The sequence below is a fragment of the Ranitomeya variabilis genome, chromosome 4 (genome assembly GCF_051348905.1).
Source record: "Ranitomeya variabilis isolate aRanVar5 chromosome 4, aRanVar5.hap1, whole genome shotgun sequence".
Taxonomy (NCBI): Eukaryota; Metazoa; Chordata; class Amphibia; order Anura; family Dendrobatidae; genus Ranitomeya; species Ranitomeya variabilis.
The window spans coordinates 28475600-28619778 of record NC_135235.1 but is presented as its reverse complement, the minus strand read 5'-3'; the positions used below and the strand labels follow the sequence as shown (position 1 = coordinate 28619778).

The following is a 144179-nucleotide window of genomic DNA, read 5'->3' as shown; positions in this document are numbered from 1 at the left end:
TCAGCAAATCATAATTGCCCAATGTTCTATGGCGCCATGCCAATAGTCTATCATATAAAGCCCATTTCCTGGCCCGCTCCTCCCTGTTGTGTCTGAACACAAGACGTTACCACATTCAATCTTAAATCAATTGTGTCATTAATGACGATGTCAGATCCTCACAGCTTTCTTCACACATATCCATCTTCTACCAGTATCACAGTTATCCTGATAATAATGAGATCCGGTCATTGATACGCAGAGTCCTGATGTCAGTATCTTTATCTGGATCCTGAGTAACAAGAAGATAAAACAAGAGGAAATGATGAGAAATCAGTAATTATAAGGGAGTCCAGACCCCGGTGATCGGATGTATCACAGTCACAGTAATGACCGGTGTGTGCTGTTGTCAGGAGTCACTTACAAGCTGCCGGAATAATGTTCTCCATCCACCCATCTCCAGACGTCTCCATCACGGTGAAGTCCTATCCAATATGTGTTCTCTCCCCGCTGTATGATAGATCTCTGTATAATCTCCTGTAAGAAATGAAGAACGTCCATCATATCAGACATATGATACATGTGAGGAAATCTAGTCCTATAGACATTCCTATATGCACATTGACACCATCTGCAGCAAGTTGATGCTGCAGATCTCTGGAGATGGTCTGAGGATTGTCCTTGACTGATCTCACCATTCTTCTTCTCTGCCTTTCTGATATTTTTCTTGGCCTGCCACTTCTGGCCTTAACAAGAACTGTACCTGTGTTCTTCCATTTCCTTACTATGTTCCTCACAGTGGAAATTGACAGGTTAAATCTCTGAGACAGCTTTTTGTATCTTCCCCTGAACAACTATGTTGAATAATCTTTGTTTTCAGATCATTTGACAGTTGTTTTGAGGAGCCCATGATGCCACTCGTCAGAGGAGATTCAAACAGGAGAACAACTTGCAAGTGGCCACTTTAAGTAGCTTTTCTCATGATTGCATACACCTAGCTATGAAGTTCAAAGCTCAATGAGGTTACAAAACCAAAAAAAGTGCTTTAGTAAGTCAGTAAAAAGTAGGTAGGAGTATTTTAAACAAGAAAATGATAAGGGTGCCCATACTTATGCACCTGTTAAATTTTGTTTGAATGCAGATTGCACATTTTCTGTTAGCACAATAAACCTCATTTCAAGGCAGAAACATTACTGTGTCCAACAGTTATTAGATATATGAAACTGAAATAGCTGTTGTAAAAAAACAATTTTTATACAACATTAAGCTTAAGATTAATAGGGGTGCCCAAACTTTTTCATATGACTGTATATGGGGCCGGTCATCTAGTCCTATATTATCCTTATATATGGGGCCAGTCATCTAGTCCTATATTATCCTTATATATGGGGCCGGTCATCTAGTCCTATATTATCCTTATATATGGGCCGGTCATCTAATCCTATATTATCCTTATATATGGGGCCGGTCATCTAGTCCTATATTATCCTTATATATGGGGCCGGTCATCTAGTCCTATATTATCCTTATATATGGGGCCGGTCATCTAGTCCTATATTATCCTTATATATAGGACCGTTCATCTAGTCCTATATTATCCTTATATATGGGGCCAGTCATCTAGTCCTATATTATCCTTATATATGAGGCCGGTCATCTAGTCCTATATTATCCTTATATATGGGGCCGGTCATCTAGTCCTATATTATCCTTATATATGGGGGGTCATCTAGTCCTATATCATCCTTATATATGGGGCCGGTCATCTAGTCCTATATTATCCTTATATATGGGGCCGGTCATCTAGTCCTATATTATCCTTATATATGGGGCCGGTCATCAAGTCCTATATTATCCTTATATATGGGGCCGGTCATCAAGTCCTATATTATCCTTATATATGGGGCCGATCATCTAGTCCTATATTATCCTTATATATGGGGCCAGTCATCTAGTCCTATATTATCCTTATATATGGGGCCAGTCATCTGGTCCTATATTATCCTTATATATGGGGCCGGTCATCTAATCCTATATTATCCTTATATATGGGGCCGGTCATCTAGTCCTATATTATCCTTATATATGGGGCCGGTCATCTAGTCCTATATTATCCTTATATATGGGGCCGATCATCTAGTCCTATATTATCCTTATATATGAGGCCGGTCATCTACTCCTATATTATCCTTATATATGGGGCCGGTCATCTACTCCTATATTATCCTTATATAAGGGGCCGGTCATCTAGTCCTATATTATCCTTATGTATGGGGCCGGTCATCAAGTCCTATATTATCCTTATATATGGGGCCGATCATCTAGTCCTATATTATCCTTATATATGGGGCCAGTCATCTAGTCCTATATTATCCTTATATATGGGGCCAGTCATCTGGTCCTATATTATCCTTATATATGGGGCCGGTCATCTAATCCTATATTATCCTTATATATGGGGCCGGTCATCTAGTCCTATATTATCCTTATATATGGGGCCGGTCATCTAGTCCTATATTATCCTTATATATGGGGGGTCATCTAGTCCTATATCATCCTTATATATGGGGCCGGTCATCTAGTCCTATATTATCCTTATATATGGGGCCGGTCATCTAGTCCTATATTATCCTTATATATGGGGCCGGTCATCAAGTCCTATATTATCCTTATATATGGGGCCGGTCATCAAGTCCTATATTATCCTTATATATGGGGCCGATCATCTAGTCCTATATTATCCTTATATATGGGGCCAGTCATCTAGTCCTATATTATCCTTATATATGGGGCCAGTCATCTGGTCCTATATTATCCTTATATATGGGGCCGGTCATCTAATCCTATATTATCCTTATATATGGGGCCGGTCATCTAGTCCTATATTATCCTTATATATGGGGCCGGTCATCTAGTCCTATATTATCCTTATATATGGGGCCGATCATCTAGTCCTATATTATCCTTATATATGAGGCCGGTCATCTACTCCTATATTATCCTTATATATGGGGCCGGTCATCTACTCCTATATTATCCTTATATAAGGGGCCGGTCATCTAGTCCTATATTATCCTTATGTATGGGGCCGGTCATCAAGTCCTATATTATCCTTATATATGGGGCCGATCATCTAGTCCTATATTATCCTTATATATGGGGCCAGTCATCTAGTCCTATATTATCCTTATATATGGGGCCAGTCATCTGGTCCTATATTATCCTTATATATGGGGCCGGTCATCTAATCCTATATTATCCTTATATATGGGGCCGGTCATCTAGTCCTATATTATCCTTATATATGGGGCCGGTCATCTAGTCCTATATTATCCTTATATCTGGGGCCGATCATCTAGTCCTATATTATCCTTATATATGAGGCCGGTCATCTACTCCTATATTATCCTTATATATGGGGCCGGTCATCTAGTCCTATATTACCCTTATATATGGACACAGACATCCTACCTGCTGTTCCTGGTCCTTTATGACCAGTAGATTGGCTCCCATCTTCTTACAATCATCCCGGCTCTGGCTCCATGTTCTTTCTGTTACATCTGAGTAGTAATAACAGAGATCTCCGTGTAGTCGCCAATCAGGAGGACACAGAAGACAACCTGAAATACAACAACCATAAAGTGTGTAGCATTTTCCTTACTGCGATGATTAGTAGATTTCTGTCTTAGACATAAAATTAATTAAATTAAGTCTACAGGTGAGGAGCGAATAATGGTGGAAAAAGACTGGAACATTACAGAGCAAACATGGATACATCCTGATGGAGATGTTTAGCATTTACCTCCGGATATGTCTGTGCGGTTTATGCAGAGCTTGTCCATAATTCTGGTCAGTTCACGTATCCGATTATAAAGGTGGAACTTTTCTGATAGATTCATACAAGTATTTTGCAACAATCAGAATTAGATGGTGGAAAAGAACAAATCACAGGTTGCATGAAGTCAAGCACAAGACAAGAATAACAGAAGCGCTAAAAGTCCCCCATATATATGATGTTCTGATGACGTCTGTGACAATGACCCGACTCTGGGGACTGTTCACACTGAGGTTTTTGAGGCTTACAAAAACTACACGTTTTTCAAGAAGAAATTGCTTCAGGAAACTTTCCTATTTTGGGACGTTTTTGGTGGAGTTTTTCTTTCCCTAAAAAGTTTCCTGAAGCAGTTTTTGCTGATTTTTTCTTAAGAGTCTAAGCCTCCGTTCACACGTTGCCTTTTTGTTTCAGTTTTTTTAATGTAAATTTAAAGCTGCTTTTTGCAATTCCAGTAAAATCTAAAATATTTCAGAAATCTGCAGCAAATTAGTTATTTTCTAACTAAATTGGAAAACTGCTGCGTTTTTTAAAACTGTAGCATGTAAATTTTTTCAGCTTTTCTTCACCCATAGAAAACAATGAGAAACTGCAAAAACACAGCAAAAAATGCAACAGTGTTTTTATGGCTTTTTGATTAATAAAATGAACTTTATTAAACATGTAGTGTAGACAAAGCTCACATTTAATCCACACCTGAAAAACGCTGCAAAAAGCACTGCGAAAACTCTGAAAAATGTTTTATTAAACACATTTTTCTGAGAAGAGAGAAGGTTTTGGCGGCCAATAAAAATAAGCAAAACGCTGCTTGTGAACAGAGCCTTAGAGTTTATTTTCCTGACACTTTCTTTGCAGCCTTCTGATTGGACGGTGCCTATTTTGGAGAGGTCCCATTAGGATCGTCTTCAAAGAAATTAACTTTTTTTCAAACCAGATGTTTTTCTAAAGCTTTTCGAGCAAAAAGGAATTTCAAAACCCTCATTATGAACAGCGTAATGGATTTTCCCAAAGAATTGAATAGAATGAATGTCTCAAGAAATGTTGAAGCGGCTTTTAATGAAGAGTTTTGAGAGAATCCATAAAAAAAATAACTCCTCAAAAAAAATTCAGTGTGAACATGGCCCAACACTGTCAGACTTACCAAGTGCTTCAATAATACGGATGAGAATAATAATGACTCCTATGAGCACAGTAATAATCGCACCTTTCCAGAAAGGCGTCCAGCTCCTCCGCCTATCTGTGAGGATTATGGAGAAGACACAATTAGTATGAAATCTATTGTAAATATTCATTATCTTATATTTCCATCCAGCTCATATTCCGGGGAAATATCTCTGACGATAGTCTCAGCTCCAATCAATAAGGGCCAGGGGACACAACATATTTTTTTGCTTGGAAACTGGTTAAGATCATCTAAAATCTAATTAATTTTTCCCAGTTAAAAGAAATCTGTCAGAAGATTTTTTCACTACGTAATCTGATAACAGCTTGGTGTAGAAACAGAGACACTAATTCCAGTAATGTATCACTTACTAGGCTATGTGCTGCTGTTTCAATAAAAACAGTGCACAGGAGATTATCATACAGGACTAGGTGTCTTGTGCCTCCTCATCAGTTGCTGTATAGCCGAGCCCCACCACTGCTAAACAGCTTTCTGCCTATGCACTGTGCACACGGGAAGCTGCCAATCAGTGGCGTGGGTGAGGTTTATTTAGAGCTCCGCTAGATCTGCAGCAGAGAAAATAAAGATGGTATCAAAATGACAATAAGTCGCACTGCTCTTGTATTAGCTAGCAACATCTTGGTGACAGATTTCCTTTACCCCCTTAACCCCTGGGCCATTTTCCGTTTTTGCTTTTTTGTTACTTTTTCCCCTTCTTCCCAGAGCCACAACTTTTTTATTTTTTGGTCAAAATGGCCATGTGAGGGCTTGTTTTTTGTGGGACGAGTTGTACTTTGGAACCACACCATTGGTTTTGACACAACGTGTACTAGAAAACAGGGAAAAAAATTCAAGTGCGGTGAAATTGTAAAATATCACAGTTATCACAGGGATATCACAGTTATTATTTATTTTTTTTACCATGTTCACTAAATGCTAAAAACTGACCTGCTGTTATGATTCTCCAGGTCATTACAAGTTTACAGACACCAAACATGTCTAGGTTCTTTGTTATTTATTTTGAACTTTTATATATTTTTTATTTTTTAATATTTTTAAAAACTTTTTTTTACTATTTGCATGCTTCAATAGTCTCCATGGGAGACTAGAAGCTGACATTATCCGTCTCTGCTACATACAGGCTATGATCAGATTGCCTGTATGTAGTAGAAATGCTCACTTGCTATGAGCACCGACCAATATGACAAATATAGAGGTCTGCTGGAGACCTGTGGTTGTCATGCCAACCCATCGGTGACCAGCGATCACATGACGGGTCACCGATGGGCCGGATTTCCAGCGCTCTTGCAGAAGCGCAAGTTAAATGCCGCTGTCAGAAATTGACAACGGCATTTAACTATTTAACAGCCGTGGGTGGATCGCGATTCCACCCTCCGCTGTTGCGGGCACATGTCAGCTGTATTTATCAGCAGACATGTGCCCGGAGAGGTGCGGGCTCCGGCGCTGAGCCCAACATCAGTGTACTGTTACGCCCGATGTTGGAAAGGGGTTAGAGATCATGATATTCCCAAATGCTGAAGACAATGGATTTACTTATTTTTTCAGGATATCTTTCAGCAAATTATAAAATTTAAGTCTACAATTAAATCCACAATCTGATTTTTTTTTTCAAACGTTGCAATTATTCCTGTAATCCGATGATTCCTAGTCTAATAATTCTTTCCTGATCAATTAAAACAATCCAAATCATGATTACTTTACTCCATTTCCAAAACTGCATTTTATTAAATTAGTTTTTATTTACACAATGTAAGAATTGTATCATGATAAATAAATCATATTGTTGGTATCATTCCATAAAAATCAGTAAAAAATTACCAAACTTGCTTTTTTTTTTAAAATTGGAAAAATGTGTAAATATGTGAATTAATTCAACTTAAAAAATCATTGTCATCTGATTTAAAAAGTTGTTGATTAATGAAAACAAATACATTAGCTTTCATTGAAAATTAAATTGTAAACTGTTCACAGTCTTTATAATACTGCATCATACGGATTTATGTCCTGCCTTCCAAAATATAATTTTTATATTTTTTAGTTTTCTCCTCTGAAATCTAATTAATAAACCTTGATATTTGTTATAATTTAAATAAGTCTAAAAAAAAATCGCCATAGAGATTAAGTTTCACAACTTGAAAAACGCATTTACAGTTCTCACAAAAATGAAAAAATGTGGATTTACAAAATTTTTCTTTGTTTTACATTTATCTTCTGTTTAATCCGATTAATAAATCCCTTGACTTTGTGTTGCTCAAATAAAACCATCCAAAATCTCCATCATTTGGGCTAATTACATATTAGATATCACGACCTCTCACAATCATGTAAAATTCTGCAGAACGTGGAGAAACTTTAGATTTTTGTTTTCCGATTTTGTGCCAATTTATATGTTTGGAAAATCCCATCATTTTCCATTGTTCTTACCTGATGTCTCCATTTATGTAATTCTCCGTGAGCTGTAATTGTCCTGGTCCTTCTCGGAGTCTAGTGACCGTCTATGGCCGATGCTCAGCGTCGTCTCTTCCTGTGTGAGGTCTCAGAAGAACTTTATATCACACAGGAAATCAGTGACCGTGATCCGTCCTTACAAGCAGTGACACTCGCTGGCAACAAGTTTTAAGAGTTTTTACACCTTTAATTTATAAATTCAGATAATAACAACCCCAAATACATGTTGTGAGATACGGGGTGTGGCAAAAATTACCTAACACCCAGACACTCACTAAATCAGCTCCAGAATGCCATATTTTTGAACAGGAGAAAATACGGAGCCTTGATGAAAAAAATATCACAAATGTTTATTTAATAAATAGTATCCAATAAAACGTGAAGTTTAACATCATTAACATTATACAGTAACATGCGCAAACGAAATGCCTGGAAATGCTGAGACCCTCTTCCCCAAAGTACCCACAGATGGTGCCCCCGCAATGAAAAGTGACAAAGAGCCACCCCCCCTTCCAAAAGGAAGGAAAGGGTCACATAAAAGCAGGTGCCCTATAAAAGGAGTGCCACAGTCAATATGGCTCAATAACAGGTGCCAATGTCCCAAGATCAGCGTCCCTCAGTAGGGTTAAATAGCGCTGCTAAATTGAAAATCAATGAAGAGACAGGGCTTACCAATAGCGGAGGCAGAGTGGGGAAACAGCCGGAAGGTGAACCCCGACGCGCGTTTCGCAGCAACACAGTGCCGCTTCCTCAAGGGGATAATCTATCTGTGCCTTCCAGAACCTTCAAATAGCACCTGACCCCGACCACATGACAAATTGCGGCCAATCACGGCGCGTGCGCACTGCGTCCGACGGGTCCTCGCTGTGGAACCCGGCGTCAAGCCGAGTGCGCACGCGCGGGGAGCAGGAAAAGCTCCCAGAGCGTCACGTGCGGGGAGCAGGAAAAGCTCCCAGAGCATGCGCACGGGACAAATAAACGCCGGTCCACACCAGGGCACTGCGCACGGCCACCATGCAAGAATAAAATTGAGCCGTGCCAACCCCCCACCCCCCCAGAAAATCAGGAAGGAGACCCAGTGCAGGGATTTCTACATAACAACATCAAGACAGGACATAATTTACATAAACGGTCATATCACAGTACGGCAGATCCAATTTCCAACAAAAAGGATTTTCACATCCATTTAATTAGCCATAGATGTCCGTCTTGGTAGACAAGGGAGGAATTTGCACTTCTTGTCCATAAGGTTTAACTTGGTTGAGGTGGCATCAATCAAAAGATGTATGGCAGGGCCGGAGAGCATATTCTTAGAAGGAACCTTGGGCACCGGATCTAATGAAATTACTGACAATGCAAGAAAAACTATGAAATTAAAAACACAATAGATTAAAAACAACACCAAACCGGCAGACACCCGAAAGGGGTAGGACAAGGGGAAGAGAAAAAGGAGGGGGGTTTGTTTTGATGGGAAGCAGAAGGTACATTTATACAAGAAATCCCAAGAACAGTGACGGAGCACAGGGACTACTCATAGAAAAGGAGCGAAGCTAAGTGCTTTGTTCATACCTGTTGTGAACTCTGTTCTCGGGCTCCCTCTTGTGGTCACAAGTGGTACTGTGTGAGTGTTGTCTTTGGGCTCCCTCTGGTGGCTCTTTTTGTCATTCTGCGGGTCTGTGGCTGGGATCAGCTGTCCCGTCACCTGCTAGTTTGGTTTCCTATTTAACTCACCTGGACCTTCATTTGTTGCCTGCTGTCGATGTATTCAGTGCTATTCTGATCTCTCCTGACTACATTCGTTATCAGTCTCTCCAAGAGAAGCTAAGTTTCTGTTTGTTCTTTTTTTGCTCATCAGTGTTCAATATGTTTCTTATTATATGATTAGTTCTGTCCAGCTTGCTAATATGTGATTTCCTCGCTTGCTGGTAGCTCTGGGGTGCGGAGTTTCTTCCCTCACATCGTTAGTTGGTGTGGGGGTTCTTGCATTCTCTGCGTGGATATTTTTGTATAGGATTTTATACTGACCGCACAGCTTCCTCGCTATCTTCTGCTATCTAGTGTTAGTGGGCCTCATTTTGCTAAACCTGTTTCATTTCTACGTTTGTATTTTCCCCTTAACTCACCGTTATTATTTGTGGGGGGCTTTCTATATCTTTGGGGTTATTTCTCTGAGGCAAGTGAGGTCTTTGCTTTCTCTCTAGGGGTAGCTAGTTTCTCAGGCTGTGAAGAGACGTCTAGGATTTTAGGTACGTTCCACGGCTGCCTTTAGTGTGTGTTGGATAGGATCAGGATTGCGGTCAGTCCAGTTACCACATCCCCAGAGCTCGTCCTATGTTCATTTACTTAGCTGGTCAGATTTGCGATCCTAAGCCACTAAGGATCATAGCACATACCATTTGGTGACATAGTATCAAGTTGCACGATCCATTTTGTTTCTATTCGTGCTAAAAGTTTTTGATGTCACTACCGCGGATCCCCATATGTAAAACATCAATCCCCCTCACCTTAAGAAGTTTTGTGTCACATTTATGGTGCGACCTAAAGTGACGGGGGAAACCGCCAGGGAGGGCTCAGTCCCAAGGACGGACCAATGTTTGGTCAGGATGGAGCGCATATTATTCCACTCGTGATTATAAGTCGAAATAAAGCGGATGGAACCAGCTCCCCCACCGATTAGTCCGTCCACTGGGCGGATGTAACAAGGTCTCACATGGGGTTTTTCTTTCTCGGTCATAACCATACTTGACAGATCTCCGACTATATCCCCGGGCCAGAAAACGACTTCTCAAGTCGGAGGAACAAGTTCGCCGCATCCTAAGGAACTGTCCGACCGGGACGGCCCTAATCGTGGACGGGTCATGTGCCGATGAGGCATGTAATAAAGAGTTAACAGAGGTCGATTTCCTGAAGACATCCGCCTGGATGCGCCGATGATTATCGACCTCCAGGCGGATGTCCAGGAAGTCGACCGTAACATCACTATATTTATACGCTGATATATACTGATATTTGAAGTGTTGTCATTTAATGTACCCATGAAATCCTCGAGCTGGTGGACGGTCCCGTCCCTCAAAAAAAGAATGTCATCAATGAAGAAAAGGCCAGCACAGCACATGGGAGGAGGCCGGCGGGCCCTCGTCGCCAAACAAAGATCTCTCCCAGTGCCCTAGGAAGAGATTGGCGTACGAGGGCCAGCAGGCCGCGCCCATGGCCGTGCCACGCTTCTGTAAATAAAAAACATCTTTAAAGATGAAAAAATTGTGGGTAAGGATATAGTCAAACAGCTCGAGGATTAGTCCACGAATAGGGCCGTCCAGGTCGGAGGTCCCCAGGAAGGAGCGAACCGCCTCAATCCCACGAGAGTGTTCAATGCACGTGTATAAACCCTCCACGTCAGCAGTGACGAGAAGGGTAGTGCTGTCCACAAGGATGCCGTCGACCCGTGCCAGGTCACGAGTGGAATAATATGCCCTCCATCCTGACCAAACATTGGTCCGTCCTCGGGACTGAGCCCTCCCTGGCCGTTTCCCTAGGCTCTTTTCCACAGATGACCTCTAGGAGGTGCAAAAATCTAAATGATTTATTGGTGCGCAGTCACTATGTTCCCACCCTGAAAAACAAATTCGGCACCAAAGGCCTCATTAGGGCATGCTTTCCGTGCGGGCACTGTCTTGCCTGCACCAATGTCCTGTGCTGCTCTAGTTTCACTTCCAGTGATGGAACTAAAGAATTCCAAATAAAACAACAGATTTCGTGTAGCACAACCAACGTAATCTACTATGCTACATGCCCTTGCCCTTTGGTGTATGTGGGGCTAACTACTCGGGAACTTAGAGTCCGAGTCCGAGAGCATGTGCGGGACATTGGTACGGTCAGGACAGTGTCCGACATGTCGGACCTCAAATCAATCCCCCGTCACTTTTGGTCGCACCATAAATGTGACGCAAAACTTCTTAAGGTGAGGGGGATTGATGTTTTACATATGGGGATCCGCGGTGGTGACAACAAAAAACTTTTAGCACGAATAGAAACAAAATGGATCGTGCAACTTGATACTATGTCACCAAATGGTATGAACGAAGCACTTAGCTTCGCTCCTTTTCTATGAGTAGTCCTTTATCCCTGTGCTCCGTCACTGTTCTTGGGATTTCTTGTATAAATGTACCTTCAGCTTCCCATCAAAACAAACCCCCCTCCCTTTTCTCTTCCCTTTGTCCTACCCCTTTCGGGTGTCTGCCGGTTTGGTGTTGTTTTTAATCTATTGTGTTTTTAATTTCATATTTTTTCTTGCATTGTCAGTAATTTCATTAGATCCGGTGCCCAAGGTTCCTTCTAAGAATATGCTCTCCGGCCCTGCCATACATCTTTTGATTGAAGCCACCTCAACCAAGTTAAACCTTATGGACAAGAAGTGCAAATTCCTCCCTTGTCTACCAAGACGGACATCTATGGCTAATTAAATGGATGTGAAAATCCTTTTTGTTGGAAATTGGATCTGCCGTACTGTGATATGACCGTTTATATAAATTATGTCCTGTCTTGATGTTGTTATGTAGAAATACCTGCACTGAGTCTCCTTCCTGATTTTCTTGGGGGGGGGTGGCACGGCTCAATTTTATTCTTGTATGGTGGCCGTGCGCGTCGCGCTGCGGCCCGCAGTGCACTGGTGTGGACCGGCGTCTATTTGTCCCGTGCGCACGCTCTGGGAGCTTTTTCTGCTCCCCGCACGTGCGCACTCGGCTTGACACCGGGTTCCACAGCCAGGACCCGTCGGACGCAGTGCGCACGCGCCGACAGTGCCGCCATGATTGGCCGCAATTTGTCAATTTGTCATGTGGTCGGGGTCAGGTGCTATTTGAAGGTCCTGGAAGGCACAGATAGATTATCCCCTTGAGGAAGCGGCACTGTGTTGCCGCGAAACGCGCGTCGAAGTTCACCTTCCGGCTGTTTCCCCACTCTGCCTCCGCTATTGGTAAGCCCTGTCTCTTCATTGATTTTCAATTTAGCAGCGCTATTTAACCCTACTGAGGGACGCTGATCTTGGGACATTGGCACCTGTTATTGAGCCATATTGACTGTGGCGCTCCTTTTATAGGGCACCTGCTTTTATGTGACCCTTTCCTTCCTTTTGGAAGGGGGGGGTGGCTCTTTGTCACTTTTCATTGCGGGGGCACCATCTGTGGGTACTTTGGGGAAGAGGGTCTCAGCATTTCCAGGCATTTCGTTTGCGCATGTTACTGTATAATGTTAATGATGTTAAACTTCACGTTTTATTGGATACTATTTATTAAATAAACATTTGTGATATTTTTTTCATCAAGGCTCCGTATTTTCTCCTGTTCAAAAATTTATAAATTCAGTAGAATGTTGAAAGAAAAAGTTTTGAGACCTCGTCTGACTTCTCATTTACCAAGGAATTTACAATTCATCTTGAGTACACAATCCTGTATAGCAATATGGTAACTGATTATGGTAAGGATTACATCAATATCCGGCCACTTTACACATTCATGGAGCCATTAATCCAAAAACACCATTGACATTTGCTAGTCAAATAGATTATTAGTAATCTGCCCCCTGTGTGCTTCTACTGGAGCGTGTGGTGACTTATGAAAGAGACATGCTAGTAATCGAGGACACTTCTATTAAATGAGAAGTTTATGCTGCACATTTGTATTTTCAATGAAGTACTGTCTCCTCATTAGAAACCTACCTCCAAGTTCATACATATGACATACTTTCTCTATTTAAGACTGCATTACCAATTATTCCCTGAGGAAGCTAAGTGGCAAAACGCAGGAGGACATAAAGACCCCAAACCTCAAGTGACCTTTTGGTATTTATTTCTTGTACTAACACTTTATTGCCTGATATTGTTATTTATATTATTCCTTATGCTGTGTGGCAACGATGTTTTTTTTTGTATTGGCTGTAGACAATTGTTTCTAGGCTGTAGAATATACAAGTGTCTCTCACAAAATTAGAATATCATCAAAAAGTTAATTTATTTCAGTTCTTCAATACAAAAAGTGAAACTCATATATTCTATCTGATCTATTTCAAGTGTTTTTTTCTGTTAATGTTGATGATTATGGCTTACAGCCAATGAAAACCCAAAAGCATTATCTCAGTAAATTAGAATAATTAAGAAAAACACCTGCAAAGGCTTCCTAAATGTTTTAAAAGGTCCCTTAGTCTGTTTCAGTCTCTTCAAAATCATGGGGAAGACTGCTGCTGACCTGAGAGATGTCCACAAGGCAGTCATTGACACACTCCACAAGTAGGGTAAGCCAGAAAAGGTCATTGCTAAGGAAGCCGGCTATTCACAGAATGCTGGATCCAAGCAGATTAATGGAGAGTTGATTGGAAGGAAAAAGTGTGGTAGAGAAAGGTGCACAAGCAACCGGGATAACCGCATTCTTGAAAGGATTGTTAACATAGTAATATACGGTAGTAATGTAATTAGTAAGACAGAAAAAAGACATTTATCCATCCAGTTCAGGCTATATTCCGTCAGAATATATCCCCAGATCTACGTCCTTCTAAAGAACCTAATAATTGTAAAATACAATATTGTTACGGTCCAGGAAGACATCCAGGCCTCTCTTGAACCCCTCGACTGAGTTCGCCATCACCACATCCTCACCCAAGGAATTCCAGATTCTCACTGCCCTAACAGTAAAGAATCCTCTTCTATGTTGGTGGAAAAACCTTCTCTCCTCCAGACGCAGAGAATGTCCCCTTGTGATCGTCACCTTCCTTGATCCAGATCCTTGGAGAGATATTTACATTGTCCCCTTATATACTGATACATGGTTATTAGATCGCCCCTCAGTTCTCTTTTTACTAGAGTAAATAATCCTAATTTTGCTAATCTCTCTGGGTATTATAGTTCCCCCATCATCTTTATTAATTTTGTTGCCCTCCTCTGTACTCGCTCTAGTTCCATTATATCCTTCCTGAGCACCGGTGCCCAAAACTGTACACAGTACTCCATGTGCGGTCTAACCAGGGATTTGTACAGAGGCAGTATAATGCTCTTATCATGTATATCCAGACGTCTTTTAATTCACCCCATGATCCTGTTTGCCTTGGCAGCCGCTGCCTGGCACTGACTGCTCCAGATAAGTTTATCATTAACTAGGATCCCCAAGTCCTTCTCCACGTCAGATTTACCCAGTGGTTTCCCATTCAGTGTGAAATGGTGATATTGATTTCTTCTTCGCATGTGTATAACCTTACATTTATCATTGTTAAACCGCATCCGCCACCTTTTGGCCGAAGTTTCCAACTTATCCAGATCCATCTGTAGCAAAATGCTATCTTCTCTTGCATTGACTGTTTTATATAGTTTTGTATCATCTGCAAATATCAATATTTTACTGTGTAAACCTTCTACCAAATCATTAATAAATATGTTGAGGAAAATAAGTCCCAACCTTTAAGAAAAGGCCATTCAAAAATTTGAGGGAGATTCACAATGAGTGGACTGCTGCTGGAGTCATTGTTTCAAGAACCTCCACACACACAGAGGTGTATCTAGCCTTTCCTGCACCCGGGGCCAAAGGATCAGTTTGGCGCCCCCCCCCTAACCCCAACCTCCCCCCCCAAACCTCCCCCCTCCAAAACCTCCCCCACTTGAACCTTAACTCTATTGAAACTGTATGACCAAGCCAAGGTACATTCCTGAATTTCCATAATGTTAAAATAGATACCAATAAAAGTAAAATTAATTGAGACATCAGTAGGTTAAGTGTTTTTGAATATCCATATTGAATCAGGAGCCCCATATAATGCTCCATACTGTTCATTATGGCCCCATAAGATGCTCCATATTAAAATATGCCCCGTATAATCCTGCATAAAGGTTAATAATGGCCCCATAAGATGCTCCATAGAGACATTTGCCCAATATAGTGCTGCACAATCGTTATGGCCCCATAAGATGCCCCATACAGACACTTGCCCCATTATAGTGCTGCACAAACGTTATGGCCCCATAAAATCCTCCATACAGACACTTGCCCCATTATAGTGCTGCACAAACGTTATGGCCCCATAAGATGCTCTATAGACACTTGCCCCGTTATAGTGCTGCACAAACATTATGGCCCCATATAGTACTTCACAAACATTATGGCCCCCATATAGTGCTGCACAAACATTATGGCCCCCATATAGTGCTACACAAATGTTATGGCCCCCATATAATGCTGCACAAATGTTGTGGCCCCATAAGATCCTCCATACAGACACTTGCCCCATTATAGTGCTGCACAAACGTTATGGCCCCATAAGATGGTCTATACAGACACTTGCTCCATATAGTGCTGCACAATTGTTATGGCCCCATAGATGCTCCATACAGACACTTGCCCCATTATAGTGCTGTACAAATGTTATGGCCCCCATATAGTGCAGCACAAACGTTATGGCCCCATATAGTGCTGCACAAACGTTATGGCCCCATATAGTGCTGCACAAATTTTATGTCCCCCATATAGTGCTGCACAAACATTATGGCCCCCATATAGTGCTGCACAAATGTTATGGCCCCCATATAGTGCTGCACAAACGTTATGGCTCCATATAGTGCTGCACAAATGTTATGGCCCTCATATAGTGCTGCACAAATGTTATCGCCCCATATACTGCTGCACAAAAGTTATGGCCCCCATATAGTGCTGCACAAACATTATGGCCCCCATATAGTGCTGCACAAACATTATGGCCCCTGTTATGAACTGGTGGTTTAGGAGCGACATGTGACGAGCTCTGAGCAGGTGGTAACTATACTGACCGCAGTTCCTGAGCTTAACACAACACTAGAAGTAGCTGTGGGATGTTCCTGTCACTCCCTAGACACCTCGTCACAGCCGGAAAACTAACTACCCCTAAAGGTAGAAACAGGAAAGCTATCTTGCCTCAGAGAAAATCCCCAAAGGATAGACAGCCCCCCACAAATATTGACTGTGAGTGGAGAGGGAAATAATATACCGTATTTTCCGGCGTACAAGACGACTTTTTAACCCCTGAAAATCTTCTTAAAAGTCGGGGGTCGTCTTGTACGCCGGGAATCGCCTTGTACGCCGGGTGTATATGGTGGGTGGGGGGGGGAGTGATCCTGATGACGACGAGGGGGCGTCTCACAGAAAAGTGAGTATCCCCCATTACCTTATCATAGCGCTGCAGCGTGGGGTCTCTGTGCTGGGAGCGGCGGCGGCTGCTGTGCTGTGGCGGCTCCTCTTCTGCAGTGTGGGGCCTCTGATGCTGTGGGGCGGTGGCGGCGGCGGCGTATCTTCATGCAGTCGGGGCTCCTCCGGCATCTCAGCCTGGAAGCCCCGCCGGCAACTCCATCGGTACAATGCGCTGGCCTCCGGGAAAATGGCCGCTGCTTAGATTCAGATCTCGTTGAGATCTGAATCTGAGCATGCGCAGCCCCCAGCGGCCGGGCCACCGCATCGCACCTATTGAGCTGCCTCCGGGAAAATGGCCACTGCTCAGATTCAGATCTCGTCTCCCGAGATCTCGGGACGAGATCTGAATCTGAGCAGCGGCCATTTTCCCGGAGGCCACCTGACCGCATTGTACCCATGGAGTTGCCGGCGGGGCTTCCAGTCTTTGAGATGCCGGAGGAGCCCCGACTGTATGAAGATACGCCGCCGCCGCCACCGCCCCACAGCATCAGAGGCCCCACACTGCAGAAGAGGAGCCGCCACAGCACAGCACAGCAGCCGCCGCTCCCAGCACAGAGACCCCACGCTGCAGCGCTATGATAAGGTAATGGGGGATACTCACTTTCCTGTGAGACGCCCCCTCGTCCTCATCAGGATCACTCCCCCCCCCCCCCCAAAAGGCACATATTCACCGGCCCTATAAGACGACATAGGGTGTATAAGAAGACCCCCGACTTTTAAGAAGATTTTATTTTTTAACTGGTAAAGTTGGGGGGTCGTCTTATACGCCCAGTCGTCTTATACGCCGGAAAATACGGTACGTAGAATGAAACCAAGATGTAGCAAAGGAGGCCACTTCTAGCTAGATAGATAGTACAGGACAGAATACTGTGCGGTCAATAATAAAAAACTAGAAAAATCCACCACAGAGAATACTAAAAACTCCACACCTGACTAAAGGTGTGGAGGGCAACTCTGCTGCCCAGAGCTTCCAGCTTAACTGAATAAATCCATACTGATAAGCTGGACAAGAAAGAAAAACATAGAATGTGCTGAACAATTAAGTCCACAACAAGTGGACTGCAAAGGAACAAAGCAAGGACTTATCTTTGCTGAACTGGTCAGAATATCAGGGAAATCCAAAAAGAGATGTGACTCCAAACAGGAACCATTGACAACTGGCACTGGCTGAAGGATAAGGCCAGACTAAAATAGCCGAACCAGAAAGACAATCAGTGGAAGCAGCTGCTGATGCTAAATCCAAGGAGCAGCCATACCACTTAAAACCACCAGAGGGAGCCCAAGAGCAGAACTCACAAAAGTGCCACTTACAACCACCGGAGGGAGCCCAAGAGCGGAATTCACAACAGTACCCCCCCTTGAGGAAGGGTCACCAAACCCTCACCAGAGCCCCCAGGCCGATCAGAACGAGCCAAGTGAAAAGCACGAACAAAATCGGCGGCAAGGACATCGGAGGCAACAACCCAAGAATTGTCCTCCTGACCATAACCCTTCCACTTGACAAGATACTGAAGCCTCCGCCTCGAAAAACGAGAATCCAAAATTTTCTCAACCACATATTCCAACTCCCCCTCAACCAACACCGGGGCAGGAGGATCAACAGAGGGAACAACGGGTACCACATATCTCCGCAACAAAGATCTATGGAAAACATTATGGATGGCAAAAGAGGCTGGAAGGGCCAAACGAAAAGATACCGGATTGATAATCTCAGAAATCTTATAAGAACCAATAAACCGAGGCTTGAATTAGGGGAAGAAACCTTCATAGGAACTTGACGAGAAGATAACCAGACTAAATCCCCCACCCGAAGCTGGGGACCAACACACCGACGGCAGTTAGCAAAACGTTGAGCCTATTTATTAAAGGTACCAAATGGACCATCTTAGAGAACCGGTCACAAACCACCCAGATAACAGACATCTTCTGGGAAACAGGAAGATCCGAAATAAAATCCATGGAAATATGCGTCCAGGGCCTCTCAGGGACCGGCAAAGGCGAAAGCAACCCACTAGCGCGGGAACAGCAAGGCTTGGCCCGGGCACAAGTCCCACAGGACTGCACAAAAGAACGCACATCCCGCGACAAGGAAGGCCACCAAAAGGACCTAGCAACCAAATCTCTGGTACCAAAAATCCCAGGATGACCGGCCAACACCGAACACCTCAGAAATTACCTTACTTGTCCATCTATCAGGAACAAACAGCTTCCCCATAGGACAGCGGTCAGGTTTATCAGCCTGAAATTCCTGAAGCATTCCGTAAATCAGGGGGGATGGCAGAAAGAATCACCCCTTCCTTAAGAATGCCAACCGGCTCAAGGACTCCAGGAGAATCAGGCAAAAAACTCCTAGAGAGGGCATCCGCCTTAACATTCTTAGATCCCGGAAGATACGAGACCACAAAATAGAAACGGGAGAAAAACAGGGACCATCGAGCCTGTCTAGGGTTCAGCCGCTTGGCCGACTCGAGGTAAATCAGATTCTTATGATCGGTCAAGACCACAACGCGGTGCTTGGCTCCCTCAAGCCAATGTCGCCACTCCTCAAATGCCCACTTCATAGCCAACAATTCCCGATTGCCGACATCATAATTGCATTCCGCAGGCGAAAACTTTCGGGAAAAGAAGGCACACGGTTTCATCAAGGAACCATCAGAATTCCTCTGAGACAAAACGGCCCCTGCCTCAATCTCAGAAGCGTCAACCTTAACCTGAAAAGGAAGAGAAACATCCGGCTGACGCAACACAGAGGCAGAAGTAAATCGGCGTTTAAGCTCCTGAAAGGCCTCAACAGCCTCAGAGGACCAATTCATCACATCAGCGCCTTTCTTTGTCAAATCGGTCAGGGGCTTAACCACACTGGAAAAGTTGGCAATGAAACGGCGATAAAAATTTGCAAAGCCCAAAAATTTCTGAAGGCTCTTCACAGATGTGGGTTGAATCCAGTCATGAATGGCTTGGACCTTAATAGGATCCATTTCTATAGACGAGGGAGAAAAAATAAAACCCAAAAAAGAGACCTTCTGAACTCCAAATAGGCACTTAGACCCCTTCACAAATAAAGCATTATCACAAAGGATCTGGAATACCATCCTGACCTGCTTCATATGAGACTCCCAATCATCGGAAAAAATCAAAGTATCATCCAAATAAACAATCAAGAATAATAATTGAAGAAAGAAGATAATTGCGGAAAATATCATGCATGAAGGACTGAAATACAGAAGGAGCATTAGAAAGCCCGAAAGGCATCACAAGGTATTCAAAATGGCCTTTGGGCGTATTAAATGCAGTTTTCCATTCGTCACCCTGTTTAATACGAACAAGATTATATGCCCCTCGAAGGTCAATCTTAGTAAACCAACTAGCCCCCTTAATCCGAGCAAACAAATCAGAAAGCAAAGGTAAAGGGTACTGGAATTTGACCGTGATCTTATTAAGAAGGCGATAATCAATACAGGGTCTCAAGGAGCCATCCTTCTTGGCAACAAAAAAGAATCCCGCTCCCAATGGTGACGAAGACGGCTGAATATGCCCCTTCTCCAAAGACTCCTTAACATAACTCCGCATGGCGGCATGCTCTGGCACAGACAGATTGAAAAGTCGGCCCTTAGGGAACTTACAGCCAGAAATCAAGTCAATAGCACAATCCCAGTCCCTATGTGGAGGAAGGGAACTGGACTTGGGCTCATCAAATACATCCTGGAAATCCAACAAAAACTCAGGAACATCAGAAGAGGGGGAAGAGGAAATTGACATCAAAGGAACGTCACTATGTATCCCCTGACAACCCCAACTAGTCACAGACATAGATTTCCAATCCAGCACTGGATTATGTACATGTAACCATGGAAAACCCAGTACAACAACATCATGTAAATTATGCAACACCAGAAAACGGCAATCTTCCTGATGTGCTGGAGCCATACACATAGTCAGCTGTGTCCAATACTGAGGTTTATTCTTGGCCAACGGTGTAGCATCAATGCCACTCAAAGGAATAGGGCTCTGCAAAGGCTGCAAGGAAAAACCACAGCGCCTGGCGAATTCCAAGTCCATTAAGTTCAGGGCAGCGCCTGAATCCACAAATGCCATGACAGAAAAGGACGATAATGAGCAAATCAGGGTCACAGATAGGAGAAATTTAGGCTGTACAGTACTCATGGTAACAGACCTGGCGACCCTCTTAGTACGCTTAGGGCAATCAGAAATAGCATGAGCAGAATCACCACTGTAAAAACACAGCCCATTCTGACGTCTGAATCCCTGCCGTTCTGCTCTAGTCAAAATCCTATCACATTGCATAGGCTCAGGACTCTGTTCAGAGGACACTACCATATGGTGCACAACTTTGCGCTCGCGCAGGCGCTGATCAATCTGAATGGCTAGAGACATAGATTCGCTCAAACCAACAGGCGTGGGGAACCCCACCATAACATCTTTAAGGGCTTCAGAAAGACCCTTTCTGAAAATTGCTGCCAGAGCATCCTCATTCCATTTAGTAAGCACAGACCATTTTCAAAATTTCTGGCAGTATAATTCTGCCGCTTCCTGACCCTGACACAGGGCCAACAAGGTTTTTTCTGCATGATCCACAGAGTTAGGTTCGTCATACAATAATCTGAGTGATTGAAAAAATGCATCTACATTAAGCAATGCCGGATCCCCTGACTCAAGGGAGAATGCCCAGTCCTGAGGGTCACCACGCAGCAGAGAAATGACTATTTTAACCTGCCGAATGGGATCACCAGAGGAACGGGGTTTCAGAGCAAAAAACAATTTGCAGTTATTTTTAAAGTTCAAAAACTTAGATCTGTCCCCATAAAACAAATCAGGAGTAGGAATTCTAGGCTCTAAAGCCGGAGTCTGGACAACATAATCTTGGATACTCTGTACTCTTGCAGCAAGTTGATCCACACAAGAAAACAAACCCTGAACATCCATGCCCGCGCCAAAATCCTGAACCACCCAGAGATTAAGAGGAAAAAAAAAAAAAGACAAAACAGACTACAGAAAAAAAAATGGCTCAGAACTCTTTTTTTTTCCTTCTTTTGAGATGCATTTAACTCATTTTTGGCCAGTTGTACTGTTATGAACTGGTGGTTTAGGAGCGACATGCAACGAGCTCTGAGCAGGTGGTAACTATACTGACCGCAGTTCCTGAGCTTAACTGTTGTGAACTCTGTTAGTAGGCTCCCTCTTGTTCCCCTTACCTCACCGTTATTATTTGTGGGGGGCTTTTCTCTATCTTTTGGGGTCATTTCTCTGAGGCAAGAGAGGTCTTGCTTTCTCTTTAGGAGTAGTCAGTTTCTCAGGCCGTGAAGAGACGTCTAGGATTTTAGGCACGTTCCACGGCTACCTATAGTTGTGTGTGGTTAGGATCAGGTATGCGGTCAGTCCAGTTACCACCTCCCCAGGGCTGGTCTATGATTTAGTACTTAGCTGGTCAGACTTTGGATCCTCTGCCACTGGGATCATAACAGTACAGCCGGCCAGTCGTTTGCATTGCAGAAGCGGGATAAAAGAGAAGCCTGGAGTTTTTTGTTTTTTTTTTCCTCCTCTGCTGCAGTGTGTCTAGCTTGTCTAGCTTCTCTCCTCCCCTTAATCTTTGTGTGGCTTTGAGTTCAGCTGCAGACATGGATATTCAAAGCTTGACTTCTAGTGTTGATCATCTTGCTACAAGGGTTTAAAATATTCAAGATTTTGTTGTTCACAGTCCTATGTCAGAGCCGAAAATACCTATTCCTGAGTTATTTTCTGGAGATAGATCTAAGTTTCTGAATTTTAAGAACAATTGTAAGTTGTTTCTATCTTTGAAACCTCGTTCCTCTGGTGATTCCGCTCAGCAAGTTAAAATTGTTATTACCTTCTTGCGTGGCGACCCTCAGGATTGGGCCTTCGCATTGGCGCCAGGAGATCCTGCATTGCTTAATGTAGATGCGTTTTTTCTGGCGCTTGGAATGCTCTATGAGGAACCTAATCTTAAGAGCCAGGCAGAAAAGGCTTTGTTGGCTCTCTCTCAGGGTAAAGATGAAGTAGAGGTGTATTGTCAGAAATTTCGGAAGTGGTCGGTGCTTACTCAATGGAATGAGTGTGCTCTGGCTGCAAATTTCAGAAAAGGTCTTTCTGAAGCCATTAAAGATGTCATGGTGGGGTTCCCCACGCCTGTTAGTCTGAATGATTCCATGACTTTGGCCGTTCAGATTGATCGGCATTTGCGAGAGAGCAAACCAGCGCACCATTTGGCGGTGCTATCTGAGCAGAGACCTGAGTCTATGCAATGTGATAGAATTCTGACCAGAAATGAACGGCAAAATTATAGACGTCAAAATGTGTTGTGTTTTTACTGTGGTGACTCTACTCATGTTATCTCAGCATGCTCTAAACGCACAAAAAAGATCGATAAATCTGTCACCATCGGTACTTTACAGTCTAAGTTCATTTTGTCTGTTACCTTGATTTGTTCCCTGTCTTCCTACCCGGTTATGGCTTTTGTGGACTCGGGTGCTGCCCTGAGTCTGATGGATTTGTCATTTGCCAAGCGCTGTGGTTTTGTCTTGGAGCCATTAAAATTCCCTATTCCACTGAGGGGAATTGATGCTACACCATTGGCCAAGAATAAACCTCAGTACTGGACTCAGGTGACCATGTGCATGACTCCTGTGCATCACGAGGTAATTCGCTTTCTTGTGTTGCATAATTTGCATGATGTTGTAGTTTTGGGTCTGCCATGGTTACAGACTCATAATCCTGTACTGGATTGGAAAGCAATGTCTGTGTTAAGTTGGGGTTGTCAGGGAATTCATGATGATGCTCCGTCGGTGTCAATTGCTTCTTCCACGCCTTCTGAAGTCCCTGCGTTTTTGTCAGACTACCAGGATGTATTTGATGAGCCCAAACTCAGTTCCCTACTTCCTCATAGGGATTGTGATTGTGCTATAAATTTGATTCCTGGTAGTAAATTCCCTAAGGGACGACTTTTTAATTTCTCTGTGCCAGAACATGCTGCTATGCGGAGTTATATAAAGGAGTCTCTTGAGAAGGGACTTATTCGCCCGTCCTCTTCTCTTCTTGGTGCGGGGTTCTTTTTTGTGGCTAAGAAGGATGGTTCGCTGAGACCTTGTATCGATTATCGCCTTCTAAATAAAATCACGGTCAAATTCCAGTATCCCTTGCCTTTGTTGTCTGATTTGTTTGCCCGGATTAGGGGTTCTAGTTGGTTCACCAAGATAGATCTTCGTGGTGCGTATAACCTTGTGCGTATCAAGCAGGGCGATGAATGGAAAACAGCATTTAATACGCCCGAAGGCCATTTTGAGTACTTGGTGATGCCTTTTGGACTCTCTAATGCTCCTTCTGTGTTTCAATCATTCATGCATGACATCTTCCGTGAATATCTGGATAAGTTCATGATTGTGTATCTGGATGATATTTTGGTCTTTTCTGATGATTGGGAGTCCCATGTGAAGCATATCAGGATGGTATTTCAGGTCCTGCAGGCTAATGCCTTATTTGTGAAGGGCTCAAAATGTCTTTTTGGAGTCCAGAAGGTTTCTTTTTTGGGGTTCATTTTTTCTCCTTCTGCTATTGAGATGGACCCAGGTAAGGTCAAGGCTATTCATGACTGGACTCAGCCTACATCTGTTAAGAGTCTTCAGAAGTTCTTGGGTTTTGCTAATTTTTACCGTCGCTTCATCGCCAATTTTTCTGCTGTTGTTAAGCCTTTGACGGATTTAACCAAGAAGGGTTCTGATGTGACTAATTGGTCTCCTGCGGCTGTGGAGGCCTTTCAGGAGCTGAAGCGCTGTTTTTCTTCTGCTCCAGTCTTGTGTCAGCCAGATGTCTCTCTTCCTTTCCAGGTCGAGGTGGATGCTTCGGAGATTGGAGCAGGAGCTGTTTTGTCGCAGAGAAGCTCTGATGGCTCTGTGATGAGGCCATGTGCTTTCTTTTCAAGAAAGTTTTCGCCTGCCGAGCGGAATTATGATGTCGGTAATCGGGAGTTGTTGGCAATGAAGTGGGCATTTGAGGAATGGAGACATTGGCTCGAGGGAGCTAAGCATCGTGTGGTGGTCTTGACTGATCACAAGAATCTGATTTATCTTGAGTCTGCCAAGCGCCTGAATCCTAGACAGGCTCGTTGGTCGTTGTTTTTCTCTCGCTTCAACTTTGTGATCTCGTACCTGCCTGGTTCGAAGAATGTGAAGGCTGATGCTCTTTCTAGGAGTTTTGTTCCTGACTCCCCTGGAGATTCTGAACCGGCTGGTATTCTCAAAGAAGGGGTTATTGTGTCTGCTATTTCCCCAGATTTACGACGTGTGCTGCAGGAATTTCAGGCAGATAGACCTGATCGGTGCCCACCAGGGAGACTGTTTGTCCCAGATAGATGGACCGGTAGAGTTATCTCTGAGGTTCATTCCTCAGTGTTGGCAGGTCATCCTGGAATTTTTGGTACCAGAGAGTTGGTGGCCAGGTCCTTTTGGTGGCCTTCTTTGTCGCGGGATGTGCGTTCCTTTGTGCAGTCCTGTGGGGTTTGTGCTCGGGCTAAGCCTTGCTGTTCTCGTGCCAGTGGGTTGCTTTTGCCCTTGCCAGTTCCTAAGAGGCCTTGGACGCACATTTCCATGGATTTTATTTCGGACCTTCCTGTCTCTCAGAGAATGACTGTCATCTGGGTTGTTTTTGACCGTTTCTCTAAAATGGTCCATTTGGTGCCCTTGCCTAAGTTGCCTTCATCTTCTGATTTGGTTCCGCTGTTTTTTCAGAATGTGGTTCGTTTGCACGGGATTCCTGAAGACATTGTGTCTGACAGAGGATCCCAGTTTGTGTCCAGGTTTTGGCGGACCTTTTGTGCCAAGATGGGCATTGATTTGTCTTTCTCGTCAGCCTTCCATCCTCAGACGAATGGCCAAACTGAGCGAACTAATCAGACCTTGGAGACCTATTTGAGATGTTTTGTTTCTGCTGATCAGGATGATTGGGTGACCTTTTTGCCATTGGCCGAGTTTGCCCTTAACAATCGGGCTAGTTCTGCTACTTTGGTTTCGCCTTTTTTTTGTAATTCTGGTTTTCATCCTCGTTTTTCCTCGGGTCAGGTGGAGTCTTCTGACTGCCCTGGGGTGGATTCTGTGGTGGATAGGTTGCAGTGGATTTGGAACCATGTGGTGGACAACTTGAAGTTGTCACAAGAGAAGGCTCAGCGCTTTGCCAACCGCCGTCGCTGTGTGGGTCCCCGACTTTGTGTTGGGGATTTGGTGTGGTTGTCTTCCCGTTTTGTCCCGATGAAGGTTTCCTCTCCTAAGTTCAAGCCTCGGTTCATTGGTCCTTATAAGATTTTGGAAGTTATTAACCCTGTGTCATTTCGTTTGGACCTCCCAGTATCGTTTGCCATTCATAATGTGTTCCATAGGTCTTTGTTGCGGAGGTATGTGGTGCCTGTGGTTCCTTCGGTTAAGCCTCCTGCCCCGGTGCTGGTTGAGAGAGAATTGGAATACGTGGTGGAGAAGATCTTGGATTCTCGTATTTCAAGACGGAGGCTTCAGTATTTGGTTAAGTGGAAGGGCTATGGTCAGGAAGATAATTCCTGGGTTGTCGCCTCTGATGTTCATGCGGCCGATCTGGTTCGTGCCTTCCATGTAGCTCATCCTGATCGTCCTGGGTGTTTTGATGAGGGTTCGGTGACCCCTCCTCAAGGGGGGGTACTGTTGTGAACTCTGTTAGTAGGCTCCCTCTTGTGGTCACAACTGGTATTGTGTGAGTGTTGTCTTTGGGCTCCCTCTGGTGGTTTGTTTGTCTTCCTGCGGGTTTGTGGCTGATCAGCTGTCTCGTTATCCACCAGGGAGGTTTTCTATTTAGCCCAGCTGCAACTTCATTTGTTGCCGGCTGTCAATGTGTTCAGACCTATTCTGATTTCATCTGACTACGTTTGGTCTCAGTCTTTTCAAGACAAGCTAAGTTTTGCTTCTCAGTTTTTTGCTCATCAGTTATCAATATGTGTTCTGTGTATGATGAGTTTAATCCAGCTTGCTAACATGTGATTTTCTGCTTGCTGGAAGCTCTGGGGTTCAGACTTGCTCCCCTCACACCGTTAGTTGGTGTGAGGGCTCGCGCATTCTCTGAGTGGATTTTTAGAGGGTTTTTCACTGACCGCATAGACCCCTTTCTATTTTCTGCTATCTAGTATTAGCGGGCCTCCTTTGCTGAATCTGATTCATCTCTGTGTTTGTACTTTCCCCTTACCTCACCGTTATTATTTGTGGGGGGCTTTTCTCTATCTTTGGGGTCATTTCTCTGAGGCAAGAGAGGTCTTGCTTTCTCTTTAGGAGTAGTCAGTTTCTCAGGCCGTGAAGAGACGTCTAGGATTTTAGGCACGTTCCACGGCTACCTATAGTTGTGTGTGGTTAGGATCAGGTATGCAGTCAGTCCAGTTACCACCTCCCCAGGGCTGGTCTATGATTTAGTACTTAGCTGGTCAGATTTTGGATCCTCTGCCACTGGGATCATAACACTTAACACAACACTAGAAGTAGCTGTGGGATGTTCCTGTCACTCCCTAGACACCTCGTCACAGCCGGAAAACTAACTACCCCTAAAGGTAGAAACAGGAAAGCTATCTTGCCTCAGAGAAAATCCCCAAAGGCTAGACAGCCCCCCACAAATATTGACTGTGAGTGGAGAGGGAAATGACATACGTAGAATGAAACCAAGATGTAGCAAAGGAGGCCACTTCTAGCTAGATAGATAGTACAGGACAGAATACTGTGCGGTCAGTAATACAAAACTAGAAAAATCCACCTCAGAGAATACTAAAAACTCCACACCTGACTAAAGGTGTGGAGGGCAACTCTGCTGCCCAGAGCTTCCAGCTTAACTGAATTGCTGAACAATTAAGTCCACAACAAGTGTACTGCAAAAGAACAAAGCAAGGACTTATCTTTGCTGAACTGGTCAGAATATCAGGGAAATCCAAAAAGAGATGTGACTCCAAACAGGAACCATTGACAACTGGCACTGGCTGAAGGATAAGGCCAGACTAAAATAGTCGAGCCAGAAAGACAATCAGTGGAAGCAGCTGCTGATGCTAAATCCAAGGAGCAGCCATACCACTTAAAACCACCAGAGGGAGCCCAAGAGCAGAACTCACAAAAGTGCCACTTACAACCACCAGAGGGAGCCCAAGAGCGGAATTCACAACAGGCCCCCATATAGTGCTCCACAAACATTATGGCCCTATATAGTGCTGCTCAAACGTTATGGCCACCATATAGTGCTGCACAAACATTATGGCCCCCATATAATGCTGCACAAATGTTATGGCCCCATAAGATGCCCCATACAGATATTTGCCCCATTTGCTGTTGCTGCGATAAAAAAAACACATACTCACCTCTCCGTCGCTCAGGCCCCCAGCACTTTCAATATTCACCTGCTCCTCGTTCCATTCGCCGCTCCATCTTCCGCCTCCTCTGCACTGACGTTCAGGCAGAGGGTGCGCACTAACCACGTCACCGTGCCCTATGACCTCAGCGTCACTGCAGAAGATGGAGTGGTGGCTGGAACGAGGAGCAGGTGAATATCGCGCAGCGCAGCGCTCCCCTCCCCGTTATACTCACCTGCTCCTGGCGCAGTGCAGTCCCTGCTTCCCCGGCGCTGCTGCTTCTTCCTGTTCTGAGCGGTCACCATTACCGCTCATTACAGTAATGAATATGCGGCTCCATCCCTATGGGAGGTGGAGCTGCATATTCATTACTGTAATGAGCGGTACCATGTGACCGTGCAGTACAGGAAGAAGCTGGGGCGCCGTTCAGCCAGGGACCTGCAGGGACCGCGCCAGGAGTAGTTGAGTATAATTAGACAGTCCCCGCTCCATGGCCCTGCCAACCCCCTCCTTGGACCGCCGCATCATCAGGCGGCCCTCTGGTGCCCCCCTGTCGGCTGCGCCCGGGGCATATGCCCCGGCTGCCCCTCCTGGATACGCCACTGCACACACAGGTGTATCCATGACATGGGCTACAAGTGTCGCATTCCTTGTGTCCGGCCACTCATGACCAATAGACAATGCCAGAAGCGTCTTACCTGGGCCAAGGAGAAAAAGAACTGGACTGTTGTCAGTGGTCCAAGGTGTTGTTTTCAGATGAAATTCAATTTTGCATTTCAGTTGGAAATCAAGGTCCCAGAGTCTGGAGGAAGAGTGGAGAGGCCACAATCCAAGCTGCTGGAGGTCTAGTGTAAAGTCTCCACAATCAGTGATGGTTTGGGGAGCCATGTCATCTGCTGGTGTAGGTCCACTGTGTTTTATCAAGACCAAAGTCAGCGCAGCCGTTTACCAGGATATTTTAGAGCACTTCATGCTTCCCTCTGCTGACAAGATTTTTGGAGATTTCATTCTCCATCAGGACTTGGCACCTGTCCACACGGCCAAAAGTACCAATACCTGGTGTACAAACAACAGAATCACTGTGCTTGATTGGCAGCAAACTCGCCTGACCTTAAACCCAAAGAGAATCTATGGAGTATCGTCAAGAGGAAGATGAGACACCAGATCCAACAATGCAGATGAGCTGAAGGCTGCCATCAAAGCAACCTGGGCTTCCATAACCCCTCAGCAGCGTCACAGGCTGATCGCCTCCATGCCACGCCATATTGATGCAGTAATTGATGTAAAAGGAGCCCTGACCAAGTATTGAGTGCATTTACTGAACAAACATTTCAGTAGGACAACATTTCAGATTTATAAAGTATTCTAATTTACTGACATAATGACTTTTGGGTTTTCATTGGCTGTAAGCCATAATCATCAACATTAACAGAAATAAACACGTGAAATAGATCACTCTGTGTGTAATGACTCTATAGAATATATGAGTTTCACTTTTTGTATTGAAGATCTGAAATAAAATAACTTTTTGATGATATTGTAATTTTGTGAGAAGCACTTGTAGTTCATACTCATCAGAATATTGTAGAAAGGAATGCATGGGCTAATCTGCTGTCTACCTGGTCCATACATTCCTATAGGCAACTGCACATTGAAATGACCAAGAATGGTAAGTATAATATATACAATTTGGGAGAGTGTAAATTCTCTCTAATCTAGCATTCCTGAACAAGATATACATTGTAGTAAAGGAATATAAAGCTCATCAAAATAATTTGGCTGTGAGAAGTAACAGTGCTCTCTGTCCTCACCTCTGGACATGTGGGTGTCCACATGTCTCATTGTTTTATACTGAGAGCCCATTGATTTCAATAGGAATGATGTAATAAATCATTTCCCCTATGGAGGCGCTGCAGGAAGATTAGACACCAACTACCACTTTACAAATAATCACTATGGGGTTCCAATACAAGGACAGATCGTGATCAACTTACTCATTGGGGGAAAGTTCTAACAGTTCTCATGTAGTCACTATTAGAATAACACAGATCATACATTTTAGGGATTTCTGAACAATTTATCAATCCTGGTTGGCCACCCAAGACAATGCAGCCAAAAAGACCGATCTCTGCCGTGATCTGTAACTTGGCTTCCATTAAAAGGAGGCAGATCTGAGTTCAACATGAATAACTATATTTTGACCTACAGCACCTTACAGTGGCCATAAAATGTCCAACATGGCAAAGCTAATTTTTTACATAAATATGTCATGAAAAGAGGCAATGATCTGTGGAAAATGGTGTAAATTGGCCTTTTCCACGATCCATAATCTCTAGTGTGTGGTATATCTGCAACTAGATCAGTAAACAGCAGCTGTTTTGTGGTTTATAGGTGGGATCATTACTTTATTTTCTCAGATTTGCAAGTGAAAAAAATAACTGGAAAATAGGTGAAAACAGAAAAAATAGTTAGTAAAAGTATATTTACTCTCATAGTTTCATGGTTTTTAAGGTTGAAAGTAGATTTAAGTCCATCGAGTTCAACCTATAACCCAATATGTTGATCCAGAGGAAGTCACAAACCCAATGGGGCAGAAAATACTAGCTCGATGATAGGGACAACATTCACTTCTAACTCCACATACAGCAGTCAGAATACTTCCTGGATCAGCGTCCCATCACAAAATCTAGTGCCCATAACCTGTAATATTATATTTTTCATGAAAGGCATCCAGGCCCTCCATGAATTTTAGTAGTGAGTAGAAATGGGCGAACCCAAACAGTAAAGATACTGTTCGAGCACAGACACGGAACACGGACTTCACCAGGAAGTCCATGTTACTGTTTGGATTTGGCTACCCCAACACTGGGTGTTTATCACTCTGTCATGTGCATGACAGCATGGCAAACACTGCTTTTGAAATCATTACCACCGGTCAGTGAGACACGGCTCCCACGCTGTCAAAAGACAGCGTGAGCGCTCAGCTGTAATCGGAGCTATAAAGTTCACCTCCGGTCACTGATATCAGCTGATGGGACTACAGATCCCGTCATCCAAAACCTGCAGCCACTAATAACAGTGAGAGCAGGAGCGGCTGATGGGAGTATTCATCAGCCGGCTCCTGCGCTGCAAGTAAATAATTTAAAAAAAGAATGGCATGGGATCCCCTGTATTTTTGATAACCAGCTAGGCAAAACTCACAGCTGGGGGCTGCAACCCTAAGCTTTCAGCTTCAGCAAGGCTAGTTATCAAGAATAGAGGAGTCCCCATGCTGTTTTTTTTAATTATTTAAAAAATGTAAATGAAAAAAAAAACGGCGTGGGGGCCCCCCAGTTTTGACAACCAGCCTTGCTAAAGCAGACAGCTGTGGGCTGGTACTGGACAATGCTTTTAAATCATTTGTACAAAAATCAATCTCACTGGAAGTTGCCATGTAAGTATAGGTCAATGATAATTCTTAAGATGCTGAAGAATAGTCAGGTGCTTCAAAGTGTGGACACCTCTGTATAAGTCAGTGCCCCGGATGCCAGGACGCCTGTCTTTCCTGTGTTTGGTTTAAACCAAAGACCATTCTGTCACGAACATCTGTGAAGCATCACAGCGGTCAGCAGATATCAGCCGTCCATCAGTGCAGAGAAACTAAATGACCACAAGATGTTTCCACTTGTCATTAGATATAATTATGCAGATGTGGAAAGTTCTTGAGTGGCACAAATCACTCTCTGTATGGGCTCCCTTTCAGAGCAATTTTTAACAGTTGGTGCTCTGGAGTGCTCACGTATCTGTCTACATCAGATCTGCACAACCAACATACGGCCCTAAGCCCGCGTGCGGCTCACCGAGCAATGTTGTGTGACCTGAGGAACTGTCTGGGAGATATCCCTCCCTTCTTATCTTAAAATATATTTGCGTCTTTTAGACTCAAATACATTTTAACACTGCAGTGCCGGGACTGGGACAGAGCAGCGCTCATCAGGCACTGCACCAATGTCCAGCAGCGTGATGAGGTCAGCGCACTGCTGGCGGCGCTGGGGCCGCGCAGGCAGAGGAGATGTTGGTTACTGGTAACGCTCCAAGGAGGAGCTGGAGATGAAATGTGCTTTCATTTTAGAAGAGGGGTCTGGAAGGTTTGGGTTTACTGCGAGGGCTCATAAAAGGGCAATGGAAGACATTATGTGGCACATTATGAGAAAATGGGGTACATTATGGGGCAATTGACAAGTTGTGAAAGGGGTCATAGTATAGCGATGGGCAGTGGGGGCAATATGCAGAGAAGCATAATGGGGGAGATAAGGAAAGGGGTAATTTGTGGTGATATTATGGAGTGGGGCAGTGTGGGAGTATATTATAGAGGGGGGCTGTGAGGGGGTATATTATGGAGAGGGGCAGAGTGGGGAGTATACTATGGAGAGGGACTGTGAAGGGGATATCATGGAGAGGGGCAGCGTGGGGGTATATTATAGAGAGGGGTATGTGGGGATATTAAAGAGAGTGGCAGTATGGGGGAATATTTTGTGCAAGTATCACAATGAGGGGCAATTATTTATTCAAGAGAGCAGCATAGCAGATCTTTATATTTATGGCACAAAATTATGATACTTTCATTTTTAAGTACACTGTGTTGAAATGTGCTGTTGAAGACAAGATAAGTCTGCAAAGACGAGCTGTGGGCATCAAATCCCATCATGACGTTTGGACAAAATGGAGAAGAAAAGGAGAATGACTTCAATCAGAATAGATGTCACCTATAAGGTACATGGATGCAAATACTACGGACTGTGGTTCTGCCTCTGCATTCATGAACTGACTGTGGTTCTGGTACTGCATTCTTGTACTATGGTGGTTCTGGTGCTACGCACATGTGCTGACGGTGGTTCTGATCTTGTGCACATGCAATCAATTACATGCTTCATGGCTATATTAAAACTTAAAAGTCCTCAAACTTAGAGACTTGAGATTATGAGGATTTGGTGAGTTTCTGCTCCAAAAACTAAGCTTAAGTATCTCGTGTTCACACTGATTTCATTTTTAGCAGTAGCTCTACAAATCCTCCTCAAATACAAAAACATGGTGCTGGCGATGTATTAATGTACTAACGGTGGTTCTGGTGATGTATTCTTGTAATTACCCCTTTTAATTTTTTTGCAGTCCTTGGGATTGTTTCAGTATGGCAATGTGTGGCCCTTGGATCAAAAAATGCTGTGCAACCCTGGTCTGCATCACATCAACAAGAAAGCATATCAGCCATGACCTCAGAGAAGCAACTGGTACAGACTGGAAATTGGCTCAGGGTTATATGGCCGCCTCCAATGTGGACTCCCAATTTTTTCTATTAACCCATTATCTGCCCTGTTACATGCAGGCAGCAGTGATGCTACCAGGCACAGACACCAGGGGGCGCAGACACAACTGAGCGCTAGCGGAGATCTGGAATGACCGGGTCCTGTTTCTATGTAACTCCTGATTTGGCTTTTATCCTAAGTCATATTGCACGACTCGTTAAAGGGTTGATTGTGAATTGTAGGATCGCTACTTCCAATAGGTGGCGCTATAGAGTTAAGTCCTCTTTTTCTCAGAAGAGGCAATTTGCATATGTAACTCCTTGTGAAGCTTAATCACAGCCAACATTCTGGGTGTTTACTCACATAGAAAGAATAACCTGATCTCCAGGATACGGTGTATAATGAGTGTAATCCTGTGGGGGAGGGTAGTGGAGGCCTTGTGCTACCTACAGAGAGCACAATAGACATCTCAGTTCTAGACAAAGGAATCTTCTATGATTCATTTTTGCCATTTTTCCCTCATTTTTTGCAGTAATTCATTGTTTTATGCTTCACAGACCACAGACGAGCCGCCACTCGTTCATTCCACGCTTTGTATGAATTGTAAGAGCTTTCTACTATATAATGTATAAATGGTAAAATATAAAGACATAAGACGATGGCACGAGATAAGGTTTCATCTATAGAATCCCGTATTGTGACATTTTGCTCCTTCCTGGAATAAATTGCACATATGTCCTAAAGACGTAGATACTAATGAATATGGCAGCGGCAAAACCGGAATTTATTCACATGTACTGACAACATATTCCACAGGACATCGTTATCACTGTCCCCAGTGGGGCTCACTATCTACATTTCTATATTTCCTACAACTGGATTTTTTTTTTAGGTGTTGGAGGAAACTCACAAACTCCCATAGAATGTACAGACTCCTCGTGGATGTTGTCCTTGGGAGGATTTGGTCTCAGGATCCCTGCGCTGGATAGAAACATTGCTGCTAACCACTGAGCCAAGGTCCTCCCACTTTCTGTATTTTTCCGTTGCAGCCTTTGGCTTCAACCACTAAACACATGACGAATCGCTGAGCTCCTTTGTTTATTCCGCCCAGAGCTGGTCTCCTCTGAGCTGCCCTTCTCCTTTGTCAACAGCCTAATTATAGTGTTTGTGAAGCCAAGGTATTAATAATTTACCATCATTGAGGTAACAGTAGAGTAGAGCAACACATTAAAAATGTATAATGCAGGATTAAAGGGAATTTATCACCAGGTTTTTGCTCCCCTATCTGACAGCAGCATGATGCACGGGCAGAGACCCTGATTCTAGTCACTTACTTTACTGCTTGCTGTAGTTTTGATTAAAAATTGATAAACATATACGTAGGAAATTTACCTGTTTGATGAGCGTGTATAACAAGTCAGGTTTTGAATGTAGAGAGGGATTGTTTGGTGGGCATATATGACGAGTCAGGCTTTGATCGTAAGAAAGGGCTAAAATGGGAAGCAATAGGAAATTTATAAATAGAGTCACAAGCACTTAGTCACTCGTATATCACCTGATATGTTCAGACATGACGATATCTCATGTAAATAAAATGCACTAAATATGACTAGTAAAAATCCGTATGTGCTAGGTCATAAAACTTAAAAACTTAGACTGACACCCTGCAAGTGCGTTACTTAGATTATAAGGTGCGTGCTTCTCCACCTGATAGGCTAAAAATGCGGAGCCCGATACCTGTACTGTGAACGTCTACGAAAGGAGAAGAGAGACACAGTCCATATGTCCTTAGCGATAGTGGTTTAAGTGGATAAAGCGGTTTGTACTTAGCTGGGTTGATGCTGTCCTTAATACTTCTCATGCGGCTTATGCAGGTGCCGTCCCGGCCGGTGACGGGCGCCTGCGCGGCCTGTGCTTGGAAGATCTCGCACGGTGCTTCGCAGGACCTGCAGTAGCGTTCGGGTCACGTGATCACTACGTGGTGCCCCTGGCGGTGAGTACGGAGCGCTGTGGGAGCCAAAAACCAACGCGTTTCGGAAATGCTGCGGTTTCCTCTTGTACATTAACTCTTTAATGCAAATATCTATGTGACTATGTGGTGATGACTTTCCCATGATGCTACACAAAGGAGCAGTGTTTTTCATGTGTGCATTAAAATACATCAGAAGCTTCCAAACACATGGCCTCATCATATGGGCAGTCCAGAATTGTGTAAAGGCATAGGAATCTTAGTGTAGGGAAACTTTTGACTTTGCAGTAATAAAAATGCCTTAAAACATTCTCTCTCGCTCTTATTATTCTGGCATTTGGCAAATATTAATAATTATTATAATCCTAATTAACTTAAAAAGGGAAAGGTTTATTCTGATTTCATGTCAGATATTGAGAGAAACCTGCAGATGTGTCTCTATATAGTGGATGGAAACTTCTGGTTTCAACTATCCATCTCTCTGTCTATCCAAAAAGATAAAGGCAGCACTCCAAGATCCAAAAAGTCTGGGTGTGAAGTCTCCACAATCAGTGATGGTTTGGGGAGCCATGTCATCTGCTGGTGTAGGTCCACTGTGTTTTATCAAGACCAAAGTCAGCGCAGCCGTCTACCAGGAGATTTTACAGCACTTCATGCTTCCCTCTGCCGACAAGCTTTATGGATATGGAAATGTCATTCTCCAGCAGCACTTGGCCCCTGTCCACACTGCCAAAAGTACCAATACCTGGTGTACAAACAACAGTATCACTGGGCTTGATTGGCAGCAAACTCACCTGACCTTAACCCCATAGATAATCTATGGAGTATTGTCAAGAAGAAGATGAGAGACACCAGACCCAACAATGCAGACGAGCTGAAGGCTGCTATCAAAGCCACCTGGGCTTCCATAACCCCTCAGCAGCACCACAGGCTGATCACCTCCATGCCATGCCGCCATGGTCGGACTGGCCCACCGGAGAACCGGAGCTTCAGAGGATCAATAATGAGGGGAAGAAGCCGCACGTATGAGCGAGGGAAGTATAGCGCTTGCATTGATGCCGGCGCTTGTAAGGTATGATGACGCTTACTAGTGTGGGAACACTAACTCCCCATCGACTTGTCAAAGCCCTCATTTATATACCATAAACAGACTTCACAAATACTTTTTCTAGAGATCTGTTTTTGTGTGTAATGTAATGCTAATGTCTGTAAAGCGCTGCAGAATATGTTAGCACTATATAAAAATAAAGATTACAGGGACTGTTAGGCAGGGAATATATATATACAGACACAACCTGGTGGTTCTGGGGCCTGACAGGTTCCTCATAGAGATCAGACTGATACATAAGGACCTGGGTAATTCATGTGAGAACCAAGATACAAACACTCACGTGGTTAAACTATAAACTGCTAATTTTGATATAAAGGACTAGATGTCTGGGCAACCTTAAGGAGGTAAACACAGCAAATCATCATCACTCAGTGCACTGGTGCATTTGAGTAATAATAACCTCAATAATTATTGAAATCATTGATGAAGTAGGAAGGGTGTACTCATTTTTTGCCACTTGATTTTTAAATCTCAATATACTGTTTGGAAAAAAAATTAAGAAAAATTGAAATTTATTGTGATTTTTGTAGCCTCAGAAAGGAAACCAGAACTAAATATTAACATATAAGAAGTAAAGTAGAAAGAAGCTGTGGCCATTGCGCCTTCACTGCACTGATGGATGGCTGACATCTGCTGACCACTGTTTAATTTCTCAGAAGTTCTTGTCAAGATCTCCTTAGGTTTAAACCAAACACAGGAAAAGCAAGCGTCCTGGGCACGGACAAACACCTGTCTGTCTACATTTGGTAATATCTGTCACCACTCAACAATCAACAGCCCTTCATGACCCAGCCTATTTTGGCCTTAATGACCTTGCCGTTTTTTGCAATTCTGACCAGTGTCCCTTTATGAGGTAATAACTCAGGAACGCTTCAACGGATCCTAGCGATTCTGAGATTATTTTTTCGTGACATATTGGGCTTCATGTTAGTGGTAAACTTAGGTCGATAATTTCTGAGTTTATTTGTGAAAAAAATGGAAATTTGGCGAAAATTTTGAAAATTTCGCAATTTTCACATTTTGAATTTTTATTCTGTTAAACCAGAGAGTTATGTGACACAAAATAGTTAATAAATAACGTTTCCCACATGTCTAATTTACATCAGCACAATTTTGGAAACAAATTTTTTTTTTGCTAGGAAGTTATAAGGGTTAAAATTTGACCAGTGATTTCTCATTTTTACAACAAAATTTACAACACTATTTTTTTTAGGGACCACCTCACATTTGAAGTCAGTTTGAGGGTTCTATATGGCTGAAAATACCCAAAAGTGACACCATTCTAAAAACTGCACCCCTCAAGGTGCTCAAAACCACATTCAAGAAGTTTATTAACCCTTCAGGTGTTTCACAGCAGCAGAAGCAACATGGAAGGAAAAAATGAACATTTAACTTTTTAGTCACAAAAATGATCTTTTAGCAACAATTTTTTTATTTTCCCAAGGGTAAAAGGAGAAACTGGACCATGGATGTTGTTGTCCAATTTGTCCTGAGTACGTCGATACCTCATATGTGGGGGTAAACCACTGTTTGGGCGCACGGCAGGGCTCGGAAGGGAAGGAGCGCCATTTGACTTTTTGAATGAAAAATTGTCTCCAATCTTTAGCGGACACCATGTCGTGTTTGGAGAGCCCCCGTGTGCCTAAACATTGGAGCTCCCCCACAAGTGACCCCATTTTGGAAACTAGACCCCCCAAGGAACTTATCTAGTAGCATAGTGAGCACTTTAAACCCCCAGGTGCTTCACAAATTGATCTGTAAAAATGAAAAAGTACTTTTTTTTCACAAAAAAATTATTTTAGCCTTAATTTTTTCATTTTCACATGGGCAACAGGATAAAATAGATCCTAAAATTTGTTGGGCAATTTCTCCTGAGTTCGCCGATGCCTCATATGTTGGGGTAAACCACTGTTTGGGTGCACGGCAAGGCTCGGAAGGGAAGGAGCGCCATTTGACTTTTTGAATGGAAAATTAGCTCCAATTGTTAGTGGACACCATGTCGTGTTTGGAGAGCCCCCGTGTGCCTAAACATTGGAGCTCCCCCACAAGTGACCCCATTTTGGAAACTAGACCCCCCAAGGAACTTATCTAGTAGCATAGTGAGCACTTTAAACCCCCAGGTGCTTCACAAATTGATCTGTAAAAATGAAAAAGTACTTTTTTTTCACAAAAAAATTATTTTAGCCTTAATTTTTTCATTTTCACATGGGCAACAGGATAAAATGGATCCTAAAATTTGTTGGGCAATTTCTCCTGAGTTCGCCGATGCCTCATATGTGGGGGTAAACCACTGTTTGGGTGCACGGCAAGGCTCGGAAGGGAAGGAGCGCCATTTGACTTTTTGAATGGAAAATTAGCTCCAATTGTTAGCGGACACCATGTCGCGTTTGGAGAGCCCCTGTGTGCCTAAACATTGGAGCTCCCCCACAAGTGACCCCATTTTGGAAACTAGACCTCCCAAGGAACTAATCTAGATGTGTGGTGAGCACTTTGAACCCCAAGTGCTTCACAGAAGTTTATAACGCAGAGCCGTGAAAATAAAAAATAATTTTTCTTTTCTCAAAAATGATTTTTTAGCCCACAATTTTTTATTTTCCCAAGGGTAACAGGAGAAATTGGACCCCAAAAGTTGTTGTCCAGTTTCTCCTGAGTACACTGATACCCCAAATGTGGGGGTAAACCACTGTTTGGGCACAAGTCGGGGCTCGGAAGGGAGGTAGTGACGTTTTTGAAATGCAGGCTTTGATGGAGTGGTCTTCGTGCATCACATTCCATTTGCAGAGCCCCTGATGTGCCTAAACAGTAGAAACCCCCCACAAGTGACCCCATTTTGGAAACTAGACCCCCCAAGAAACTTATCTAGATATGTGGTGAGCACTTTGAACCCCCAAGTGCTTCACAGAAGATTACAACGCAGAGCCGTGAAAAGAAAAAATCATTTTTCTTTCCTTAAAAATGATGTTTTAGCAAGCAATTTTTTATTTTCCCAAGGGTAACAGGAGAAATTGGACCCCAATAGTTGTTGCCCAGTTTGTCCTGAGCACACTGATACCCAATATGTGGGGGTAAACCACTGTTTGGGCACAAGTCAGGGCTCGGAAGGGAGGTAGTGACGTTTTGAAATGCAGGCTTTGATGGAGTGGTCTGCGTGCGTCACATTCCATTTCCAGAGCCCCTGATGTGCCTAAACAGTAGAAACCCCCACAAGTGACCCCATTTTGGAAACTAGACCCCCAAAGGAACTTATCTAGATGTATAGTGAGCACTTTGAACCCCCAACTGCTTCACAGAAGTTTATAACGCAGAGCCGTGAAAATAAAAAATCATTTTTCATTGCTCTAAAATTATGTTTTAGCAAGCAATGTTTTATTTTCGCAAGGGTAACAGGAGAAATTGGACCCCAATAATTGTTGTCCAGTTTGTCCTGAGTATGCTGGTACCCCATATGTGGGGGTAAACCACTGTTTGGGCACACGTCAGGGCTCGGAAGGGAGGGAGCACCATTTGACTTTTTGAACGCAAGATTGGCTGGAATCAATGGTGGCGCCACGTTGCGTTTGGAGACCCCTGATGTGCCTAAACAGTGGAAACCCCTCAATTCTAACTCCAACACTAACCCCAACACACCCCTAACCCTAATCCCAACCCTAACCCAACACACCCCTAACCCTAATCCCAACTCTAGCCATAACCCTAATCACAACCCAACCCCAACACACCCCTAACCACAACCCTAACCCTAATCCCAACCCTAACCCTAATCCCAACCCTAACCACAACTTTAACCCCAACACACCCCTAACCCTAACCATAACCCTAACCACAAGCCTATTCTTAATCCTATTTCCAACCCTAGCCCTAATTCCAACCCTAACTCTAATTCCAACCCTAACCCTAAGGCTATGTGCTTGCGGATTCGTGTGAGATTTTTCCGCACCATTTTTGAAAAATCCGCAGATAAAAGGCACTGCGTTTTACCTGCGGATTTACCGCGGATTTCCAGTGTTTTTTATGCGGATTTCACCTGCGGATTCCTATTGAGGAACAGCTGTAAAACGCTGCGAAATCCGCACAAAGAATTGACATGCTGCGGAAAATACAGCGCAGCATTTCCGCGCGGTATTTTCCACACCATGGGCACAGCGGATTTGGTTTTCCATAGGTTTACATGGTACTGTAAACCTGATGGAACACTGCTATGAATCCGCAGTGGCCAATCCGCTGCGGATCCGCAGCCAAATCCGCACCGTGTGCACATAGCCTAATTCTAACGCTAACCCTAGTTCTAACCCTACCCCTACCCCTAACCCTAACCCTACCCCTAACCCTAACCCTAGTTCTAACTCTAACCCTAGTTCTAACCCTAGTGGAAAAAAAAGTGTTTTCTTTATTTTATTATTGTCCCTACCTATGGGGGTGATAAAGGGGGGGTCATTTACTATTTTTTTATTTTGATCACTGTGATAAGTTTACCACAGTGATCAAAATGTACATGGAACGCATCTGCTGGCCAGCAGATTCGGCAGGCGCACTGCACATGCGCCCGCCATTTCGGAAGATGGCGGCGCCCAGGGAGAAGACGGACCGACTTCGGGAGGCTCGGTAAGTATGAGGGGGTGGTCGGGGGGTGGATCGGAGCACAGGGGGGGGATCGGAGGACGGGGAGAGCGGACAGGAGCACGGGGGAGCGGACAGGGGGACGGAGGGGGGTACCGGACAGAACGGAGGACTGGGGAGGAGATCGGGGGCGGTGGGGGGGGGCAGAACATGATTTCCAGCCATGGCAGATGCTATTGCAGCATCGGCCATGGCTGGATTGCAATATTTCACCATTTTCATAGGTGAAATATTGCAAATTGCTCTGATTGGCTGTTGCACTTTCAACAGCCAATCAGAGCGATCGTAGCCACGTGGGGGCAAAGCCACCCCCCCTGGGCTGAAGTACAACTCCCCCTCTCCCTGCAGATCGGGTGAAATAGGAGTTAACCCTTTCACCCGATCTGCAGGGACGTAATCATTCCATGACGCCACATAGGCATCATGGGTCGGATTGGCACGGGTTTTCATGACGCCTACGTGGCGTCATGGGTCGGGAAGGGGTTAAGAATCACAGTGGATTGGCACAAACATGTTGGCTCCCGGTAAGATCGATTTTTGTATCAATGAGTTGAAAAATACTGTAAACTTGTTAATCGAGAGATCGGTGACCATGGGAAAAAAATTATAGGACATTTACAATAAACCTTCTATAAGAATACAGAGTCACGGGCCATGCAGCGTCACGGGCCATGCAGCTGTGTGACCAGGACATCATTTGGATACATTTGTACTAGCCTCTGAATATTTCCTTTCACTAACAGTATCCAAAATTTTAAAAACAATGAGGAATTTATACCCAAAGTGCAAAAGAAAGGTTCTAACAATTTTGTTATTCGACCCCTTTGTTAGGGTTCATGCCCACTTGCGATGAAATCGGACAAATTCAATCCGATAAAAAATCGGATTGAATTCGGACCAATGTTAATCTATGATGGTGCGTTCATCTGCGTTTTCTTTCCAGTTCGGATCGGATCACCATCGGACTAGAAAAAAATCAAAGCATGCTGCGATTGTCACCAAAAATCGGATCGCATCCCGCAATAGAAGTCAATGGGTGATATAAAAAATCTTACAGCACTCACACAGCAATCATACCATGCGAGTGCTGTGCGATTTTTAAGCACTGGTGTCCTTTGAAAAGCAGGAATTGATATCCGGCTACAGTAAAATCACACTGACATGTTATAATGGAAAATATAGAATACATATGCATACACATAGAATACATATATACACTGCTCAAAAAAATAAAAGGAACACTAAAATACCACATCCTAGATATCCCTGAATTAAATATTCCAGTTGTAAATCTTTATTCACTGCATAGTGGAATGTGTTGAGAACAATAAAACATAAAAATTATCAATGTAAATCAAAAATAATATCCCACGGGGGTCTGGATTTGGAATGATACTCAAAATCAAAGTGGAAAATCAAATTACCGGCTGATCCAACTTCAGTGGAAATGCCTCAAGACAAGGAAATGATGTTCTGTTGTGTGTGTGTGTGGCCTCCACGTGCCTGTATGACCTTCCTACGATGCCTGGGCATGCTCCTGATGAGGCAGCGGATGGTCTCCTGAGGGATCTTCTCCCAGACCTGGACTAAAGCATCCGCCAACTCCTAGACAGTCTGCTGTGCAACGTGACGTTGGTGGATGGTGCGAGACATGATGTCCCAGATGTGTTCAATTGGATTCAGGTCTGGGGAACGTCTGGGCCAGTCCATAGCTTCAATGCCTTCATCTTGCAGGAGCTGCTGACACACTCCAGCCACATGAGGTCTGGCATTGTCCTGTATTAGGAGAAACCCAGGGCCAACCGAACCGGCATATGGTCTCACAAGGGGTCTGAGGATCTCATCTCGGTACCTAATGGCAGTCAGGCTACCTCTGGTGGGCACATGGAGGGCTGTGCGGCCCTCCAAAGAAATGCCACCCCAAAACCATTACTGACCCACTGCCAAACCGGTCATGCTAAAGGATGTTGCAGGCAGCAGATAACTCTCTATGGCTTCTCCAGACTCTGTCACATCTGTCAAATGTGCTCAGTGTGAACCTGCTTTCATCTGTGAAGAGCACAGGGTGCCAGTGGCGAATTTGTCAATCCTGGTGTTCTGTGGCAAATGGCAAGTGTCCTGCAGTGTTGGGCTGTGAGCTCAACCCCCATCTGTAGACATCGGGCACTGATCATCCTCATGGAGTCGGTTTCTAACCATTTGTGCAGACACATGCACATTTATGGCCTGCTGGAGGTCATTTTGCAGGGCTCTGCAGTGCTTCTCCTGTTCCTCCTTGCACAAAGACTGAGGTAGCCGTCCTGCTGCTGGGTTATTGCCCTCCTACTGCCCCCTCCATGTCTCCTGGTGTACTGGCCTGTCTCCTGGTAGCGCCTCCAGCCTCTGGACACAATGCTGACAAACACAGCAAACCTTCTTGCCACAGCTCGCATTGATGTGCCATCCTGGATGAGCTGCACTACCTGAGCCACTTATGTGGGTTGTAGAGTCTGTCTCATGCTACCACGAGTGTGAAAGCACAACCAAAATTCAAACGTGACCAAAACATGAACCAGAAGGCATTGGTACTGAATTGTGGTCTGTAGTCTCCACCTGCAGAACCACTTCTTTATTGAGTGTGTCTTGATAATTGCCAATAATTTCCATCTGTTGTCTATTTCATTTGCACAACAGCAACATGAAATTGATTGTCAATCAGTGTTACTTCCTAAGTGGACAGTTTGATTTCACAGAAGTTAGGAGTTACATTCTGTTGTTTAGGTGATCCCTTTATTTTTTTGAGCAGTGTATATATATATATATATATATATATATATGTAATTATATTTCATAGATAGATAGAATAAAAGGATAGAATAGATGGTTTACATACAGTGAATACATACAGAATAGGTAGATATATAGATGTGTGTAACAAATATAATTAGTATAGTATGTGTGCAGCTTAATGTTAATGTATTTAATTAATAAAAGATTATTTTTGGGAAAAAATGGTGTGGGCTTCCGCGCAATTTTCAAAACCAGAGAGGGAAAGCCAGCGACTGGGGGCCGATTGTTATAGCCTGGGAAGGGGTTAATACCCATGGATCTTCCCAGGGTATGAATCTGAGCCCGCAGCTGTATATTTAGTCTTTGCTGGCTATTAAAATAGAGGGACCCCCCAAAAAAAGACGTGGGATCCCCCTATAATTAATAACCAGAAAAGGCTATGCAGACAGCTGCGGACTGATATTCATAGCCTAGGAAGGGGCCATGGATATTGGCCCCCCAGCTACAAACACCAGCTCTCAGCCCCCCCGAAATGGCGCATCTCTAAGATGCAGCAATTCCGGCACTTAGCCTCTCTCTTCCCACTTGCCCTGTAGCTGTGGCAAGTGGGGTAAGGCTAGGTTCACATTGCGTTAGTGCAATCAGTTTAGCGCAGGGCGCTAGCGGATTGTGCTAACGCAATGTCACTTTAGGGATCGCGTTTGCCGATCCTGCTAGCGCAGATGCCCGATCTGCACTAGCGAGGAATGAACCTCGGACGCTGAAAATAGCACGCGCTAGCGATGCGTTGGAGACCCATTAGCACATTGCTGTCAATGGGTGCGCTAACGGACCCGTTACATGGCGTTAATTGCGACAATTTCGCCATGTAACGAAGTCCGCTAGCGGACACCCAATAACGCAATGTTAACCTAGCCTAATAGTTGTGGGGTTAATGTCACCTTTGTATTGTAAGGTGACATCAAGCCCGGCTTAGTTATGGAGAGGTGTCAAAAAGACACCTATCCATTAGTAATCCTATAGTTGTTATAGGTTAAATAAAAACACAGCCAGAGTAAAGTATTTGAATGAAAAAAAACACTAAACACAGTTTGCCATCTTTATTATCCAGCTAATCCATGCGACGCCCTCGATCCTCATTTTCCCATGCTCCAGAGTTCTGCGCAGATCAGGCTGTGAGGCAGCACAGCATCAGTAATGGCACCGCTAGTCACTGAAGCTTTGCTCCCAGCATCTCCTCATTCACCAGTGGTTTTCAGCCGGGGAGGTCACATCTTGGCACCGTCCTGGTTGAAAACTGTATATACCCCAGATATGGATTACGGCGTAGGACACAACGACGGACAGGTATGGTATAATTTTGGTTTATTATTTTATTTTTATTACAGGAAATCGAGGGCGTGGCATGGATTAGCTAGATAATAAATATGGCAAACTGTGTTTAGTGCTTTTTACATTCAAATACTTTATTCTGGCTGTGTTTTTATTTAACCTATAACAACTATAGGATTAGTAATGGATAGGTGTCTTATTGACACCTCTCCGTTACTAAGTCGGGCTTGATGTCACCTTAAAATACTAAGGTGACATTAACCCCTCAACTATTACCCCACTTGCCACCGCTACAGGGCAAGTGGGAAGAGCAAGGATAAGTGAAGGCATTGGTGCATCTTTGAGATGCGCCTTTTCTGGGGCGGCTGAGTGCTGATGTATAGCAAGGGGGGCTAATATCCATGGCCCCTTCCTAGTCTATTAATATCTGCCCACAGCTGTTTGCATAGCCTTTGCTGGTTATTAATTATAGGTTGACTAGTGATGAGCGAGTGTGCTCGTTGCTCAGGTTTTCCCGAACATGCTCGGGTGACCTTCGAGTATTTATGACTGCTCAGAGATTTAGTTTTCATCGCGGCAGCTGAAAGATTTACAGCTACTAGCCAGGCTGAGTACATGTGGGGGGTTGCCTGGTTGCTAGGGAATCCCCATATGTAATCAAGCAGGCTAGTTGCTGTAAATCATTCAGCTGCCACGATGAAAACTAAATCTCCGAGCAGTCATAAATACTCGGAGGTCATACAAGCATGCTCGGGAAAACTCGAGCAACAAGTACACTCGCTCATCACTAAGGGTGACCCCACGTCATTCTTTTGGGGGTCCAGTGAAGGCTAAGTATACAGTTGTGAGCTGATATTAATAGCCTGGGAAGCTCCATGGGTATTACCCCCTTCCCAGGCTATAAACATCTGCCCCCAGTCATTTGCTTTCCTTCTGCTGGTTCCGAAAATTGCACGGGAGCCCACGCCATTTTTTTCCCCCAACATAATCTTTAATTACATACATATTTCCTAATTTGCACATACACTACTAATTGGCAGAGGTGTATCTAGGGTTCCTGGCACCCGGGGCAAGAATTCATTTTGGCGCCCCCCCCCCCCCAAGGACATATGCCCCTGTCAGCCCCATCATTGTCCTCTCCTCCTCCACCATCCCCATCATTGCTCTCTCCCCGTCAGCCCCATCATTGCCCTCTTCTCCCCCCCACACACACACACACCATTCACTTCTCTGCACTTTCCCCTGCAGCGCGATACACATACACACCCCCAATACTGAGCCACACACACACACATTTACACACACACACACACTCACACTCACATACACACATTCACACACACAATGGTCGAAATATTCGTGAAAGTGCCAACATTTTTGCACAATTCCGTATTCTGCAAAAAATGTGGGACATTTCAAAAGTGATTTACACCAGTTACCACTTTGATGAATTGGGGCCTATAAGTTCACTAACTAGGTACACATGGACATGGTGCTGTACACACACACACATTCACACACACACACACATTCACACACACACATTCACACACACATTCACACACACACAAATTCACACTCACACATACACACACATAGACATTCACACACACACATACACACACACTCACATACACATACAAACATTCACACACACACTCACACACACATACACACTCACACATACACACACACACACATACACACACACACATTCATACACACTCACATACACATACACACATTCACACACACACTCACACGCACATTCACACATACACACTCACACATACACACACACATATTCACACACACATTCACACATTCACACACACACATTCACACACACATTCACATACACACATTCACATACACATATTCACACACACACATTCACACACACCTCTCACCTCTCCTCGCACTCTGCTGCAGCATCTCATCGCCTTCCTCTGACACAGCCGGCCGCTGAATGATGACATCATCCAGCGGCGCGTCTGTGTGAGAGGAAGCAAGAGGAAGCAGGAAGACACAGATCGCTGGGCAGCGGAGCTGCAGGGATTTCTCCCTGCCCGCCGCAGCCACTCTGCACACGTTGGGAGCCGGCGCTCTGCAGCTTCTCTGTGCCGGCTGCCGGGGGGGCGGCAGAATGCAGCCGCCGGGGGAGACACTGCGGACCACACATGCCCCGGCTGCCTCCCCCTAGATACGCCACTGCTTATTGAATTGGTCACTGACACCTATATATCTACCTATTCTGCATCTATTTACTGTATGTAATCCATCTCTTCTATCCTGTCGGCTCCTGCAGTGATTTTACAGAAGCCAACAAATCAATTACCAGCTTTTCTTCTATCAGTCTGTGCAATATAAATACATATATGTGTGCGTCACTGACATATATATATATATATACATCTATTCCATGTGTATATATCTATTCTCTCTATTCTATTCTAACCTGTGTGTGTGTTTTGAAGAATATTTAGTTTGAAAACGTTGTGTAAATGACATAGAGAATTGCCGTATGTAAAGGCTCATGTTAAAATCGCATTGCAATCAGATAGCAATCGCACTGCATTTTGATGTAAATCGGATACTAGGTATGAAAAATCAGATTGTATTCGCATAAAAAACACATTACACTCATCTGACTTTCCTGCATCAAAATCGGACTGATTTTAAAATCGCTAGTGTGACTTCAGCCTTAATGCCTCAGACACAGTGCTGCTGATCAGTGCACTGATAAAGCTGTAGGGGGTAATTTTTGTACCTTGGTATCTCTCTTACTTTAACCAAGGGGGTTTTATTTTAAATTTGTTAAGAATTGGACAGAAAACAAATAATGCCATGTTCCATCTAATGCCATGTATACAGTGGTAAAGGAAGCCTGGCACCTAAGGCCATGTGCACACGTTCAGTATTTTTTGCGTTTTTTTCGCGTTTTTTCGCTATAAAAACGTGATTAAAACGCGAAAAAAAAAAACACTTACATATGCCTCCCATTATTTTCAGTGTATTCCGCATATCTTGTGCAAATGTTGCATTTTTTTCCGCGAAAAAATCGCATCGCAGAAAAAAAAGCAACATGTTCAATAAGTTTGCAGAATTGCGGGGATTCCGCACAACTAGGACTGCATTGATTTGCTTACTTTCCGCATGGGGCTATGCACACCATGCGGGAAGTAAGCAGATCATGTGCGGTTGGTACCCAGGGTGGAGGAGAGGAGACTCTCCTCCACGGACTGGGCACCATATAAGTGGTAAAAAAAAAAAGAATTAAAATAAAAAATAGTCATATACTCACCTTTGATGGCCTCTGCAGTCTTCCCGCCTCTCAGGTGCACGCTGCCGCTTCGGTTCCTATAGCTGGTGTGTGTGAAGGACCTGCGAAGACGTGGCGGTCACATGAACGCGACGTCATTGAAGGTCCTGCACACACACCATCTATAGGAACGGACGCCGCTGAGGAGATCGGCTGTCTGCCGAAGGTGAGTATAACCATTTTTTTTATTTTTTTTTATTATTTTTAACAGTCTCTCTTTTACTATTGATGCTGCATAGGCTGCGTCTATAGTAAAAAGTTGGTCACACTTGTCAAACACTATGTTTGACAAGTGTAACCAACCTGTCAATCAGTTTTCCAAGCGATGCTACAGATCGCTTGGAAAACTCTAGCATTCTGCAAGCTAATTATGCTTGCAAAATGCTAAAAAAACGCGAAAAAAAACAGGAAAAAAACGCAAAAAAAAAAAATACGGATTTCTTGCAGAAATTTCCGGTTTTCTTCAGGAAATTTCTGCAAGAAATCCTGACGTGTGCACATACCCTCAGGTAGGATGGCTGAGCGTGTAAGTGCAACAGTTCAGGAAGCTGAAATTTGCTGCCGTGTGAATGAGATCAAAGCTGGTTATACAGTCAGCAAAACTCAATCTAACGTAGCCTCCTTGCACTATTCGTGCACCACCTTTCCTGTTTTCAATCATATTTCAGTTTATAATACTTGCAAAATAAAAACAAATTATAATTATGTTCCAGCCTGTAAGCTGTCACAAAGCTGCTATTTACTGATCTAATTGCAGATAGATCTTACCTGGAACCTGATAGCTAATACATACCGCCTGATTCACAGGCAGCATGTATGGGGCATTGGCTGCATGATTTCAACAGGTATGTTTGACTCTAAGGCCGGCGTCACACTCGGCGTAAGACAATACGGTCCGTTTTTTACGTCCGTACTACGGCCGTAATACGGAGAAATGTTCCCAAAATAGTGATCCGTAGTCAGGGTGTGTCAGCGTATTTTGCGCATGGCATCCTCCGTATGTAATCCGTATGGCATCCGTACTGCGAGATTTTCGCGCAGGCTTGCAAAACCGACATCTAATGGATTTATGTGCTCAAATGTTCGGGAAAACATATATACAGTATATATATATATATATATATATATATATATATATATATATATGTCATTGAGACACATATATATATATTCTGTATTTAGATTTCATTCAGCGCGATATCTGTGAACAGCCGGTAATTCAATTACCGGCTTTTCATTTCTCCTGCACAAACCCGACAGGATATGAGACATGGTTTACATACAGTAAACCATCTCATATCCCCTTTTTTTTTTGCATATTCCACACTACTAATGTTAGTAGTGTGTATGTGCAAAATTTCAGCGCTGTAGCTGCTGAAATAAAGGGTTAAATGGCGGAAAAAATTGGCGTGGGCTCCCGCGCAATTTTCTCCACCAGAATGGTAAAGCCAGTGACTGAGGGCAGATATTAATAGCCAGGAGAGGGTCCACGGTTATTGGCCCCCCCGTGGCTAAAAACATCTGCCCCCAGCCACCCCAGAAAGGGCACATCTGGAAGATGCGCCTATTCTGGCACTTGGCCACTCTCTTCCCACTCCCTGTAGCGGTGGGATATGGGGTAATGAAGGGTTAATGCCACCTTGCTATTGGAAGGTGACATTAAGCCAGATTAATAATGGAGAGGCGTCAATTATGACACCTATCCATTATTAATCCAATCGTATGAAAGGGTTAAAAAAAACACACACACACATGATTTAAAAGTATTTTAATAAAATAAACACAGCGGTTGTTGTAATAATTTATTGTTCTCTCAATCCATCAGGAACACCCTCGCTTGGAAAAATAATAAACGCACAAGATACATACCTTCTGGTGAACCGTCTCGTCCCACGAAGTAATCCATCTGAAGGGGTTAACTAATATTACAGGCAGGAGCCCTGCTAATGCAGCTGTGCTCCGTGCCTGTAATCCCCGGGTGCTGAAAGGAAAGCAGTGATCTGTACTTACATTGAGTCGCGGTGATGCGCCCCTGCTGGATGTTCTCATGAACTGCAGCCTGGGAACTTTTTCCCACGCTCCAGGTCATATGAGGACATCCACCAGGGGGCGCATCATCGCGACTGAAGGAAATGTAGGTCAATGACCTACATTTCATTCATTCGCCGGGGATTACAGGCACGGAGCACCGCTGCATTTAGCAGGGCTCCTGCCTGTAATATTAGTTAACCCCTTCAGATGGATTACTTCGTGGGACGAGACGGTTCACCAGAAGGTATGTATCTTGTGCGTTTATTATTTTTCCAAGCGAGGGTGTTCCTGATGGATTGAGAGAACAATAAATTATTACAACAACCGCTGTGTTTATTTCATTAAAATACTTTTAAATCATGTGTGTGTGTGTTTTTTAACCCTTTCCAACAATTGGATTAATAATGGATAGGTGTCATAATTGACGCCTCTCCATTATTAATCTGGCTTAATGTCACCTTCCAATAGCAAGGTGGCATTAACCCTTCATTACCCCATATCCCACCGCTACAGGGAGTGGGAAGAGAGTGGCCAAGTGCCAGAATAGGCGCATCTTCCAGATGTGCCTTTTCTGGGGTGGCTGGGGGCAGATGTTTTTAGCCACGGGGGGGCCAATAACCATGGACCCTCTCCTGGCTATTAATATCTGCCCTCAGTCACTGGCTTTACCATTCTGGCAGAGAAAATTGCGCGGGAGCCCAAGCCAATTTTTTCCGCCATTTAACCCTTTATTTCAGCAGCTACAGCGCTGAAATTTTGCACATACACACTACTAACATTAGTAGTGTGGAATATGCAAAAAAAAAGGGGATATGAGATGGTTTACTGTATGTAATCATGTCTCATATCCTGTCGGGTTTGTGCAGGAGAAATGAAAAGCCGGCAATTGAATTACCGACTTTTCACTAACACCGCTGCGTATTTCTCGCAAGTCACACTGCAGGTCCGTGTGGAATCCGTATTTTTCTCGCCCCCATAGACTTTCATTAGCGATTTTTTTTGCGCAATACGCTGACAAACGCAGCATGCTGAGATTTTGTACGGCCGTAGAAAGCCCTATAATACTGAACCGTAATATACGGCTAATAGGAGCAGCCCCATTGAGAATAATTGTGCCGTATGTAATGCGAGTTTTACGGACGTAGTTTCTGCGCTCTTACGTCCGTAAAACTCGCCAGTGTGACGCCGGCCTAAGGCTGCGTGTCCACGTTCAGGATGGCCGGCGGTATTGTCGGAGCGGCAAACCCGCTTGGCGCTAAGCCCCGCCCCCTTCTGGGACGCGATGATGCCGGATGTGCTAACTGTACACATCCGGAATCATCGCCCCCCTCCCATAGGGCCCTGTGTTATGCCTTGCGGGGACGCTGCGTCCCCGCAAGGTGTACGGACATGCTGCGATCTGAAAAGACGCGCAGCATGTCCGGAGTCGCAGGCCCGCGGCGTGTGGGTTTCCACGCATAGTGGACACGGGATTTCAAAAAATCCCCTCCACTATGCTGGAACATCTGGACGCTGCGTGTTTGACGCTGCAGCTCTGCGCAGCGTCAAACAAGCAGCGTTTACTGACCGTGGAAACATACCCTTAATCAATGCAAATTTTCACAGTAAAAAAGATACTGCAATGGCCGCTGGGGACTAAGCCATGGCAGACTATTCAGACCGCCAGTTCCCCAGTGGTTTCCTCCTTTCACCGCATTTGAGTGACAGGTCTCTGCCTGTGTGTGGGTATAGAGAAAGCCCTGTCAGTCATTGGAAAGAAGCGGCTGGGGATTAAACTTTTCAACTATTCTGCCATGTGTCTTTTAAAGTCAAACAAATATGGCTGAAACTACTGTATATAGCCAGTGCCTGATACATGCTGTGCAATTCATATGAATTGCCAATAATGTTGGCTGCCATTTTACACCATGCAAAAGATTGCATCAGCCAGAGAAAAATGACATGCTTTTGCAAAGCCACGCGGTCTTTACCCTAATCCCGTGCAGCTATCACTTCATATGGTATAGCACAGACCATTAAGAGGGACTATAAAAGCCAAGACAAGGAATGCAGCAGCAGTGGGAATTTTTCTGAATATTTTTCCACGCTAGAGTTCATATGAGTTTATGCCAGCAGGGGGCGCATTACCGCAAGTCTAGGAAGCTCTGTTCCCCTGCATTCCATTCATTCCCCACTTTTTACAACCAGGAGCAACAGCTGCATTAGCAGCGCTCATGGTTGGAAAATTATTTAACCCCTTCAGATGGATTTACAGCGTGGGACATGACTGTACGCCAGAGAGGTATGGGATATTGTTGCTTTTTTAATTTATTTATTTTTAATGAACGAGGGTCTTCAGGTGGATTGAGCGTGCAATGAAGATTTTAAAACCACATGTGTGTATTTATTTCATTAATAAACCAGCAACCAGGCAACCCCCACATGTACTTACAGCAGCCCAGACGCCGGGGGACGTGACAGACATCAGAGGGTGAGTATGTAGTGTTTTTTTTTTTACTTCTACAATGGTAACCAGGGTAAATATCGGGTTACTAAGCGCGGCCCTGCGCTTAATAACCCGTTATTTACCCTGGATACCATTGTAAAACATTGCTGGCATCGTTGCTTTTGCTGTCAAACACGACGATACACGCCGATCTGACGACCAAATAAAGTTCTGGACTTTCAGCAACGACCAGCGATATCACAGCAGGATCCAGATCGCTGCTGCGTGTCAAACACAGCGATATCACTATCCAGGACGCTGCAACGTCATGGATCGTTGTCGTTCTCGTTGCAAAGTTGTTTAGTGTGAAGGTACCTTAAGCCTGTAATATTGACTTGTAAGCTGATATTTCATATAACATAGTGTGCTCCTATCTTTTATGACTAGTGATGTTTGCTGAAATGCTAATTATGCATTGTGTTACGGAGCCAGTTTATTGACTTCAAAAGCAGAGAGGGAAAAACAATGCAAATAGATTATATAATCAAGTAATGCTACTTGATCTCATCACCATTCTCCCCCTTATCTGTGATGCTGGACTGAAGGACACTTGTTAAATCTAAAAATAGGTTACATGCCTCTGTATGACTCAGAGATAGAGAGACAGAGAGAGCGATAGCCAAAGATTCTGCCAAGACATCCATACATCCAAAAGGACCAGAGACAGGACATCAGCCATTTTACATCATGGCCCCATCACGAGGGACATGGATCTATCTACAGGAAACAATCTAGGGGTTTTTGGCACTGGTTCGAAGAAAACAGATTTGCTCCATTGACCAACGCTGAACTATGGATACATTTGAGAAGCCAGGTTGTGACTCTCGGGTTAACTGACCTTCTACCTCAATGGAGTGTCATCTTCCTATGCTTGTCATTACCTCCTCTCTGTGTGTGTGTGCCACAGGTGGAGTAACCGACCCTGCAAGATGAAGCCAGGTTGTGATCCTCGGATCAGCTAGCATTGTATGGACTCAATGATGGACTGTCATCTTCCTACGCTTGTCGTTACCTCCTCTCTGTGTGCATTGCCACACTGTTTCACCTTCACCCTCTGTTGTCTGAGTAGCATTATGCCCACAGTAAAGGGAGAGCAGGCGTTTGGTCCATGCGGTTTTGGCTTGTGGAGTGGGGCGCCCGCCAACCCCGTGTCTCCACATTATGGTGGCAGCAGAGGGATACTACTCAGCCCGGCGGAACTGGGGTGCTGCAGGGGACTGGTGTTCTCACACACCGTCCAGGGCTCCACAACCAGGAAGGCATAAAGACAGACCTAGCAGACCATTGATGAGGCATGCATAGTAAGTTTCTGACGCTACTATGTCCAACCCCACCAACTCGGTCTTGGGAAGAAGACCAGAATAGATATTGGACCTCAACAAGAAATGGAAACTACAGATGTGCCAGCTTCAACAGGTTGAATGGAATTTAATCCAGGAAGTACGGAATGCGGAGGAAGCCATATGTGGACCCAATGGATACCAGTTGTCACGGTCTTTAAATCTTTTTTTGTTGTTCAAATATTTTTATTAGTTTTAAGTTTTACAGGGTAAACAAAATTAACTAAATACTAATCTGCACCTAAACTAGGGTAGAGGGAAGTCCAGAGAAGGGATTGGAAAGGGGAGGAAATAAAGCTTTATTAGGGAGGGAAAAGGGGGGAAAGTGATAAGCACCTTTTTTGGAACTTCCAAATGTTTTCTAACTAAAAAACAGAAATATGTGAATGAAAGTGAGTAGAGTGGATTTTACATTTTACCAAAAAATTGCTAGACATAATGATATGAAGCCAAACTCGGTCTTTAAATCTTTTTTGGAACTTCTGTTTTTGTAACTAAATAATAGAAATGAGTGATTCAAATTGAGGAGAGTGGAATCCATCTTAAAGGGAACCTGTCACCAGATTTGGCTGATAAGAGATACGGCCATCACCTCTCAGGGTTGATATACAATATTCTATAATGCTGTATATCTGCCTCCAACCCGACCTGCAAGAGAAGAAAAATAACTTTTATTATACTCACCTGTGGGGTTATCCGGTCCAAGGTGTGTCGCTCTTCTTAGTCCAGCGCCTCCCTGCTTCTTGCGATGCCGCCCTCCTGCTTACTTCGTGTGGATGACGCATCTCCTTGGCACAGCGCTCCTGCGCAGGTGTACCTCTCTACCCTGTTGAGGGCACAGCAAAGTACTTAAGTGCGCAGGTGCCGGCAAAGGCCAAAGAGCCCCGGCGCATGCACACTGCAGTACTCTGCTATGCCCTCTACAGGGTAGAGAAGTACACCTGCGCAGGAGCGCTGTGCCAAGGAGACTGTGTCATCCACACAAAGCAAGCAGGAGGATGGGGATCATAAGAAAATGGGAGGTGGCGGACCAAGACCAGCGATGCCCATCGGACCGGATCGCCCCACAGGTGAGTATAATAAAAGTTATTTTTCTTCTCTTACGGGTCAGGTTGGGGGCAGATATACAGCTTTATAGAATGCTGTATATAAGCTCTGCATGGCGGTGGCCATATCTCTTATCGGCCAAAAATGCTGATAGGTTCACTTTAAATTTTGCAAAAAAAGTGGCTTCTCCCGAATTTTAATTTTTTGTGACTTCTTCATGCAAATTCAACACATTATTGTCCGTCCAACATTTTGTTGATTTGTAGAAAGGAGATGAAAAAAACAATACTTCACTTCTCCATTGTCCCACAACCACAGACCCCCATCCAGCCCTCTGCACAGCTCCCTGTGGCCTCTTCTTTTCGTCTTCATGGCTCAGAACTTTCATTTCCTCCATCTTAACGGAATATTTACTGCCACTTAAAACTTTGTGGTCAGCGAGCGTCACTGCTATGTAAGGGCGGATCATGGTCACTGACCACTGCACTCAGTTCCTGTGTAACATCTTGTACTTCTGTACCTTACACAGGAAGAGCCGACACTCTGAGCACCGACCATAGACCACAATCGCTAGACTCCGAGAAGGACCAGGACCTTTACAGTAGACGGAGAATTACACTGTGCTGCTACATGCATGGAGGCTAGAGGTATGTTAGCAATAGACCTATGTATTTTTATCCTTTAGTACATTATTAAAAAATACAAAACCGTACGGTCATTACATAAAATAAAAAGATATCTAAAGCACTACATACTTAACAGGTAAGAGTTAGAAATGCCTTTCTTGTCCTTTTTGGTCTCTTCGTCAAGCCTGTGAGGGTGAAAGGAGCAAGTTCACTTTTTAATCTGAAAAAGAGACACCAAACCTGTTCCAAGGTGGAAAGCGTGATGCTCCTTTTCAGATAAATCCATTGCAGATGCATTATGACAATTATTGGATATAGGTTGGGGTCACACTTGCGAGTGTGATGTGAGAAACTCGCTCGAGTCTCTCGCATCAATACCCGGCACTGCCGCCGGCACTCGGGACCAGAGTGTGTGGCTGCGTGTATTTCTATGTAGCTGTACGCTCCTGTCCCGAGTGCCGCCAGCAGTGCCGGGTATTGATGCGAGAGAATCGAGCGAGTTTCTCACATTACACTCGCAAGTGTGACCCCGGCCTTACTATACGTCTCATCACTGGTAGATTGTATGTGACAAAGCAGTGTAAGTCAAAAGAGGAAGCAAATATGTGTGTCATTTTTGAAGCCGTAAAACATAAAAATTATATTTTTTTTAGAAGAAAGCTCATTATATGTTATCTAAGGCGACGGTAACATTACCATACAAATTGGACGTCTAATGTTCAAGGATCAACGACCGGGGATAGGACGGATAGTGGGAATTTACTTATGGAGGGAAGAGATGGGGATGATCCAGGGCAATGTTATCAGTAGGGTTGAGCGAAACGGGTCGATCATTTTCAAAAGTCGCCGACTTTTGGCTAAGTCGGCGTCTCATGAAACCCGATCCGACCCCTGTGCTTGTCGGCCATGCGGTACGCGACTTTCGCGCCAAAGTCGCGTTTCAATGACGCGAAAAGCGCCATTTCTCAGCCAATGAAGGTGAACGCAGAGTGTGGGCAGCGTGATGACATAGATCCTGGTCCCCACCATCTTAGAGAAGGGCATTGCAGTGATTGGCTTGCTGTCTGCGGCGTCACAGGGGCTATAAAGGGGCGTTCCCGCCGACCGCCATCTTACTGCTGCTGATCTGAGCTTAGGGAGAGGTTGCTGCCGCTTCGTCAGAAGCAGGGAGAGCGTTAGGCAGGGTCCACTAACCACCAAACCGCTTGTGCTGCAGCGATTTCCACTGTCCAACACCACCTTCGGTGTGCAGGGACTGTGGAAGCTATTTTTTTTTTTTTTTCCCCTCAGCGCTGTAGCTCATTGGGCTGCCCTAGAAGGCTCCGTGATAGCTGTATTGCTGTGTGTACGCCACTGTGGAAACCAACTGCTTTTTTCAAAGCACATATCCTCTTGTTCCTTCCTTTCTGCACAGCTATCTTTTTTGTTTGTCCACACTTTTTATTTAATTTGTGCATCAGTCCACTCCTATTGCTGCCTGCCATACCTGGCTTACATTACTGCAGGGAGATAGTAATTGTAGGACAGTTTTTTTTTTTTTTTTTTTTTTTTTTGTGGGAGATTAAGATTGGCATTTCTGCTACAGTGCCATCCCTGTGTGTGCCATCTCTCACTGAGTGGGCCATAGAAAGCCTATTTATTTTTTCCGTGATTTGTGTTCTAAAATCTACCTCAACACAAAAACACTACATCAATCAGTGGGAGAAAAATATTGGCCTCAGTCAGGGCTTGTGTGCCACTGCTGTGTGTGCTATCTCTCATTCAGTGGGCTATAGCAAGCCTATTTTTTTTTTTTTTTTTTAATATTATTTGGTTTCTAAAGTCTCCCTGAAAAAAAAAAAAAACCTAAAAAAACAGTGGGAGAGTAATATTGCCCTTTCAGCTTGTGTGCCAGTCTTGACTCCTGGGTGTGCCACCTCTCTCCCTCTCATTCAGTGGGCCATAGAAAGCCTATTTATTTTTTTTTAAAAATATTATTGGGTTTCTAAAGTCTCCCTGAAAAAACAAAAAATACATAAAAAAACAGTGGGAGAGTAATATTGCCCTTTCAGCTTGTGTGCCAGTCTTGACTCCTGGGTGTGCCACCTCTCTCCCTTTCATTCAGTGGGCCATAGAAAGCCTATTTATTTTTTCCGTGATTTGTGTTCTAAATTCTACCTCAACACAAAAACACTACATCAATCAGTGGGAGAAAAATATTGGCCTCAGTCAGGGCTTGTGTGCCACTGCTGTGTGTGCTATCTCTCATTCAGTGGGCTATAGCAAGCCTATTTTTTTTTTTTTTTTTTAATATTATTTGGTTTCTAAAGTCTCCCTGAAAAAAAAAAAAAAACCTAAAAAAACAGTGGGAGAGTAATATTGCCCTTTCAGCTTGTGTGCCAGTCTTGACTCCTGGGTGTGCCACCTCTCTCCCTCTCATTCAGTGGGCCATAGAAAGCCTATTTATTTTTTTTTTTAAATATTATTGGGTTTCTAAAGTCTCCCTGAAAAAACAAAAAATACATAAAAAAACAGTGGGAGAGTAATATTGCCCTTTCAGCTTGTGTGCCAGTCTTGACTCCTGGGTGTGCCACCTCTCTCCCTTTCATTCAGTGGGCCATAGAAAGCCTATTTATTTTTTTTTTTAAATATTATTGGGTTTCTAAAGTCTCCCTGAAAAAACAAAAAATACATAAAAAAACAGTGGGAGAGTAATATTGCCCTTTCAGCTTGTGTGCCAGTCTTGACTCCTGGGTGTGCCACCTCTCTCCCTTTCATTCAGTGGGCCATAGAAAGCCTATTTATTTTTTTTTTAAAATATTATTGGGTTTCTAAAGTCTCCCTGAAAAAAAAAAAAAAACCTAAAAAAACAGTGGGAGAGTAATATTGCCCTTTCAGCTTGTGTGCCAGTCTTGACTCCTGGGTGTGCCACCTCTCTCCCTCTCATTCAGTGGGCCATAGAAAGCCTATTTATTTTTTTTTTAAAATATTATTGGGTTTCTAAAGTCTCCCTGAAAAAACAAAAAATACATAAAAAAACAGTGGGAGAGTAATATTGCCCTCTCAGCTTGTGTGCCAGTCTTGACTCCTGGGTGTGCCACCTCTCTCTCTCTAATTGTGGGCCATAGAAAGCCTTTTTTTTTTTTTTTTTTAATATTATTTGGTTTCTAAAGTCTCCCTGAGAAAAAAAAAAAAATAAATTAGGTGGGAGATTAATATTGACATTAGTGCTTGAGTGACAGTCCTGCGTGTGTGTCATCTCTGTGATTTTGTGCCACAGAAAACAGAGTGTGTAACATTGTGCCTGATTTTCCTTGTGGTCTCACCAACCTGTTAAGGGATATTGAAATCATACTGAAGTTATAGCTCACCGTGTAAGTTGTTTGACAGCAACAAATAAAGTTACTTTGGTTAAGATTTTAAAACAATGAGGAAGTCTGGTGCAAGAGGTCGTCGTGGGCGTTCATTGTCAGCTGGTAATGATGGTAGTGGTAGAGGAGCATCAGGTGGTCGTGGGGATAAAAATATTCCACCTAAGTCTGGAGCTGTGGAGCCAGTTTCGTCGTCAGGCTACACAAGGCCTCGAACGCTCTCTTTTCTGGGAGTAGGAAAACCGCTTTTAAAGGCGGAGCAGCAACAGCAAGTTTTGGCTTACATTGCAGACTCAGCCTCTAGCTCTTTTGCCTCCTCTTCCGAAACTGGTAAATGTAAAAGCAGCGCGTCGCTTGTGGATGTTCACGGTCAGGGACAAGTCGCTTCCTTGTCCTCCTCAGCAAAAACTACAACAAGAGAGAAGGATGCAGCAGGCGACACAACGGGTCACTCCATGGAGCTCTTTACACATACCGTCCCTGGCTTAGAAAGTGAAACATTTAACAGGCCATGCCCATTACAAGTATATTCTGACATGGAGTGCACTGATGCACAGCCACAGCCAGAGTACTATGCTGCTCCTTTGACTCAGACCACCACATTGCCCTCTCAGGGTACAGATCCACAATCAGACCCTGATGAGACTATGTTGCCCCGCCACGAACGCTATACCACCGACCGACACAGTGACACAGACGAAGTTGCACACGAGCTCGAAGAGGAGGTAATAGATGACCCAGTTATTGACCCCGATTGGCAGCCATTGGGGGAACAGGGTGCAGGCGGCAGTAGTTCAGAAGCGGAGGTGGAGGAGGGGCCGCAGCAGGCATCAACATCGCAACAGGTTACATCTGCCGGGCCCGTATCTGGCCCAAAACGCGTGTCAAAGCCAAAACCTGTTGGAGCACAGCGTTGCCATCCGGTTAAAGCTCAGTCTGCAATCCCTGAAAAGGGATCCGAGTCTAGGAAGAGTGCAGTCTGGCATTTTTTTAAACAACATCCAACTGATCAGCGCAAAGTCATCTGTCAAAAATGTTCAACTAGCTTAAGCAGAGGTCAGAATCTGAAAAGTCTAAATACTAGTTGCATGCATAGACACTTAACCACCATGCATTTTCAAGCCTGGACTAACTACCAAACGTCCCTCAAGGTTGTAGCACCCTCGGCCAATGAAGCTAGTCAGCAACGCAACATCCCTTCCGTCACTGTAAGGCCACCATTTTCCGCACCACAGGCAGTATCTGTGCAGGTTTCTTTGCCAGCCAAAAGCAGTCAGGGTCAGGGAATCACCAGTTTTGTAGGAGGAAATATTGCATCTAGGGCACCGGCGGAAACAATACCGTCTCCAACCGTCTCTCAGTCTGCCATGTACACCGGCACACCCGAAAGTTCCACGATCTCCAGCTCTCCAGTCCAGCTCACCCTACATGAGACTCTGGTTAGAAAAAGGAAGTACTTATCCTCGCATCCGCGTACACAGGGTTTTAACGCCCACATAGCTAGACTAATCTCGTTAGAGATGATGCCCTACCGGTTAGTTGAAAGCGAAGCTTTCAAAGCCCTGATGGAGTACGCTGAACCACGATACGAGCTACCCAGTCGACACTTTTTTTCCAGAAAAGCCATCCCAGCCCTGCACCAGCATGTTAAACAGCGCATCGTCCATGCACTCAGGCAATCTGTGAGTACAAAGGTGCACCTGACTACAGATGCATGGACCAGTAGGCATGGCCAGGGACGTTATGTGTCCATCACGGCACACTGGGTGAATGTGGTGGATGCAGGGTCCACAGGCGACATCAATTTAGGGACAGTTGTGCCTAGCCCACGGTCTAGGAAACAGTTGGCTGTAGGCGTTCGCACCCCCTCCTCCTCCTCCTCCTCGTCCTCCTGCAGAAGCTACAGCTCTTCCACAGAACGCAGTCTGCCAACCACTCCATCGGCAGATGACACTGTTGCACACCAGTTGTCCCATTATGGGCCAGCTACTGCCAAGCGTCAGCAGGCTGTATTGGCTATGAAGTGCTTGGGCGACAATAGACACACCGCGGAAGTTCTGTCCGAGTTCTTGCAACAAGAAACGCAGTCGTGGCTGGGCACAGTAGATCTTGAGGCAGGCAAGGTAGTGAGTGATAACGGAAGGAATTTCATGGCTGCCATCTCCCTTTCCCAACTGAAACACATTCCTTGCCTGGCTCACACCTTAAACCTGGTGGTGCAGTGCTTATTGAAAACTTATCCTGGGTTCTCCGACCTGCTCCTCAAAGTGCGTGCACTTTGCTCACATATCCGACGTTCGCCTGTACACGCCAGCCGTATGCAGACCTATCAGCGGTCTTTGAACCTTCCCCAGCATCGCCTAATCATAGACGTTGCAACAAGGTGGAACTCAACACTGCACATGCTTCAGAGACTGTGCGAACAGAGGCGTGCTGTTATTTATTTGTGGGAGGATACACGGGCAGGCAGTAGGATGGCAGACATGGAGTTGTCAGGTGTGCAGTGGTCTAAGATACAAGACATGTGTCAAGTCCTTCAGTGCTTTGAGGAATGCACACGGCTGGTTAGTGCAGACAACGCCGTAATAAGCATGAGCATCCCCCTAATGCGTCTGCTGATGCAAAGTTTGACGCACATAAAGGAGCAGGCGTCTGCACCAGAGGAAGAGGAAAGCCTTGATGACAGTCAGCCATTGTCTGGTCAGGGCAGTGTACAGGACGAGGTAGCGGGCGAAGAGGAGGTGGAGGACGAGGAGGATGATGGGGATGAGTATATTTTTAATGCCGAACCTTTCCCGGGGGCACAGGAATTTGGTTGCGTGTCACGGCCTGGGTTCTGGTTTTTTGAGGGACACAAGTGACGTAGATTTGCCTGCAACTGCCCCTCAACCAATCACAACCGGAGATTTGACAACTGGAACTTTGGCCCACATGGCGGATTATGCCTTACGTATCCTAAAAAGGGACACACGCATTACGAAAATGATGAACGATGACGATTACTGGTTGGCCTGCCTCCTTGATCCACGCTATAAAGGCAAATTGCAAAATATTATGCCACATGAGAACTTGGAACTAATATTAGCAACCAAACAATCAACTCTTGTTGACCGTTTGCTTCAGGCATTCCCAGCACACAGCGCACGTGATCGTTCTCACACGAGCTCCAGGGGGCAGCAGACTAGGAGTGTTAGGGGTGCACACATCAGAAGTGGCATTGGACAGAGGGGTTTTCTGACCAGGTTGTGGAGTGATTTTGCTATGACCGCAGACAGGACAGGTACTGCTGCATCAATTGAAAGTGACAGGAGACAACATTTGTCCAGTATGGTTACTAACTATTTTTCATCCCTTATCGATGTTCTCCCTCAACCGTCATTCCCATTTGATTACTGGGCCTCCAAATTAGACACCTGGCCAGAATTGGCAGAATATGCATTGCAGGAGCTTGCTTGCCCGGCAGCAAGTGTCCTATCAGAAAGAGTATTCAGTGCTGCAGGTTCAATATTAACCGAAAAAAGGACTCGTCTGGCTACCCAAAATGTTGACGATCTAACATTCATTAAAATGAACCACAACTGGATTTCGAAATCTTTTGCCCCACCTTGCCCGGCCGACACCTAGCTTTCCTATGAAAAGCTCTTGCCTGTGAATTACTTTTCTAATGTCTAATTTGCTGCAGCTGATTGTACAGCATACGACATGTTTACACCTCCCTAAATGGCAAAACTCCCCACACGGGGCCGTGGTATCGCGACTTGGCGCAAGCACCCGTGAGACTGCTGTTTGTCTGAAGAGGTGGGTGTGCTCGCTTTTGGTTGACGGCATTGCTACTGGGTCCCTCATAGTACAATGTAGTGTCTCTGGCGGTGGTGGTGCGCACCCAACGTCAGACACACCGTTGTAACATGAGGGGCCCTGGGGCGGTCCCGCCGGCCTCAAGAGAGTTCCCCCCTACCCCAGCTCAAAATGTGCTCTACCACGTGCAAAATTATGTCGCACAGCTCCACCAATCTTTAGTCTATTCGCTGACATCATTCAATGTCTGGCACTGACAATACAAATTTGTAGACATCTATGATGCAACTTAAAGTAGTCTGTGTCTGTGTCCTATATTGGCACCATTAAATAGTTACTGCCAAATTACTATGTCAGAAACTCAGTAGATGAGCCCACCCCTGTACCTAAGTATGCCACCTTTTTTTTTTGTTTTGGTTGTTTTGCGAGACATTAACATCTATTTATATTTTGGGAGTACTGGGACAGACACTCCTTGCACTACTCCTCCACTCACCACCAAGCTGCCTGTGTATCCATGTAACCGCTGTAAAACTGCCATGAGCCTATTGTTTGTTATTTTAGGCCTTTGATAGCCTGTCTGCGGCCCCTACTTGCAATACTCCTCCACTGACCACAATGCTGCCTGGAGTGCCTGCCTGTGTATCCATGTAACCGATGTAAAACTGCCATGACTGCCTACTGTTTGTTATTTTAGGCCTTTGATAGCCTGTCTGCAGCCCCTACTTGCAATACTCCTCCACTGACCACACCAATGCTGCCCGTGTACCCCTGGAACCTATTTAAAAGTTCATAGAGCCTAGTTATATATTTTATTTACTATTAATAAGGCCATGATGGACTACGCTGTACCACGCTACAAGCTAACCAGTCGACACTTCTTTTGCGAGAAAAGCCATCCCAACCCTCCACCAGCATGTAGAAGACCGCATTGTCCATGCACTCTGGCAATCTGTGAGTACAAAGGTGCACCTGACAACAGACGCATGGACCTGTAGGCATGGCCACGGAAGATTACGTGTCCATTACGGCGCAATGGGTTAATGTGGTGGATGCATGGTCCACAGGGGACAGCCTACTAAGTCTGTCTGCAGTCCCTAATTCAAATTGTCCTCCACTGTCTAAATCGGAACTTCCACCTTCTGGCTTTCGGCCTATAGTATCAGAAATTAAACTGCATTTGGCCTTCAACTTTGGTTAGGGCCTACTAACGGCTTCTGCCCCTCCCTGGTGTTGCCCTCAACTAAATAAAGCTGAGCTTCAACCTTCCGGCTCTCATTATGTGGTTTAAAAAAAAAAAATGGTGGTTAGGGCCTACTAACGGCTTCTGCCCCTCCCTGGTGTTGCCCTCAACTAAATAAAGCTGAGCTTCAACCTTCTGCTCCAAATTACCATTTTAAAAAATGCAATAGGCTTTTCAGGCCTACTAAAGGTGTCTGTCTGTGTGCCCCTCCCTGGTGTTGTCCTCAACTAAATAAAGCTGAGCTTCAACCTTCCGGCTCTCATTATGTGGTTTTAAAAAAAAAAATGGTGGTTAGGGCCTACTAACGGCTTCTGCCCCTCCCTGGTGTTGTCCTCAACTAAATAAAGCTGAGCTTCAACCTTCCGGCTCTCATTATGTGGTTTTAAAAAAAAAAATGGTGGTTAGGGCCTACTAACGGCTTCTGCCCCTCCCTGGTGTTGTCCTCAACTAAATAAAGCTGAGCTTCAACCTTCCGGCTCTCATTATGTGGTTTTAAAAAAAAAATGGTGGTTAGGGCCTACTAACGGCTTCTGCCCCTCCCTGGTGTTGCCCTCAACTAAATAAAGCTGAGCTTCAACCTTCTGCTCCAAATTACCATTTTGAAAAATGCAATAGGCTTTTCAGGCCTACAAAAGGTGTCTGTCTGTGTGCCCCTCCCTGGTGTTGTCCTCAACTAAATAAAGCTGAGCTTCAACCTTCCGGCTCTCATTATGTGGTTTTAAAAAAAAAAATGGTGGTTAGGGCCTACTAACGGCTTCTGCCCCTCCCTGGTGTTGTCCTCAACTAAATAAAGCTGAGCTTCAACCTTCCGGCTCTCATTATGTGGTTTTAAAAAAAAAATGGTGGTTAGGGCCTACTAACGGCTTCTGCCCCTCCCTGGTGTTGTCCTCAACTAAATAAAGCTGAGCTTCAACCTTCCGGCTCTCATTATGTGGTTTTAAAAAAAAAATGGTGGTTAGGGCCTACTAACGGCTTCTGCCCCTCCCTGGTGTTGCCCTCAACTAAATAAAGCTGAGCTTCAACCTTCTGCTCCAAATTACCATTTTGAAAAATGCAATAGGCTTTTCAGGCCTACTAAAGGTGTCTGTCTGTGTGCCCCTCCCTGGTGTTGTCCTCAACTAAATAAAGCTGAGCTTCAACCTTCCGGCTCTCATTATGTGGTTTTAAAAAAAAAAATGGTGGTTAGGGCCTACTAACGGCTTCTGCCCCTCCCTGGTGTTGCCCTCAACTAAATAAAGCTGAGCTTCAACCTTCTGCTCCAAATTACCATTTTAAAAAATGCAATAGGCTTTTCAGGCCTACTAAAGGTGTCTGTCTGTGTGCCCCTCCCTGGTGTTGTCCTCAACTAAATAAAGCTGAGCTTCAACCTTCCGGCTCTCATTATGTGGTTTTAAAAAAAAAAATGGTGGTTAGGGCCTACTAACGGCTTCTGCCCCTCCCTGGTGTTGCCCTCAACTAAATAAAGCTGAGCTTCAACCTTCTGCTCCAAATTACCATTTTAAAAAATGCAATAGGCTTTTCAGGCCTACTAAAGGTGTCTGTCTGTGTGCCCCTCCCTGGTGTTGTCCTCAACTAAATAAAGCTGAGCTTCAACCTTCCGGCTCTCATTATGTGGTTTAAAAAAAAAAAATGGTGGTTAGGGCCTACTAACGGCTTCTGCCCCTCCCTGGTGTTGCCCTCAACTAAATAAAGCTGAGCTTCAACCTTCTGCTCCAAATTACCATTTTAAAAAATGCAATAGGCTTTTCCGGCCTACTAAAGGTGTCTGCCCCTCCCTGGTGTTGTCCTCAACTGAACAAAGCTGAGCTTCAACCTTCCGGCTCTCATTATGTGGTTTTAAAAAAAAAATGGTGGTTAGGGCCTACTAACGGCTTCTGCCCCTCCCTGGTGTTGCCCTCAACTAAATAAAGCTGAGCTTCAACCTTCTGCTCCAAATTACCATTTTGAAAAATGCAATAGGCTTTTCAGGCCTACTAAAGGTGTCTGTCTGTGTGCCCCTCCCTGGTGTTGTCCTCAACTAAATAAAGCTGAGCTTCAACCTTCCGGCTCTCATTATGTGGTTTAAAAAAAAAAAATGGTGGTTAGGGCCTACTAACGGCTTCTGCCCCTCCCTGGTGTTGCCCTCAAGTAAATAAAGCTGAGCTTCAACCTTCTGCTCCAAATTACCATTTTAAAAAATGCAATAGGCTTTTCCGGCCTACTAAAGGTGTCTGCCCCTCCCTGGTGTTGTCCTCAACTGAACAAAGCTGAGCTTCCACATTCTGGCTTTCGCCCTATACTATCAGATATTAAACTGCATTTGGCCTACTAGTGTGGTTAGGCCCTTGAAACAGTGTCTGCTGCTCTTGGGTTTGCTACTCCACTGAACAAAGCAATGCCGCCTGTTTAGTCCTGTTACCAATTTTGAACTGCATGTAGCCTACTTTATTCTTTGGCCCTATATCTGTTTCCTCCTCATCCTGCCCATTGCCCAGCCACTGCTAAATGAGTCTGCTGGTACATTGACCTAGACCACTACATTCCCCTTGTACTCTACACAGCCAGAATCTGTCCCTGCTGAAAGTAAGGTTCCCCTTCCCGCATGTTATACCACCTTACACAGGGACAAAGAGGAAGGTGCAGATGAAAGTGCAGGTTCCTTCATCAGGTGGGGGGGCATACTCGTTGGCGACGTCACTGGCACAGGGCCCCTCAGAGTACGCAAAAGTGTCGCTGCTGGTGGGAGGCGCCCCCGCCATGCAAACACACCGCCGTACTTTGAGGGGCCCTGTGCCAGTGGCAATGCGAACGAGTGGGCCCCCCCCCTGCTTGCTCAGGATCACAGCACTTGCAACTTTTAAATACTTACCTTTCCCTGCAACACCGCCGTGACGTAGTCCGCATTTCCTGGGCCCACGAAAAACTTGAGCCAGCCCTACTCCCCCCACAACTTTCACCCAATTCCCTATGCCCAACTATTATTATACAGTTAATTAAGATTGGCAAGCTTCAGAAACAAGAATGGATGTTTTTGGCATTAAAATGGGCACTGTAGGTGTTTTCCTGGCCTCCACTCACTGCCGACTATGCTTCCCCATTGACTTGCATTGGGTTTCGTGTTTCGGTCGATCCCCGACTTTTAGCGATAATCGGCCGACTGCACTCGACTCGACTCTGGACAAAATCGGGTTTCCCAAAACCCTACTCGATCTTAAAAAAATGAAAGTCGCTCAACCCTAGTTATCAGATCTCGTGCCTTGGGGATAGAAAACCATATGAGACAACTATTCAATAGCTTCTATGAAAGTTCACTAGATATGTTTATTTGAGTCAACTGTTCGTGAAGAATTACGATGTTACAAGTCGACCTTTGTTGGTTGATTTATTACGAATAGTTGGTGGTTGTTTTCAGTCTTTTAAATTCAGATCTATCTACTATATAGTTTTTTAAACGGCTTTTTTTTTTGTTTGTCTCATACGTCCTATTCACTACCACCGGCAATCACGCGTCATCAGATAAATCACGTATTTTCCGGTCATCTGCTGTTGGATCCAAATTATATCACTCATTCGATTATTTGATTTGTGGCTAGTGACCTTGTTCTCCATATGTTTAGCAGTGCGCAGTTTTAACTCCTTCTTCCGAAGGCAATTTTTATTTTTGCGCTTTCTTTTTTTTTTCATCCCATTTATCTAAGAACAGGAAACTTTTCTTTATCTGTCCATCAATAAACACACATCAGAGCTTTTATTTTAACAGGATGAGTTGTAATTTTGAATGAGAACGTTAATTTTACAATAAAATGTACTGGAAATTGAGTAGAAAAAAAAAATCAAAGGGCAGAGCAATGCTGTAAAAAAGAAAAAAGAAATGATTTCATAATTGTTTTTGAGTCCTGTTTATTATGTAGTAAAAATTACCGGGCATTGTAATTCTGCAGGTCACAACACTACGGTGATGCCAAATTTTGAGGGTTTTTTTTTTTTTACTTTATTTAAGTGGTGAAAGATTTAGTAAAAAAAATAAATAATAAAAACATTCATGTTCCCTTTTTCCATGAACCATAGTGTCTTCATTTTTCAGGTGATTTACCTGTGTGTGACGGCTTGATTTTTGCGAGCAGCCTGAAGTATTAGGGCTTGTGCACATGACCATATTTTCGGGAGAACAATATATTGTTACAGAATAAGCTGTGTTATGTGTCCACATGAGGAACAACACTGTTCACTGTTTTTGGCCATTATATAACTTGTATCTTGCATTTTTTAATCAGTTTTCCCCTCTGTTACTAATTTTCAGTTGTCTCTGAGCTGATGGATGATAACGGCCAGCTAGTGTCTCCTATACACAGAACACACAGCCATGAGAGATTCCTGTTCCCCTATCCCTATGTATGACAAGCTAAAAAAAAAAGCAGCAGCAGCATGGAGGATATTTTATTACTGCAATGAGCAGTGTAACTGTGAATCCTGCATTACAGATTTTGTAATTATTGTGCTTTTTTTCTCAATTCCTACAGATAAGCCTAAAATTTGGATGCCTTTCTGGAAAGTTGTGATCATTACTGTCCTCTTAGGAACCATCATTATTATCATCCGCATGATTGAAGTATTTTGTAAGTATGACATCTCTTATAGGCTGCTAGGACCTGGTCATTGTCACAGATATTATTGCTATGTTCTGTACGACTATGACTACACACGACTCTTTTAGTACAGCAGCTTTGATAAAGGTCCTGCACAACTTGCATATAGCTTGTGCTCCGTTTTTACCCAACTGACCTCTATTTGTTTCTTGAAAATCTCGTAAACAAAAAAGTTTGTGTCATCTGCAAAAAGGTTGTTTGACCTTCGAATATCATTTTCTAGACTTTATATTCAGTTTATAAGAAGGGAGATTGTCAGATTTGTAATTTCTCTCTCTCAGAATTTTCTGCAATTACCAATAATGTTCATGTTGTAAAGATAATGTTCATTCTCTATTCATACTAGTATCTGCCCTACTACTTCTCTTCTCCTATTTTACTCATACACAGGCTGACTTTGGAAAACTGTAATGTGATCCCTCCTCCTCCCCTCTCACATGGCACAATCTCTGTAATGTGATTCCTCACCTTTCACAGTGCACAGTCTCTTTAATGTGATCCCTCCTCCTCCCCTCTCACAGGGCACAGTCTTTGAAATGTGATCTCTCTTCCTCCCTTCTCACAGGGCACAGTCTCTGCAATCTGATTGGAGCAATAGGGTACTCGGCACCGGGTCCTTCGGTTCGGGGGATGTCACGGTGGCCTGACCCGGTCCGTGGCCCTTTGAGGGGTGTCCAATAAAAGGAAGAGTTTGTATAATGTTCGTGATGCCACCTGTGGTATTCGGTCAAGGTGACTGACGCTGCTTAGGGGTCTGCTGGGGTGATGTTATGGCAGCTAGATGGTATACCTTCCCACAGGTGAAGTATGTCCCCAGGGCTTCCCAGAGTGTAGATGGTGGATGGTGAGGGGTTCAGTAAAGAATGAGGACACAAGGTTGCAGTCTCTTTACCTTTACTGAAGGCTTCAATGTCCACAATCCAGGGCACCTGATCACAGGGTAGGCAGAGTCCGGCCGGTCTGAAGGCAAATCCAGTCTCCTTATCCAGGTGGAATTCAATAGCCTTCCTATGTGCACAGTAACACAGTAGGTCCCCACTTGCTTAAGCTCTAGTAAGGTCCTCACTGTTATTACTCTTCTCTCTCTGTTCCCCGTGGTCGGATAGAACATAACTCGTATGGCTGATGGCCTGAGGTTTGTTTATAGGGACCCTAGAGACGCCCCGACCCCCACAAGTTGCCACCGTGTCTTCTTAGGTATTAAGGCCGGGCAGCCAACTTGGAATTGACTGTCCTGCCAGTCTCTGAAGCAATGGCGTAGAGCACTTTACACCCTCGGTATTTTGGCTACCGGATCGCGCACCAGAAGGATGCAGCTCCTCTCATCTACTATCCTCTCTGATATCCACTTATTGCTATGCCTTCGTTTCTCACTCACTACCATACCCTTCCTTTCAATGTCTCTTTCTTCGGATGCTGCCGCACGTGGAGCAGGTGCAGCTCCGTGGACCCTCGTCCTCCTCAGACCGTAGTCTGGATCTGACTGGAACTCGCTCCAGCCAGCTCGGTCTGGAGACCATTCTCTCTCAGTCTCCAGCCAGGAACTCCTCTAACTTTCCCTCCAACTACCAGTTTTACCTATATGTGGTTCCATAGAGAACCAATTGTTTACATTTGGAGGTATTAATTTCAGACCCAGAAAATTCCACAAATGAATGTAGGAGTTTCAGAATCCTAGGGCTCTTTTCCTGGAAATTAGGCAGAAATAAAAGTATGCAGCTCCTCTCGTCTACTATCCTCTCTGGTATCCATTTGTTGCTATGCCTTTGTTTCTCACTCACTACCACAAGCTTCCTTTCAATGTCTCTTTCTTCGGATGCTGCCGCACGTGGGGCAGGCGCAGCTCTGTGGACCCTCGTCCTCCTCAGACCGTAGTCTGGATCTGACAGGAACTCGCTCCAGCCAGCTCGGTCTGGAGACCTTTCTCTCTCAGTCTCCAGCCAGGAACTCCTCTAACTTTCCCTCCAACTACCAGTTTTACCTATATATGAGGAGTGGCCTAATAGATAGAACCTTTGCTCCCCCTGATGGCTGGAGTGTGAAGTGTGTGGTGTGTTTGTGATACCTGGACAGGAGAGCTCCTTTATTGCCTTCAGACGTAATATTGCTCCCCCTGGTGGAAGAACAACATTACTGCAACGACCAGGACTCTGGGGCGCTCACGATCCCTCCTCCCCTCTCACAGGGCACAGTCTTTGTAGTGTGATCCCTCTTTCTCCCCTCTCACAGGGCACAGTCTCTGTAATCTGATCCCTCCTCCTCCACTATCACAGAGCCCAGTCTCTGTAATCTGATCACTCTTTCTCCCCTCTCACAGGGCACAGTCTCTGTAATCTGATCCCTCCTCCTCCCCTCTCACAGGGCACAGTCTCTGTAATGTGATCCCTCTTTCTCCCCTCTCACAGGGCACAGTCTATGTAATCTGATCCCTCCTCCTCCCCTCTCACAGTGCACAGTCTATGTAATCTGACCCCTCCTCCCCTCTCACAGGGCACAGTCTTTGTAATGTGATCCCTCTTTCTCCCCTCTGACAGGGCACAGTCTATGTAATCTGATCCCTTCTCCTCCCCTCTCACAGGGCACAGTCTCCATAATCTGATCCCTCCTCCTCCCCTCTCACAGTGCACAGTCTATGTAATGTGATCCCTTTTCCTCCCTTCTCACAGTGCACAGTCTATGTAATCTGATCCCTCCTCCCCTCTCACAGGGTACAGTCACTGTAATGTGATCCCTCTTCCTCCCATCTCACAGGGCACAGTCTCTGTAATGTGATCCCTCCTCCACTCTCACAGGGCACAGTCTCTGTAATGTGATCCCTTTTCCTCCTCTTACAGTTCACAGTCTATGTAATCTGACCCCTCCTCCCCTCTCACAGGGCACAGTCTTTGTAAAGTGATCCCTCTTTCTCCCCTCTCACAGGGTACAGTCTTTGTAATGTAATCCCTCTTTCTCCCCTCTCACAGGGCACAGTCTCTGTAATGTGATCCCTCTTTCTCCCCTCTCACAGGGCACAGTCTCTGTAATCTGATCCCTCTTTCTCCCCTCTCACAGGGCACAGTCTCTGTAATCTGATCCCTCTTTCTCCCCTCTCACAGGGCAAAGTCTCTGTAATCTGATCCCTCCTCCTCCCATCTCACAGGGCACAGTCTCCGTAATCTGAGCCCTCCTCCTCCCCTCTCACAGGGCACAGTCTCCGTAATCTGATCCCTCCTCCTCCCCTCTCACAGTGCACAGTCTATGTAATATGACCCCTCCTCCCCTCTCACAGGGCACAGTCTTTGTAATGTGATCCCTCTTTCTCCCCTCTCACAGGGCAGTCTCTGTAATGTGATCCCTTTTCCTCCCCTCTCACAGTGCACAGTCTATGTAATCTGATCCCTCCTCCCTCTCACAGGGCACAGTCTCTGTAATGTGATCCCTTTTCCTCCCCTCTCACAGTGCACACTCTATGTAATCTGATCCCTCCTCCCTCTCACAGGGCACAGTCTCTGTAATGTGATCCCTCTTTCTCCCCTCTCACAAGGCACAGTCTCTGTAATCTGATCCCTCCTCCCCTCTCACAGTGCACAGTCTATGTAATCTGATCCCTCCTCCCCTCTCACAGGGTACAGTCTTTGTAATGTAATCCCTCTTTCTCCCCTCTCACAGGGCACAGTCTCTGTAATGTGATCCCTTTTCCTCCCCTCTCACAGTGCACACTTTATGTAATCTGATCCCTCCTCCCTCTCACAGGGCACAGTCTCTGTAATGTGATCCCTCTTTCTCCCCTCTCACAGGGCACAGTCTCTGTAATCTGATCCCTCCTCCCCTCTCACAGTGCACAGTCTATATAATCTGACCCCTCCTCCCCTCTCACAGGGCACAGTCTTTGTAATGTGATCCCTTTCTCCCCTCTCACAGGGCACAGTCTCTGTAATCTGATCCCTCCTCCTCCCCTCTCACAGGGCACAGTCTCTCTAATCTGATCCCTCCTCTTCCCCTTTCACAGGGAACAGTCTCTCTAACCTGATCCCTCCTCCCCTCTCACAGTGCAGTTTCTGTAATGTGATCCCTCTTTCTTCCCTCTCACAGGGCACAGTCTCTGTAATGTGATCCCTCTTTCTCCGCTCTCACAGGGCAGTCTCTGTAATGTGATCCCTCTTTCTCCCCTCTCACAGTGCACAGTCTAAGTAATCTGATCCCTCCTACCTCTCACAGGGCACAGTCTCTGTAATGTGATCCCTCTTTCTCCCCTCTGACAGGGCACAGTCTCTGTAATCTGATCCCTCCTCCTCCCCTTTCACAGGGAACAGTCTCTGTAATCTGATCCCTCCTCCTCCCCTCTCACAGTGCAGTCTCTGTAATGTGATCCCTCTTTCTTCCCTCTCACAGGGCACAGTCTCTGTAATGTGATCCCTCTTTCTCCCCTCTCACAGGGAACAGTCTTTGTAATGTGATCCCTCTTTCTCACCTCTCACAGTGCAGTCTCTGTAATGTGATCCCTCTTTCTCCCCTCTCACAGTGCACAGTCTTTGTAATGTGATCCCTCTTTTTCCCCTCTCACAGTGCACAGTCTCCGTAATGTGATCCCTCTTTCTCCCCTCTCACAGTGCACAGTCTCTGTAATGTGATCCCTCTTTCTCCTCTCTCACATTGCAGTCTTTGTAATGTGATCCCTCTTTCTCCCCTCACACAGTGCAGTCTTTGTAATGTGATCCCTCTTTCTCCCCTCTCACAGTGCACAGTCTCTGTAATGTGATCCCTCTTTCTCCCCTCTCACAGCACATCTGTGTAACATGATCCCTCCTCCTTTCACAGCAAATAGTGTTACTACTGCATCTCCCTCCTCCCCCTCGTCCTTTTATTACTTTTCTGTTATCTACTTTACTACTGCAGAAAGATTTTGTAATGAATAAAGAGGTTTATAAAGAACCTCAGGCAGAGTAAGAGGGAAATATAGGCTGCTGAAAGGTGAGGAAAATGATAAATCATCCAGTTTTTGGTAATAATAATAATCTTTATTTTTGTATAGCGCTAACATATTCCGCAGCGCTTTACAGGTTGCACACATTATTATCGCTGTCCCCATTGGAATGTGGGAGGAAACCCACACAAACACGGAGAGAACATACAAACTCTTTGCAGATGTTGTTCTTGGTGGGGTTTGAACCCAGGACTCCAGTGCTGCAAGGCTGCTGTGCTAACCACTGCGCCACCATGCAGGTTTTTACTGACTCTGGTGCATTGTTGCCTAATTTCTGATTCTGATACCTGTCCCGTCTTGTATTCACTTCTCCTTTCTGTCTTACCCTTGGAATGAAACCTGTTGCTGGGCAATATGATCTGTTTTCTTGCCTGATGATTTTTCATACATTGTTGTGACCCTGGCTATCTTCTTGATCTCATTCCCGCCTGCTGAGTTATTGAGTATTTTTCATGTAGCCCTGTGTAGATACCACCACTATTTGAGTCCCTAACTGCCTGACTATTCCACTCTTGTACTATCTCATATAGGTTGGAATATACTGTTATCCTCCATTTTTTGAGTGCCATCAGTTTTTCCTTCTTGGACAATTGTTTAACAAGTACTATGCCTGTAGACCCTTTGTGCTCCTGGTTATGTGACACTCCATGACTCTTCTTATTTTTAAAGAATTTTTGCAATTTATTTTTCAATGAAGTTTGTATTTTTTATTGCACATGTTAGTTCGCCCTTTACTTCCGTTTCTCTGTTGGGTTTGAGGTTATTCTTGTCTTATTTCCTTTGGTTCTGACATGGCCATACGACAACTCTACTGCCAACTTACTCCACCAGCCAGCAACTATTCAATGGATGCAACCAAGGGCCAGTTCTCTGGATAGGAGTGACAGTGTACAAACCAGAGAGCTCTCTGGAGCCTGTTAGACTGAGTGGTTAGTGCAGATTATCCATGGTATCCAAAAACAGTCCCCATAACAATCCATTGCAACACTTGAGAAAAAATCTCACTTTTTGTTGCACAGGTTTATTGTGTTTCTTTCAGTTTATCACCATATCGAGAAAGAAAGAAAAAAGAGAAATGACTTCTCTCATGAGACTTATATGAGCAAGGCTGACAGTTCTTCTAAAAAGTGAACAATTTTGTGCATAAGCGCTACTAAATATTCATATTAGCTAATGAACTGGTAACTTACCTAAGAGAATCATTGTAACACCTGAGAAACAGTCATTTTCAATTTTTCATGTTCAGGTTTACTTTGTTTCTTTCAGCTAATCAGCACACGGACATAGAGAAATATAGAAAACAAATAGTTCAGGAGCTTTGTATGGACAAGATTAACAGTTCTTCAGGTAAGTAGATAATTATCTCTGTGACCACTCAAAACTCAGTGAGCTGATAAAGTCTAGTGATAAGAAAAGAAGTAATTAAAAACCGTTGTACACGAAATCACAGATGTACAGATGGTGAGTTACAACTGTACGAATATCTCGCTGAGGACATCCACCATTTCTGTAGCATGGCTACTCTCATCCAAAGTAAACGAGATGTGATCCTACAGCCGCACAACACCAATAAAGTAATGCTAGGTCTGTATATCACAGAAATGGTATAAAGTCAAAGGAGAATAAAAAAATCCCGTGCATGAAAGGGTTTACTCATTAAATTTATGGACTCCTAGAAAGAAATTACAGATGAGTTACTATATCTGATAAATAGAGTACACTCTCAACTACATACTACTGACATAAGCAAAATTAAATTATAGAATTAAAGGGGTACTCCGGAGAGATTAAAAAAATTGTACTGTCCCTACTCACATATGAATCGCCCCCAGGCGCAGGGCAGTGGGGTACTCGGCACCGGGCCCCTCTGTCTCAGTTCTGGGGATGTCACGGCGGCCCGACCTGGTCCGAGGCCCTGCTAAGGGGCGCCCAATTAAAGGTGTAGATGAAAGTTTGTCAAGTGTTCGTGACGCCACCTGTGGTATTCGGTCAGGATGACCGACGCTGCTAGGGGTCCGCTGGGGTGATGGAATGGCAGCTAGATGGAATACCTTCCCACAGGTGAAGTATGTCCCCAGGGCTTCCCAGAGGGTAGATGGTGATGGTGTAGGTCGCGGTAAATAACGAGGACACAGGGTTGCAGTCTCTTTACCTTTTACTGTAGACTTCAGCATCCACAATCCAGAGCACTGCTAACAGGGCTGGCTGAATCCGGCCGGTCCGAAGGCACATCCGGAGTTCCCTTTGCAGGTGGAAATCAGTAGCCTTCCTACTAGCGCCTGTGTGTTGTAGTACTTCACTGCTGAGCACCACGGGATAGTCCTCACAACCCTTGTGTATGTTTCTGATGTTCTCTCCGTCCCTCAGATGGTATGGATAGGACGCACCCGTATGACGGGGTAAGCCTGGAGTTAATGTAATAAGATGCAGGTACTGAGTATGTCACCACGGAACAGACAGACCAACAGTTGAGGGGTTTAATAACAGGAATAAGGTTCTCCTCGCAGGGAGGAAGCAATGCAAAATAACTAACAATAAAACAATGCTAAAATACGGGAGTTAAACAATATAACAGAATTAAGCAGGATTCCTTGAGAAAAGAACACTTATCAGTCTGAAGATGACTTGCTTGGAGAGTCGTCTTCTCCAACGTAGGCGCCGAGAAACAGCGGCACTTGTCGTCCCTCTGTTGTCCGAGGGCAGAGTAGTCTCTGAGAGCCGGCTGCCTGGGGTTTCGGGTGGTATGTGGTATGCACAGGCTCTGAGTCTTTAACTTTTACAGCACAACCAGGAAATCGGGGCTCCGCACTGTTGTCTCTATACCAGCAAAACATGGGCTCTGCACTGTTAAGTCTCTGTACCAGGAGTCAGGGGCTCTGTACTGTTAAGTCTCTGTACTGATACCGCGGGGACCAGGGTGTCGTAGTCTCTAAAACGGGTCTCAAAGCGCCCCTCTCCAGTCACAGCAGAGTCCGCTTTATGTACTCACGAGATACAGTCTTTCTGGGCAGTCTCTCTCTATTTGTCCTCAGACTGGGAGCTCTCTCTCTCTTCTGGAGCGCAGCTGCACCCTGCTCTGCACGTTGCTCTGCACGCTGCTCTGTCTCCTGCACGCGTCCCTTTCCCGCCCTCTGGCTGCTTCCTTTCTGTCCCAGTCTATCAGTCTCTCCCTAGGGAACCCGCAGCACACCTCAATGGTTCCGGGCACAGAGCCGAGAAGGTAACTGCCCCCAGACTCTTCTTGTGCTTTTAACTCCTTACATTCCCCCCCTCTTTCTGCTCGCCATTCCACGGGCGAGATCTTCAGGAGTTCCTGTTGGCAATCTTCCAGTCCTTGCACAATCTGCTGCCAGATGAACTCGTCCTGATTGTAGCGAACAGGGGGTACACCAGCCGTTGAACGTTCAGAGCATCTCAAACCAGCAGGGGCGGTGGTGTCAGCTGCTGTGGGAGGAGTCGAGGCTTCCTCCGATACGTTGGTAGAATCTGGCACCAGCCCTGTTCCTGGGTTCACTGGAAGAGATTCGGAGTCTTCCTCGTCTTCCACATCTACATTGATCACTGGCGCCGCCGGTGGGGGTGCTGGAGTCAATTGGACTGATTCAGGATCTCGAGACAAACATGGACGCAACATATTCCTGTGCAGCGTGCGGGTGGGAGTCCCTTCTTCCGTTTCAGGCTGGACCTCATAAACGGGACCCCCGTTGCCGAGCCGCCGCTTCACTCGGTACGGCCTTTTCTCCCACCGGTACTCTAGTTTGTTGTGTGGGCGCTTTTCCCTCACTAAGACTCGGTCTCCAGGCCGCAGGGCTGTCCCCTTTTGAGGAGCTACCTGGGGATGCTCCAATTCTTGCAGCCGGTCCTGCACTAGACGTTGAATTGTCCGCAGCCAACGACGATGTTCTTCAACCCAGGAGTACACCCCCGTCCGTGGGTAGTCCTCCTCGGGTTCCAGCGCCAGCTCTGCCAGTCCCTTCCCGGGTCGGCCAAAGAACAGAGAGTAGGGGGTGAATCCGGTGGTGCTGTGTTTACGATTGTTATACGCCCACACCAATTCAGGGACGGACTCAGTCCACTTCGCCTTCTGGTCCTCCTCCAGGGTCCTCAGCATTTGAATCAGAGTGCGGTTAAATCTTTCACAAGCCCCATTCCCCTGTAGATGATAAGGGGTGGTCCGGAACTTATTGATTTTGTACAGCTGGTGCAGCTCCTCCATCACTCTTCCGAGGAAGCAGGCCCCTTGATCAGAATGAATGCGCTTGGGACACCCGTACACCTGAATGAAGTGTTTGCAGATTGCGTGAGCCGCAGACTCGGCAGTCTGGTCCCGCGTGGGCGTCACTCCGGCAAATTTAGTAAAGTGGTCTATCATCACTAAACAATGCTCATAACCTTGGTGTGCTGGTCCAATTGTCAAGTAATCTATTGCCAGTAGGTCCATGGGGCCAGAAGACCTCACCGTCTCTGTGGGAGCTCGTTGTTCTGGTGGTTTGACCAGCTCACAACTTCTGCATTGCCGACATACTTTATCCACAGTGTTCCGTAAGTGGGGGTGATAAAATAGGCGCTGTAACCACTGGAAAGTCTTTTCTGGCCCAAAGTGTGCTCCTTTCTCATGTGCTTCCTTAGCCACCTGGTCTATCATGGACGAGGGAATCACTGTCTGCCATACAAGACTGAGTTCTGTTTGCAGAAATACCTTCCGGTACAGGATACCATCCCGCAACTCGAGCCTCTCCCACTAGCATAGCATCTTCAGTACTTCAGGTGACATGGACCTCCTCTCATGTCGATTGGGCATTTGTTCAGACACGACCCACCTTCTCAACTGAGCTAGCTCCGGATCCTCCTGCTGTACTCGGACCCACTCATCGCGAGGCTGCTCCAGCAAGTTCACACAGGCCTCTTCCTGTTCAATTTCCCGCGCCGCTGCCACCGTCCTGGCAGTCTCTCCAAAACCTGGAACCTCTACATCTTCCAGTTCTTCATCCTGGCTGGGTGCTGGTTTGCGATAGTTTACTCGGGAGAGGGCATCCGCATGTACATTCTCAGCTCCTCTTTTATATGAAATTCTGTATCGGAACTTGGCCATTCGGGCTACCCAACGCTGTTCTAGGGCGCCTAACTTGGCATTCTCGAGATGGGCCAACGGATTGTTATAGGTGCATACATGAACTTCTGAGCCAGCCAGATATTCCGCGAACTTCTCAGTCATTGCCCACACCAGCGCCAACAACTCCAACTTGAATGAACTGTAGCTTTCTGGATTCCTTTCTGAGTCATGCAGAGACCGACTGGCGTATGCGATGACGCGCTCTTTCCCGTCCTGCATCTGCGACAGTACAGCCCCGAGGCCCTGCAGGCTCCCATCAGTGTGCAAGATGAATGGTTGTGTGAAGTCAGCGTAGGCCAGCACGGGGGGCCTCCGTCAAAGCCTTCTTCAAAGCCAGGAATGCCTCCTCCTGATGCTTCCCCCACTGTATGTTCCTGTTTTTGGTGCAAGAGGGCACTCCCCTCAACAACTCCTGGAGTGGATTAGCAAGGCGGGTAAAGTCTTTTACAAAGCGTCTGAAGTATCCCGTGAGTCCCAGGAACGCCCGCACATCTTTCACCGTTTTTGGAGTTGGCCACTCTTGTACCGCAGGGCTCTTCTCCTGGGAAGGCCTCACCCCCTCAGCGGAGACAACATGTCCCAAGTATTCAATCTCGGTACGGAAGAGGTGGCATTTCTGGGGTTTCACTTTCAAGCCATACTTCTGTAGCCGACTCAGAACTTGCTCTAGTCTCTGCAGATGCTCCTCAAAGGTGGGGGCAAAGACGATGATATCATCCAAGTAGATCAAAGTGGCTTCAAAGTTCAGGTCTCCCAGACATCTCTCCATGAGTCGCTGAAATGTTCCTGGGGCATTTGCTAGGCAGAAGGGCATCCGGTCGAACTCATACAGTCCCATCGGAAGGATGAAAGCCGTCTTGGCATGGTCTTGCTCAGACATGGGCACCTGCCAGTAGCCGCTGGCCAAGTCTAACGTGGAGAAATATCTGGCATTCCCTAGTGCCGTCAGGGACTCCTCTATCCTGGGCAGTGGGTACGATGTCATGAATCCCAATGGCTAGGGATAGCACTGGACAAGCAAAGTAATAATAAATAACGGACGAGCTCTAGGGTGATGGAACCTGGGCTGACCGCTGCCCTACTCCTGACAAACACAAATAGAGATAGCCAGGGAGCGTGCCTACGTTGGTTCTAGACGCCACGCACCAGCCTAAGAGCTAACTAGCACTGCAGAGGAAATAAAGACCTCACTTGCCTCCAGAGGAATGAACCCCAAAAGGTATAGTTGCCCCCCACATGTATTGACGGTGAAATGAGAGGAAGGCACGCACATAGAGATGAATATAGGTTTAGCAAAATGAGGCCCGCTGTAACTAGAAAGCAGAATGATACAAAAGGGGTCTGAGCGGTCAGCAAAAAACCCTAATCAAAAACCATCCTGAGATTACAAGAACCCATGTGCCAACTCATGGCACATGGGGAGAACCTCAGCCCACTAGAGCTACCAGCTAGCATAGAGTCATAATTAGCAAGCTGGACAAAAAACCAAACAACTGAAAATCAGCACTTAGCTTATCCTGAAAGATCTGGGAGCAGGTAGTCAGGAACCAAACTGAGCACATCTGAATACATTGATAGCCGGCGAGGGAATGACAGAAAGGCCAGGTTAAATAGGAAACACCCAGCCTCTGATGGACAGGTGGAAACCAGAGACCGCAACCCACCAAAGTCACCCAGTACCAGCCGTAACCACCAGAGGGAGCCCACAAACAGAATCCACAACAGTACCCCCCCCTTGAGGAGGGGTCACCGAACCCTCACGAGAACCCCCAGGGCGATCAGGATGAGCTCTATGGAAGGCGCGGACCAAATCAGTCGCATGAACATCGGAGGCGACCACCCAGGAATTATCCTCCTGACCATAACCCTTCCACTTAACCAAATACTGGAGTTTACGTCTGGAAACACGAGAATCCACTCCAATTCTCCCTCCACCAGCACCGGAGCAGGAGGCTCAACCGAAGGAACAACGGGCACCTCATACCTCCGCAATAACGACCGATGGAACACATTATGAATAGCAAACGATGCTGGGAGATCCAAACGAAAAGATACAGGGTTAAGAATCTCCGAGATCCTATAAGGACCGATGAACTTAGGAGAAGAGACCTTCATAGGGACAAAACAAGAAGATAACCACACCAAGTCCCCAACAAGAAGTCGGGGACCCACGCGGCGACGGCGATTAGCAAACTGCTGAGTCTTCTCCTGAGATAACTTCAAATTGTCCACCACCTGATTCCAAATCTGATGTAGCCTGTCCACCACCACGTCCACTCCAGGACAATCCGAAGACTCCACCTGACCAGAGGAAAAACGAGGATGAAACCCCGGATTACAAAAAAAAAGGAGAGACCAAAGTAGCAGAACTAGCCCGATTATTAAGGGCAAATTCGGCCAGTGGCAAAAAGGCAACCCAGTCATCTTGATCAGCAGAAACAAAACACCTCAAATAAGTTTCCAAGGTCTGATTAGTTCGCTCCGTCTGGCCATTCGTCTGAGGATGGAATGCAGACGAGAAAGACAAATCAATGCCCATCTTAGCACAAAACGTCCGCCAAAATCTAGACACAAACTGGGATCCCCTGTCAGAAACGATATTCTCCGGAATCCCATGCAAACGAACCACGTTCTGAAAAAATAAAGGAACCAACTCAGAGGAGGAAGGCAACTTAGGCAAGGGCACCAAATGAACCATCTTAGAAAAGCGGTCACACACAACCCAGATAACGGACATTTTCTGTGAAACAGGGAGATCAGAAATAAAATCCATGGAAATGTGCGTCCAAGGCCTCTTCGGGATGGGCAAGGACAACAACAACCCACTGGCCCGAGAACAGCAAGGCTTAGCCCGAGCACACACTTCACAAGACTGCACAAAGGTACGCACATCCCTTGACAAGGAAGGCCACCAAAAAGACCTGGCCACCAAGTCTCTAGTACCAAATATTCCAGGATGACCAGCCAACACAGAAGAATGGACCTCGGAGATGACTCTACTGGTCCAATCATCCGGAACAAACAGTCTTTCTGGTGGACAACGATCAGGTTTATCCGCCTGAAACTCCTGCAATGCACGTCGCAAGTCTGGGGATACGGCGGACAATATTACCCCATCCCTAAGGATACCAGTAGGCCCAGAGTCTCCAGGAGAGTCAGGCACAAAACTCCTGGAAAGAGCATCTGCCTTCACATTCTTTGAACCTGGCAGGTATGAAACCACGAAATTGAAACGAGAAAAAAACAACGACCAACGAGCCTGTCTAGGATTCAGACGCCTGCCAGACTCAAGGTAAATGAGATTCTTGTGATCAGTCAAGACCACCACACGATGTCTAGCACCCTCAAGCCAATGACGCCACTCCTCAAATGCCCACTTCATGGCCAAAAGCTCCCGATTACCCACATCATAATTGCGCTCGGCAGGCGAGAATTTTCTAGAGAAGAATGCACATGGCTTCATCACCGAGCCATTGGAACTTCTCTGTGACAAAACCGCCCCCGCTCCAATCTCGGAAGCATCAACCTCAACCTGAAAAGGAAGTGAAACATCTGGTTGACATAACACAGGAGCAGAAGAAAACCGGCGCTTAAGTTCCTGAAAGGCCTCCACAGCCGTAGGAGACCAATTAGCAACATCAGCACCCTTTTTAGTCAAATCAGTCAAAGGTTTAACAACACTGGAAAAATTAGCAATGAACCGACGATAAAAATTAGCAAACCCCAAGAACTTCTGAAGACTCTTAACAGATGTAGGTTGTGTCCAGTCACAAATCGCCTGAACCTTGACGGGATCCATCTCAATAGTAGAAGGAGAAAAAATGTACCCCAAAAAAGAAATCTTCTGGACTCCAAAGAGACACTTTGAGCCCTTCACAAACAGAGAATTGGCCCGCAGAACCTGAAACACCTTCCTGACCTGTAGAACATGAGACTCCCAGTCATCAGAAAACACCAAAATATCATCCAAATACACAATCATAAACTTATCCAGATATTCACGGAAAATATTGTGCATAAAGGACTGAAAGACTGACGGAGCATTGGAGAGTCCAAAAGGCATTACCAAATACTCAAAATGGCCCTCAGGCGTATTAAATGCGGTTTTCCACTCATCACCCTGTTTTATCCGCACAAGATTATACGCACCGCAAAGATCTATCTTAGTGAACCACCTAGCCCCCTTAATGCGAGCAAACAAATCAGTCAATAATGGCAATGGATACTGATATTTGACTGTAATCTTATTCAGAAGGCGATAATCTATACAAGGCCTCAGGGAACCATCTTTTTTTGCCACGAAAAAAAAACCTGCTCCCAGAGGGGACGAAGATGGACGAATATGTCCCTTTTCCAAGGACTCCTTAATATAATTCCGCATAGCAGTATGCTCTGGCACTGACAGATTAAATAAACGACCCTTAGGGAACTTACTGCCAGGAATTAATTCTATAGCACAGTCACAATCCCTATGAGGAGGGAGCGAATTGAGCTTAGGCTCCTCAAAAACATCCCGATAGTCAGACAAAAACGCAGAGATCTCAGAAGGAGTAGATGAAGCGATTGAAATCAGAGGTGCATTATCATGAACCCCCTGACATCCCCAGCTTAACACAGACATTGTTTTCCAATCCAGGACAGGATTATGAGTTTGTAACCATGGCAGACCAAGCACTAGTACATCATGTAAATTATACAGTACAAGGAAGCGAATCACCTCCTGATGAACGGGAGTCATGCGCATGGTCACTTGTGTCCAATACTGCGGTTTATTCATAGCCAATGGTGTAGAGTCAATTCCCTTCAGAGGAATAGGAACTTCCAGAGGCTCCAGACTAAAACCACAGCGTTTGGCAAATGACCAATCCATAAGACTCAGGGCAGCGCCCGAATCCACATAGGCATCGACGGAAATGGAAGACAGTGAACAAATCAGAGTCACAGACAAAATGAACTTAGACTGCAGAGTACCAATGGCAAAAGATTTATCAACCTTTTTTGTGCGTTTAGAGCATGCTGATATAACATGAGCTGAATCACCACAATAAAAACACAATCCATTTTTCCGCCTATAATTTTGCCGTTCACTTCTGGACTGAATTCTATCACATTGCATAGTCTCAGGTGCCTGTTCAGAAGACACCGCCAACTGGTGCACAGGTTTGCGCTCCCGTAAACGCCGATCAATCTGAATGGCCATAGCCATAGACTCATTCAGACCTGTAGGCGCAGGGAACCCCACCATAATATCCTTAATGGCCTCAGAAAGACCATTTCTGAAGTTAGCAGCCAGGGCGCACTCATTCCACTGAGTAAGCACCGACCATTTCCGAAATTTTTGACAATATATTTCCGCTTCATCATTCCCCTGAGAGAGGGCTAATAAAGCCTTTTCAGCCTGAATCTCCAGGTTAGGTTCCTCATAAAGCAATCCCAGTGCCAGAAAAAACGCATCCACACTGAGCAATGCAGGATCCCCTGGTGCCAATGCAAATGCCCAATTCTGAGGGTCGCCCCACAGGAAAGAAATTACAATCTTGACCTGTTGAGCAGGGTCCCCAGAGGAGCGAGATTTTAAAGAAAGAAACAATTTACAATTGTTCCTGAAATTCAGGAAGGTAGATCTATCTCCAGAAAAGAACTCTGGAATAGGAATTCTAGGTTCAGACATGGGAGTGTGAACAACAAAATCCTGTATGTTTTGAACCTTTGCAGTGAGATTACTCAGGCTGGAAGCCAAACTCTGGACATCCATGTTAAACAGCTAAGATCAGAGCCATTCAAGGGTTAAGAGGAGGTAAGAAGCAGCTAGACAGCAATTAAGGGCTAGGCAGCAAAAACTCTGAAGGAAAAAAAAAAAAAAAATTCCCCAAAACACTTCTTTTTCTCCTGCTTCAGCCCAAACAATTAACACTTTGTGGGCCGGCTATACTGTCATGAATCCCAATGGCTAGGGATAGCACTGGACAAGCAAAGTAATAATAAATAACGGACGAGCTCTAGGGTGATGGAACCTGGGCTGACCGCTGCCCTACTCCTGACAAACACAACTAGAGATAGCCAGGGAGCGTGCCTACGTTGGTTCTAGACGCCACGCACCAGCCTAAGAGCTAACTAGCACTGCAGAGGAAATAAAGACCTCACTTGCCTCCAGAGGAATGAACCCCAAAAGGTATAGTTGCCCCCCACATGTATTGACGGTGAAATGAGAGGAAGGCACGCACATAGAGATGAATATAGGTTTAGCAAAATGAGGCCCGCTGTAACTAGAAAGCAGAATGATACAAAAGGGGTCTGAGCGGTCAGCAAAAAACCCTAATCAAAAACCATCCTGAGATTACAAGAACCCATGTGCCAACTCATGGCACATGGGGAGAACCTCAGCCCACTAGAGCTACCAGCTAGCATAGAGTCATAATTAGCAAGCTGGACAAAAAACCAAACAACTGAAAATCAGCACTTAGCTTATCCTGAAAGATCTGGGAGCAGGTAGTCAGGAACCAAACTGAGCACATCTGAATACATTGATAGCCGGCGAGGGAATGACAGAAAGGCCAGGTTAAATAGGAAACACCCAGCCTCTGATGGACAGGTGGAAACCAGAGACCGCAACCCACCAAAGTCACCCAGTACCAGCCGTAACCACCAGAGGGAGCCCACAAACAGAATCCACAACAGTACGAGTCCCGCACTGTGCAAGCGTTGAGCCGCCGATAGTCCACACAGAACCGCAGGGACCCGTCTTTCTTTCTCACCAAGACGATAGGGGCAGCCCACGGGCTCTGACTCTCACGTATAACTCCCTTCTTCAGCATGTGTGACAGCATTCCCTTCACCTCCTGGTACATCTGTGGGGGTATTTGGCGGTACCGTTCCCGGATTGGTGCCGCATCCCCGGTGGGTATCTCGTGGGTGATGGCCGTGGTACGTCCAAAGTCATCTTCATCTTTGGCGAACGCATCCTGAAATTTCCCCAATACAGCTTCTACCTGAGGTACCTGCTGCGGAGTAAGTTCCGAGAGCTCCGCCCTCATGCGTTCCAGTATCTGGCGCCCTTCTTGCATTAATCTGGGGTCCGGAGCTGCCTCCGCCTTGACGGTCACCAGCCACGGGTCTTCTGGCCTTGCTGTCAGCTGTACCGCCTCAGTGGGGACCAACTCGTCTGGAAGGCCCAGGACTTGAGCGACTTCGCTTCTAGGGGGCAAAGTTGTATCTGTCTCCCCCAAATTGATACAGTGCACAAGGACAGTTCCATCCCGCACGGTAGCCAGGGACCGTGCGACTAATATTCCTGACGGCAGCTGGTCAGCTCTGCTGGGCTCAATTTGGACTTCGACCCCCTCCAGCGGGATGCCAGCTCGTACAGGCAGGGGAAGCACTGTCTGCCCCGGGGGCAACACTCGATTGATGGAGGTGGGGGCGACGACTTTGCCGAGTTCCTTTCCGTCGCTGTATGCTTCCCGGACCTGGGCGCTCCGTATCAGTTGTTGGAAGACTCTTCTCTGGGGGGTTTGGTCGCTCCATTGTTGTAGGAACTGTTCTGGGGACTCGTTGAAAACGAGGCTTCCGAGGTCTTTTAACACATTCATGCCCAGGGTCACAGTATGGTCTTTAGCTACCTCTCCATCCACCAGTACCACTCCTCTCCTCCCGAGGTCTTTTCCGCAGACTTCTATGTTCATCCATACCACCCCTGTGACCGGGATGGGCAAGTGATTGGCTGCCATAAGTTTGATCACAGGACCCCATTCGGGCCGTAGCGCCTCTGTGAAGTGATGGCGGAAATATCTCTCAGGCATGGTGGTCACTTGTGAGCCGGTGTCCATCAAGCATCGCACTGCTCTTCCATTGATTTCTGCCCAGACTAGAGGGCACATGGAAACAAGGCTGTGGGGACTTTTACTCCTCCTCCTCTGTTCTTCACGCTCTGAGCGGCGCCCCTCAAGCCCAGAGCCACCTAGTTTAAAGGAGGATGTGGGGATGGTCGGCTCCGCCGGGGACACCATCGACCAATGTGGCCGGACTCTCCACAAGTGTAGCATGTAAGAGGGCTTCTCCTCCTGGTAGTTTCACCCTCCCTTCAGGGGGCAGCTTCTCTGTCTCGCACCAGAGGGCCGGGCCCCTCTGCCAGAGTTCGTCTGGTGGCCGCCATTTCTTCACGGACCTGTCTAATCTCCATTCTCAGGTCCTCCACCCACTGGGGAATATTGCCTGCGGTGGTGGTTACCTCCTCGCTCTGCACCCTTCCTACCAGCCCCGTCACTCCCTGTTCTTGTTCTCGCACACGCGCCTCACTGCCAACCTCAGAGAAAGTCATGTCTGGCTTTACTCGCATGCGCTCTCGCAGTGCCTGTTTCATCATTGCGTCACGCAGTCCTGTCACTAGCTGATCTCTGAGCACCACATCAACTGACCCTACTCCTACACCGTCCTTTCGTCTGATAGCAGTGTGAAGCTCTTGTGGGGCATTCATGAATTGGGTCACGGTCTCCCCCTCCCGTTGTACCCGGTGAAACAGTCGCATGCGAAGTTCCCCTACGTCAGTGGGGTCCCCATGCGTTTCCTCAAGTATGCGCAGCACTTTGTCCAGGGTATCTCTCTCCCGGGGGGACCTATGCATGACAGAATCCCGCGCCTCCCCCTCCAGGGCCATCAATGCAATTTCTGCCTCCAGAGCTGGTGTCATGGGGTGCATACGCATCATTCCCCGGATACGCTCTGTCCAACTCCACAACATTACATTGTTCCCAGTGAACCTTGGCAAATTATTCAACATGGCTCCCAGGGAAATGCTAGACCTGGGAATTTCCCCAGCTGCTTGGTCTGCCCTGTCCGCGCTACCGTGTGACATCCTGCCGACTACGCCAAATGTAATAAGATGCAGGTACTGAGTATGTCACCAAGGAACAGACAGACCAACAGTTGAGGGGTTTAATAACAGGAATAAGGTTCTCCTCGCAGGGAGGAAGCAATGCAAAATAACTAACAATAAAACAATGCTAAAATACGGGAGTTAAACAATATAACAGAATTAAGCAGGATTCCTTGAGAAAAGAACACTTATCAGTCTGAAGATGACTTGCTTGGAGGGTCGACTTCTCCAACGTAGGCGCCGAGAAACAGCGGCACTTGTCGTCCCTCTGTTGTCCGAGGGCAGAGTAGTCTCTGAGAGCCGGGTGCCTGGGGTTTCGGGAGTTAATGTGGTATGCACAGGCTCTGAGTCTTTAACTTTTACAGCACAACCAGGAAATCGGGGCTCCGCACTGTTGTCTCTATACCAGGAAAACAGGGGCTCTGCACTGTTAAGTCTCTGTACCAGGAGTCAGGGGCTCTGTACTGTTAAGTCTCTGTACTGATACCGCGGGGACCAGGGTGTCGTAGTCTCTAAAACGGGTCTCAAAGCGCCCCTCTCCAGTCACAGCAGAGTCCGCTTTATCTACTCACGAGATACAGTCTTTCTGGGCAGTCTCTCTCTATTTGTCCTCAGACTGGGAGCTCTCTCTCTCTCTCTTCTGGAGCGCAGCTGCACCCTGCTCTGCACGTTGCTCTGCACGCTGCTCTGTCTCCTGCGCGCGTCCCTTTCCCGCCCTCTGGCTGCTTCCTTTCTGTCCCAGTCTATCAGTCTCTCCCTAGGGAACCCGCAGCACAGCTCAATGGTTCCGGGCACAGAACCGAGAAGGTAACCGCCCCCAGACTCTTCTTGTGCTTTTAACTCCTTACATTAATTTATAGGGACCCTAGTGACGCCCCTCTTCCACAATTGCCTTCGTTGTCTTCATTATGTGTAAAGGTGAGACAGCCAACTTAGAGTTATATGCCCTGCCGTTGTCTGGAGTAATACGTAGAGTCAGTACTCCCTCGGTGTTCCGGCTACGCACCTCAAAAGGATGTTGCCACGATCTTAAGGCAGGACTCCTCCTGATATTATCTCCTAGTGCTGTGATCTCGTTTCTCACTTCTCCACAATATACTTCGCTTCTTGTCCTTTCTTAGGATGCTGCCGCAATGAGGTGCAGGCGCAGCTCCGTAACGATCTATCTCTTGCTAGGCCACTGTCAGGATCCAACCCTTGACAGGTCCTCCCTGGGTCTTCCCTGTCAGCTTTCTCTCTCTGACTCGATGTTACCGGGGCAGAGCCCAGTCAGCTTCTCTCTAACTTCCTATCCGACTACCAGTTTTACCCGTGTGTGAGGAGTGGCCTAATACATAGAACCTTTCGCTCCCCCTGGTGGCCGGAGTGTGAAGTGTAGTGTGTGACTGTGATACCTGGTCAGGTGAACTCCTTTAGTACAATCAGACGTACCATCACTCCCCCTGGTGGAAAAGCGACAATACTGCACGACCAGGACTCTGGGGCGCTGCACATACACTAGATGAAATACCCAGTGCACTTCATCTTTATAACTTTTGTAACTCCTTGTGACAGCAGCTGCTCCTCACTGCTCACCCCTCCAGTCTGGGACAATACATCACACACCAGTGTTCTGCTCCTCGCTGTAAGGAACAGCCAGCTTGAGGAGAGGGGGCGTTGTCACGTCCCCTGTTCTTTACATTAGCTAACATCAGGGGGCTGGCTGCTGCTAATAAAAGTCAGGCCAATTAACAAGCTTTAGGCTAAGTGCACATGTTCGGAATTGCCGCGGAAATTTCCACTGCAATTCCGCAACTCCCTGCAGCGGGTAAAACGCATGCGGAATTGGCATGCATTTTCTCGCTAAACACTAGCGTTTTGAAAGCGTAATTAGCTTGCAGAATGCTAGCGTTTTCCAAGTGATCTGTAGCATCGCTTGGAAAACTGATTGACAGGTTGGTAACACTTGTCAAACATAGTCACGCGAGACCGCTAAGTCATCACAGGTCATTGTCGCAAGGCATCACTGGGAACGGGAGCATCGCTAAGGCCTGGGCTGGATCTGGGGGCCGCCAGAAGGTATTATAACTATTTTTTATTCCCAGGGCATGGAGGAGAGTCTCCTCTCCTCCACACCCGGGTACTATCCGCACATGATCCGCTTACTTTGCGCATGGTGGGCATAGCCCCATGCGGAAAGTAAGCGGATCAATTAATTCCTATGTGCAGAATCGCTACGATTCAGCACAAAGAATGAGCATGCTGCATATTTTTCCGCAATGAGATTCCGCCGCGGAGAAATACACAGCATTAGCACAGCATTGCGGAATCCCATTGAATTCAATGGGTTGTGTTGTGTATGCGTTTTCGCAGCGTTTTCACTGCGTTTTCGCGGCAAAAAAGGCATACAATCCACAACGTGTGCACATAGCCTAAAGGTTATGTGCACTTCAAGCCCCATCAAAGCCATGCCAAATATTGGCATGGCTGTATTTGGCTGGCACAGCACATGACCCAGCCTGACTTTGTGAAATAAATAAATAATAATAAAAAACGACATGCGGTCCTCCCATGGGAGTTCAGGTTTAGTTGATTCGGCCTGAGTAGCACAACCACAGCAGATGAGCATATAAATAGTAATGAGTGGACCCATGGAAGTTTGGATTCGGTGGGTTCGGCCTGGAGCTATTACTGAGGCAGCTGAGGGCTGATCTTATAAGGCTAGGAAGGGGCCAATACAGTATCTATGACTCTTCCAGTCTACTAATATCAGCCAGCAGCTGTCTGCTTTGACTGGTCATTAAAAATAGGTGGGACCCCACATCATTTTTGTAAGGTCCCTGCATTTTTAATAAACAGCAAAGGCAAAGCAGACAGCTGTGAGCTAATATTAATAAACTGGGAAGGTCCATGGATATTGGTGCCTTCCCAGCATACAAAGACCAGCTCGCAGCTGTCTTCTTTTCCTTGGCTGGATATAAAATAGGAGGAACCCCACTTCATTTTTTTAATTTATTTATTAAAAAGTACAGTAAAAACACACAAAAGGCACACCTCTACTTGAACCTCCACCTTCTGGTTCAAGATTATTGTTTTTTATTTTTTTATTCCATGTTATTTTAAGTCATTTTCCTATTCACATTTGTTTGTAGGGCAATTGTCCTGCTCTTACCCCCATTTTGCTAATTTTGTATCCCCCTAGCCCTTACTACGAGCATTTTACAGCCATTTTTCAGTACCAAAGTTAGGGTTCCCATTGACTTATGTGGGGTTCGGGTCAAGCTATTGTACCGGAGCCAAACTTTTTTTCTCGAGTTCGGCAGACCTCACCGAACCCAAACTTCCATGGGTCCACTCATCCCTATTTATATGTTCACCTGCTGTGGTTGTGCTGTCCAGGCACACTTCTAGAAATAAGGAATGTAAATCCAATAGGTAATTACTTTATGGATAGCAGCCGACCAGGTGAATGTGGGCAATCCCTCAGGAGTGATCCCAATATCAAGCCATTAGAGTAAAATACGGGAATGGCGCTTCCACCACAATGGATTGGACAATGATAAATTAAGATGTACAGAGCATGTTGCTCCAATAATAATAATAATAATAAAAAAATTAAATCTAGCAAGTAAAACACAATGTGTTTCAGCTACAGAAAGCCTTCATTAGGTGTCCCTGATGAAGGCTATCGGCAGTTGAAATGCATTGTATTTTACTTGCTAGTTTTTAATTATTTTTTTTTATTATTGGAACAACATGCTCTGTACATTTTAATTTAGAATTTTCCCATTCATTGTTATGGAATCGCCATTCCCAGTTTTTTAGCCTTTACCCTACTCTACAGGAGAGGACCCTGCTGACCCTAGGAGCTTACACTCTACAGGAGAGAGGGAGACCATAAGGGCTTACATTGTACGAGAGAGAGCGAGAGGACCCCGCTGACCATAGGAGCTTACACTGTACAGGAGAGAGGACCCTGCTGACCCTAAGAGCTTATACTCTAAAGAAGAGAGAAAAACGACTCTGCTGTACACACTTTCACTGGGAACCGTTGATCTGCTTTGCTTTTTTTTCTCTGAACCAAGAATCTCAAAGTGTTCAAATTTCTGTGAAACAATAACACAGCTACCGGGGGGGACGATACAGTTGTAAGAAATTATAAAATGGGGAGCATGAGCTGATGCTCCCTTCCCCATCATTCTTCGTTGGTGTCTGACGTCTCAGAGCAGTGGGCGTGATGACATCACAACATGGCGCCCACTACATTGAGATCTGCATCACTTCAGAACACATGCTGCAGAGACTGGAGCAGCAAGGGGGACGAGAAGGAGATGTGAGTATTGTAATTTTTTTAATCAGTAAGAACATTGTGGTGGCAAAAATACTGCATGGAAGACTATGGGGAGTGCATTATACTATATGGAAGATTATGGGGAGTGCATTATACTGTTGTCAGGACTCTGAACATTTTTATTACCTTTTGTGCATTACTGCCCTTTTCCAAGATGGCGTCTTTGGTCTCATGTGCACTGTGTCTTCCTGCTATAAAACTCCACCCCAGCCTTCAGTCTGTGCTAGAGTATTCTGCCTTGTATCCAGCTCCTGACCCTGTTGACTCCCTGGCTGTATACCTGCTCCTGTGAACCTGTGTGGTGATCCTGCTACTCTGCTCTGAGTTCCTGCTGCATACACCAGTTTCCAGTAATCCTCCTTCATCTGCTGCTCGTGTTTACTTCCATCTGCATTTGCTGGACATGTAAGCTGTTGCTGCTCTGCAAAGACCTGAGACTATTACCCAGGCCTCCATGGTTGTGCTAAGATATGATTTGAACTGCCTTATAAGCATAGCTATCTGTGTTTGGACTAAAACAAGGACTTATTCGTGTCAAGTATCCTCAAGAATAATTGTGATTCATAGACTTTCTGTGTGATTGCATTTTCCTCTGAAGTTCCCTATAGACTGTTTAAGCTGCGTTTAATATTTACACCAAGTGTTGTGGACTTGAGTTTCTCTCTGCACCTGTTTGAATCACCGTGTGATAATATAGACTTTACCACTTATAAAACTGTGTCCTGTAGTTGTCTTGTTCCATGAAAAGAGTCTCCTGAGTTATCCCCTATAATTATTACAGGATACTCTAGCCAGAAAAGAGGAGACTGCTGGAACAATGACTGCAGAAAGCAGATTAGAGCAGGTGTTTTCCATAATTAGATCACTGCAGAAAGATGTGGAAGGTCTGCAAAAGAAGTTTGGAAGCTTTGAACACAATCAGCAAGTGTTTGGACAAACTTTGCAGGACTTAAGCACCCGCATGGCAGCCCAGGAAAACAAACTTGCTGGCATAGAGTCCCAGTATGGACGGGCTTTTCAGGACATAAGCACGCAAATAGCTGCACAAGCGACTTTAACCTCTGGGCAACCGCCACCAGCTAGCCCACCTAAGTTGCCCCCATTCAGATTTAATGGTGATCGCGACAAACCTCAGGCAGAGTAAGAGGGAAATATAGGCTGCTGAAAGGTGAGGAAAATGATAAATCATCCAGTTTTTGCCAGTTTTAGGTAATAATAATCTTGATTTTTATATAGCGCTAACATATTCCGCAGCGCTTTACAGGTTGAACACATTATCATCACTGTCCCCATTGAAATGTGGGAGGAAACCAGAGTGCCCGGAGAAAGCCCATGCAAACACGGAGAGAACATACAAACTCTTTGCAGATGTTGTTCTTGGTGGGGTTTGAACCCAGGACTCCAGTGCTGCAAGGCTGCTGTGCTAACCACTGCGCCACCATGCAGGTTTTTACTGACTCTGGTGCATTGTTGCCTAATTTCTGATTCTGATACCTGTCCCGTCTTGTATTCACTTCTCCTTTCTGTCTTACCCTTGGAATGAAACCTGTTGCTGGGCAATATGATCTGTTTTCTTGCCTGATGATTTTTCATACATTGTTGTGACCCTGGCTATCTTCTTGATCTCGTTCCTGCCTGCTGAGTTATTGAGTATTTTTCATGTAGCCCTGTGTAGATACCACCACTATTTGTGTCCCTAACTGCCTGACTATTCCACTCTTGTACTATCTCATATAGGTTGGAATATACTGTTATCCTCCATTTTTTGAGTGCCATCAGTTTTTCCTTCTTGGACAATTGTTTAACAAGTACTATGCCTGTAGACCCTTTGTGCTCCTGGTTATGTGACACTCCATGACTCTTCTTATTTTTAAAGAATTTTTGCAATTTATTTTTCAATGAAGTTTGTATTTTTTATTGCACATGTTAGTTCGCCCTTTACTTCCGTTTCTCTGTTGGGTTTGAGGTTATTCTTGTCTTATTTCCTTTGGTTCTAACATGGCCATACGACAACTCTACTGCCAACTTACTCCACCAGCCAGCAACTATTCAATGGATGCAACCAAGGGCCAGTTCTCTGGATAGGAGTGACAGTGTACAAACCAGAGAGCTCTCTGGAGCCTGTTAGACTGAGTGGTTAGTGCAGATTATCCATGGTATCCACAAACAGTCCCCATAACAATCCATTGTAACACCTGAGAAAAAATCTCACTTTTTTTTGCACAGGTTTATTGTGTTTCTTTCAGTTTATCACCATATCGAGAAAGAAAGAAAAAAGAGAAATGACTTCTCTCATGAGACTTATATGAGCAAGGCTGACAGTTCTTCTAAAAAGTGAACAATTTTGTGCATAAGCGCTACTAAATATTCATATTAGCTAATGAACTGGTAACTTACCTAAGAGAATCATTGTAACACCTGAGAAACAGTCATTTTCAATTTTTCATGTTCAGGTTTACTTTGTTTCTTTCAGCTAATCAGCACACGGACATAGAGAAATATAGAAAACAAATGGTTAAGGAGCTTTGTCTGGACAAGATTAACAGTTCTTCAGGTAAGTAGATAATTATCTCTGTGACCACTCAAAACTCAGTGAGCTGATAAAGTTTAGTGATAAGAAAAGAAGTCATTAAAAACCGTTGTACAAGAAATCAGAGATGTACAGATGCTTTGTTACAACTGTACGAATATCTCGCTGAGGACATCCACCATTTCTGTAGCATGGCTACTCTCATCTAAAGTAAACGAGAGGCTGCCCGGGCAAACAGCAGAGATGTGATACTACAGCCGCACAACACCAATAAAGTAATGCTAGGTCTGTATATCACAGAAATGGTATAAAGTCAAAGGAGAATAAAAAAAATCCCGTGCATGAAAGGGTTTAATCATTAAATTTATGGACTCCTAGAAAGAAATTACAGATGAGTTACTATATCTGATAAATAGAGTACAGTCTCAACTACATACTACTGACATAAGCAAAATTAAATTATAGAATTAAAGGGGTACTCCGGAGAGATTAAAAAAATTGTACTGTCCCTACTCACATATGAATCGCCCCCAGGCGCAGGGCAGTGGGGTACTCGGCACCGGGCCCCTCTGTCTCAGTTCTGGGGATGTCACGGCGGCCCGACCTGGTCCGTGGCCCTGCTAAGGGGCGCCCAATTAAAGGTGTAGATGAAAGTTTGTCAAGTGTTCGTGACGCCACCTGTGGTGTTCAGTCAGGATGACCGACGCTGCTAGGGGTCCACTGGGGTGATGGAATGGCAGCTAGATGGAATACCTTCCCACAGGTGAAGTATGTCCCCAGGGCTTCCCAGAGGGTAGATGGTGATGGTGTAGGTCGCGGTAAATAACGAGGACACAGGGTTGCAGTCTCTTTACCTTTTACTGTAGACTTCAGCATCCACAATCCAGAGCACTGCTAACAGGGCTGGCTGAGTCCGGCCGGTCCGAAGGCACATCCAGAGATCCCTTTGCAGGTGGAAATCAGTAGCCTTCCTACTAGCGCCTGTGTGTTGTAGTACCTCCCTGCTGAGCACCACGGGATAGTCCTCACAACTGTCGTGTATGTTTCTGATGTTCTCTCCGTCCCCCAGATGGAATGGATAGGACGCACCCGTATGACGGGGTAGGCCTGGAGTTATTTTATAGGGACCCTAGTGACGCCCCTCTCCCACAATTGCCTCCATTGTCTTCATTAGGTGTAAAGGTGAGACAGCCAACCTAGAGTTATCTGCCCTGCCATTGTCTGGAGTAATGCGTAGAGTCAGTACTCCCTCGGTGTTCCGGCTACGCACCTCAGAAGGATGTTGCCACGATCTTAAGGCAGGACTCCTCCTGGTATTATCTCCTAGTGCTGTGATCTCGTTTCTCACTTCTCCACAATATACTTCGCTTCTTGTCCTTTCTTAGGATGCTGCCGCAATGAGGTGCAGGCGCAGCTCCGTAACGATCTATCTCTTGCTAGGCCACTATCAGGATCCCACCCCTGACAGGTCCTCCCTGGGTCTTCCCTGTCAGCTTTCTCTCTCTGACTCGATGTTACCGGGGCAGAGCCCAGTCAGCTTCTCTCTAACTTCCTATCCGACTACCAGTTTTACCCGTGTGTGAGGAGTGGCCTAATAGATAGAACCTTTCGCTCCCCCTGGTGGCCGGAGTGTGAAGTGTAGTGTGTGACTGTGATACCTGGTCAGGTGAACTCCTTTAGTATAATCAGACGTACCATCACTCCCCCTGGTGGAAGAGCGACAATACTGCACGACCAGGACTCTGGGGCGCTGCACATACACTAGATGAAATACCCAGTGCACTTCATCTTTATAACTTTTGTAACTCCTTGTGACAGCAGCTGCTCCTCACTGCTCACCCCTCCAGTCTGGGACAATACATCACACACCAGTGTTCAGCTCCTCGCTGTAAGGAACAGCCAGCTTGAGAAGAGGGGGCGTTGTCACGTCCCCTGTTCTTTACATTAGCTAACATCAGGGGGCTGGCTGCTGCTAATAAAAATCAGGCCAATTAACAAGCTTTAGGCTAAGTGCACATGTTCGGAATTGCCGCGGAAATTTCCACTGCAATTCCGCAACTCCCTGCAGCGGGTAAAACGCATGCGGAATTGGCATGCATTTTCTCGCTAAACACTAGCGTTTTGCAAGCGTAATTAGCTTGCAGAATGCTAGCGTTTTCCAAGTGATCTGTAGCATCGCTTGGAAAACTGATTGACAGGTTGGTCACACTTGTAAAACATAGTCACGCGAGACCGCTAAGTCATCACAGGTCATTGTCGCAAGGCATCACTGGGAACGGGAGCATCGCTAAGGCCTGGGCTGGATCTGGGGGCCGCCAGAAGGTATTAGAACTATTTTTTATTCCCAGGGCATGGAGGAGAGTCTCCTCTCCTCCACACCCGGGTACTATCCGCACATGATCCGCTTACTTTGCGCATGGTGGGCATAGCCCCATGCGGAAAGTAAGCGGATCAATTAATTCCTATGTGCAGAATCGCTACGATTCAGCACAAAGAATGAGCATGCTGTATATTTTTCCGCAATGCGATTCCGCCGCGGAGAAATACACAGCATTAGCACAGCATTGCGGAATCCCATTGAATTCAATGGGTTGTGTTGTGTATGCGTTTTCGCAGCGTTTTCACTGCGTTTTCGCAGCAAAAAAGGCATACAAACCACAACGTGTGCACATAGCCTAAAGGTTATGTGCACTTCCAGCCCCATCAAAGCCATGCCAAATATTGGCATGGCTGTATTTGGCTGGCACAGCACATGACCCAGCCTGACTTTGTGAAATAAATAAATAATAATAAAAAACGACATGCGGTCCTCCCATGGGAGTTCAGGTTTAGTTGATTTGGCCTGAGTAGCACAACCACAGAAGATGAGCATATAAATAGTAATGAGTGGACCCATGGAAGTTTGGATTCGGTGGGTTCGGCCTGGACAGCACATCCAATGGATGCGCTATTACTGAGGCAGCTGAGGACTGATCTTATAAGGCTAGGAAGGGGCCAATATCTATGACTCTTCCCGTCTACTAATATCAGCCAGCAGCTGTCTGCTTTGACTGGTCATTAAAAATAGGTGGGACCCCACATCATTTTTGTAAGGTCCCTGCATTTTTAATAAACAGCAAAGGCAAAGCAGACAGCTGTGAGCTAATATTAATAAACTGGGAAGGTCCGTGGATATTGGTGCCTTCCCAGCATACAAAGACCAGCTCGCAGCTGTCTTCTTTTCCTTGGCTGGATATAAAATAGGAGAAACCCCACTTCATTTTTTTAATTTATTTATTAAAAAGTACAGTAAAAACACACAAAAGGCACACCTCTACTTGAACCTCCACCTCCTGGTTCAAGATTATTGTTTTTTATTTTTTTATTCCATGTTATTTTAAGTCATTTTCCTATTCACATTTGTTTGTAGGGCAATTGTCCTGCTCTTACCCCCATTTTGCTAATTTTGTATCCCCCTAGCCCTTACTACGAGCATTTTACAGCCATTTTTCAGTACCAAAGTTAGGGTTCCCATTGACTTATGTGGGGTTCGGGTCAAGCTATAGTACCGGAGTCAAACTTTTTTAAAAGTTTAAAATGCGCGCTTGTCCTGCCTCCCGTGACGTCACGGCTTGTGATTGGTCGCGTCGCCCATGTGACCGCGACGCGACCAATCACAAAGCCGGAACGTAATTTTAAAATTCTGAAGGACCTGACATTACGTCACGGCTTGCTGTGATTGGTCGCGTCGCGGCCACATGGGCGGCACGCGACCAATCACAAGCCGGAACTTCACGTAAGGAAGGAAACGCGCAAATTTTAAGCAAACAACGCTGCCGGTTCCCTCGGTAAGCTCCAGGCTGCGTCGGAGAGGTGAGTATAGCAATATTTTTTATTTTAATTCTTTCTTTTACACATTAGTATGGATCCCAGGGCCTGAAGGAGAGTTTCCTCTCCTTCAGACCCTGGGAACCATGAGGGATACCGTCCAATACTTGAGTCCCATTGACTTGTATTGGTATCGGGTATCGGTATCGGATTGGATCCGATACTTTGCCGGTATCGGCCGATACTTTCCGATACCGATACTTTCAAGTATCGGACGGTATCGCTCAACACTAGTAATTACTTTATGGATAGCAGCCGACCAGGTGAATGTGGGCAATCCCTCAGGAGTGATCCCAATATCAAGCCATTAGAGTAAAATACGGGAATGGCGCTTCCACCACAATGGATTGGACAATGATAAATTAAGATGTACAGAGCATGTTGCTCCAATAATAATAATAATAATAAAAAAATTAAATCTAGCAAGTAAAACACAATGTGTTTCAGCTACAGAAAGCCTTCATTAGGTGTCCCTGATGAAGGCTATCTGCAGTTGAAATGCATTGTATTTTACTTGCTAGTTTTTAATTATTTTTTTTTATTATTGGAACAACATGCTCTGTACATTTTAATTTATAATTTTCCCATTCATTGTTATGGAATCGCCATTCACAGTTTTTTAGCATTTACCCTACTCTACAGGAGAGGACCCTGCTGACCCTAGGAGCTTACACTCTACAGGAGAGAGGGAGACCATAAGGGCTTACATTGTATGAGAGAGAGGGAGAGGACCCCGCTGACCATAGGAGCTTACACTGTACAGGAGAGAGGACCCTGCTGACCCTAAGAGCTTATACTCTAAAGAAGAGAGAAAAACGACTCTGCTGTACACACTTTCACTGGGAACCGTTGATCTGCTTTGCTTTTTTTTCTCTGAACCAAGAATCTCAAAGTGTTCAAATTTCTGTGAAACAATAACACAGCTACCGGGGGGACGATACAGTTGTAAGAAATTATAAAATGGGGAGCATGAGCTGATGCTCCCTTCCCCTTCATTCTTCGTTGGTGTCTGACGTCTCAGAGCAGTGGGCGTGATGACATCACAACATGGCGCCCACTACATTGAGATCTGCATCACTTCAGAACACTTGCTGCAGAGACTGGAGCAGCAAGGGGGACGAGAAGGAGATGTGAGTATTGTAATTTTTTTAATCAGTAAGAACATTGTGGTGGCAAAAATACTGCATGGAAGACTATGGGGAGTGCATTATACTATATGGAAGATTATGGGGAGTGCATTATACTGTTGTCAGGACATTTTTATTACCTTTTGTGCATTACTGCCCTTTTCCAAGATGGCGTCTTTGGTCTCATGTGCACTGTGTCTTCCTGCTATAAAACTCCACCTCAGCCTTCAGTCTGTGCTAGAGTATTCTGCCTTGCATCCAGCTCCTGACCTCTGATTACTCCCTGGCTATATACCTGCTCCTGTGAACCTGTGTGGTGATCCTGCTACTCTGCTCTGAGTTCCTGCTGCATACACCAGTTTCCAGTAATCCTCCTTCATCTGCTGCTCGTGTTACTTCCATCTGCATTTGCTGGACATGTAAGCTGTTGCTGCTCTGCAAAGACCTGAGACTATTACCCAGGCCTCCATGGTTGTGCTAAGATATGATTTGAACTGCCTTATAAGCATAGCTATCTGTGTTTGGACTAAAACAAGGACTTATTCGTGTCAAGTATCCTCAAGAATAATTGTGCTTCATAGACTTTCTGCGTGATTGCATTTTCCTCTGAAGTTCCCTATAGACTGTTTAAGCTGCGTTTAATATTTACACCAAGTGTTGTGGACTTGAGTTTCTCTCTGCACCTGTTTGAATCACCGTGTGATAATATAGACTTTACCACTTATAAAACTGTGTCCTGTAGTTGTCTTGTTCCATGCAAAGAGTCTCCTGAGTTATCCCCTATAATTATTACAACTGTATTGAGGACTATGGGGTGCAGTATATTATATGGAGGACTATTGGGAGTGCATTAAACTATGTGGAGGACTATGGGGAGTGCATTATTCTACATGGAGGGCTATGGGGAGTGCAATATACTGTATGGAAGACTATAGAAAGTACATTATACTATATGGAGGACTGTGGGAAGTGCATTATACTATGGGGAGTGCAGTATATTGTATGAAGGACTGCGAGGTGCATTATACTATATGGAGGACCATGGGGAGCATTATACTATATGGAGGACTATGGGGAGTGCATTATACTATATGAAGGACTATGGGAAGTGCTATTATCATACATGGATGACTATGGGGAGTGCATTATACTTTATGGAGGACTATGGAGAGTGCATAGTACTATATCTATGACTATGGTAAGCGCAGTATACTATATGGGGCTACTAAGAGGGCCATGATACAGAATGGGGCTACTGAAGGGGCCATCATACAGTCTGGGGAGTACTATGAGGGCCATCATACAGTGAGGGGACTATCATACAGTGAGTGAGCTAATGTGGGTCCTTTGTACAGTGTTGGGACCATCAAACAGTTTAGGGGCTACTAAGGGGTCAGCATACTGTGTGGGGCTGCCATACAGTACACATTATACTATACAGTGTGGGCTTTATACTGTGTATAGGAGAGCATTATACTGTGTAGAGGGGAGCTGCATAGGGGGAGATTCAGGACATTATTAACTGTTAACTGGGCACTTGTTGGTGAACTCAGATTATTGTGACTATCAAAGGGTCACACAGAGGGTATTATTACTTTCTAGAGGGCAGAATGTGCGTACTGTTTTCTATGGCACTTGCACAGGATATTAATATATTGTAGAGGTTTGTTTTACCATCTAGAGGGCACATAGTACCACACAGCAGGTGCAGCAATAAGGACACATTCAGCAGCAGCGGCTGCTCAGTATTGGGGTATCAGCAGGGTGAGGAGTTTGTGCAGGTTGGAATAGATGGTGATGGTGCAGGAAATGTGAGAAGTCATGTGTGTAATCTCGGCAGCCGAGTCCTGGCTGCAGAAGTTGTCATGTCGGTCTGGGCCAGATGGATAAGATGGGAAAAGTGAATGATTCTATAAGAAAGAATGTCAGCTATAAGTCACCATCAATAACTGTACTGTAATCTATTACATGTCCTGCAGGACTGGAATCTACCACTATATGTCACCAAATGGCGGTAATATCAGTGTTGGTCTTTGTATAGAGATTGTTTTCAGTAACAGCGCAGTCATCTGCTCAGGTTCTCCTACATCCACTATTAGTGTACCCCACCATAGTTGTCATCAAGGTTACCTGGTTAGGGGTTCATTCAGACGTTTTGCCTCCCTAGTAACAAACCCCAATCTATGCCTCTTGTGTGAAACTATGAATTTCAATGAATGTGGATCGATCACCTCATCTCAAAATAAAACTACTGTATACTCACTGTCCAGAGTGGTGCAGCTCCTCTCTAACCTAAACAGTGCACCCAACCTGAAGAAAACAATCTTTTTCTTGGTGGAGGCGTTACATGACCACTGCAGCCAATATTTGGAGCAATAAAAAATACTGGTAATTTGTACGAACCCTGAATAATACATATATTCATATACAGGGGTGATAATTAATATTTGTATATTCATACCTTTTCTGCTCGGTGATATGATGATTGCAGCTTACCTTAGTGCATGCATTTATTTTCAATTAATTCGCGAAAAATGTAATTTTGATCCACTACGTACCTGTCCTTGTCATTAATTGTATATTCATTGCTTTATTGCTTATAACTATTTATATAGTAAGAGTTGGAAACGTCTGCACTTTATGGTTGTTGTATTTCAGGTTGTCTTCTGTGTCCTCCTGATTGGCGTCTACACGGAGATCTCTGTTATTACTACTCAGATGTAGCAGAAAGAACATGGAGCCAGAGCCGGGATGATTGTAAGATCATGGGAGCCGATCTACTGGTCATAAAGAGCCAGGAACAGCAGGTAGGATGTCTGTGTCCATATATAAGGATAATATAGGACTAGATGACCGGCCTCATATATAAGGATAATATAGGACTAGATGACCCCCCATATATAAGGATAATATAGGACTAGATGACCAGCCCCATATATAAGGATAATATAGGACTAGATGACCGGCCCCATATATAAGGATAATATAGGACTAGATGACCGGCCCCATATATAAGGATAATATAGGACTAGATGATCGGCCCCGTATATAAGGATCATATAGGACTAGGTGACCGGCCCCATATATAAGAATAATATAGGACTAGGTGACCGGCCCCATATATAAGGATAATATAGGACTAGATGATCGGCCCCATATATAAGGATAATATAGGACTAGATGACCGGCCCCATATATAAGAATAATATAGGACTAGGTGACCGGCCCCAAATATAAGAATAATATAGGACTAGGTGACCGGCCCCATATATAAGAATAATATAGGACTAGATGATCGGCCCCATATATAAAGATAATATAGGACTAGATGATCGGCCCATATATAAGAATAATATAGGACTAGATGATCGGCCCCATGTATAATTATTATTATTATTATTATTATTTATTGTTATAGCGCCATTTATTCCATGGCACTTTACATGTGAGGAGGGGTATACATAATAAAAACAAGTACAATAATGTTAAACAATACAGGTCACGACTGGTACAGGGGGAGAGAGGACCCTGCCCGCGAAGGCTCACAATCTACAAGGGATGGGTGAGAATACAGTAGGTGAGGGTAGAGCTGGTCATGCAGCGGTTTGGTTGATCGGTGGTTACTGCAGGTTGTAGGCTTGTCGGAAGAGGTGAGTCTTCAGATTCTTTTTGAAGATTTTGATGGTAGGCGAGAGTCTGATGTGTTGTGGTAGAGGGTTCCAGAGTGATACGCGAGAGAAATCTTGTATACGATTGTGGGAAGAGGAGATAAGAGGGGAGTAGAGAAGGAGATCTTGTGAGGATCGGAGGTTGCGTGTAGGTAAGTACCGGGAGACGAGGTCACAGATGTATGGAGGAGACAGGTTGTGGATGGCTTTGTACGTCATGGTTAGGGTTTTGTACTGGAGTCTCTGGGCAATGGGGAGCCAGTGAAGGGATTGACAGAGGGGAGAGGCCGGAGAATAGCGGGGGGACAGGTGGATTAGTCGGGCAGCAGAGTTTAGAATAGATTGGAGGGGTGCGAGAGTGTTCGAGGGGAGGCCACAGAGCAGGAGGTTGCAGTAGTCAAGGCGAGAGATGATGAGGGCATGGACTAGGGTTTTTGCAGATTCTTGGTTGAGGAATGAACGGATTAGTGAAATATTTTTGAGTTGAAGTCGGCAGGAAGTGGAAAGGGCTTGGATATGTGGTTTGAAGGAGAGATCAGCATCAAGGATTACCCCGAGGCAGCGAGCTTGTGGGACTGGGGAGAGTGGGCAGCCATTTACTGTAATGGATAGGTTCGTTGGGGAGGTCGCGTGAGATGGGGGAAAGATGATGAATTCTGTTTTGTCCATGTTAAGTTTGAGAAATCTAGCGGAGAAAAAGGATGAAATAGTGGACAGACATTGAGGGATTCTGGTTAGTAGGGAGGTGATATGTGGTCCAGAGATGTAGATCTGTGTGTCATCAGCATAGAGGTGATACTGAAAGCCACGAGATTCTATGAGCTGTCCCAGGCCAAAGGTGTAAATGGAGAAGAGCAGGGGCCCAAGGACTGAACCTTGTGGGACTCCGAAAGATAGGGGGCGAGGTGAGGAGGTGGTGTGTGAGTGGGAGACGCTGAATGTCCGGTCTGTTAGGTATGAGGAGATCCAGGATAGGGCGAAGTCTGTGATGCCAAGGGATGAGAGGGTCTGTAATAATAGGGAATGGTCCACTGTGTCAAAGGCAGCCGACAGGTCGAGGAGGAGGAGAACAGAGTAGTGTCGCTTGCTCTTGGCGGTTAAGAGGTCATTGGTGACCTTAGTTAGGGCAGTTTCAGTGGAATGGTGTGACCGGAAGCCAGATTGTAAGCGGTCAAAGAGGGAGCAAGAAGAGAGATGGGAGGACAGTTCAAGGTAGACGCGTTGTTCCAGTAGTTTTGAGGCATAGGGGAGAAGTGATATAGGGCGATAGCTAGATACAGAGGATGGGTCAAGAAAGGGCTTTTTCAGGATAGGTGTGATGGAGGCATGTTTAAAGCTTGAGGGGAAAACACCAGTTGTTAGTGATAGGTTGAAAAGATGGGTTAGGGTTGGGATGAAGATTGTGGTGAGGTTTGGGATGAGGTGGGATGGGAGCTGGTCAAGTGCACAGGTGGTGAGATGCGATCTTGAGAGTAGAGTGGCGAGTTGATCTTCTGTAATGGTGGAGAAGTTGGTTTTGGAGGTGGAGGGTAGGGAAGTTGGGAGGAAGGGCTCTGGGGCTTGTTGACCAAAACTGTCTCTGATGTTATCAATCTTCTGCTTGAAGAATGAGGCAAAGTCTTCAGCAGAGATAAGTGGGGAGGGAGGAGGTGCTGGGGGACGGAGGAGAGAATTGAAGGTGTTGAATAACTGTTTAGGGTTGTGAGACAGGGAGGATATGAGAGATGAGAAGTAGGTTTGTTTAGTTGTGGCGAGTGTGGTCTTGAAAGTAGTGAGGGACTGTTTGAATGCGATGAAGTGGTCGTTGGAGTGGGATCTTTTCCATCTGCGCTCAGCAGCCCTGGAAGCTCGCCTCAGTTCTTTGGTCAGGCTGGTGTGCCAGGGCTGTCTGTTGATTTTGCGAGCTTTGGTATGTGTAAGTGGGGCAGCAGATTCCAAAGCTACAGCTATTGTGGTGTTATATAGAGCGGCAGCGTCATCCGCATTGTGTATGGAACTTATGTCTGTGAGAGGGAGGAGGGATTCAGAGAGTGAGTGTAGGTCAAGATGTTTAAGATTTCTGCGAGGGTGTGAAAGTTTGTGGGGTGGGGAATGTAGACATGGAGTGGAGAGAGATGAGAATGTGAGAAGGTTGTGGTCAGAAAGAGGAAGAGGTGAGTTAGAGAGGTTAGATAAGGATAATATAGGACTAGATGATCGGCCCCATATATAAGGATAATATAGGACTAGATGACCGGCCCCATATATAAGGATAATATAGGACTAGATGACCGGCCCCATATATAAGGATAATATAGGACTAGATGATCGGCCCATATATAAGAATAATATAGGACTAGATGATCGGCCCCATGTATAAGGATAATATAGGACTAGATGATCGGCCACATATATAAGGATAATATAGGACTAGATGACCGGCCCCATATATAAGGATAATATAGGACTAGATGACCGGCCCCATATATAAGAATAATATATGACTAGATGATCAGCCCCATATATAAGGATAATATAGGACTAGATGATCGGCCCCATATGTAAGGATAATATAGGGCTAGATGACCGGCCCCATATATAAGAATAATATAGGACTAGATGACCGGCCCCATATATAAGGATAATATATGACTAGATGATTGGCCCCATATATAAGGATAATATAGGACTAGATGATCGGCCCATATATAAGAATAATATAGGACTAGATGATCGGCCCCATGTATAAGGATAATATAGGACTAGATGATCGGCCCCATATATAAGGATAATATAGGACTAGATGACCGGCCCCATATATAAGGATAATATAGGACTAGATGACGGCCCCATATATAAGAATAATATATGACTAGATGATCGGCCCCATATATAAGGATAATATAGGACTAGATGATCGGCCCCATATGTAAGGGTAATATAGGGCTAGATGACCGGCCCCATATATAAGAATAATATAGGACTAGATGACCGGCCCCATATATAAGGATAATATATGACTAGATGATTGGCCCCATATATAAGGATAATATAGGACTAGATGACCGGCCCCATATGTAAGGATAATATAGGGCTAGATGACTGGCCCCATATATAAGGATACTGAGGACTAGATGACCGGCCCCATATATAAGGATAATATAGGACTAGATGACCGGCCCCATATATAAGGATAATATAGGACTAGATGACCGGACCCATATATAAGGATAATAAAGGACTAGATGACCGACCCCATATAAAAGGATAATATAGGACTAGATGATCGGCCCCATATATAAGGATAATATAGGGCTAGATGACCGACCCCATATATAAGGATAATATAGGGCTAGATGACCGACCTATATATAAGGATACTGAGGACTAGATGACCGGCCCATATATAAGGATATTGAGGACTAGATGACCTCGGTCTACTATATCCTTATGTCTATTATGTACATTGAAGAGCAAAAGGGTAACAATGTTTTGAACCTTTGATTTTCATGCTCCATATTTCATTATCTACTTATCCTTTGAGCTCAAGTTTGCCATCACTTTATAGACAATCATTTTGGCTATCTCGTACTTAAATTTAACTTTCAACTATTTAGCATATGATTAGTTATGCAGATTTTTGTCATGTCAGTGTATTGTTACAGTTTTGCTCCTAAAGACCTACATTTTCATTTTTAGTATTTTGTAAATCCACCTTTGGCTTTTACCACTGCCTGAATCTTTCTGGGCATGCTCTAGATCAAATTTAAACATGTGTCAACCAAAATTTGATCTCAGGTTTCTTCTACACATTCCTAAAGTTGGTGCAGACTGGTTGACTCTCGGGTATGTATACAGTTTTTTCTTCAATTCTACCCACAAGTGTTTGATTGGGCTGAGGTCTGTGGACTGTGGGGCCATTCCAGCACCTCTACTTCATTGTCATTGAACCATTTCTTCACCTCAATGTATGCTTCATGATGTTGTCCTGTTGTAATGCTATGTTTTCCTTTGTCCTCTTCATACCCATAGTACTTGAATGTACAAAGTAATTTCTCTTGTAGGATACTCGCATATAGCTAAGCATTGAGACCACCATTGATCCTGGTCAAGGATCCAATGCCTTTGGCTGTGAAACAGCCCCATATCATCAGGCTTCCCTCACTGACCTTGACATTTCCTTGAATTTTTCAATCCATTAGCCCCTTTTTCCCTTGTTTCTTTCAGACCCATTTTCACCTATCAGATTCCAGTCTATTGACTTTCATCTCATCACTCCTAATCACCCGTTTCCAATCTTCTACTGTCCACTTTTCGTAGTTGTTTGCAAACTCGAACCGACACTTCTTGAATATTGAAGTTGAGGTTTCTTCCCCTTTTTTTGGGCCACCATTCCAGACTTGTGTAAGGTGTGTCAAACAGTGCTTGCATCGAAGTCTGTTATCTCACTCTTATAAAGCATACGCGCCACCTCCACTTATGTGTTTGCCGAGCCAGAATTTATAGACCTTGTGATGAAACAACTTGTTGACTCCGATATTTCGCCTGAATGTCCACCTCTGGGCTTCTGAATCGATGGACAGACTTCATTTCATATTTTTCTAACTGTCATGGCACTCATGTGCCGCCCGGCTGGGCAGCTGTAACGGTACCGGGTCACGACGGTTCCAAGTGCTGGTCGAGTCTGACTGGGGGACGTGTGCCAGTCTTTGTCAATTGTCGGGTTAATAATAATGTTAATAGAAAGGTTCGTGATGCCAGTTGGGATGTCTGGCCTGGTATAACCGGGCACTGATGAAGGTCCCTGGGAGTTAGGTGGTGATGGACAGTGCCAGATTATTAACCCCCTTCCCAACATGGGCTGGATCCCGGGGGAGTTGGAGCAGGAATGATGCAGCAGAGAATAATGAGCATTACCCAGGGTAATAATCAGTTTGTACCTTATTCTGAAGTTCTGCACACAGTTCCAGAAGCTTCCATACGATTCACATACAGGGTGTTGGTCAGGTCTGCATGGTGAGAGTTCAGTTTCTCTGCTGTGACGTAGTGTAGCCTTCCTGCTGCTAATTAGACCTCTGGTAAATGATTCCTTGGACCTTCAGGGGTCCAATGAAAACACTTACTGGATCCGTGATCCCTTCCAGCAAACAGGCAGCTCCAATACAATGGAAAACACTTTCACTTGCAGCAGTGTCCCTGATTCTATGTACTGCTGAGCACCTGGGCAAAAGCTCACTACTGATCGTTATATGAAAACATAGCAGTCTTTCAGTTTAGCAGAGACCCTGGAAGTGTGTGTGCTCTAGGGACTGATACCCTGCCTCTTGCAGCTTGTCCTGGCAGAGAGGGCATGATACCTCTTCTGTGCCTGCAGACCTACATGTTCCTACCTCTTCACTGCTCTGCACATTGCAGTCTCTCAGAGGCATCTCCCCCAACCCAGGGACCGTGGCCCTTCCTGGTTCATGCAAAAGTGCACAATCTTCCAGTAAGGGATTGGGTAAAATGTATGGATGCAGTTTTTTCCCAGCAGAAAAACCAGCCCTCACCAATGCTGGCAGTACATATACTGTATAAGTATACCACACATGCAGACATTTTGTGGCACTACATACACCGGCACTACACTCACATAATGCAGGTTGGCAAATGTCCTGGCGTAGAGACCACTATCCATGATGCGGTTTCTCTTTTCTTGGGAAATCTTCTTTACGGCTTCTTCTCGATTTGAGCCAATGACCTTTCACTTGGGAATCAACCTAGTAACACACTGAGCTATTAGGGAATGTGAGAACAGGTTGTATTTTGTAGTATTCAGGAAGAAAAAGATTTTTCCATCACCAGGAGCAAAACAGTAACAATGAGGTGGCATGATGAGGATCTGCATAACTATTCATATGCTAAATAGCTGCAAGTGAGATAGAAAAGATTATTGTCTATAAAATGATGGTAGTCTCACTATCAAAGCAGTATTGGATAGTGAGAGGGCAGCCTGAAAGTCAAAACTTTGTTACCCTTTTGCTCTTCACTGTATCTGATATGATGAAGGTCCTTCATTTGTTACAGGAGACTATGCAGAGATCTATCCGGCAGCGGGGAGGCACATATTGGATAGGACTTCACTGGGATGGAGATGTCTGGAGATGGGTGGATGGAGAACATTATTCCGGCAGCTTGTAAGTGACTCCTGACACCGGCACACACCGGTCATTACTGTGACTGTGATACATCCGATCACCGGGGTCTGGACTCCCTTATAATTAATGATTTCTCATCATTTCCTCTTGTTTTATCTTGTTACTCAGGTTTGGGATAACGGTACAATCACAAGGACGCTGCATATTAATGACCCAATCAGAATATTATCAGGATAACTGTAATACTGCAAGAAGATGGATATGTGTAAAGAAAGCTGTGAGGATCTAACATCAGTATTGGGTCTCATACCTATCACTGTTTAAAAAATCGGCCCGATGTTGTTCCTGAAAAGTCAGGCGAGTGTCATGAGAGTACAATGCGATTTTTCTCACCTAGCATCCGAATGACATGCAAATGCAATCCGATTTTAACTTTTACATAGAGAATTTCTCAATGTCATTCAAAGAAAGGTTTTAAGGTAGAGAGATAGAAATATTCTTTGTATGTGTAGCTTACTGTACATATAGTTATTAAGTAAATAAATGGAGTGGGATCCCCAAAATTTTTATGAACCAGCTGAGGTAAAACGGACAGCTGGGGAGCTGATGTTTATAGCCTGGGAAGGGAGTAATACCTATGGAACTCCCCAGGCTATTAATATCAGCTCACAGCTGTATGCTTAGCCTTTACTGGTTATTAAAATGGTTATAAAAAATTATTTGGGATCCTCCCTATAATTAATAACCAGCAAACGCTAGACAGACCACTGCGGGCTGATATTAATAGGCTAGGAAAGCTCTTTCCACTTGTCCTGAATGCGTCATACCTTATAGATGCCTCTCCATTACTAACCCCTGGGCAGCTGCCAATGCAAAGCTGACATCAACCCCAACCATATGACCCCATTTGCCATGCACCAGGACAAATGGGAAGAGCGGAGGCTAAGAGCCAGAATTCAGGCCTCTTATGGATGTGCCATTTCTGGTCAGCTAAGAGCTAATTTTTATTCTGGGAGGGAGCAAATATCCAGGGCCCCTTCCTAGCCTATTAATATCAGCCCACAACTGTCTGCCTAGCCTTTGCTGGTTATTAATTATATGGAGAACCCCATGCCATTTATTTGGGGAGGTCCCCCATTTTAATAACCAGTAAAGGCTAAGTATACAGCTGTGAGCTGATATTAATAGCCTGGGAAGCTCCATGGGTATTACCACCTTCCCAGGCTATAAACATCAGCCCCAAACTATCCGCTGTCTCTCAGTTGCTTATTAAAATTTCAGGGGATCCTAACCATTTTTTTCATTAATTTATTGAATTATTAGCTAAATACATGAACATTAAACTACACATGCACTGCACTAATGTTATATGTCACTGACATCTTTCTATCTATATATCTACTCTATCTGTTCGATTCTGTTGGGTCACATTGTGAATTTTCTGTAAGCAGTTAATAAAATGTCAAGTTTTCTAGGAGATGGGTGCATAAAAATCAGACAGTACACACATGCATGGTCTGAGGGCCGTGCAATTTTTTTCTTGCACCCATTCATGTACATTAGTGTTTCTCATCCAACATATGCGGCAAAACGCAATTTTTTTCTCAGACTGATCTGAGAAAAAAAAACGCAAATAAGCAGGGACTCATAGATTAACGTTAGTCAGAGAGCAATCTTTTTTTTATTAGATTACACTCGTCTGTTTTTCTCGCAGTTGAGTATGAGCCCTAATTGAAACAATTTGAAAAATAGAAGATTGTCCATACCATAGAAAATGGGCATTTATGGTTAGTGGTAGAATGTAGTTATACATTGATCTCTTATCTCTCGATGCATTCAGAGATCACAACTATAGGACAATAATATAAAAATTCAAAATGAAGAGAGAATAAATCATTGGTTATAGAAGGATGACACAAGTTGTGTGACCAGAGCAGCCGGATTTTATAGGAGTGGAACGATTTCATCACCACAGACTATTGTCCTGCTCCTCGGATCCTTTTGTGAGTGAATAGAATGACCCCAATAACCTGGATATAAGGAATGATACAAGAAATAATAAAATCATGAACACTGGTGCAGAATTTATCGTACGATTTGTCTACTGTTGTTACTGTACATCCAAAAAGTCAGTTTATCCCCCATCCATCATGTTGTCTTTGACCTCTTCTCAGCCGGCAAGACAAGTACCAAAGGCCGGTGACATTGGACGCCATCAGCTTTCTCTCTGTACATAGTAGAGGCTTTTGGACTCTCTTGTATATTGTTACTATAATTAGTGCTGAGATTATATATTCAGTTGGAAATTCTACTTGAATTTTACAGAAATCTGTATTTTCCAGAATGTATATTCTTTGTCATTTGCTCCATGCAAAGTAAATCCTTTTCTCAGCCATTTCTTGTGATGTCTACTGATTTGTTCACCTTGACAGACTAATACCTGAAGACACAGATTATCCTTTGAAACATTTTTGTCCTCTTGCTGAAGTAATAAGATGATATGACATCGCGCTAATAAGAAAAAGAAAGAGAGGAAACGGTTCCCCTTTGGGGTTAAGGAATTTGGACTCATTTTTTTTATTACATTTTTTTCCTGCCGGATACTATGCAGATGTAAATTCTTATACAAATGGACTATGCTATTTCCAACCAGGCAGATCAGGTTTTCACATGTGGGGAGGGTGGTGGTTTTTATAATGGTAGTGGGTTAATTAATTTTGTTATTTTCGATATTTTTGTTTAATTCAAAACACTGGTCATTAATATAATATCTAGACATCCTGCGGATTTATGTGAGTTTCCTTCATCTCATCACTCCCAAACACCCTATATTTTCATTAGCATTTTATCTCAATACTCACTTTTAATTAATGAATTTGTATGCCCATCACATTTTTTATTATTATTATACATCACTTTAATAGAAATTTACATTTACTTGGGTTTTTATCACCACTGATTCATGATTTCATTAATTAATAATTTCAATTTTTTTTTTTTAACATGAGAATAATCCTCATGTACATTAGCATTGTGTTCACTAATAATAATATTTTGTTACAGTAGAGATTAACACATATGCACAAACCCTTGGTAAAAAATAACTTATTCAACAGATTTGTGTCATATCACTTTTTCCTTTATAATATCACCTGCATTTCCCTCACATTTAATTTATCACATAGTATCCAAAACCACGGCATTTCACTCCCTTATAAAAACTTTTATTGTTCACATATATCATACACTGATTGACATATATATATATATATATATATATATATATATATATATATATATATATATATATATATATATTTATAGAGATAGAGATAGATAGATAGCAATGATTTCCCCCCACATGCACAAAAATAGCGCCACTTTCATTCCTTCCCCTTTGTGAGTTAAATGCACTGGCCACTTTAACTTCAATACATGGTGGTGCACATGCGTGGGCAGTCGGCGCATATAGGATTCTAAGTCTGTGATCACGTCTCCATGCAACTTCAGACGAAGAGGGTGTTATGTCACTGCACACATGATCGGAGCCTCACTTTCAATATGTGCGTATCTAGCTGATGCATGCGCCATTACACCCAGCAACTAATATCACCGGCATGGCGTTGTTACATTGGGTTAGCTAGGTATTTAAACCTGTACACCCCCTCCCCAAGACATGCCCCTGAAGAAGCAGGGCAAAACGCGCGTTGGGGCCGGAGGCTGAAGCTCCAGTATGTTTTTTTACACAGCGGCTGATTGGAGGTATATTACTCAGTTGATATTCCATTTTCTTGATTGTCGTGATGGAGACTTGTCCTTGCTGCAGGCTTACAATAGGCACAATAGAGTAAATCTAGTTACATAATTTAAAAAAGTGCCAAAATATTGGTGCTCTCAGCAGGACAACCCTCTGAAATTAATTAAAATTATGACATTGATTGATATGAAAAGACTGTTTTGTTATATGAGCTAACTCTTCATACCTCGCTGCTATTTATTTTAACAAATAGGCAGGCACCATGGTGTGTTCCCCATGCACCCCTTCTGAGGAAGAACGGCTGACACACTGTAGCACTCTGGAATCTGGGTAATTCTCTCTAAACACCTGTTACACAGCACATACTATGTTGCCAGGATTTAGCGATAGATTCCTTCATACTGTTAGCCCTCCCCCGTCCATAATTTTACATTATAGGGGGGGTCTCATGGCCTCACAGGCCCTGAAGGAAAGCTGTTATATAGGTTTTGTAAGTAATGATCAAACTGTTGGTATTCCTGAGGTAAGCTTTGGCTAAGTAGCCAAGAGCAGGTTTTATCCAGTTTTATCCTTGGTTTGGCGGTTAAATTCAAGAATTCTCATTGGTGGTTATTAGGTTGGCGGGCTTTTTGTGGAGATATAAAAGCCCTGCAGTTTGAATTCCTCGTCATTCGACGTTTTTTTCTGAAGAAACCGAAGATGGAGAACCTTATGCAGCAGCTGCTTCTAAGAGCTGGTAAAGAAGATGGGGAGGCTTGGCTAAGAAGCTGCCTTGCCAGTGAGCCCTTACCTTCGCCAGTTGTTACCGTTCCCATTTCCTCGGAACCTGTGTCTGAAATGCAGCCTCCGCTCCTTGAAACAGTGGCGGCTGTAGCAGCGCGCGCTCCGGGCCGTTCCAGGAGGAAGACGCCCCGGAGATCGATATCTCCGTCACTTCCACCGGCAACTCCCTCCAGCCGAACACCTGACGTGAGTAGGAAGCGAAGCCGTCCATCAAGCGGTTCTCGCAGCGTCGCGCGAGATCCTCAACCCCAGCATCCAGAAGTGCCGTCTACTTCATCTTCAAGCGCCGCCATATTGCTCGCCGCCGGCAGCCGTAAAAGCGCTGCGGCGGCATCTTTCACTCAGGCTGAGGCAGCGGTTCCATCCCGGAACCTCAGCCTCCAGACTCCAGCGTCGTCCAGCAACCTATTAACAGAAGACCCGGTCTGCATTCAAGTATCTCCAGCACCAAGAAACCCTCAGCTGTGCTCGCCTTCCTGTGAAGGCTCGAGCGCTGGCCCTCATTCTGACCAGATGCCCAGAGGAGGTGTACAGTCAAGGGGTGAGATTGTTAATGTTCCCTTGTCTGTCTATCCTGACCAACTCAGGGATATTATAAAAAGTGTTTTAGCTGAATCTTTAGGGGAATTTGGTAGTGTACCCTCTGATTCCCCATCCCTTATCCCAGAAGTTAACTTGTTACCTCAGAATACATTTAAGGAGGCTTTGACTTGTGAGCTCTCACCACTTGGGTTTCACTTGAGCTCATCAGTCAAAGACCTTATTTGGAGTAATACTTATGTGGACTTATTTTCGTTACTGCCCCGCAAGGACCAGCTGAATAGATCAGAGAGAGAAATTAAACCTGAGAGTGAGGATTCTAAGCGGGGCTCTTTTAAGTCCTTCAATAATTGGATTCAGGCGTTCTCGATTTATTCAGCTGTTCTAGGAGAAAAGTTTCCCAATCTTTGTTCTAAATTATTCCAGCACATTGATATTATTTTGGAAGCCTATCGTAACTTTGGAGGTGTAGCGTGGCTCCATTATGATGAGGCCTTTAGGCAAAAATTGGCTGTCCACCCAGATATTAATTGGGGGGTAAAAGATGTAGGCTTGTGGATAAATTTGATGCTTCCACAAAGGCATTATCCTAATAAACAAACAGTTTCCAGCTTTTCAAAAAAGGGCGTCTGCTTCGCTTTTAATGAGTCCGCATGCAAATGGGGTAATTCGTGCAGGTTTCGCCACGAATGCTCATTTTGTGCAAACTCACACCCCTTGTTTAAGTGTTTTCATAAACAGTCAACCAAAGAACCCATTCTTAAAGGCGCAGACGCCAGTGAATCTTCAAGAAATGCTTTGGTGGCTAAACTCTTACCCAAAACAGCAGACTTTTGTTTAATGTTTTCTGTTTTGGTTTTGATGTCCCTCAATTTAAGGGCCATGGCTGTACTGTTGTTAGGAACCTTTCTTCACTGATTCATCACCATGAAGTGGCAAGAAAAAAGATCTTGGAGGAAATAGATTCAGGAAGGATCGCGGGCCCGTTTCCTCACCCCCCTTTCGCTAATTTCCGGATCTCACCCCTTGGGATTGTTCCCAAGAAAGAAATTGGGAGTTATCGTTTGATACATCATTTGTCCTTCCCTTCGGGTTCCTCCTTGAATGATGAAGTAGATAAAGCCGAGTGTTCTGTATCATACTCATCATTTGATTCTGCCATAGATCTACTTAAGAAATTTGGCAGATTCTCTATGATGGCGAAAGCGGACATAAAATCCGCTTTCAGGCTACTTCCCGTTAACCCCTCTGGATTTAATTCCCTGGGTTTTCACTTTGAGAGACAATTTTTCTTCGATAAGTGTTTACCCATGGGTTTTGCGTTATCATGCTTTTATTTTGAGAGCTTTTCTTGTTTTTTGCATTGGGTGATAGAATCCAGCATTCAGAATGCTGGGATTTTGCATTACCTGGACGACTTCCTCTTTGTCAGTCCACCATTTTCACAAGCTTGCCTGATAGCTCTGAATAGTTTTTCTTCGATGTGCGACCAATTTGGGGTTCCATTAGCCCATGACAAAACCTGCCAACCTACCAATGTCATTGAATTTTTGGGTATTACCCTAGATTCAGTTCGTATGGAATCTAGACTTCCGGAATTAAAGATTGCAAAACTTTGCACCGCCCTAGATAAATTCTCACGGAGTAAGAAGGTGACACTAAAAGAACTGCAATCCCTATTGGGCCTCTTGAACTTTGCACTACGTGTGATTCCAATGGGTAGAATTTTTTCCAGACGTCTGTATGACTCTACCATTGGAATTTCTTCCCCTGAGTCGCATATCAGAGTGTCGTCTGACTTAAAGGAAGACGCCAAGATTTGGCGGACTTTCTTAGAAAGCTATAACGGTAAAAGCTGTTGGCAATCGGCCTTTACCCTTGCTGATACTCTGAATTTTGCTTTCTCTTGTAAAGCTGATTCGGGCTGTGGTGTCCTGTTTTCTCCTCATTGGTGCTTCTGCAGCGCCCCAGAGTCCTGGTCGTTGCAGTACTGTGGCTCCGCCACTAAGGGGAGCCATGGTACGTTCGATGGCACCGAAGGAGTTCCTCCAATCAGGTATCACAGACACCAATATGTTTCACAGCTGGGCCTCCGGGGGGAGCTAAGGGTGCTATTCATTAGGCCACTCCCCACCATAGTGGGTAAACTGGGGGTCAGGCAGGAAGTTAGAGAGAACGCTGACGGGATTGAACGGAGCAACACCCTGTGGCAGGGGGTGTTGTGAAGGGAGAGACTGTAGGGTCTCTGCCAGGGGTGGGATCCTGGCAGAGGCTTGGCATTGGAAGAACGTAACGGGACCGTGCCTGCTCAGCATAGCGGCGGTGCCCAAGAAAGGACTAGAAGCGAGACAGATTGTGCTGAGTGAGAAACGAGATCAAGCAGAAGGAGAATACCAGCAGGGGTTTTGTTGAAAGAGGCAGCACCTTGCTGAGGCGCAATACCGGTGGCCGGAACGCCGAGGGAGTGGATTAGAATACAGCTTCAAGCCATACTCCAAACAGCGGCAGGACAGTCGGTCTCAGGCGGGCTGTCTACCACATATCACCTATGAAGTCTTGGGGGGGCAATTGCGGGAGAGGGGCGACTCTAGGGTCCCGGAAGAACTCCAGGCCTACCTGACAAACGGGTGCCATTCCAACCTGAATACAGGGAAGGGGTGGATTACAGAGGAACATCAAATCGAGTTGTGAGGGAACTTAAGAAACAGACACAACCGTTGTGGGGTTACTTTCCGTGAGCACAGCAGGGAAGGACTACAACACATAGCGCTAGAAGGAAGGCACAGATTTCCACCTGAGAGGAGAACTCTGGAGGTGCCATTGGACCGGCCGGACTTGCGCAGCCTGGTGAACCGTATCCTGGACTGAGGACTCAGAGATCTCCAGTAAAGAGGTAAAGAGACTGCAACCTGGTGTCCTCGTTATTTACCGCGACTTACACCCCACAACTGCACCGCTACATCGCTACCATTACTACCACCTATTACACCGGACGTCCCCCACTGACGGACAGGGCCACGGACCGGGTCTAGCCACCGTGACAACCCCGAGACTGAGACCTAGAGGCCCGGCTCCGGGTACCCCTCGGCCCTGCGGCGGTGTGGGGGCGCTCCAAACTTGGCGTCACGAACAGGATCTACTTAAGCCTGAAGAATCAGGTCATGTGTGCCTTGGAACTGTGATTTACTGTGCTTGGACTGTACTTTATTGAAAGAACTGTGTACTGCTTGCCGTTGAGAGTTCGCGCCAAAATCCGCCGCCATTGCAGCGCTGAGAAGAGCGCAGGGAGAGAAGAGGGGCGTGGAGTGGGCGTAGACGAGCTGCAGAGCGCGAATAACAATGGCCGCCCAGTCTAAATATTTCTGCACGGTGAGGACGTGTCCGTCAGCAGCAGAGATCCGCCTCCTAATCCTTAATGGGGGGCGGAGGCAGAGAAAACGAAACTGCTCACGAAGGAGAGAGCGGGAAAAAGACCAGGAAGCGACCCACGTGGAGGACGCTATGGCCAGCAGCTCCGAACCCGACAGCGGGGTTGAAGTGGAAGTCTCCCCTGACTACCCGGATGAGCCCAGCAGCCTGTCCTCCGTGGATAACACCAGATTCCTGAGAGCCGAGATGGAGGACTTATATAACCAGCTCCTCCAACTGAATGTGAAAGTCCAGGCCCCGCACCCGGTGGTGCCGGCAGAGGATTCCCGGACATCGGAGTTCTCACCGGAAGAACCAGCGGGACCTGTCGCGGAAAGTGGATTCGTACCAGTGGGTGAGTCCGCCGATCCTGCCCCGCCAGCCGAGGGTGTGTTAGTGGGCCCCGTAGCGGCACCACCTCTCCCGGGAACCCATAGACTCCAGCGCCTGTTACCATGGGAGGAAGCCACGGGCATGGAACATCGTATGCGAGCCCCAATCACCCCTACTCCCTTACCGTGTGAGGTCAGTGCGGAGCGCACGGTGTGCCGCTGGGTGAACCCTGGATCCAATCTTATGGGGTTCCCCGGGGTGGAGACCCAGAAGGGAGAAGTGGTACTGGCCCTAAGCTGGGACGAATACCAGATCCAGCTAGAACAACGGTGGCGAGAGGAGGAGAAAACACATCAGGCTAGACGGGAGGCCTACCATCAAAAAGATTTGGCGGTCAAGGATCGGGCCCGTAAGGACCCCACCACTCACCAGGCCCCGCGCAGGCAGGGCATCGTCACCATCTTTAAACTCCAAGGAGGCTGGGGCTTCATTAAAGAACCGGGGCTATACGCGGAGGTCTTTGTTAACCGACGAGATGTCGAGTCACACCTGAGAGAGGGTCACCCCGATCGAGACCTCTATCCGGGGGACAGTGTTACTTACACTCGGCATTTTGGGGAAAAGGGGTGGTTCGCCCTGAACGTCTACAAGAAAGAGAAACCAGCCCCTGTAGCCAAAGTGCCACCGTGTGACCGACCTGTAACCACCCTGGTCGCCTCCACCTGCCCGACCACAGAACTTGCGATCTGCCGCCCGATCGCCGCAACCACCGTAGTGGCTAAAGAAGTTCCTCTTCGGGTGATCAATGTCCCAGATGTACCAGCACAAAGAGAAGTGGGGACACAGACCTTTATCGCCGCGCACGACCTGGTCGTGCAACAGACCCGAACCCATGGGGTGTATCTGGCCGCGGGAGTGGACCTGAAACCTGAATTGCAGGGGTCCGCCCGCCAGGTGGCGCCTCATGGAAACTTCTGAAAGAAGAGTAAGATTTCAATGCTTATGAAAATGTAAATAGTTTTCCTTTACTGTTTGTTCTCTTGTTCTTTTGGTTCCTGTTGCTAAACCCGTTCAGGGTAAACTTTAAAAAGGTGACCCCTTGTTGACCCGGGGCCACTATTGGTGTTCTCAAAGTTTTTGCACAAGTTTAAAAACTGTAGTAATCATGGACTGTGCATGATTCGAACTTTCTTTGTAAATAGTTTGCACCTTCTTAAAGGTGCTCCCTACTGGTTTTAGCCAAAGACACTTTGCGAAGATACCTTTCCTACTGGTCTTGGTTAAAGACATTTTGCGAAGATATCAGTACCGGAACCTTTGCATAGACTGGTAGGCTGAGAAGACGAGCTACCTCAGAAAGACTTGGTCCCCTCTTAAAGGGGATGTGAAGAATTGAACTTGAGAGAGATACTGTTGCAGAACAGTAATGCCGTGATGATGCTTTGAAAAGAATGTAACTGTTTTACATGAAAAGTTATATGTGTTTAATTTGTTTGAATTGTGAAATCTAAAAATAATGTTTGTAAAAGGAAAAGATGCAGAGAGCCCGTAGGGGTAGAAGTAGAGATCTGCTGAAAGTAAAGAAGTAATGATGAAGGTGAGGATAGAAGGTAAACCCTGCGTCCCCATAGAAAGTTACTTTGTTACTAAGGACAGAAAGCGAACCCGTAGGGGTTAGAGAGTGAGTCCTTAAAGGAGCCGAGTAGAGCGGGCTCAGAGTTCTTTAAACGAAAGGAATGTTATGTCTATACTATGTATAGTAGCGAAAGGCAGTAGGCCCTGGCTGAACGGGGCGGTCCTGTAAAAGAAAGGAGAGGCAGTAGGTCTGGTGCCATAGGGACAGGCGGTCCTGCAGGTTCAAAGTAGGAGAATGAAGAGTTACCTTACCCTGTAATGTGATTATAGGAAGGCCTTTGGTAAACTAAGAGTGTATGTTTCTTAAAGGCAATGTTAATTTATTGTTCCAGAATTTGCACTAAGTAGAATACCCGGTTGGGTAACAGGAGTTATGTATAGCCTGTAATTTATAATGTTGACTATGTTTGTAACGTTAAAAGTGTCCTCACCTCCCATAAAGGGAAGCCTGTTCAAGTATGCTTATTGTTTTGCACTCAACAAAATTGTATGTCTGTTTACTAATCTGTATTGTTGTTTTTCTTCCCAGTCCCGGAGTACTGTGTTTAACCAGGGGGGAGTGCAGCGCCCCAGAGTCCTGGTCGTTGCAGTACTGTGGCTCCGCCACTAAGGGGAGCCATGGTACGTTCGATGGCACCGAAGGAGTTCCTCCAATCAGGTATCACAGACACCAATATGTTTCACAGCTGGGCCTCCGGGGGGAGCTAAGGGTGCTATTCATTAGGCCACTCCCCACCATAGTGGGTAAACTGGGGGTCAGGCAGGAAGTTAGAGAGAACGCTGACGGGATTGAACGGAGCAACACCCTGTGGCAGGGGGTGTTGTGAAGGGAGAGACTGTAGGGTCTCTGCCAGGGGTGGGATCCTGGCAGAGGCTTGGCATTGGAAGAACGTAACGGGACCGTGCCTGCTCAGCATAGCGGCGGTGCCCAAGAAAGGACTAGAAGCGAGACAGATTGTGCTGAGTGAGAAACGAGATCAAGCAGAAGGAGAATACCAGCAGGGGTTTTGTTGAAAGAGGCAGCACCTTGCTGAGGCGCAATACCGGTGGCCGGAACGCCGAGGGAGTGGATTAGAATACAGCTTCAAGCCATACTCCAAACAGCGGCAGGACAGTCGGTCTCAGGCGGGCTGTCTACCACATATCACCTATGAAGTCTTGGGGGGCAATTGCGGGAGAGGGGCGACTCTAGGGTCCCGGAAGAACTCCAGGCCTACCTGACAAACGGGTGCCATTCCAACCTGAATACAGGGAAGGGGTGGATTACAGAGGAACATCAAATCGAGTTGTGAGGGAACTTAAGAAACAGACACAACCGTTGTGGGGTTACTTTCCGTGAGCACAGCAGGGAAGGACTACAACACATAGCGCTAGAAGGAAGGCACAGATTTCCACCTGAGAGGAGAACTCTGGAGGTGCCATTGGACCGGCCGGACTTGCGCAGCCTGGTGAACCGTATCCTGGACTGAGGACTCAGAGATCTCCAGTAAAGAGGTAAAGAGACTGCAACCTGGTGTCCTCGTTATTTACCGCGACTTACACCCCACAACTGCACCGCTACATCGCTACCATTACTACCACCTATTACACCGGACGTCCCCCACTGACGGACAGGGCCACGGACCGGGTCTAGCCACCGTGACAACCCCGAGACTGAGACCTAGAGGCCCGGCTCCGGGTACCCCTCGGCCCTGCGGCGGTGTGGGGGCGCTCCACTTCCTCAAATGGCCGGATCATTGGGTTCAGAACGGGATAGTGAAGAATACTATGGTTTCTGAACTTTTTTCCATTTTTCTTGGTTTAACTTTGTGGGGGCACCTCTTGAGAGATAACAGGATTTTGATTTTGTCAAACGATCCGGGCGTTATCCTTGGGATTAACACCCTGTCATCTAAGAATTTTTGGGCCATGAAAATTTTAAGGCAGTTAGTATTACTTTGTTTAAAGTTAAATATCTGGCTGAAGGCAAAAATTGGAACAAGTAGCTTAGCGGTTATCACTGACTCCATTTGCTACCAACATTGGCATATTTTTCGCCAACAGGTTCCTTCAGCAGATCTGGATCCAACATCTTGTCCTCATCAGATTTGGGAAATAATTCTGACTTAATTCCTCAGTTTATTGCCAATTCTTTGTCAGCTCGAACATGGGCTGATTACTCGGCCGCATGGCAACAATGGATTAATTTTTGTAATTTAAACAATTTTAATTTCAGTATATCCAGTCCTATTTCTGGTTTGAGATTTCTTGAATTTCTTTGTAGCAAAGGTTTATCCTTTTCGGCAGTGGCTAAATCTCTAGCGGGGATCTCATTTTTTCTAAAACTTCTTGGAAAAAACCCTTTGACAGGGTTATTTCCCATCAAACAATTTTTGAAAGGATTTAAAAGGTCAAGTTTCAAACCAGATAATAGACGCCCGATCTCCCTCCCATTTTTAAAAGACCTTTGCTTATCGCTTCATGAAGTTTGCACCAATTCATTCGAGGCTATTTTGTTTTCCGCGGCATTTTCTTTAGCTTATTTTGGGGCTTTACGCGTCGGAGAATTAGTTTCGGCTAAAAAATGTAGTCCCTCGGGGCTTATGGTTTCTGATGTGTCCATTATGGACCCGCATTTGTTTTTATTTGTTAGGCGTTCCAAAACTGATCAGCTAGGCAGGGGTGTTAGGCTAAAAATAGAGGCTAAACCTGGAGAATCCTTCTGCCCCGTATCTAATACCACTAATTGGCTTCGCATTAGACCTTCTGTTCCCGGGCCTTTATTTGTGCATTTAGACGGGTACCCAGCGACAATTTTCCAATTCAATTCAGTTTTAAAAAAATGCTTACATTTTTTAAAAAAAGATCATTTAAAATTTACCTCACATTCATTCCGTATAGGAGCAGCAACGGAGGCAGCGAGAGCTGGTTTGCGTAATTCTCAAATTATGCAGCTGGGAAGATGGGAGTCGCGAAGATTTAGACTTTATGTGAGACATGATCTGTATGATAACTAAATTTGATTTCTTTTCAGGTGTCATGGTGGTATGGATCGTGGGACACTCATATGTGTTTTGGGCTCAGAAGAGAGCCAAACAACGTTTTTATTCTGAAAATCTTTCTTTCAGCCAGGATTCGGTCTTAATTTTTTGGCACAGTATAAGAGGCCTGTATTGGTTTAGTTTAGCTCATGAGCTGAACAGATGTTTTGTTAAATTTCCTCCTCCGGACCTAGTAATCTTTCACCTAGGTGGAAATGATCTCGGGAAAACAAAAACTTTGGAGCTTTTATCCATTATGAGATCTGATTTTGTTTTCTTTAAGCAATTTTCCCCTCTTACTTGTTTTGTTTTCTCCGAAATCATCCCTAGGTTTATTTGGTCAACGAAAGAACTTTCTTTTCTTGAAAGAATTCGGAAGAGAGTCAACAGAAGTTTATGTAAATTTCTACCAATGATTAATGGCTTCTCTTTTAGACATGTCGAACTGGAAGGTTTTTTACCTGGTCTATACAGAAACGATTTAGTCCATCTCTCCGACATAGGTTTGGACATTTTTAACTTAGACCTGCAGACAATGGTGGAAAGATGGCTGTGCTTTGGTGGGGGGGCCAGGTCTCTTTGATCCCTGGCATATGGAAAATCGCCCTTCGGGTGGATTGGTTGTATCTTGGTTAAATTGTCGGTTATTTAAGAGTTAATAATTTAAAGAAGGATTAATGTGTGATATGAATTTTAAAGTTACTCAAAATAAATGACACGGCCATTTCTTCCACTTATTGTCTCTGGTGTTTTTATTGAATGAATGGGCCTTGTGTGGCCATGTTAGCCCTCCCCCGTCCATAATTTTACATTATAGGGGGGGTCTCATGGCCTCACAGGCCCTGAAGGAAAGCTGTTATATAGGTTTTGTAAGTAATGATCAAACTGTTGGTATTCCTGAGGTAAGCTTTGGCTAAGTAGCCAAGAGCAGGTTTTATCCAGTTTTATCCTTGGTTTGGCGGTTAAATTCAAGAATTCTCATTGGTGGTTATTAGGTTGGCGGGCTTTTTGTGGAGGTATAAAAGCCCTGCAGTTTGAATTCCTCGTCATTCGACGTTTTTTTCTGAAGAAACCGAAGATCCCGCCCACCCTCCCTTTTTTATTGTAATTCCCTGTCGTGTTCATTTATTTTGCGAGGAAAATCGCCCTTCGGGTGGATTGGTTGTATCTTGGTTAAATTGTCGGTTATTTAAGAGTTAATAATTTAAAGAAGGATTAATGTGTGATATGAATTTTAAAGTTACTCAAAATAAATGACACGGCCATTTCTTCCACTTATTGTCTCTGGTGTTTTTATTGAATGAATGGGCCTTGTGTGGCCATGTATTTTACGATTATCTGTTTAAACCACAATTCTTGCTATGTTATCTCACTTTTATGATGTTATCCTCAAATCATTGATTAATAACTATGTCTGCAGGAGACACCAGAGATAAACATTCAGAGAGGAAGCTTGTGGATATTAAATACAACTTAGCTTTTAATTGAGCCATATAAAATATACTCCAAACAAACTGGATGGCAATATGACAGTGCAACAAGGAGGCCTTAGACCTACGCGTTTCGACAAAGAGTCTTAATCATGGTCTACTTGCGTTGTCCACATATATGTGTGGTGTCCAATTAGGGAACATGAAATTCCATACAAAAATAAAAACAAATGCTCGTGCAAAATAGAAATACAAAACCATTATCAAAATCAGATGCTAAGCACAGCAAGTAATAACAAAACTATTTTCATGTAAAAATATCGTTAATATTGAAGAATGAGAACTTGTCTTAAATTCCACCCACCGGGAGATCTGCTTTCTAACATAATAGCAGGCACCGCGCTAAATAAGAATGGTGCCTCTGACTGCGGTGCCTCTTGTCCTCGTGGTTCCCATGTCATTGAGTGTTATCCCTACACACAGTTTAATAGTTATAAGGGGGCGGTGCTTTAAAATGGTTGCGGGCCAATCATTATGAGTGACTCACTATCCCCCCCTTTCATGTTAATGCGCTATATAACGCTGGGTTATTCTCCTCTCCCCCTCCTTCCCCCATTTTCAGTGGGTCCCGGAGGTGCTTTTGTGCTGTCCGGATAGGAAGTATGGCAGACCCTCTTTTGGAGGCCCTGCGGTCTAGAATTGACAAAGAAGGTGAGCAGTGGTGGCTGTCCCTGGTTGCTGGACTCAATGCTCATCCCTCCAGCCCTGCGGGAGCGCTTTTGGCGCAACCCCTGGCGGCAGACATTCTCCTCACGGCTCCCACAGTCAAACCCTCTGACCCACAAGTAGTCACCAGGCGACGACAGCAGTCGATGGGCGAGGAGGCAGGCGGTCCGCATGGCATTCCCGCCCTCCTGCATGCCTCAGGGAGAACTCTCCTGTTCTGACAGGAAGCTGATAGGAATAGACGCCCGCCCACAAAACTCCCGCCCTCAAGTCAGCTATCATCTGTAGTAGTGCAGCCGTGCGGCAGGAGCAATTCACCTCAGGCATCATTAACCCTTGCTGTCCTTCCCAGGCGGCCACAGCAGGTACCGTCGAGCCCTGGTAATACAGCTGTCATTACTGCTGTTCATTCTGAAGCCCCACATTCCAGCTCTGTGCCTGCTGTGGTTGCTATGGGGGAAGCCATAGTGCACATTCTTCAGGCTCCTCAGGAGAGCCGATTAACCCTTTGCCTGTATCCACTAAAAATGTTGCCTCATGAGATTTACAAAAAAGTGGAACTCCTGTACATGATATGGTGTCAGCAGCTGGGGTTTTACAACACTTTTCTGCCCCTGCACAAGTTCCTCAGCATTATGAAGCCTTAACACCATCTGCCCCAATGTTATTTGACACTCAGCTTCATTCACAGTTTTTACCAACTGTTATTACTACCCCCATAGGTTCACAACCGCAGCATGACAGTACCTTAGTGACCCATGCTCATGTTACACATTCGCACGAAAGAAGACACGACAGGCGTAGGCACCGTAGGTCGTACTCAGCATCTTCCTCGTCCCCTCATTCACGCCGCAGCCACAGCCCGTCTGACCAGCATAGGAGGCATTTGGTTCACTCACATAAGAGATCAAGTTCACATAGATATGCTAATTCTCGGTCCTCGAGGCGACGCTCACCATCATCTTCATATGAGATGTCCAGCGAGTCTGCGAGTCCTGATAGAGAGATTGGACCTGCTCGGGTCAGAAGAAAGTCTCAGGCAGCGTCAAGGGTTTACAGCCCGGTCGAGCAGTGTGCACGTCCCGGGGCTTCAAGCCAAGGTCTCAATTTTTCATCTTCGTCTGCTGGAGCCGGAGTTCCTCCATCTATGGGAGTCCCTCCTCCAGTTGTTGGTTCTGGTGAGTGTTCAATTTCAAGCGTTAATTATCCTGATAGTACTACTTAATGGCCGTTTTTAAAGCAAATTCCAAAGGCGAATTGTCGTGAAAAAGAGGATTTAAAAATTAAGTCACTAGCCATTGTGCATAAAGATGCTTTTTATTGTGGGGTTAGCGCTCTTGGTTCTCATGTAGATGATGAAACAAAAATTAAGATCTGGAAAAACAAATATTTTGATATTTGGTCTTTGATTTCAGTAGATCAGCACACAGTAGATAAAGAAAGACGACCAGTTGAGAGGGTTTTTAATAGGAGTAAGCAAAAAGTGGCAAAAACAATAAACAATTGGTTACAGGCTTTTGCAGTATTAGGGTGTATTATGGGGCAAAAGCACCCTGAATGCTGTTCTGAACTATTCATCTATCAAGATATGATTTACAATTCATATAGGGCGTATGGTGGTACGGCCTGGTGGAGATATGATGAGTAGTTCAGGAGGCGTTTGGCTATTCAACATGAATTAGGATGGGGGGTGAAAGCCACCGATGTTTGGCTCCGCCTTATGTTATCTCAGAAACGGCCTCCCTTTCCAACATCGACTGCTGGACACACATCAACAGGCACCAATTCAGTGGTCGTACACAGACCCGGAGCCTGTTGGCTTTTTAGTGAAGGGCATTGCCGATTTTTCGGCTTGTGCAAGTTCAAGCATGAATGCTCTGCGTGCGGGGGGCCCACCCTGCCGCAAAGTGTACTCGTCCCACAGGAAAGTTACCATCCAAACCAAAGCAACCGATCGCAAGGACGCCGGTGAGCATAACCGCGATGGGCCCGTGGCTAAATCGGTACCATAAAAAAGATGCAGCTGGGCTAATTCGTTTTGGTTTTAGGTTTGGCTTTTTTATTCCATTTAAACTCCAACGTACAATATCCTTTTCCAAAAACTTGAAATCCGCAGCTTCCCATCCTGATGTTGTTCGAGAAAAAATTTCAAAGGAAGTATCATTGGGTAGAATGGCTGGGCCTTTTTCATCCCCGCCTTTTCCATATTTTAGGGTTTCTCCTTTGGGGGTTGTACCTACAAAAGAACCGGGCACGTTTCGAGTGATTCACCACCTGTTTTATCCTAAAGGTGTCTCCGTTAATGATGGTATACTGTTGGAGGATTCTTCAGTAGCATATGCATCATTTGATAAAGCAGTAGTAATGGTTCGGGAGGCAGGCCCTAGAGCCTGGCTGGCAAAAGCGGATATCGACTCTGCTTTTCGGTTATTACCGGTTCATCCCGATTGTTTTCACCTGTTAGGCTGTCAAGTAGCTGACAAGTATTACTACGATATGTGTCTCCCTATGGGATGTTCTATCTCATGCTATTATTTTGAGCTTTTCAGTTCCTTTTTGGATTGGGCAGTACGTTACGAGACAAGCTTTAACGCTGTTACGCACTACCTGGACGATTTTCTTTTTGTGGGACCAGAGGATTCTGACCTATGTGCAGTTTTAATTAACAAATTCAAAGAAGTAGCGAGTGACTTTGGTATACCGTTGTCTACGGAAAAAACAATCGGCCCTGTTCAAAAGTTAACAGATTTGGGCACTGAGATTGACACAGTTTCCATGGTATTTAGATTGCCAGCTGAAAAAAATTCAAAAAATGTTGAGTTTATTTCAAGGTTTTAGCACAGTTAGGAAGGTAACATTGCAACAAATGCAAACTTTGTTGGGTTTATTAGTTTTTGCTTGCAGAGTCATGCCGGTAGGCAGTTTTTTCTCGCCGGCTGTCTTTGGCTACAAGAGGTGTGTCAAACCCTAGTCATAGACTCCGTATTACCAAGAGTATGCAGGCAGACCTGGAAGTTTGGAAATCCTTCCTGCAGACGTACAATTGTCATACTTGCTCTATGCCAAAAGAGGTTTTTAGCCAGGATCTTCAGTTATTTACAAGCGCAGATGGTTCTTCCGGTTTTGTTGTGGTTTTTGGTGATCAATGGTGTAAAGAAAACTGGCCTACATCTTGGCGAACTGTACGTATTTGCTGGGATCCTGCCTTCTGTGAAGTGTTTGCAATCGTTCTATCTGTCGACCTTTGGTTTGACAGTTTAGCTAATAAGAAGATTGTTTTTCAGACTTCACACCCAAAAACCGCACTTTGCATAAATTTTATGTCTTGCACGTCCCTTCCAATCTTATGTCTGCTTCGCCGTCTTGCATTGTTATGCCTCAAATATAACATATGGCCCCGGGCTTAACAACTTTTAGTCTCTGATAACAGATTGTCTGACATGCTACCACATTTTGATTGGCAGGTTTTCAAGAACAGTTTTCCCAGCGCTCAACTGGTGGGCTTGCCTTGCCCCCTTTCTCTTTGGGAAACAGTGGCGAACAGTTGATGCCTTTGGTCCGTTCTTCAGTTGTCCCATCAACCTGGCAGTCTTACAGTAAGGCATGGGAAGAATGGTGTTCATTGATACGAGGGAGGCTGGTGCACATGTCTGATCAATACAGATTACAAGTTATGATTTAATTCATTAGTCAACTTTTAGACAACGGTATATCTGGATCATCGGCGCAGCAACACTTATCTGGTTTAGCATTTTATTTTTAGTTGTTAGGTTGGGTTGATGTTGCTAAAACATTTCTTATCAGACAGGCGTTGAAAGGGTGGAAGCGGCGCAACCAAGTCGTGAATGCAGGCACCCCATTTCTTTATCTCTCCTTCATACCATTATATGTTCAACTAATGAGATATGTTCCTCTCATTTCGAGTCATTATTATTATCCGCTGCATTTGGTTTAGCCTTTTTTGGAGCTCTTCGCATCAGTGAGCTCATTCCTCAGTCTAAGAGTAGTTTGGAGGGAGGTTTATTGTATGACAACGTGGTCCAAGTTAAAGACTCATTACGCCTTCGCCTCCGCAAGTCTAAGACAGACCCAGCAGGCAGAGGTACTTGGCTTTTGTTGCATCGCTATTCTGGGCAAGTTTGCCCTGTTCTATTAATTAACGCCTGTTTAGAGGTCAGATGTCTCGGTAGGTTTTTCCTTGTTCATGTAGATGGTTCGCCGTTGACTAGGTATCAATTTCAAGCGTTATTCGGCAAGTGTTTGACGGCATCTGGGGTACCAGTTCGTGACTATGGTACCCACTCATTTTGAATTGGAGCTGTGACGAGGCGGCTAAAGCAGGTTTGCCCAATTCAGAGGTACAAAGGATTGGCAGATGGCGCTCAGCTTGTTTTTCAAGGTATATTCGTCCTGATCTATTAATTTAATCTTGTCATCTTCATTCCAGGTGCGGGCAGTCCAACTGTGTGGCTGTTAGGCCACTCCTACATATTCTCGGCTGGTCAAAGGGTTGAGTGTCATCCAGGTGGTAGGAACCTAGGCTTTTGAGGCCTGAATTTTTCTTGGCGGGGATAAGAGGCTTACAGTGGCTGCAAGTTTTGCCTGAAATAGTGGACATCTCCAGAGAAGCCAGGGGTAGTTCTTGTTCTACACGCCGGCGGTAATGACTTTTGTTCTTACAAAATTGTGGAATTAATAACAATAATGAAGTCAGATATAGCCCGTTTTCACAGTTTCTTTCAAGAACTTATATTTGTTTGGTCGGAAATAGTTCCTTGGGCGGTCTGGCATGGTGCCAGAGACGGCATGGCTGTAGAGCGCACCAGGAGAACAATAAATGTCTGGATTTCGAAATTTGTTCGGGAAAGGTTTGGTGTTGTTATAAGACGTAAGCAATTAGAAGGGGATAACAGAGCACTGTTAAGGCAAGATGGTGTACATCTTACAGATATTGGCCTAGATATCTTTTTATCAGGGCTACAAGATGGAATTGAGCAGGCTCTTTTGTTGATGGGTGGGGGTCGGAGTCATGTGTAAGGACACATGATCCTTCCATGGCGTGATTTAAAGAAAGGACACCTGGGTACGGCTCGTCGACTGACGTGCCTGTGAATTGACAACAGGGCATTTGGCGGCGAGCTTGGTTAATTAATTTTATGTGCCTTTCTAAGTGGTTAAAAAATATGTTGACAGTTATAAGAAATGAATTAATAAAAGCTGTGACCGACCTTCACCCATCAATTATAGTGTTCTTGTCTTATTTGTATGTTTAAGGGTTATGTGTGTGAGGGATCATGGTTGCACTGGGAGGGATCTCCGCAGTCATATCCAAAAGGATTCCCTATTAAGCAGTTTCCGTTTATGGTCACCCTCAAGCACGGGTTTATATGCTTTTCCCTGTTTCCTGACTAGCTGTCTGTCTGCATTTTACTGATTAAGGGTCAATATAACTTGGCTTATACATTGATTTGTCTATATATTCATCTGTATACTTATAGCCCATTCCCCTTTCAGTGTGCATTCTCAGACATAAAACATACGGAAATTATGGTATTTCATGCTTGGTCAATGTTAGTTTTTTCTTTTCCTGTATGGTTTGTAAGCTTCTCTGCCATTTTATTTGTTTTTATTGTTTATTTTTTTTGTATTAATAAAATTGAGTATTTATATCACAATTTACAGCCTGGAGGACTTTTCTTTCTTCATAGCCTTTGATATTAGCTAAAAAAAACATTGATTTCATCCATTCCCTTCATTTTCACCTTTATCCATATTACAAAGTTCACATGGTTTTGTCTCACTATTTCTTTGCTCCAGCAATCATAATTCCATGTATACTCTCACACAGATTTCTTCATACATTCACATCCAGGTCATTTTTTATTTGGTACCTACACTTTCAACAATCCAGGCGCTCAATTTTTTATTTTTCTTGATTTCACTTTAGCCTTTAGGCTATGTGCACACGTTGCGGATTAGCCTCAGGAATTTTTGTGCAGATTCTGCATCTCTTGGCAGAAAACGCAGGTGCGGATTTGACGCGTTTTTTGTGTGGATTTACTGCGCTTTTTATCCCTGCGGATTTCTATAATGGAATGGGTACAAAAACGCTGACATGCTACTTCTTTTAATCCACAGCGTTTCCGCACCATTAGCAGTGGTTTTATTTTCCTATTGATTTACATTGTAAATCACTTGCGGATCTGCAGCGTTTCTGCACGGAAAAAAACGCTGCGGATCCTCAGTAATTCCGCAACGTGTGCACATAGCCTCAATGCACCCCTCAGCCAAGCATCACTGCACCTTATCAGGTTCACAGTATGAGTTTTAGTAATTGAGACAACATGTTGGTTGTACCCTGTTTATTTCCCCACCTTTTTAAGTCATTTGTATTTCATTACTGATAACTGTCTGTGATGTGGAACGACTGCTTAGGCTACTTTCACACTAGCATCATACTCGGCCCGTCGCAGAGCGTAGGGCCAATGTACCGACACTAGCAGTGAATGCGCCGCACAACGGGGGCAGCGGATGCTGTTTTTCCACGCATCCGCTGCCCCATTGTGAGGTGCGGGGAGGTGGGGGCGGAGTTCCGGCCGCGCATGCGCGGTCGGAAATGGCGTTCCGTCGCCAGCAAAAAAGTTACATGTAACATTTTTTGCAGCCGACGGTCCGCCACATCACGGCGCAACCGTCGCATGACGGTTGCAACGTGTGGCAAAGCGTCGCAATCCGACGCTAATGCAAATCAATGGTGAAAAAACGCATCCTGCAAGCACTTTTGCAGGATGCGTTTTTTCTACCAAATGATGCATAGCGACGTGCAGTGCGAATGTTGGAAAAACTGGATCTGGTGCAGATTGTGAAAAACTGATGCGATTAATCTGTTTTTTTTTCAATCCGGCTAGCATATCTAGATTATTGGATAAAAGAAAAAATTTGGAGCATGCTCAGTTTAAAAAAATAAGGAAACCGGCTCCTGAATCCGTCATTTTCCGGATCCGGCACCTTCCGGCTCACATAGACTTCCGGCCTTTTTGGCTGGAGACAAAAAATGTTGCTATGGACGTTTTTTCAAGAAACCGGAAACAGCAGATTTGCTGGATCCGGTGAAAAAAGACGAAGCGCAAGGTCATCCGGCGCAATCTGGCACTAATACAAGTCTATGGGAAAAAAACGGATCCGGCGGCAACATTCGCCGGTTCCGGTTTTTTGAAAATTAGCTGGATTGAGCCTGACAGCGACAACCTGATGTGTGAAAGTAGCCTAATAGAGATCAGACATGACACATAAGGACCTGGTGATTCACATGTTGGTGATTTACATCTAGTTGAGTTGTTATCTTATGCTATGTCATGTTGAGTTGCTGTTCTGCTGGTTTTGCTTTTCCTCCTCTTGCTTTTCCGCGCATGCGCGGCCGGAACTCCGCCCCCACCTCCCCGCACCTCACAATGGGGCAGCGGATGCGTGGAGAAGCATGCTTTCCTCCTCTGGGCATGTATTTCATGTGTTCTAACCTTTCCTCATTCATATTACAGGTCTGGAACTGCCCGAACTTGTCTGCCATGTTAGAACACAATGCTGCCTGACAAGAAAAATACAGCAACCCTAATCACATTGTATCGTGAATTGCCACTATTCTGTGTATTTTTATTTAAAAAAAAGTCAGAAAACTAAAAAACAAAACTTGCTGCATAATGAAAGAGTTAATTTCATATAAAAGCTTGTAAAAACCATTAGGCTGGGGTCCGTTAGATGGACTGCGCTACACCGTGGAATAACGCAGTCCGTTAACGCTGCCATTAACCGTATTATCTGGCGCATCGCCGAGACATGCCATAATCGGCGTGCGCTAGCGATGGGCTGTCATTCTGTGGCGGACCCTCGAACGCGGGCTGCAGAGTTTCCGCGGCCGTCACCGCTAGCGCAGGTGGAGCTTCTGTGCTATCACGATCACATAACGCGATCTTGGAAAAGGCCCTAGCGTCGTGCAGTCTATTTAACGCATACGTTGAACAGACTGCACCAATGCAATATGAACCCAGCCTTAGAGGGCAACGAAGAGGAAGCCTCAAACTAATATATACTGTATATATATTATATATCTCCATTAAGATCCGGTTCTGCTGGTTCCAGTGCAGTCATACTTGAAGTCAGGTGACAACTAATGTCAGCTATGTCGGTGAATTACTATAGGGCAAATCCTTCCCAATAGAACCTTTTTAGTGGTAACACATACTGAATTAGATGATCATTGTGCATGTGTCACCTATTTTTAAGAAAGAAAGTCCTTTAATTATTTAGGACTATATACAGTGGGGCAAAAAAGTATTTTGTCAGTCAGCAATAGTGCAAGTTCCACCACTTAAAAAGATGAGAGGCGTCTGTAATTTACATCATAGGTAGACCTCAACTATGGGAGACAAACTGAGAACAAAAAATCCAGAAAATCACATTGTCTGTTTTTTTATCATTTTATTTGCATATTATGGTGGAAAATAAGTATTTGGTCAGAAACAAAATTTCATCTCAATACTTTGTAATATATCCTTTGTTGGCAATGACAGAGGTCAAACGTTTTCTGTAAGTCTTCACAAGGTTGCCACACACTGTTGTTGGTATTTTGGCCCATTCCTCCATGCAGATCTCCTCTAGAGCAGTGATGTTTTTGGCTTTTCGCTTGGCAACATGGACTTTCAACTCCCTCCAAAGGTTTTCTATAGGGTTGAGATCTGGAGACTGGCTAGGCCACTCCAGGACCTTGAAATGCTTCTTACGAAGCCACTCCTTCGTTGCCCTGGCGGTGTGCTTTGGATCATTGTCATATTGAAAGACCCAGCCACGTTTCAACTTCAATGCCCTTGCTGATGGAAGGAGGTTTGCACTCAAAATCTCACGATACATGGCCCCATTCATTCTTTCATGTACCCGGATCAGTCATCCTGGCCCCTTTGCAGAGAAACAGCCCCAAAGCATGATGTTTCCACCACCATGCTTTACAGTAGGTATGGTGTTTGATGGATGCAACTCAGTATTCTTTTTCCTCCAAACACGACAAGTTGTGTTTCTACCAAACAGTTCCAGTTTGGTTTCATCAGACCATAGGACATTCTCCCAAAATTCCTCTGGATCATCCAAATGCTCTCTAGCAAACTTCAGACGGGCCCGGACATGTACTGGCTTAAGCAGTGGGACACGTCTGGCACTGCAGGATCTGAGTCCATGGTGGCGTAGTGTGTTACTTATGGTAGGCCTTGTTACATTGGTCCCAGCTCTCTGCAGTTCATTCACTAGGTCCCCCCGCGTGGTTCTGGGATTTTTGCTCACCGTTCTTGTGATCATTCTGACCCCACGGGGTGGGATTTTGCGTGGAGCCCCAGATCGAGGGAGATTATCAGTGGTCTTGAATGTCTTCCATTTTCTAATTATTATTGCTCCCACTGTTGATTTCTTCACTCCAAGCTGGTTGGCTATTGCAGATTCAGTCTTCCCAGCCTGGTGCAGGGCTACAATTTTGTTTCTGGTGTCCTTTGACAGCTCTTTGGTCTTCACTATAGTGGAGTTTGGAGTCAGACTGTTTGAGGGTGTGCACAGGTGTCTTTTTATACTGATAACAAGTTTAAACAGGTGCCATTACTACAGGTAATGAGTGGAGGAAAGAGGAGACTCTTAAAGAAGAAGTTACAGGTCTGTGAGAGCCAGAAATCTTGATTGTTTGTTTCTGACCAAATACTTATTTTCCACCATAATATGCAAATAAAATGATAAAAAAACAGACAATGTGATTTTCTGGATTTTTTTTCTCAGTTTGTCTCCCATAGTTGAGGTCTACCTATGATGTAAATTACAGACGCCTCTCATCTTTTTAAGTGGTGGAACTTGCACTATTGCTGAATGACTAAATACTTTTTTGCCCCACTGTATCTGTCAAAGTTTCTTATAGCACGACCTACTTCATAACTTATGTGCTTCCTATGTATATGGATGTGAAGCCAATGTCTTTTGAGTGGACTGTCTGCGCAATGTGTTTATTGTCCTGACATTCGTTTGGATTGTGACTTCTATAACGTAATGAATCCCCACTAATGAAATTATTTCTTTGAAATATAAAAAGTGTATGTTCGCCAAGGGGGCCAGTGATATACTTTTACTTGGGAGGCGATCCTGTAACACAGCTGATTTTTTGCTGCTATGCTGTGGTTTTGTTTCCTCTAGTCAACAGCAGCAAACAGACTTTTTGCTTTATCTCAATCCCGATACTATAGAATGGAACAACCCCAAAAAAGAAATAGAGACAACCTGTTTAGAAATACATATATATATATATATATTTATTTTTTAGTAGTATAGCTTTTATACGCAAAGAAATTAATTGTGTGGCTCAGTAGCCTGTGCATTATGCAGCAGACCTGGGGAATCTTGTCTCATAGGTTCTAATCAGCTATCTTCTTCTTCTCTTTTTTTTCTTTTTTTTCATTGAAGAGACATATAACCGATTAACTTATTACGATCTCTTTTGCTTTGATATCCTGTAAATGTAAATTAATGCAAGATTGTCTTTCAATGAATCCTGTGCCGACAAAGATGCATTAACCTCTTGTGAATCGTGAACTTTGACACAACGTGTCATCTGACTACTTGGCGCCGTTTTTTGAATTCTGTACGTATTTTAAAAAATGTAAGCACGTTGTATCTGTATGTTGTATGTGGAATTTCCTGAAGAAGAGGTCGCACTGACCTTGAAACGCGTTGAATAAACCACCGTCTAAATTTATTATCCTTGGAACTTCTGTGGCGCCCCCACCGCCGCAAGGCCGAGGGGTACCCGGTACCGGGCCTCTGAGTCTCTGCTCTGGGAATGTCACGGTGGCTAGACCCGGTCTGTGACCCTGCTGAGGGGCGCCCAATGAAGGATGTGGAGAGTGGTGATGTTGTGGTGCAGTGCAAGTCACAGTAAATAACGAGGACACCAGGTTGCAGTCTCTTTATCTCTTTACTGATGGCTTCAGGATCCTCAGTCCGGAATACCGTTAACCGGGCTGCGCAAGTCCAGCCGGTCCAATGGCACCTCCAGAGTTCCCTTTGCAGGTGGAAATCTGTGCCTACCTTCTAGAGCTTGTGTGTTGTGGTCCTCCCCTGCTGGGCTTACGGGATAGTCCCCACAACTGTTGTGTCTGTTTCTGAAGTTCCCTCACAACTCGATTATGATGTTCTGCTTCGTCCCCCAGATGATATGGCTAGGACGCACCCGTATGACGGGTAGGCTCGGAGGTCTTCCGGGACCCTAGAGTCGCCCCTCTCCTATTGTTGCCCCCTATGTCTTCTTAGGTGATTTGGGTGAGACAGCCCGCCTATAACTGACTGTCCTGCCGTAGGTTTGAAGTATCCTGGAGCCTAATACTTCCTCGGCTTTCCGGCCACCGGCTACACGCCTCAGTAGGATGTTGCCTCGTCTTATAGCACGACTCCTGCTGGTGTTTCTCCTTGTTGCGTTGATCTCGTTTCTCACTCAGCACAATAAACCTCGCTTCTTGTCCTTTCTTAGGGCACCGCCGCTATATCGTGCAGGAGCGGTCCCGTAACGTTCTTTCTGTTCGCTAGGCCTCTGTCAGGATCCCACCCCTGACAGGGACCCCCCTGAATCTTCCCCTGCAACACCCTCTGCCACAGGATGTTGCCTGGTTCCAACCCAGTCATCTTTCTCTCTAACTTCCTATCTAACCCCCAGTTTTACCAGATTGTGAGGAGTGGCCTAATACATAGCGCCCTTAGCTCCCCCTGGAGGCCAGACTGTGAAGTGTATTGGTGTCTGTGATACCTGGTCAGGTGAACTCCTTCAGTGCCATCAGACGTACCATAGCCCCCCTTAGCGGCGGAGCATCAGTACTGCAACGACCAGGACTCTGGGGTGCTGCACTCCCCCCCAGTTAAATCCAGTACTCCTGGACTGGGAAGAAAACAACAATACATGTCAGCAAAAAGACATACAATTTTGAAATGCAGTAACAATAAGTAATTTTGAACAGAGCTTCCCTTTATGGGAGGTAAGGACACTTGAACGTTACAAACATGGTTAAATACTTTAAATAACATACTATAAATAACTTTTCTTACCCAACCGGGTATCCTACTAAGTGCAAATCTTTTGAACAATAATTTAACATTGCCTTTAAGGACGTACACACTGAATCCACTAAAGACCTTCTTATAAAACATTATAAGGCTAATCAACTTTTTCTTCATTTTTCATCCTTACATCTGCAGGACTGCCTGTCTATCTGCCCCAGGCCTACTGCCTCTCATTCTGTTGCAGGACCGCCCCTTTCTGCCCGGGCCTTCTGCCTTTCTGCTACTATACACAGTATAGAACTTATCTTCCTTCTCTCAGTTCAGGATCACTGAGCCATCTCGGTATGGCTCCTAGGAGGACTCACCGACGAACCCCATCTGGGTTCACTTCCTGTCCTCATTCTCTAACACATTATTAAACATTCCTTACAATTAACTAGCTACCTACATATAACTGTTACATGTCAGTATTATTACTTCTTCTTTTAAAGCATCATCATTCTCTAAGTGCTATCGATGAGCATTCCCTTTAAGAAGGAACCAAGTCTCTATGAGGTAGTGCAACTTCTCAAGCTGCAAGTCTGTATACGGTAAGGACTCTGGTGCTGTTTCCAGGAACAGTTTCTTCGCAAAGAGTCCTTTCTTTTGTAAAACCAGTAGAGGGCACCTTTAAGAAGGTGCAAACTATTTACAAGTAGTTTGTAATCATGCAGTGTTCATGATCCAGCAGTTCTTGATAACTTGTGCAAAAAGGTAGAAAACGAAAAACAAAAAGCAATAGGGATCCCGGGTAAACAAAGGGATCCCTGTAAGAGTTAACTCTAGTCGGGTCGCAGCAGCAAGAAGACACATAAGAAAACGAACAGTTGGCTATTTACATTCCATATGGTATTTAGGGCTTCATAGTAGGTTGCAAGACATCAGCCGGTAGTGGGTGTCTCCTGACCGCGATGGCTTTGGTCCCTGGTCTCCGGCTGATGCAGTGTCAGTGGTTGGTCTCTCGGGTGCAGTCAGGTCACCCGATGTCTGGATTCGGAGGCTGACCCTTGCTGCAAGCTCGGTAGCCGCAGCAAGGCGTACTGTAGCGACAGTAACAAGATCTGTCAATTCTGGATCGGTCATGGTCGGGGCGACAGGTGACACCCTCTCAGGCCCACATTGTTGGATGTTCCAAGCGCACCATCCGTGTGCGCTCCGGTGGCGGGTGTAGGTCACCTGATCCCCCCCTTGCAATAATGGGTCGCCATATCGATTGCGGAAGGGAGTCTTCACATTGTAACTGGTAACGAAGACGTCAGTTGGTAGTCCCGGTTCCTGTATGGAGCCCCAACCCCGCTTTGGGTGAAAGGCCAGCACAGTTCCCCGCTTTACCACGTCTTTCCTGCCGCACGCAGGCTTTGGGTGTTGTACTTTTGGCGCATCAGTATGTTCTGTCTCTTTTCGGTTTTTCCAATGTAGGATCAGGCATTGTTTATATTGTTCCCAAGTGAGCACAGCAAGGGTGAGGCCTTCCTCCCGAGCTCCATCTAGCCCAATCCGGGGGGTATCCCACTGGAGGATCACCCCTTCTGAGGTCACGTCTAGGGGTTCCCCCATCTTGGTCGGTAGCGGAGGCACCAGCTTCCCCATCATGTCGGGGGGGTAGCACCACCAGCTCCGCTGAGAGGAACCGGTTATTGTTGGGGTGAGGAGCGGTCGCGGGAGCGGGAGCGGTCAGGAGAGCAGGATCGGTCAGGGGAGCAGAATCGGCCGGGGGAGTAGGGGCGTCTTCCATACCTGCGCCTGATGTGATTCCACCGATGTCGATCCGTTCCGCTGACAAGGACATTGGAATCGGCTGCAGCCCGGACTGCGGCTCCTCCAAGGTGGCCTCTCGATGTGGCTCCGCTCTTTATGGCTCTGCACCTGCTGGCTCCATGGTCGGGATAGGTAGGCTCGGCTCCTCCGCCGGCGGCTCCAAGGAGTTCAGATCCTTCAGCTGCGGTGGATGTGAGTCCATCCCTGGTGGGTGAGGGAAGGCCGGGATCACTTCGCCGTCGCTCGGGCACCTGCTGATCATCTTCGCTGTCTTGAGATCGGCAGCCGTGCATGCACCTGACTCTGCCATTTCTCCGAGGTCGAGCTCCCTCTTCACCTCATTCCCGCCATTGAAAATCAGGGGGCGGTTCTCCTCCGCTGCTGGGCAGATCGTCATCTCGCAGCAGAAGTCGGAGGGGGCGGTCGCTGCTTTTGGCGCCGCTTTGGTAGTCTCCTCCCATGGCACGCCCTTCTTCTTCCTCTGCGCTCCCTGTGGTGCTGCAATGGCGGTGGGTTTTGGCGGGAACTTTTGGCGGTAAGTGGCAATACACAGTCTTTGCAATAAGTCACAGTCCAAGCACAATAAATCTGTTGTGAATTCCGCTCTTGGGCTCCCTCCGGTGGTTGTAAGTGGCACTTTTGTGAGTTCTGCTCTTGGGTTCCCTCTGGTGGATTTAAGTGGAACTGCTGCTCCTTGGATTTAGCAGTCAGCAGCTGCTTCCACTGATCGTCTAATCTGGCTCGGCTATTTATCCTGGCTCCATCCTTCAGCCAGTGCCAGTTGTCAATGGTTCCTGCTTGGATTCACATCTCTCTTGGATTTCCCTGATATTCTGACCAGTTCAGCAAAGATAAGTCCTTGCTTTGTTCTTTTGCAGTCCACTTGTTGTGGACTTAATCGTTCTGCACTTTCTATGTTTTTTCTAGTCCAGCTTGTCAGTATGGATTTATTCAGTTAAGCTGGAAGCTCTGGGAAGCAGATTTACCCTGACCTTTAGTCAGGTGTGGAGATTTTTGTAAACTCTGCGGTGGATTTTTCTAGTTTTTAATACTGACCGCACAGCATTCTGTCCTGTTCTATCTATCTAGCTAGATTGGCCTCCTTTGCTTCATCCTAGTTTCATTCTGTGTATGTCATTTCCCTCTTCACTCACAGTCTAAATTTGTGGGGGGCTGTCTGTCCTTAGGGAATTTTCTCTGAGGCAAGATAGCTTTCCTGTTTCTATCTTTAGGGGTAGTTAGTCCTCCAGCTGTGACGAGGTGTCTAGGGAGTGACAGGAACATCCCACGGCTACTTCTAGTGTTGTGTTAAGCTCAGGAACTGCGGTCAGTACAGGTACCACCTCCTCCAGAGCACGTCCATGTTGCTCCTAAACCACCAGTTCATAACAGTACAACTGGCCGAAAATGAATTAAATGCATCTCAAAAGAAGGAAAAAAGAAATATTCTGAGCCATTTTTTTTTCTGTAGTCTGCTTTGTCTTTTTTTTCCTCTTAATCTCTGGGTGGTTCAGGATTTTGGCGCTGGCATGGATGTTCAGGGTTTGTTTTCTCGTGTGGAGCAACTTGCTGCAAGAGTACAGAGTATTCAAAATTATGTTGTCTAGACTCCGGCTTTAGAGCCTAAAATTCCTACTCCTGATTTGTTTTTTGGGGACAGATCCAAGTTTTTGAACTTTAAAAATAACTGCAAATTGTTTTTTGCTTTGAAACCCCGTTCCTCTGGTGATCCCATTCAGCAGGTTAAAATCGTCATCTCTCTGCTGTGTGGTGACCCTCAGGACTGGGCATTCTCCCTTGAATCAGGGGATCCGGCATTGCTTAATGTAGACGCATTTTTTCAAGCGCTCGGATTATTGTATGACGAACCTAATTCTGTGGATCATGCAGAAAAAACCTGGTTGGCCCTATGTCAGGGTCAGGAAGCGGCAGAATTATACTGCCAGAAATTTAGAAAATGGTCTGTGCTCACTAAATGGAATGAGGATGCTCTGGCAGCAATTTTCAGAAAGGGTCTTTCTGAAGCCCTTAAAGATGTTATGGTGGGGTTCCCCACGCCTGCTGGTTTGAGTGAATCTATGTCTCTAGCCATTCAGATTGATCGGCGCCTGCGCGAGCGTAAAGTTGTGCACCATATGGCAGTGTCCTCTGAGCGGAGTCCTGAGCCTATGCAATGTGATAGGATTTTGACTAGAGCAGAGCGGCAGGGATTCAGACGTCAGAATGGGCTGTGTTTTTACTGTGGTGATTCTGCTCATGTTATTTCTGATTGCCCTAAGCGTACTAAGAGGGTCGCTAGGTCTGTTACCATCAGTACTGTACAGCCTAAATTTCTCTTATCTGTGACCCTGATTTGCTCATTATCGTCATTTTCTGTCATGGCATTTGTGGATTCAGGCGCTGCCCTGAACTTAATGGACTTGGAATTCGCCAGGCGCTGTGGTTTTTCCTTGCAGCCTTTGCAGAGTCCTATTCCTTTGAGGGGGATTGATGCTACACCGTTGGCCAAGAATAAACCTCAGTATTGGACTCAGCTGACCATGTGCATGACTCCAGCACATCAGGAAGATTGCCGTTTTCTGGTGTTGCATAACTCGCATGATGTTGTTGTACTGGGTTTTCCTTGGTTACAGGAACATAATCTGGTGCTGGATTGGAAATCTATGTCTGTGACTAGTTGGGGTTGTCAAGGGGTACATTGTGACGTTCCTTTGATGTCAATTTCCTCTTCTCCCTCTTCTGAAGTCCCTGAGTTTTTGTCGGATTTCCAGGATGTATTTGATGAGCCCAAGTCCAGTTCCCTTCCTCCACATAGGGACTGTGATTGTGCTATTAACTTGATTCCTGGCTGTAAGTTCCCTAAGGGCCGACTTTTCAATCTGTCTGTGCCAGAGCATGCCGCCATGCGGAGTTATGTCAAGGAGTCTTTGGAGAAGGGGCATATTCGGCCATCTTCGTCACCATTGGGAGCGGAATTCTTTTTTGTTGCCAAGAAGGATGGCTCCTTGAGACCCTGTATTGATTATCGCCTTCTTAATAAGATCACGGTCAAATTCCAATACCCTTTACCTTTGCTTTCTGATTTGTTTGCTCGGATTAAGGGGGCTAGTTGGTTTACTAAGATTGACCTTCGAGGGGCATATAATCTTGTTCGTATTAAACAGGGTGACGAATGGAAAACTGCATTTAATACGCCCGAAGGCCATTTTGAATACCTTGTGATGCCTTTCAGGCTTTCTAATGCTCCTTCTGTATTTCTGTATTTCAGTCCTTCATGCATGTGCAGCACCCCAGAGTCCTGGTTGTTGCAATACTATGGCTCCGCCACTATGGGGAGCTATGGTACGTCTGATTACACTAAGGAGTTTCTCTGATCAGGTACACTCACACCACACTTCACACTCCGGCCACCAGGGGGGGTGGTCCTATCTAGTAGGCCACTCCTCACAACTCTGGTAAAACTGGGGGTTGGACAGGAAGACAGGGAGAAGTAGCTGGGAAGAGCTAGTAAGAGGACCTGTCAGGGATGGGATCCTGGCAGACTCCTCAGAGCAGAACTAACCAGTAAACAACGGGAATACAGAAAAGGAGAAATACCAGAAGGGGTCCTGCTGTTAGACCGAGGCAACATCCTTCTGAGGCGCAAACAGTCGGTGGCCGGAACGCCGAGCAAGTAAGAGACTTTAAGTACATTGCAAACCACGGCAGGACAGCTAATTACAGGTTGGCTGTCTCACTTAACACCTAAGCAGACAACGGAGGCAGCTGTGGGAGAGGGGCGACTCTAGGGTCCCGGAAGAACTCCAGGCCTACCCCGTCATACGGGTGCGTCCTACCATATAACCTGGAGGACGGAGAAAGAACAGTAGAGACAGAAAGAAACAGTTGTGAGGACTATCCCGGGAGCTCAGCAGGGAAGAACTACAACACACAGCGCTAGAAGGTAGATACTGATTCCCACCTGTAAGGAGAACTCCTGATGTGTCGTTGGACCGGCCGGTCTCTGAAAACCCAGTTAACAGCGCTCTGGACTGAGGTCTCCAACATCTTCAGTAAAGAGGTAAAGAGACTGCAACCTGGTGTCTTCATTATTTACCGCGACCTGCACCGTTACAACACCACTTTCGCACCGGACGTCCCCCACTGACAGACAGGGCCACGGATCGGGTCTAGCCACCGTGACAACCCCAGGACTGAGACTCAGAGGCCCGGCTCCGGGTACCCCTCGGCCCTGTGGCGGTGTGGGGGCGCTCCAAACTTGGCGTCACGAACAGGATTTACTTAAGCCTGAAGAATCAGGTCATGTGTGCCTTGGAACTGTGATTTATCGTGCTTGGACTGTGCTTTATTGAGAGAACTGTGTGCTACTGCTTGCCGCGGAAAGTTACCGCCAAAATTCGGCATTGCCGCGCGCGGAGGGAGGAGCCTTAGCTACGTGGGCGGGATCAGCCAAAAGAAGCGCGGAACGGAAAGCGCGGTGAGACGCCAATCCCGGAAGAGGAACTCCGACCTCCAGCAGGTTAGTGGGAGGAAGGGACGGCCATGTCCGAGTCGGGAGGAGAGGAGGTGGCGGTCGCAGCCGCGGACGCAGGGGCAGCTCCGGTCCCCGCAGCAGGCGAAGCCGCGGCCCTAATACCACCACTGGCTGCAGCAGAACCCGCTGCCCCCATCAGCCAGTCGGACACTGCCGCTAATGCAAAAGCCATAATGCCCTTCTCCATGCCCTACCTGCTCGGAGCGGCCTGGCTCCCACGATACTCGGGGGAGTCGCATACGTTCACTGACTTTAAAGAGGGGCTCTGCAGCCTGCTCGAGTTCTATCCCCTAACCGAGCCCCAGAAGGTCCATATGATAACCGGCCAACTCTTTGGGGCGGCTCTGAGAGAATTGAAATCCTGGCCCGCTGAGGATAAAGAAACTGCACAACAGATTTTTGCCAAGCTTAAAGCCACCTTTGATACTCGCACTGCTACAGAAATTAAACTGACTTTTTATGGATGCAAACAAAGGTCACAGGATAGCTTACAGGACTATGCCCTTAATCTCCAGGAAGCGATGCGGGCCATTAAGCAGAGTGACCCCGGCAGCATGCAGGATGAGGATAAAATCCTGAAGGAGCGGTTCATTGAGGGGCTCCT

General features: G+C 45.3%; 1 protein-coding gene across 1 annotated transcript; it reads left to right on the top strand.

The window, feature by feature from the left end:
* The first annotated feature begins 41500 nt into the window (after positions 1–41500).
* On the top strand, positions 41501–112044 carry LOC143767553 (killer cell lectin-like receptor subfamily B member 1B allele B). The gene is made up of 6 exons (XM_077255961.1): positions 41501–41513; positions 68832–68927; positions 75187–75267; positions 102418–102566; positions 109473–109582; positions 109712–112044. The coding sequence occupies exons 1-6, from the start codon at positions 41501–41503 to the stop codon at positions 109830–109832; spliced, it is 570 nt and encodes a 189-aa protein (XP_077112076.1). The 3' UTR covers positions 109833–112044.
* Positions 112045–144179: the final 32135 nt, after the last annotated feature.

What these genes read in the sequence shown, in the direction of transcription:
- LOC143767553 (XM_077255961.1), top strand. An exon ending in CAAGATTAACAGTTCTTCAG is followed by an intron (nt 75,268 to 102,417) that starts GTAAGTAGATAA and finishes GTTGTATTTCAG; the next exon opens with GTTGTCTTCTGTGTCCTCCT. An exon ending in TAAAGAGCCAGGAACAGCAG is followed by an intron (nt 102,567 to 109,472) that starts GTAGGATGTCTG and finishes CATTTGTTACAG; the next exon opens with GAGACTATGCAGAGATCTAT.